The sequence below is a fragment of the Esox lucius genome, chromosome 2 (genome assembly GCF_011004845.1).
Source record: "Esox lucius isolate fEsoLuc1 chromosome 2, fEsoLuc1.pri, whole genome shotgun sequence".
Classification (NCBI taxonomy): Eukaryota; Metazoa; Chordata; class Actinopteri; order Esociformes; family Esocidae; genus Esox; species Esox lucius.
The window spans coordinates 28,864,400-29,008,578 of NC_047570.1; the positions used below are offsets into that span (position 1 = coordinate 28,864,400).

Here is a 144,179-nt window from a genome sequence, read left to right on the forward strand (position 1 = left end):
CATGACTGGATAAAATGTTCACTGATTTTCCACAAAAACATATTCAAAAGTATTAAATAATTAGTGTTTCAAAAACATTTGAAAGGATATTAAATACACACAAATGGTATTGAGTTACTGTTTACATCTGGGATTGTGTTTAATTATTTCAAATATGTATGTATATTTGTGAGGCCACGCAGAGGCCGAGAGATGAGTACCCATGAGAAGGGCTACTCGTTGCAATCAGATACATCTCATCCCTGTGCATGAGAAAAGCAAGGTCAGCTGCAGCACAGCTTCCCTAGAGATGCAATCGAGTTGAATTGTCTTGCTCAAGGGCAGAGTCTGAGACAAGCAGCACTTTGATTGCCAGGAAGTCTGACAATTGTCGCACAGAATCTTTTGAGCTATTAGTCCACCATGAGGTGGATTTTCAGAAGTGGCCTTTTGTGTTCCCCGTGCAGGAATTTCAACAGGTGTCACTTCCTTCTGAATTTGCTCCCTATAAAAGAGCTTAGTCTGTTGAGTGGGATTTGTTGCTCATCTCCCCTCACACTTCTGGTTTAGTTAATAGAATGCCCACAAGGGCCCTGTGTCCGTTCCATGGATCTCCCTGGATCTCCCTGGATCTCCCTGGATCTCCCTGGATCTCCGTACAATCACCATCTCTTCTTCAGGAGCATCGGAAGCTCCCTGCTTTCTTTAAGAAATCTCCAGTGATCTTCTTTTTAGTTGATTTACTTTACTTTTATAATATAGCCTGGTTTGAAACGTCTTTTCCAAATGTCCTCTTGAACGACCGCACTGCATTCCACTTCATTGTACACTTCCCCATACCAATCACAGGCAGATATGCACGGTAGCCTGGGACTGACACTTTGATACAATTATCCAAGCTTGTATATGCCGTTGAGGGCTACAGCAGACTGAAAAGACCACACCCACAGGCTGTTACTATGTCTGTGTTACCATGTCTCTGACATTCTGTACACACTCTGAAAAGGAGTGATGAAGTGTGTGAACTTACCGGCGTAACGTGGTGTCACAATACATTCAGTACACGTATTTTCCATTTCCCCATGAAGTACTCCCAGCCTCCCACCAAATTGGGCATTTCCTAAGGACACTTGAGATGAATCCATTAGGTTCCTTCCCTTTTAGGGATCCGTTGAGATGTTTTCCCACTGACATCCGAGGATGGTTCTGTGCTGGACACGTGGTAGGAATAACAGGTTAATGAGGCATATTTTGAAAACATACGGATGTGTTTTCCACTGAAGATAAAAGATGATAATGCAACGTAAGAAGAAACCCATTTTAAGCTCCCCATATCCAACATTGCTCTTTGAGGAACCGTTAAAAAGGAATTATTTGGAGATCCCTATTAAAGGGTTAATGGAAGAACTTCAGTGTGAAGAAACCCTAAAGAACCCTCCATTCCCTTTTTACTTTTAGAGTGTACATCCAAGATGAAGAGCACGTTGTAGGGATCATCTACAATGTCTGATACTAGGAGCCAGTTCTATATGAATTTGATATGTATGGTATTATCCATATCTAGTCAATAGGGGCCTAATTCCTTTTCTAAAGCATTAAAAGACAGGGAATGTTTTAAACACAGAGAACAAATAAAATATGATATTGACCTTGGTAGATTCAATGTGTACACAAGTGAACATTGGGGTTGTTTAATATTTAAACCATTCAATATGGTTTTACATTTCTCCCACCATTTATTGAGGAGGCAATAAGTAATTGACTAATTGTTCTTGGAAATACAGATGAAATGCCCCCTAGAGTCCCTTATAAAAATGATCTCTTCCTGCTTTCAGCTAACTGAAACATACCTGAAATTGCCCACCTTTGGTAGTAGGTAGTTGATTTTATTATGAAGGACATTTTGACAAGGTGAAGTTATTCTATTAACAGGATTCAGCTTCAGTCAAAGCCAGAACTCTTTGTGACAAATCAACATCTACATTCTGAAATAATTTACTTTAAAGTTCTGAACAATGTCAGGGTAGAGCACCATAGAGGCAGATAACATTAAAGCAAACAAGACTATTTGAATCACCACATTTTGTCAAAAATGCAGATAGAACCTTCAAGTCCAAAGCCTTGAAATGCTGTGACTCACTTAAGAAGTATGGAAACCAAATGTCAACATATTTCCTTAATGTACTACTTCGCGCTATGTAGAAAATAATGTGCATTTTGTAATGCATGTAAGAATCACGCTCAGAGGTGTGGGAATGAAATGTTCTGGGTCTTCAGTTTTAACGCCAGATAGTGAGAACAGATGGCCTTGCTATAGAACATTCCCATAATGACTATTCTCGCATCAGCGTTGTAAATATCCCCCCCAAAATCTGGCTGCAGTATTTTTAATGGGACATTTCTCGTTCAAAGTAAAATAAATAAAAAGAGAAACTGAGTCTACAGTAGACGCGTCCCCAAATTCCACCTTGTTCCGTACATAAGCAGGGTGTGCACGAGCATCAGTGCGGGTGCTTGTGTTCTCGTGCGTGTATCTGTGTGTATGTGTGTTCTCGTGTGGTAAATAGTGTGTTTGTCATGCAGTATACACACAATCAAAGTGAATGCATTGATTGATTGCAATTACTGCCTTATGTTTCCATTCTGTATGTCGATGTCAGAGCAGCAGCAGGCTTGACAAATAGACAGGATGTTGCATTATTCAACCGTTATTCATTATTCAATCTCCAATGTCATCCATCAACATAACTGTTTCCAAGAAGGCCTACACGAAGGAGAGATGACAATGATATATCAAGTGTATTGACTTCAATATTTTTTCCCCCACTCCAAAATCATTGGTTTTGGGTGTTGTCTTGAATAAGTCATTTTCATATTTTTGCAGAAGCCAAAGGCAGATGAATTATGTCTTCGTTCAGTAGCGCGCTGACGCTTCCGACCGACGTGCTCCTATCAGGTTGGAGAGGCGTGGGCTAGTATGATTCCCCCTTATCAGTAATGCTTTGATGTTTTTGAACAGACGGGTTCTTTACTGTTGCGTTCTGCTGCTATAGGCTGCGCATGAATGGCCCTCGCTATTGGCTGCTGTGCTGACATATAGGACTGCGCTGGCGCGGGATGAGGGTTGGCGGTTCAACTTTTTACGCAATGAAATATCAGTCTACCAGACTGTGAATTTCACTCGGACAGAAGCAGAATTATGGACCTATGACGAACATCATGCATTTTCCTATATATCTGGATTAACGATTGTCTACTTTGTGCGAACAGTTATTTTCTCCCTTAATCAAGAGTTCATGTCGTAGGACAAGTTTTGGCAAAATGTGTTTATTATTTATTTTCATATTATCAACTTTAGAAATATGTCAGTCGCTGGCCCCACGGAACGTTTATACAAATCACTGGGCAGTGCGTATTGCAGGGGGACAAGAAGAAGCGAATAAACTTGCTGCGAAATATGGATATGACAATTATGGACAGGTAAGAACATATCCTGTGTTTTTAAACCGTGTTTTAAAGTGCCCAGTGAACGGGTTAGCTGTGTTTATTTTGTGCATGCTGACCTGTAATCCCCCCCCCCCCCCTTTCAGCTTTGTGGGTCAATAGCCAATGTTTTGAGTTCAGCAGCAGAACTTCGATAAGCCTAACTGTAGCTATATTCGATCATAATGCAGATGAATACCTACAGGAATCAAAGAAAAGTGACGCGTGCCATGATCTGTGTCTGGCAAGGAACCGAACCAGTGCCAAATGTTGAGTTTGGGATGGATGTAACTTGCTCCGGGAGCACGGGACCGATTTTCAATTGGCAACACAAACGCATTAGCGCCACTGAACTCAATTATCTTCAGGCTGTTGAGTAGTGTTCAACGGTTATGTTGAAGCTTTTAATAAATTACCGTGTCCTGACATTTGAGTCAGTCTCCCATTGGGATTCACCTCTTATGGAACCTTCATTGATTGACAGGTGATATATAAGAATATAAGATAATGAATGTATTGTGAATATGACATGCGCGTGCGTGTGTGTGTGTGTGGGGCTGGCCTCCATGTAATAAAAGAAAGAGAGAAGTAGACATTCTATATATTTTTGACATTCATTTGTGGATAGCATGTAGTTTAGTGGTAAGGACTTATCCCACAAAGAACCACTGTTGTCTCACTGTATGGCCGTTTACAGTATTCAGTGCATGAGTCAGGGAAGTTTGATAAGCTATAAGGATTTGGCCTTTTATGTCTGCTTCGCAATCCTAAGAACTGACTGCCTTGGATGGAGATAAAGTGAGAAACAAAAAGGTAGAAGAAATGAACAAGAATAACACAGCGTGGGAGAAGGAGGGATGGAGATAAGTGGGTAAAAGTTTGAGAAGACAGAATAGAGATAGACAACAAGGGAAAGAGAGATTCTTGTGGCGTAGAGAAAGCGAGAGATGGAGAGAAAAGGAGGAAAAATGAGTGAGAACAAGATGAGAAAAAGAGCGATATAGGAAGAGTTAAACTAGTTCTGGTTCGGAGAATATTATGGCTCAGTGCCAGAAGAGGACATGTGCTCTGAGATTCCTGCCTGCATTTTTTGGTGCAAAGTCACAAGAGAAAAAAAATCATATTTACCACTTCACGTGCTTTGGATTGGAAAATTGTATTTTCCTCTGAGTAATGACTTTCTCCTCCTAGAGAACAAAGCAAGTAGTCGTCCTTCTGTATGTTTTTTTCAAACCTCACATTTCTGGACTCTGGTGGAGTCAATTACAACAATATTTTGAAAAACAGGTGTAGTTTGGAATCAGGTACCATAACTAATGTAGAGAAATGTATGTAAATATATTGATTTCTATTGATGTAACTGACTAATTATTCTTGTAAGTATCCTTCATCACTTTATTGCATATACTTGCAACTGTATATCTCACTTTATTGTTTTTGGCATGACCATATTGTTTGTTTTTCATTTTGTTGCGTTTCAGATCGGGAGTCTGGAGGACCATTACCATTTCCATCACAGCCGGGTTGTGCGCAGAGCAGCTTTCTCCACTAGAGGCGCCCACTCCTTTATCCACATGGATCCAAAGGTATTTGGTTGATTTTCACTTGCTTTTCCCAGTGACATCGACACATCACTAAGTGAAAATGTGAGTGAAGTAAAAGTTATGATTAACATCTAATGTGGCCTCGCTAAAACAGGAAAAAGTGGCTGTTTATTCACAACAGATTATTCACTTTTTCCACAGTAAATCAAGTTAAAATGGGTAGTCATTTATGATGTTATGTCCTGTTTTCACACCTGTTCCTAACTTAACTTGACTAATTAACTGCTGGTTGTTGGTACCCAAAGGCTGTTGTGCATCTCTCTGATGAAAGTATGACAGAAATTGATGAACGGCTGATCTGCCATTGTGCACGATACATAATGGCATTTTACTTAACTGAATGATAAGTAAGATGAAAAGGAACATTCTAGATGATACAACTGTATAATGAATGTCACCTTTTCCAGCATTGCACAAGTAAGGAGAGCAGTAACAAAATTAGGTGAAAATGCTTTTTAGTACATTTTTGTAATTTAACAGCAACTAGGATTCAACATACTCAAGGGCACAAAGACAGACTCTGTTTAATTTACTGTCAAGTAGATTTTAAATACATTTTCTCACTACTGTAGTGATTTTAAAAACCCATCATAACAAAGTTATGATATATATCTTTATGATGGACTTTTTTTGTGTTTTCAGTATACATTCTTTCCGGTTTCAGGTATGGCCTACAGGAACTGATTGAAAATAGTAAAAAAAAAAATATATATATAAGACTTCATCTCATGTTACCTAAGACTTATAAACACTACCAAATTCTTCTTCATCAGATAGCTTAGACAGGAAACGCTCACAATGTCTTGGAGATTCTGTTCCTATGGATTAACTCAACAACATCCTATCATGTGTATAGAATACTACTAAATAACAACATTAACACTGAATAGCAGTAGCAATGAGCTAGCTACGCCGTACCATATTCCCGCAGAAGGAAACAGAACCAAGCAGATTGAGGGAGGATGGTGTTTGTGTATAGCAACCTAATGCTACTGTAACACAACCTGCAGAGCAACAGGCAGAGTGACTACCCTGACTGACTTACATAGGCTGCCATTTTAGATTAGGAGACCTTGAGACTCTGGTAGGAGTGATCCCGCCGTCCGGTAATGTGTCGCTGAGCCAATGCCCATTCAGGTTCCCCGGCTGAACTAGCTGCGCTTATGATTCTACTAAATATAGAATACTGACAGGAAAGGGTTTCTGCGAGACCAAGCTAATGCCAATGAGAATATCTGACAACCCCCTATAGCCTAATGAGTACTTCCTGCCTTCTGGGTGCTGGAGGTTGTCTTAGGGTTAGGACTACTTCCAGCAGGAGTTCAGTGTGCAGCCAAAGGTTTGTGTAAAGAATTGTGTGGTCAAACCAAGTTTGACACGAGTGTGTGTGGGTCCAAACACACAAACAAAAGCACACATATACACATGTACACAAATGCTCCCCATCACCCAGTCGCACACCAGACACAATAACCACGACAATGCAGACAACAGTTCAATCCAAATCCAATGAGAACATCCGGACCAGTTCTCCAATGGACGGGTCACTTCAGGATCATCCAGTACTGCCGAGGTTTCTTCCATTCTCCTCCACCTTCTGCCTGTAGGCAGGTTTTAAACAAAAGTGCAGCTGTTTTATGAGCCTCTTCCCCGTGTCTTCTCTGTGAGATTATCTCTCTCAGACAGGCATGATCTCAGGGGCAATAAAAGCCAAAGCTCAAAGTCTGAAGCTCCTCAACAGAGCCCATCCTGATCATATCGCTGTGTGTTTAAATGAAAGGTTGGGCTGATGCCAAACCAATTTTACCTCTGTCAGACTACAGCTGATTTGCTTTTATTCCTCTCAGCCTGTATGATTTCACCACCAACTAACATCACAACATAACTTATCAAGATGAGAAATCTCAGCGCAGCATTTATTGGATTTCTGGGCATCCCACTGCAAACACTGATGCAATTAAAACACATAACATTTACATTTCACTTTCTAAAGAACTTGTCTGAAACTCTTTCAGAGTGATAGAGTTGATTACATTCAGTATCTTACAAAATTGAGTACACCCCTCACATTTTTGTAAATATTTGAGTATACCTTTTCATGTGACAACACTGAAGAAATGATACTTTGCTACAATGTAAAGTAGTGAGTGTACAGCTTGTATAACTGTGTAAATTTGCTGTCCCCTCAAAATAACTCAACACACAGCCATTAATGTCTAAAACCGCTGGCAACAAAAGTGATTACACCCCTAAGTGAAAATTTCCAAATTGGGTCCAATTAGCCATTTTCCCTCCCCTGTGTCATGTGACTCGTTAGTGTTACAAGGTCTCAGGTGTGAATGGGGAGCAGGTGTGTTAAATTTGGTGTCATCGCTCTCAAACTCCCTCATACTGGTCACTGGAAGTTCAACATGGCACCTCATAGCAAAGAACTCTCTGAGGATCTGAAAAAAAGAATTGTTGCTCTACATAAAGATGGCCTAGGCTATAAGAAGATTGCCAAGATCCTGAAACTGAGTTGCAGCACGGGGTGCGAAGACCATACAGCTGTTTAACAGGACAGGTTCCACTCAGAACAGGCCTCACCATGGTTGACCAAAGAAGTTGAGAGCACGTACTCAGCATCATATCCAGAGGTTGTCTTTGGGAAATAGACGTATGAGTGCTGACAGCATTACAGCAGAGGTTGAAGGGGTGGGGGGTCAGCCTGTCAGTGCACAGACCATACTCCGCACACTGCATCAAATTGGTCTGCATGGCTGTTGTCCCAGAAGGAAGACTCTTCTAAAGATGATGCACAAGAAAGCCCACAAACAGTTTGCTGAAGACAAACAGACTAAGGACATGGATTACTGGAACCATGTTCTGTGGTCTGATGAGACCAAGATAAACGTATTTGGTTCAGATGGTGTAAAGCGTGTGCGGCGACGGTGGGAGTGTCATGGTCTGGGGCTGCATGAGTGCTGCCAACACTGGGGAGCTACAGTTCATTGAGGGAACCATGAATGCCAACGTGTACTGTGACATACTGAAGCAGAGCATGATCCCCTCCCTTCGGAGACTGGGCCGCAGGGCAGTTTTCAAACATAATAATGAACCCAAACACACCTCCTAGACGACCACTGCCTTGCTAAAGAAACTGAGGGTAAAGGTGATATTGACACTTTGGACCCAATTTGGACATTTTCACTTAGGGGTGTACTCATGGGGAGGATGAGCCACTTGGTATCTGGATGCTTAGGGGCCATAATGATATTTAAAGGCCAAATTGGAAATATTTTAGCTAGGACACCAGGGTTGACACCCCTTACAGAACTCTTACAATAAGTGCCATGGGTACTGTAGTGACTACACAGAACCAGGAAACTTGTTTAACATCCCATCCAAAAGATGGCAGCTTATGCAGGGCAATGTTCCCTTTACTTCCCTGGGGCATTAATAATTAGACCAGGGGGAAGAGTGGTCCTACTGGAAACACCTGTACTGTGTTTTACTGAATCTGCAGTGAATGTAGACAGAGTTGGGTTTACTATGCATGCACACTTTTTTTAAAGGTGCTTTGTGTATTTGCATGTTAATGTGATCGGCAGGGGGATTAAGAAGAGGTATGTGCAGTCAAAATTGACAAGATATTCCCTATTCTATGTAATGCCCTGTAATATGTAGGGATTAGGGTGCCATTTGGAAGTCACAGTTTTTTAATCATAATGATTCGCACGCTGGATTTGTAGGGGATTTGATACAGTCACAACAGCAAATTGACAAACATGCATTTGTTTGTTAATGTGTGGTTGAAAACATTTTGCAGTAATTTCCATTTATGCTTCTGTCCCTGGGAGTGCCCTAAGCAAGCTACCATGTACCTATAGTATGTCCTCTACTCACACCTCAGAGCATATGATGGGCTACAGAAGGTATTTAAGATGATCTCCAATTACTTACTTGGCCTCCTCAGGGAAGGTTTAGTCTATACTTTGGTAATGTTTCTCGATTAGGGAAATGAACGTGATGATTTATTAACAGCCGCATGATGAATTCCTTTAATAGACCTCTTTGAAATATAGTTTTAATAGCTCTCCCAGGATTCCCCGACTTATTACTTAGGGCAGGCTATAGTTTTCAGTGTATCATAATGTTTATGGTATTAAGAGATGCATTTACTACTCATTGACTGGAAAAAAGCAGATGCAGTTTTTCAATATCCTCAGGGGTTTGCAGCAACTTTCCAAAATGTGTTTGCTAACTTGAAAAGTATGTTTTTGATGCCTTTCTAGGTTGACTGGGTCCAACAGCAGCTAGTGAAACCAAGAATAAAGAGGTACATCAAAAGTTACACCAGAAGCCCTGACTCCAACTTTGTCCACTTCAATGATCCCAAATGGTCCAACATGTGGTATATTGTGAGTACAGTGCATATCTCCAATTTACCTTTACTTTTGATCATCTAGTAGTTTTTATTTAATTTTTGTAAGTAATCCAGATCCTCCCCATATGACTGACCTGGGATTTTATCTCATGTTGTATAGTAATGAGAAATATGGCTGCCAACAAAATCTCATATACATGTGACATTCATGACGTTTGTGCCTGTAATTGTAATTAACATGTTTATGGTTATGTCATATAGTGTCTAAAACACTGCTGTCTTGATTTGAACAGGTATCTCTTGGAATATTAATGTTATCTCAATGAGACTCACTTGCATACATTTGCAGACAGAAATATTCACAATCTTGCCCTATTTGAAAAGATGTCCCCAGTTCATCAAAATTATGTAAAGAAAATACAGAATAAATGTCTTCCTGAACTTGCTGAAGTGATTTGTTATTTTATCAAAAGAGTCACCTCTTCATTGTTGACGTTAAGACTGGTGTCAGTTGAGGACATGTTTCTCAAACTAGACACTACTGCATTTGTCCTTTTGCTCTGTTGTGCACCAGTGCCTCACACTCTTCTTTCTATTCTGGTTTGAGCCAGTTTCCAATGTTCTGTGAGTAATACACAACATTGTACCAGATCTACAGTTTCTTGGCAAATTCTCGCATGAATTAACCTTAATTTCTCAGAACAAGAATAGACTGACGAGTTTCAGAAGAAAGTTCTGTCGGTCAGTTTTATTGCTTCTTTAATCAGCACAGCAGCTTTCAGCTGTGCTAATAATAGCAAAATCGTTTTTTTACTGATTAGTTGGAAAACAGGTGAGAAAAGGAGGTAATTCTCTTTTGCAGGTGAGTAAATGAGAATTACCTTCCTCTAACATCATTTTTGGGAATTTTGAAGGGTGGCAAATGTTTTTGTTTGTTTTGTTTTTATTGTAAACATGCTACATTTAACCTTTGAGATTTTATATGGTGCTTTATAACAGTGACACATTCAGAGCACCTGTGGACACTTTTTTTCATCACCTTTAACCTATTTTTGGATTAAATGGGGATAATTGACACCAAGAGCAAAGGTGTGAATGATTTTGCAGCTGTAAAGATTAAATTAAATCAAAAGTCGATCACAGAACACAACACCAGCACACAATGGGTTGGCCATTACACTTCCTGCATATCTACTTCATGTTTTGTCCTGGTAATGTGAAACATAATGTGAAAGACAAGGCAGTCATTATTTCCCTCCAACGACCATTTGAAGAACCTTGTAGGTATATTTGGTCATAATGAAAACGAAGGCACCTATGTATGAGTCAAAAGTAGAGAATATTGTTCCATTTGGGACAGACACTGACGTGTCCTCACTTCCTCTAAATGGCATCGATTCCTCTGTGCACAAGCTTGCTTTCTGTCACCCCATGAGTCAAATACAAATGGCCTGGAGCTAATGCATCTCTAAGGCTTCACTCTGGCTGGCTTTTAGTAATTAAGCTAGGTTGACGATAAGAGCTTTGGGTAGGAACTGAAGTGTGAAATTGTCCCGAGCCTGCAGTTCTGTTGTCTACTCAGGAGAAGTGTCCAGCTTCACCGGGCTCAAAGACATCTTGGGTTCAGATGGATTAGATGCTACAGAGGCAATAGATGGGGTAATAGAAAATTATTCCCCTACCTAAATGTGCAATACATGTCAGGAATGTATCTATGGGATAGGCTGGGGCTGTGGTAGTGCCTCCACTTAGGCATTCTGTGGGAAAATAGGTTTTTAAATCGACAGATGGCCTATTACTGTTACTCTCACACAGTGCTTACGGTTTTGTAACTCTTACGGTTTATCCTACAGCTCAAGACGGATGCTGTAAACTTGCAGTCAAGTGTTAAGTCTGCATGCTAAGCTAGTGGATGGGCAGAATCCTAATGGTCTTTAAAAGGGTCTGGGTATATGTGGAGTTATGCTGGGTTGTGTGATTCTCTGTTCACATAGTGACCTGGGTTCAAATAGTGGCAGATGGTTGGCGTCTGGCATTCTTCCCAGAGTGCCAGATGGGCATCGTTGACACTTTTGGGACTATTATGTTCCATTGTGCCAGGCAAGCAGAAGACAGCTCCATAAGCAATTAGGAGTATTTGAAATCAAGCACTCTGTTGAAGGGGACTGGGATTAGATTCAGGCAGGCGATAAGAGATGATCATTTAAATTCAGGGTTTTCACGTCGCCCTAATGCTGTGTGAGGTCACAACCGTAGCGAAAAGGTTTGCAGTGAAAATCTGTGTTCCTTTGGGACCATGTGTGTTTGTACATTGTTTTCAAAGCTTGTTTTCGAAGCTTTTTAAAAAAAGAATTCCCCTTTTTCTTTTTCTTTAATGTCCTCACATTCAAATTAAGAGGTGGGATGCAAAGCTGAATAATGATGAACTCAAGGAAATTTTTGTCATTGCTATTGAAAATAGATTACTTATTTTATTTTCAACTTTATCAGTGACACACATGCACACTGAATATATGGAAAATACATGGAAAAGACACAAGCACAATAAAGACTTGCTCAGTGACTGTAGCACATTACGAGTGGCAACTACAGACATTGGAAATCTCAATGCATAGAACACATAGAAGACACTAAGTCAATGATGTTAGTATATTTAAGAAATAAAGCATGGGTGTGGTGTATCGCCAGGTAAGAGCTGTTCTTAGGCATGACACGTTGCAGAGTGCCTTGATACAGCATTTGGCGATGGTATATTGACAATGTATGAAACCTTTGAGATGGCTTATTGCTAGCTAGTAAACAATCAGCAGTCAGGATTCAAACCTCATTTTGTCTATTTATATATATATATATATATATATATATATATATATATATATATATACATATATATATACACACACACACACACACACACATAAAGTTGTGCTCATCAGTTTGCATACCCTGGCAGCAATTGTGAATTTTTTAATTTTATTAAAGGATAGTGATCATATGAAGTCATTTATTATCACATTATTGTTTGGCTCCTTTTTAAATCATAATGATAACATCACCCAACATACCCTTGAATGTTTGGCCTTGTAACGGACACAGAAGGTAACATACACAGGTGAAAATGGTAATTAAAGGTGAATTTCCCACTCCTGTAGCTTTTTAAATTGTCTATGTATAAATAGTCAATGAGTTTGTTTGCTCTCACGTGGATGCACTGAGCTTGATACTGAGCCATGGGGAGCAGAAAATAAATGTCAAAAGACCTGCGTAATAAGGTAATGGAACTTTAAAAAGGATATAAAAAGATATCCAAAGCCTTGCAAATGCCAGTCAGTACTCTTCAATTACATATTGAGAAGTGGAAAATTCAAGGATCTCTTGATACCAAGCCAAGGTCAGGTAGACCAAGACCAAGATTTCAGCCAAAACTGCAAGAAGAATTGTTCGGGATACAAAGAAAAACCCACAGGTAGCCTCGGGAGAATGGGCAGCTATACCACCTGCAATAATTCAGGGCCTCATAAACTATTACAAAAGACTGCACACTGTCATTGATGCTAAAGGGGGCAATACACTGTATTAAGAATTAAGGGTATGCAGACTTTTGAACAAGGGTCAGTAAAACAAATTCTTTGTTGCCATGATTTGTTTAAGGATTGTGACCTTCCGTTATGACCTAGAGTTGAATGTGAATCCTATAAGATATAAAAGACGTGTTTTACCCACACACTCATGTTTTCTTCACAAATGGTACATATATTACCAATTCTACAAGGGGGTGCAAACTTTTGAGCACAACTGTATAGAATATGTTTACGTATATGTTTGTTTGTTTGGAATTTTAATTTTTTTTCTTCAGGGCAGTTAGAGAATACAACTTGGACCATGCTTGTAAAGAACCAACCTGTGTTATATGGCCTATTCAATGAAGACCAACTCTTCTGCCTTTTCTCTTCAACTCACTCAACCTTCTTGTTAACTTTCTACAGTATGGATCCTCTAAGCAGCCTACTGAGCCCAGTACAGTATGTCAGCTTAATATCCTTCCCCACTGACATCCCTGTATGGTCCCACAGCACTGCACGGACAAGAACAACCGCTGTCGGTCGGAGATGAACATTCTGGCTGCGTGGCAGAGAGGTTACACTGGCAAGAATGTTGTGGTCACCATCCTGGATGATGGCATCGAGAGGAACCACCCTGACCTGGCGCAGAACTATGTAAGGGTTCTTCCTCATCCTGTTCCTTGCGCCACATCGTGTTAGGAAACGGCTGACTGTCACATAGGCAGTTCAAACATTCTGCTATCATATAGCTGTCAGTGGGAGAAATGCTACTGATACCCAGAAGGACTTTACATGAGGATACCCATCGCTAATGGTTACGAATATAGAATCCCACAGAATAAAGCGCAGGTCATAAAATTTACATTTTGGTTATTTTGCAGACGGCTGTTATCCACAGGAGAAATAATACCTACCTCCACCACCTTAGTTACTGAAAGCATTCTGAAATTGGCAATGTCCTAGATGCTTTTGAGATGCATTCAGGCATTTAGAATTTCAATGAAAACATGTCACAGTGTTTGGAGTGTAACATAAGCTGTTCATTCATTGTAACACCTTTAAAACCCACGGACATGTTTATTTAGGTTCTAAACACTTTAAGAACCGCCTGGATGTATTGTTTTACATATGGTGCCAAGCTGAGTTTGCACATTGCATTCTTTTCGAGTGAATGTGGGAGATATTATTTATCATTGCGTAGTATCAATAAATCAGTCGATGTCCAGAAGGAAACATGGATTTTAAAACAAACTATTTTGAAAGATAAACCAGTAACAAAGTGTGCTGGGATAATGATGCAGCTCTCACATCTTTTTACTCAGAATCAATTGCACTGAAAACAGAACATCTGTGTACACTGACAGACAGGAAAACTGACTGGAAATGCATCCTGTCATGTTTAATCTACATGATAAATTCTTATGCTTTTAATTTGACAAAAGTATCTAAATACCTCATGTTCAGGTGGATCATGTCACATGTCTCCTGGTCTTGCAGTGTGTCTAAGCCAGTTCACTTTGGATCGGCTCTGCTTGATATTGAGAAAAGTGTATATCTACAAAAACAAGGCACCCACACCACCAGTGTTTTTTTCAAGTCATAACTGCCCGCCAATATTGTAGGACAAAGCCGTTGCCGTAAATAGATTTCATTTCTGTGCCTGACAACTTGGATTATGGCTCTAAGTTATGGCCGGTGTTGGTTTCAATTTATCACTTGTTCACTAATAGCACACAAGATGAGATATGACTGAAATGCGCAAAAACCAGTGCAATATATTTCCTGTTCTGTTTTATGTACTGCGCAAGCCCTGATTTGTTTTCTCCTTCTATTTCTCTGTCTGTTGCTCTGCACCTTCCATCTCTCCTGTTTCTCTCTTTTTCTCTCACTACTTTTCCTCTATGTCTTTTGCCTGTCTTCCCCCCTCTCTCTTTCTCTCTCTCTCTCTCTCTTTCTCTCTCTCTCTCCAGGACCAACTGGCGAGTTATGATGTCAATGGGAATGACCATGACCCAACTCCTCGCTATGACTCTAGCAACGAAAACAAGTAAGAACAAACATCCCGTCCTTTTACCCTTCATTTGTTATCTCCATCTTATTATATCTCTACCATTCTGCTTTATTTATCCATCTAACTATCCACTATTCCCATCCCTCTTTATACCCCTCACAACCCCAGTGTATTTCTTTCCCCTGCTCTCCACCTTCCCTCTATCCTGCCACCATCCACCCATTTCTATACCCATTCCTCAATTTCTATATTTACTTCCATTCCCCCATTTTTCTGTCCATCTATCCCTACATAATTGTTCCCCTATATTTCTGTCCATCTCTCCCTACATACAGTGGATATAAAGTCTACATACCCTGTTTAAAATGGCAGGTTTCTGTGATGTAAAAGAATGATATAAAGAAAAATCATGTCAGAACCTTTTCCACTTTTAATGTGACCTATAATGTGAACAATTCAATTGAAAAACAAACTGACATCTTTTGAGGGGGGAAAATTAAAAATAAAAACCTTACAATAACCTGGTTGCATAAGTGTGCATACCCCCTTTTAACTGGGGATGTGGCTGTGTTCAGAATTAACCACATTCAAACTCATTTTAATAGAAGTCATTAAACACCTGCCATCATTTAAAGGGACTCTGATTGATCACAAATAAAGTTCAGCTGTTCTAGTAGGATTTTCCTTAGTTGCATTTCAGAGCAAAAGCCATGGTCCGCAGAGAGCTTCGAAAGGGATCTCATTGTTGAAAGATATCAGTCAGGAGAAGGGTACAAAATAATTTCCAAAGAATTAGATATACCATGGAACACAGTGAAGACAGTCATCATCAAGTGGAGAAAATATGGAACAACAGAGTCATTACCAAGAACTAGACGTCCGTTGAAAATTGATGAAAAGACAAGAAAATAAATGGTCAGGGAGACTTCCAAGAGGCCTACAGCAACATTAAAGGAACTGCAGGAATTTCTGGCAAGTACTGGCTGTGTGCAACATGTGACAACAATCTCCTGTATTCTTCATATGAATGGGCTATGCGTTAGGGTGGCAAGACAGAAGCCTTTTCTTACAGAGAAAAACATCCATGCCCCGCAAAAGTTTGCAAAATCAAACATCAAGTACCTAAAAGCATTTGGGAAAATGTGTTATGGTCTGATGAAACTAAGGTAGAACTTTTTGGCCATAATTCCAAAAGGTATTTTTAGAGCAAAAATAACACTGCACATCACCCAAAGAACACTATACACACAGTGAAGCATGGTGGGGGCAGCATCATGCTTTGGGGCTGTTTTTATTTAGCTGGAACCGAGGCCTTAGTCAGGGTGGAGGGAAGAAAGCTGAAGATGAAGTGGAAGTTCACCTTTCAGCACGACAACGACCCAAAGCACACATCCAAATCCACCAAAGCATGGCTTCACCAGAAGAAGATTAACGTTTTGGAATAGCCCAGCCAGAGCTCAGACCTGAATCCCATTGAATATCTGTGGGGTGATCTGAAGAGGGCTGTGCACAGGAGATGTCCTCGCAATCTGACAGATTTGGAGTGCTTTTGCAAAGAAGAGTGGGCAAATATTGCCACGTCAAGATGTGCCATACTCCTACCCAAAAAGACTGAGTGCTGTAATAAAATCCAAAGGTGCTTCAACAAAGTATTAGTGTAAGGGTGTTCACACTTATGCAACCATAAGTGTGCACACATCTTTTCTCAAAGATTTCAGTTTGTTTTTCAATTGAATTGTTCACATTATTGAATTGTTCACATTATAGGTCACATTAAAGGTGGAAAAAGTTCTGACATGATTTATCTTTGTCTCATTATTTTACATCACAAGAACCTGGAATTTTAACAGGGGTGTGTAGAATTTTTATATCCACTGTAAATGTACCCCTATATTTACATCAATCTATCCCTACATAATTGTACACATATATTTACTTCCATCTATCCGTACATAATTGTACCCCAAAATATCCATCCATCTATCCCTGCATAATTGTACCCCTATATTGTACCCCTATACTGTTAATAGTTTTTTCCCCATACATTGCTTTATTTAACCGTTGAACAAAATCAAAAGATCAGAATCATTTACCAAATCTTAGCTTATTCTACAAAGAAATCCTAAAATTGCCTGGATAATATTATTAGCACCCCTGAAAAGTAGTTAAAAATAATTAGATGATTCTCCTTTAGTTTAGAATTGAACTCACATGTGGGGAGTTACAGATACTTACAATATGCCAGACACAAGCTGACCTTCAGACAGAAGGAATGGAAGATTCAACTTGCACGGACATCTCTGGGGTGAACTGGGGCTGTATGGTATAAGACCCGCTGAAGAGACATAAGAAAGACTGGCTCCAATGCCAGTACTCACCTTAACATGCCATCTCCTGTGGAGAGATTAGACCAAATAAGAGCTTTTTGATAAAGAACAACATCTCTATTTTTACAGACAACAAAATTAAGCTTCATAGAAAAGAACTGTCAAACATGGGATTGATTCTGTGGTGTTACAGTGTGGGTTTGCTTTGCTGCCTCTGACACTTGGTGCCTTGAATGTGTGCATGAATCATGAAATCAGGACAATAACAAAGCATTTTGCAGTATAATGTCAAACCCAATGTCAGAAAGCTGGGTCCTGTCAAAGCCATCCGGTCTTTTAGCGGGACAATGACCCCAAAAAGCATGTAGGAATGATTTAAGACAAAACGCGGACTGTTGAGAACCGGCCTGCAATGAGTACACATCTAAATGCTATTGAAAATCTGTGGAGGTCTGACAGCACATCTGGGAGAACTGGAGTGGTTTGCACAAGAATTTGGCTGGACTGCCAGTAGAGAGCTAGAGGAAGCTCATCCATGGCTATAGGAAGCGCTTGATTGAAGTATTTTGGCTGTGCAACCAAATGTTGAGTCATTTCCATTTCTTTTTCTTTTCTGATTTAAAAGAATATACTGTATTAGTTAAACAAGGTTTCTGGGATTAAAACAGTAAAATAAAGAAGTATGGACACCAAATACCAAATGGTCAATTTCAACTTATTTTTTAAGACAATGTAAGTTATTTGAAGAAAAGGCAAGGGTGCCCCAACTGTAACTGTAACGCTCTAAATGTAACCCCTTTGGCTCCATCACTCCAGGGTATTAACAGACAGGCACAGGCCACAGCCACTCTACTCTGTCTGTCTCTCTGTGTATCTCTCTCTCTCCCTCTCGGTCTCTCTGTGTATCTCTCTGTCTCTCTCGGTCTCTTTGTCTCTCTCGGTCTCTCTGTGTATCCCAGTGTCTCTCTCGGTCTCTCTGTGTATCCAAATGTCTCTCTCGGGTCTCTGTTTGTCTCTCTGTGTATCTCTCGGTCTCTCTTGGTCTCTCTCTGTATCTCACTGTCTCTTTCGATCCCTCTGTGTATCTCAATGTCTCTGTATATCTCACTGTCTTTGTGTCTTCCTCTGTCTCTCTGTGTATCTCACTATCTCTCCCTCTGTCTCTTTGTCCCTCTCTCTGTCTCTTTGTCTCTCTGTGTATCTCACTCTTTCTCTATCTCTCTCTCTTTGTCTCTCTGTGTATCTCACTGTCTCTCTCTGTCTCTCTGTCTCTGTGTATCTCATTCTTTCGCTCTCTCTTTTTCACAAATGGAAAACATTCAATAAAATAAACTGTATAGAAAACAAGGTAGATAATACTGTAGTAATTCAGGGAAATAAAATGAATTGTATGACATATTGCATTTACTATAGGCTTTCTGCTCCACGAGATTAACTTTTATTATGACAGCAGGTCTTGAATGTTGCTACCATGCAGACACACTGGGGTATTTCACCTGATAGAAATGGGATCTTGTCAATATTGGACTTTTAGTTCCTAGATCCTTTATTGGTCTGTCTCTCTCTGTCTCACTCTATATCACTCTCTTCTGTGGTCTCTCTTGCTTGTACTCTTTTTCACACACACTCTCTCTCTCTCTCTCTCTCACACACACACACACACACACACACACACATACACACGTACACGTGCATACACACTCCCTTATTCTGTTGTTCACTGTCTCTCCTGCACTCCTACTCTATTTCCGGTTTTCTTCCATTTGTTCTCTCCCTCTTTGTCTTTCACACACACACTCACACACACACACACACACATACACACTCTCTCTCTCTCTCTCTCTCTTTCTCTCCCTTGCGCTCTCTTTCAGTTTTTCATATCTCAATTTAAAGAGGCTTTATTGGCATGGGAATTCTTTTTTCATTTCCAACGCAAGTGAAAAATAAGAAAGATTACATTAAAATAATATCTAACCAAAAAACAGTTATCTCTCTCTCTCTCTCTCTCTCTCATGCTGAGGCTGGCTAATAAACATAAAGAAGACCAAGATGACCTTGAAATATGACAGGAAAAACTGGTGGCTTTGAAATGTCCCCCCACAGCTGAGTACGCCACTCTATTATTTTACATAGAATTTGGTGTAGCTGTTATTAAACTCTATGGTCCACTAATCTACGTTATGCTCGGTGAGAGATTCTATTGTCTCTATGTCTTTGGTCAGCAAGATGCTACATGACTGACTGTTAATTAACAGTACCAAGAAAACTTTTTTGAAAGATGTATCTGAAGATGTATGTATGAAGATGTGTGTGTGTGTGCACACAAGACTTCAATCTTGTGTGGAATGTATTCCACACAAGATTGAAGTTATTCACTCTTGCTCCTACATTGGTAAAGTGAATGTGTAAATACTTAGATGTCCCTGCAGTCAGTACTGTGAGGTAAAGGTAAAGTGTAAATGCCCAGAAGTCCTGGTGGTCAGCACTGTGAGGTGAATTGAATGGAGGTGGTCGGAGGATGCTGTCCCTGCTGGGGTCATACAGTGTTGACAGTGTTGACGGTGTTGACGGTGTTGACGGTGCTGACGGTGCTGACAGGGTTGACGGTGCTGACGGTGTTGACAGTGCTGACGGTGTTGATGGTGCTGACAGGGTTGACGGTGCTGATGGTGTTGACAGTGCTGATGTTGTTGACGGTGTTGACGGTGTTGACAGTGTTGATGGTGCTGACAGGGTTGACAGTGTTGATGGTGCTGACAGGGTTGACGGTGCTGACAGGGTTGACAGGGTTGACGGTGTTGACGGTGTTGACAGTGTTGATGTTGTTGACGGTGTTGACGGTGTTGACGGTGTTGACAGTGTTGACAGTGTTGACGGTGTTGATGGTGTTGACAGTGCTGACAGGGTTGACGGTGTTGACAGTGTTGACAGTGCTGACAGGGTTGACAGGGTTGACGGTGTTGACGGTGCTGACAGGGTTGACAGGGTTGACAGTGTTGACAGTATTGACAGTGCTCACGGTGTTGACGGTGCTGACAGGGTTGACGGTGTTGACGGTGTTTAAAGTGCTGACGGTGTTGACGGTGCTGACAGGGTTGACAGGGTTGACAGTGTTGACAGTATTGACAGTGCTCACGGTGTTGACGGTGCTGACAGGGTTGACGGTGTTGACGGTGTTTAAAGTGCTGACGGTGTTGACGGTGCTGACAGGGTTGACAGTAGCCTTGAGCTCCTGCGCTGGAGAAAGCGTCCTCGGGTCTGGAGTGGTGCACAGTCAGCACTGGGTCAACGCTGTAGATGGACACACTTCCACGACGAGCTGGAGAAGGTGTTCTGTGGGGCTGTGGATCAGGTCAATGAGGCTGTACCAGGTGTAGGGCTCCATTGGGTCTGGATTCCACAGTGGCGGCTCACCTCTGCTAGAGAATCAGACTGTACGGGAAGGCAGATCATTGTACAGCTGTCTGGCTTCCTGATGGGTTTGTTTGGTCAGCAGAGCTTGACTTGGGATAAAATAGGTGCAAGGAGCTGTTTTTCTCAAAGTCGGTGCATTAGACTGGAGCCACAGTTATTAGTTATTTGCTTGCATTTGATTCAGCCCTTAATCAAAACCTAATCTTTCCAAGATCTTGTCAACTGATGTTTTGGCTACAATTAGAGTGTGGCTCAGGTGGAGGCCTGCGCACTGTAGTTCTCCAGGTGGATGTTTTGCCATGCTTCACAGAAAGTATTGCAACATCACAATTGAACAGTTAAAATGATTCCCAAATTCCTTAAAAGAGCTCAGCATAGAATGTCCAACAACCACTGGTGACTTTGTTTAAAAAAAACGATTTGAGGAACAAAAATGTTATGAATAGTTCGACATACTTTTTCGGGCTTTCGACATAGTTATTCGGTTTGAAGACAAACGTCTCATCTCAGATGAGTAACAGAATTCAGTCTAAACAGACTATCACTCATTATATCCCATTGTGTATTCAGTTGCTATCATCTCATGTCTTATTGCTGCACTGAAAATATTTCTCTCACTTCACATACAGACTTCACAAAGCAATCCAATCCACTCACATGTAATCCCTCTCCTGGAATCTTGTCGACAAGCAGACAAACACAAAAGGTCTCAATTAATTTCCTCTTCATTTCTCTCTCTCCCACCTCCCTCCGACTTTATTATTCCTTTATTATTTTAATCTTCTCTTTTTCTCTCGGTCTCACTCTTTTTTTCTTTTCACTCTCTTTCGATTTGTCTCTCTTTCTCCCTCGCTTTTCCTCCCTCTCTTTTTCTGTCTCTACATTCTGCCTGTGTAATGTGTGTGTGTGCGCGTGGGTGTGCGTGTGTGCATAAGTGTGTGTTGGTATTCAGACTGCCCTCACACTGTTCATTACTGCATAATAGGAGACAATGCGATGCCACATTTTGTATTCCCCCGTGTTTGGTTACACATTAAAGGGAGGCAATAATGTACTTCCCCACGTAATCCCTTCAGCTGTCACCTGGGTAGAAGGACTGAAACGACGGTCTTTTGTAAATCTCATTTTGTCAGTTCTTCTACACCACTCTCCTTCTTTCAAATGTCAAAAGTATCTTGCTGGTGTCACAACCCCGCCAACAGGTGTCGTCCAGAAGACGTTCGACGATGCCCAGATCAGGTCTCTTAGAGCACGCCAGGTGATGGTCTTAAGAGAAGGTTCAAATGGACCTCAGAACATGTTCAGTAATTATTTTGATGTTAATTAATAAGCCTTTAAAATACTCAAGGTGTGACACCTACAGTGGATATAAAAAGTCCACACACCCCTGTTAAAATGCCAGGTTCCCCTCAAAGATTTCAGTTTGTTTTTCAATTGAATTGTTCACGTTATAGGTCACATTAAAGGTGGGAAAAGTTCTGACATGATTTATCTTTGTCTCATTCTTTTACATTACGAGCACCTGGCATTTTAACAGGGGTGTGTGGACTTTTTATATGCACTGTAAGTATGTTGAAAGCACTGTGTTAAAAGCCTTGGTGGGCTTGGTGTCTGTGGGGTGATAAGTTAGAAAACTACGATTTGCAAGCCCTGGGCATTTTTCATTTTTTAGAGGTAGAAACTTATTTGCATCTCGACGGAACCACCTGGATACTGGACAACAACATTCAGAGGACTCTGTAACGTCCCATGAACGTCCTACCAATGTCCTTGGCTATATCTCATAGACCAGCCTTAAATTATACAAATCTCCAGGGGACCAGTACACAGCATCCCCAAATCGTCCAAATTAGGGGGAATATATAGCCAGGAGCCAGAGGTACTCCAGGGGCTGTAGGCTCCTATCATGATGTTAGAAGCATGCTGTGATAAAGTGCAGAGGGAAGAAGAGAGCCAGCAAGTGAGTGAGGGGAGGAGGGACGAAAGGAGAGAGGTGTTGAATATTCACCCCTTCATCCCCCGCTGAGCCTGTGAAGAAAGAATAACCTTTACTTCTCCAAAGGTGGACGGATCTCTTTATTGTACCATTTGTATGAGATGTAAATTAAGAATTGGGGTTGTAGATGAAATGCTCATAGATCTTTAACTCTTTTGAGGATTAGGTTCTACCCAGTTCAACCTAAGAGAATGGACCCTTGGTTTCGGTTCTACCCAGTTTATCCTGAGAGGTTAGAGCATTGGGTTAGGTTCTGCCTAGTTTAACCTAAGAGAATAGACCCTTGGGTTAGGTTCTTCCCAGTTTAACCTGAGAGGGTAGACACTTTGAGTAAGTTCCACCCAGTTCAACCTACGATTGACCTGTGTTGGCCTGCTTCATTTCAAGTAGAGTTTCTTACTTAGAACAAGTTTTGCCACTATGTTTCCGCATTTTAATAAATGCTAAGTTGGGTTCCTTTGCTGCTTAGAAAAAGGTTTTCTAAATAAGATTGCTTTGATTGAACCCTTTTATGTTGAGGCACAGGTAAAAGTGGTACATTGAGATAACTGACCTGTGATCAAGAGAGGAATTCCTGGCCTCATGCAACATCCGTACTGACAAAACACAAGCAAAGCATAGATGGGATGTAGCCGACTATAACGATTTTCCTGTTCTTGCTCCATTTCTCCATTCCCTCCCTCTTCTCTGCCATCCCTCCACTCTACTTTATCTCTCCCAGTCACCCTGGTCTCCCCTCTCCTCTATCTCTCCCAGTCACCCTGGTCTCCCCTCTCCTCTATTTCTCCCAGTCACTCTGGTCTCCCCTCTCCTCTATCTCTCCCAGTCAACCTGGTCTCCCCTCTCCTCTATCTCTCCCAGTCACCCTGGTCTCCCCTCTCCTCTATCTCTCCCAGTCACCCTGTTCTCCCCTCTCCTCTGTCTCTCCCAGTCACCCTGTTCTCCCCTCTCCTCTGTCTCTCCCAGTCACCCTGGTCTCCCCTCTCCTCTATCTCTCCCAGTCACCCTGGTCTCCCCTCTCCTCTATCTCTCCCAGTCACCCTGTTCTCCCCTCTCCTCTATCTCTCCCAGTCACCCTGTTCTCCCCTCTCCTCTATCTCATCTCTCCCAGTCACCCTGGTCTCCCCTCTCTCACCTTCTTCTCTCTCCTCTTCCTTTCCTCTACATCTCCCTTTCTTCCCTCCTTCTTTCCAATCCCTCCTTTCATTCTCTCCCCTTCTCTCCCCTCCCTCTTCTCTTTCTCTCTTATTCTTCTTTTTTCTTCCTCCGGCCCCTTCTCTCTGTTCATCCCCCTTTGTTTTTGTCTTTCTCCAGACACGGGACACGGTGTGCCGGTGAAGTTGCAGCTGTGGCCAATAACTCCCACTGCATTGTGGGAATTGCATACAACGCACGCATTGGAGGTAGTCTCCTCTTCTGTCTGTTCCAGCCCCCTCCCTCCCCCTCCCCCTCCAGCCCCCTCCCTCCCCCTCCCCCTCCCTCTCCCTCCCCGTTAGACAGAATTATTCAGCATATGTGCACCAGATTAACCTTGACTTGTGTTTCATTGTGTGGCGAAAAGTGTGTGTGTGTTTTAAAAAGAGTGTTTCTCCCACTTACAACACTAAGCTGTGTAGCTACCGAGTGACTGTTTTGATTGGACATTCATGTGTTCACAAGGCATTCATTCCAGACTGGCTTGTGTCATGTCAAATGTCCAGGATTTTTAATCAGATGGCCGAATCTCCTGTCTCCTCCCTGTCTTCTCTGCAGCTGTGCTGAAAGCAGGCATTTACCATTCTCATTCACTCTTTGTCTTTCTCCCTTTCTCTTTTTCCATTCATCCATCACTCAATCTCCCGCTCACTTTCTGGCCTCACCCCCTTGATCTCTCCATTCTTCATCCCTCTTTCTCCCATTTTCTCTCTTTCATCTTGTTCTCTGCTCTGGTACAGGCAACCTCTACAGTACTGTAGTGAACAGTTTGCTTGGAGACAGTGAATAATATTAATAACACGATTCATAATAATACGTAGACATTATTTCTATACGGTAGGTTCTTCACATAGTTATTAATGCATTATTTTACCTGCCATCCTTTAGGTCTAATAAAAGTTTCCTGTTAGACATTCAAAACCTCTTAACACAAAAAGTACCTTTTATGCTTGCCGTTTTACACAGTTCATATCATAAAGCTGAACCAGGGAGCAGCAGTAACTAGTTGTGTCGTTTCTTTCAGTGAGCGTTGCAAGGTCCCTGAGAAGGATTTGAACTTGGCACCTTAGAGGCCAGATTGGAAAATGTTACAAAGCAAGCTCCCTTGGTTGAGCACGCTCGTATCATGCCAGGTTCATTGCACACTCAATAGAAGACAGACTTCAAACAGAATTTAGTGTGTGGTGTGTTCATTTTTTTGCCGGACCGCGTAAGTGGAGCCAGCCAACAAGAGTGAATGTCTCCTACTGAGTGAGTTAGTGACTGACTGACTGACTGCCCCTTGTTAAATAGTGTAGTGGTTGGAGATGCGGACTGCCAAACAAGACGACCTGTGTTTATGCCTTGTCATAGTCAAAACATGCATTAGAATTTGTTCAGGGTAGACAAAAACATTGCTGGATGCAACCTTCAGTACCTATGTTATAGTAAAACACTGTGGTGTGGTTATTTTCTGGTAATTTTTCAAACTACGCATCCCTGCAAGCTTTTTGAGGTAATAGACAGTACATCCCACCCCCTTGTGCAGTAAAAGAGTAGGGGTTCCCACGATTCTCTCATCTGTTCATTTGACGAAAAAGTCAGTTATTGTCACCTATACTGATAGTTATTGTTTCAATGTCATTCATGAAGGAAAGAAAAATGTAAGTTGTTGTGCCATGTAATAAAATAGCACAAAACAAACTATGCATTAGAGTTTGTTCTGGATAGATGAAATCCTTGCTGGATACAACCTTCAGCAGCTATGTTTTAGTAAGCCTAAAATAAAAATGTTTACGGTTATATACATTTTTACCCCTGCATGCTTTTTGGGGTAATACAAGCTAAATCACAACCCCTTGGGGAGTAAAAGAGGAGAGGTTTCCACAATTCTCTCGTCTGTTCATTTGACGAAGAAGTCAGTTATTGTCACCTATATTGATAGTTATAAAGAAAAACTAGCATTGTTGTGACATGGAATGAAATAGCTTTGGCAGAGTTCAATTCTTCTTCAGTCTCGTTTGCAATTGCTCAATTCTTATGACTGTTCCCATTAGTAAGTTAGTAGAAACTATTAAGCCTATTACTGGCTAATAAGCTGTTAAAATGGCCATAGAGTTCATAGATGCTATTTGTGGTGGAGGTAAACTTAATCAGAAATGTTAGTCAGTTTAACACAATAGTTAATGGTGTCTAGTGAAATACTGAAACTTTGCGTGAAGTTAATGCGTGACAAAATAATCTAATGCCTAGTTGCTAAACCGACATAGGTATAGCTTTGTGGCTAAAGTGGTTAAAGACACAGCCTCTCACTTGGGAGACCTATGTTCAAATCCAGTGAGGGCAACAACATTTATCTAATTGTGGGATGGCCAAACTAGGCTTGTTATTTCACCAACACCAGTCTATCCTCTGTGGACCATCCTTCATGGCATTAACCCTTATGTCAGTTATGCCTGATCTTAATGCACCACGGCTTGTGCGTTTGCCATAAAGGAAAAAGGGAAATTTCTCTTTCTCTGCTTATTTCTTTGTCTGCTCTTCTCGCTTCTATGAGTTGTTTTCCTGATAATGAAACAACACAATTTACAATTTATCTTGAGAACGTAGCTCACATCAGGTCTGTCACTCACTGTTCCCCTCTTTGTTCTCTTTTCACAACCAGCCTTCCCCAAGACACAACTTCAATTATGTTTCCGTCTATTGCTCGGAAATAAAAAGTGACTTCTACAAGAGGCCATAATTGATCACTCACAGTGACTGTGAGCACCAGGCTATTGCTAAGTGTGTACATTCCCCTAAACAGAAAATAGTTCTGTGTCTGTATTGGCTTGTAGATGCAGATGTAAACATGCAGGGTAACTTTTCCACACTTTTGTAGCACCCTTGCTATCAACTTTTTCACTTGGTGGCACCTGCATATGATTTGGTCAACATACGATTTGGTCATTTGGGGCAGCATATGATTTTGTCAGCATATAATTTGTCAGTTGGGATAGCATGTGATTCGGTCAGCGTAAGATTTTGTCAGTTGGGACAGCATGCAATTGAGTCAGTGTATGGTTTGATTAGTTGGGACAGCATGCAATTGAATCAGCATATGGTTTGATTAGTTGGGACAGCATGCAATTCAGTCAGTGTATGGTTTTATTAGTTGGGACAGCATGCAATTGAATCAGCATATGGTTTGATTAGTTGGGACAGCATGCAATTCAGTCAGTGTATGGTTTTATTAGTTGGGACAGCATGCAATTGAGTCAGCGTATTGTTTGATTGGTTGGGACAGCATGCAATTCAGTCAGTGTATGATTTGATCAGTTGGGACAACATATGATTTGGTCAGCATATGATTCGGTCAGTTAGGACAGCAAATGATTTGGACACCAGATGATTCTGTCAGTTGAGAGCATATGTTTTGGTCAGCATATGATTCGGTCAGTTGGGACAGCATATGATTTGGTAATTTGGAACAGCATGTGGTTCAGTCAGTCAGGACAGCATATGATTTAGACAGAATGATTCATTTAGTTTGGACAGCGTATGATTCGGTTAAATAGGACAGCATGTGACTTAATCAGTTTTACTCAGGGTTTTACTCAGGGTTTAACTTCCTTGATCTTGATGTGGCAATATTTGCCCCCTCTACTTTGCAAAAACGCTCCAGATCCGTCAGATTGCGAGGACACCTCTTCAGATCACACCACAGATGCTCAATTGGATTCAGGTCTGGGCTCTGGCTGGGCCATTCCAAAACGTTAATCTTCTTCTGGTGAAGCCATGTTTTTGTGGATTTGGATGTGTGCTTTGGGTCATTGTTGTGCTGAAAGGTGAACTTCCTCTTCATCTTCATCTTTCTAATGGACACCTGAAGGGCGTTTTTTGTGCCATAATTTTGTGCCAAAAATGCCTGGTATTTGGAACTGTTCATAATTCCCTCCACCCTGACTAAGGCCCCGGTTCCAGCAGAATAAAAACAACCCCAAAGCATGATGCTGCCATAACACAATCAACCTTTAATTGCCGTTTTCACCTGTGTGTGTCACCTTGAGTGTCTATACTAAGGCCATTCAGGGTATGTAAACTTTTGATCAGGGCCATTTGGGTGATTTCTGTTATCATTATGATTTAAAAAGGAGCCAAACAACTATGTGATAATAAATGGCCTCATTTGATCACTATCCTTCAATATAAGACCGTTTTTTGCATGATCAGTAATATTTTTAAAAACAGCCTCAAAGCATGATGCTGCCACCACCATGCTTCACTGTGGGTATGGTGTTCTTTGGGTGATGTGCAGTGTTGTTTTTGCGCCAAACATACCTTTCGGAAGTATGGCCAAAAAGTTTATCCTTGGTTTCATCAGACCATAACACATTTTCCCACATGCTTTTGGGAGACTTGATGTTTGTTTTTGCAAACTTCAGCCAGGCATGGATGTTTTTCTTTGTAAGAAAAGGCTTGCCACCCTGGCCCATAGCCCATTCATGTGAAGAATACGGGAGATGGTTGTCACATGTAGCACACAGCCAGTACTTGCCAGAAATTCCTGCAGTTTCTTTAATGTTGCTGTAGGCCTCTTGGAAGCCTCCCTGACCAGTTTTTTTCTCGTCTTTTCAAACATTTTGGAGGGATGTCCAGTTCTTGGTAATGTCTCTTGTGCCATATTTTCTCCACTTGATGATGACTTTCTTCACTGTGTTCCATGGTGTATCTGATGGAAATCCCCATTTCTAAGACGGTGTGCACACGTATGCAACCAGTTAATTGTAACGTTTAGATTTTTCCGCCTCAAAGATTTCAGTTTGTTTTTCAATTGAATTGTTCATGGGAGAAAAATCAGTTTGAGAATCTTTCCGGGCAAGAAAATGTTTGGTAGATTTCTTTCTCGAATTACCATTGTTTGACATATACAGTCGATATATAAATTCTACACACCACTGTTAAAATGCCAGGTTCTTATGATGTATAAGAATGAGACAAAGATAAATCATGTCAGAACTTTTTCCACCTTTAATGTGACCTATAACGTCATCTCTGTTTAGTTTTTTTATATTATCAGAAAAGAATGCAAAGAACATATTCTTTTTTACCTAAAATCTTGGTAGCAGTTAGGATAAACTGTCCTGCCATGGACAGAATCTCATCAATATAGGGATTTGAACCAGTGACCTTCACCTTGCCGCCCTAACACTCCTGACCACTAGGCTCCTCTGCTGCCTCATCTGTGTTTTCTTCTCAATGCCCACTGGAAGAGAAGGGGATGGACCTATTGCCTTCTCTTTCAGTGGGTTTGGAGAAAGAAACACCAAGTGAATAAGTAGTGCTTTCTGAGCGGCAGAAAAGTTCAAACAGTTTCACTACTGCCATCTACCGCTCAGGTACTGATGCTGTAAAACGGTTCCGTGAGGTAAATATAGTCAGGTAGGAAATGAATGATATACTAAAATAAATCTGTGACCCTCCTTTCTGTGAGCGTGTTTTTCCTACAATTGCATTCTGACTGACCTCCATATGCTTGTGATCAGAATGTATCTCCCCTCCCTTCTGAGTTACAGTAGAAAGAGGCAGTTGCCCGATCATGCAGCAGCTGACAGCGAAACAGGGGAACACTTGTATTTACATATGGCTAATTGTTTTTGCACATTACTGTGGAATAAATCATGCTAATATAGAAGAAAAACTAATTGGATGCCAAAATGAATGTGTCCAGCTAGGCTACATTTATTTCACTGGCCACCCTAGTGACTAATTAATACTTGGTGTTTCACCTTTTGTTCAGGCCGCAGTCTGTAACCCTGGTTGTCGGTGTCGTCTCCTGCCCAGCCAACATTAAAATGTTCTGTAATGGCAAAGGGGTGTGTGTACAATGGCTTATGAAGATATGAGAGACTAGAGCAAATTCCAAACTGGGTATGGTTGTTGAAACTGTTTTTACTTCCACAAGCATATTGAAATATGTTCTTGGAATGCTCAAATCATTTCAAGTTCCAGCACACATTTTCCCTTCTTCCTCTGCCACATACAGAACTATAACTCATGCATTGCAACCATTGTCAGAGGAATGTACAGTAGTCCATTCTGGTGGCTTATGAGTCTGAAGCGAAAGGATATCTCAGATTAAATAAGAATAATTCAAGTAATTACACATGCATGAATTCACACACTAACACACACACACACACACACACTCCTTGATGGAGGTCTGTGTATAACAACAGAGTAATAAATGAATTATGGTAATTCACTATTTACCACAGTCCCAATGTGTGTTTTAGTGTGTTACCGGGGGCTGTGTTGGGAAAGGGCCAGAGTCAATGTTGCCAAGGTGGATTTACCCTAGTGACCTCATTGCTTTTTTACTATTGCTTTTTACCCTCCCAACTGTATCTGAAAAGGCTGTACGTTTCAGTTTACCACACACACAGGGGCAAACATACAAATCAACAAACACACACACACTCGCACAGAGTGCTGCATCATTCCCTGACATAATTAGCAGTTTATATACATGACTCAATCACCTTGCCTGGCACTGCGATGTGAAATCTGTTTGCTTTGCTCTATTTTGGAAGTCCAGAAATCAATATTGCGATGAAATGGGTCCTGTTAGGTTAGTAGAGCCCTGATAGAGGCCCACTGATCCCTGCTATTTCCAGTAAGGTGTTTGAAACATCAAATAGAAGGAAAAACACCTAATATTCTGTACAGAGACTGAAGTCAGGGGCTAAGACACAGTATAATGCTGTTACTCACAGCCATGGTCATGAATGGGTTTGTATACAGCTACTCTCACTCTTCTGTGTGTACACAGCACATATATGTATGCAGTCCTGTTTTCACAAACAAACATACGTACACACTGTCTCTGTCTCTCTCTCTCTTTAACTCTCTGTAACTCAAGACAGTACGGTTAGTTTAATACAGACGGATGTCTTTACAGGCTAGTCGATGGTATATCACATGCATTTATGTTACTGTTACACATCTCCAGTCTAATTGCTCGTTATCACATTGGTGTTCCCTCTTTAGACAACAGAAAAAGTCTTAAGATCTGCCAAGAATGGAAGAGAAATACATAAACACCTGCAGGTCTCTAAGTAACTGTATTCAAATAAATTGAAAGAGATTTTTTTAGCTTGTAATGGATGGAAATAGTTTTTGCTAAATCCCAAAAGCAGTCTTTGTGAGTGAGCTCCAGCTTTATAAGCGGTTTGATGCTCAGAACTTCCTTCAGTACTTTTCTCGCCCCTTTCGGAGCGTTCTTGTTAATTTGGAAAGGAGGAGAGGGGTGGATTGAACAGATGAATGCAACAGAGGCGTGAAGTAGGGATGAAGGGAGTGATAGAGGCGGGGGCGATAGAGGGATGAATGGAAGGAGAGAGAGAGAGAGAGAAGGATGAAGAGAGAGAAAGATAGATGGAGAGAGGGATGGAGGGAGAGAGAGAGAGGAAGGGTTGGAGTGATGGAGAGAAAGAGAGAGGGGGGGGGGTGGCAGGAGGGAGGGAGCAGTGGAGGATGAGAAAGAGGGATTACAGAGAGAGAGAGGGATTGGAAAGGCTGGAGCGATGGAAGGATAGAGGAAGAAGTAGACGAATGTCTAGCAGGTAGACTGGTTCTGTAACCCAAACAGACACACACACACAGCCTTTCACCCACCCTCTTGTGTGCTCCGTTGCTTGACAACAAATACCGAGTGTGTGAAGTGTTTGAAGGTAAAGTTTGGTGCCTCATTAAAGGGAATAAATATGTGGGCATAGTTTCACTTCGCTCTGGGTTCTCGTCGGTCGCCTGGCAACAAAGACCTGATTGTAATGACCCCATGATTTCCAGGATGGGAGTGATCCAACTCTGCCGCACCAAGCCTCTGGTCTATTTCAAGTCTACAAAGTGTCAAATGTTCTTTGGTTTCATTCTGTTAGGTTCTAGCTTTTTTGGGTTTGTTGGCTCCCTCCTTACCTTTCTGTCTCCCTGCCTCCCTCGCGTCCATCTATTCTTTGTCTAAACACCTTTCATAAAAACCAAAAAAAAACAACGCACCGAATATATCTGTCCACTGCAAAAAGCTTGTCACTTTGGGACCCAGGCGTCCGTTGATGAAACGCCTACGTGTTGTTGTGAAACGCCCTGTGTTGTTGTGAAACGCCCTGTGTTGTTGTGAAACGCCCTGTGTTGTTGTGAAACGCCCTGTGTTGTTGTGAAACGCCCTGTGTTGTTGTGAAACGCCCTGTGTTGTTGTGAAACGCCCTGTGTTGTTGTGAAACGCCCTGTGTTGTTGTGAAACGCCCTGTGTTGGAGGTATTCTAATGTGCATTATGAACAGATGGGATGGATTGGTGTTGGTTCTGTGTGGGCGGACAGGTATCCGCATGCTGGACGGTGATGTGACGGACGTTGTGGAGGCTAAGTCCCTTGGCATCAGACCCGACTACATAGACATCTACAGCGCCAGCTGGGGACCCGATGATGACGGGAAGACCGTGGATGGACCAGGCCCTCTGGCCAAACAAGCCTTCGAGATGGGGATCAAAAAGGTGAATTACGGTCATGGACAGTGTTGGGGAATTTTTAAAGTTATTAATTATGCAGTTGGTAGTTACAGTGCCCTTAATGTGACTAGGTACGTTGCTTAGTTTCTTGCTGTAAGAAAAGCGAGGTGTGAAAAATGCTTTAAGAAAATAACTTTGATTCTATATTCATGTGTTGGTCACTCATGCCCAGAAGGCAGACGTTTAATGGGTTCATATAACTGCATAGTCAGGTATTGTATAGTCAGTGTCAGTCACCAGCATATAACATTATCAATCATTATCATTATACAGCATCATTATACATCATTATACAGAGTGTCCAATCCTATTATCTCAAGTAATCATATACCATATGTTTAGTTCTTTAATCAAGAATCTCTTGTCATGAAAGCTATCTTATCTTAAATCAATCAATTATTTTGTACTGCAAGTACCTCCACATTTTCAGGTCTAGCTTATTCAACCCCTTAGATGTACATACTTAAATACTAAAATAAAAAAAACTGCTGTAGCCATGTTCACTGATAAACATATCTTCTCAAAAGAGAAAACGTTAAGTACATTGCAATTTGAAATCTCTTTGCAATAATATGCATAATCCATTAATGTTTCATGACTTTATTCTGAGGTGAATCATTACTCAATCTGATTTGAAATGATTCAGAATAATCAGTCTATAAACAGAACATTTATTCAGATGTTCATTTGCGATCAACTTTAGTTGTCCGACAGAGAATGATTTGGGATCGAACTTCGGTTGTCCAACAGGCAAGAGAGTCCAGCAAAACATAACAGCATCCCCGGAGATTGGTTACACGCAGAAATTGGAGTAATAATGTCGGAGTAGTAAACTGCTTCCCAAATCGTTTGTCGATGCTACATATCGATTTGAAATGAATAAGAGCTGGGCGCATGGCTTTGGTAAATGTATCACTGAAGATACGTTGGTTGCTAGTAAGGGATTACTTAAGTTATTAAATAAGAAAATGCGTTACGTTTCTCATTGCCGTAAAAAAAGTATTTTGACGTTATTCATGTATCACAGTCCTTTTGACTGTCCTGTTTGAAGAATACTCCATTGAGCCAACGGTGTAGGTTTGTATTGTATATTGGTGGGGTCAGGGTCAATGGATCCCAGGATTTTCACTATTTTCCAGGGGGTCACATTGACCTGTCTGTAATATTATAAAGGGGGGGTCATGACCACTCCCCCCCCCCCCCCCTTTTTCTACACCCCTGCGTTGAGTTCTTTCCTGCGTATTTCACTGTCCCCGATGTATGGTGTGGCCAGGAAAACAAATGTCTTTAACCGGTGTGTAACTGCATCACTCAGATTAGATCAGACATTAACCGGATCTCAATATAAGAAGCACTTAATTTCAAACGGCCTTTCAGAGACTAAATCTGCTTAACCGAGTCACTCAAATGAAACTCATTGTTTAGTGCGGCAGAAGTAAAGTAGTCCATATTTCTGTGTGGTATTAAACTGTGCCTCAAGCCAGTTGAATAATGGATTGGATTGATTTAGTGGAGCCTTATAGCACATTACATTGGAAAGAGAACTTGTTACTTGGATATATGATGCCTGTCTATCCATAAAATGAAGGAGTTAGTGTTAAACAGAAAACTGATTATGTCCAATCAACATTTGTTGTCTTCCGATTTCTTTTTCACGCTATTGTGCGACCCTGAATCAAATAATTCAGGCTTTGATATTTTCTGTTCTCATTGGGGTTTTCAGCATGCTTGATGCATAACCAGGTGAAGCCTGCCCAGTTTGATTTTGCTATGATTGGTTTGTCTGGTTGTGTGAACAGCTCATAAAAATGGCGTCCTTCATTTACTCCCTAACAGGGCCGTAAGGGACTGGGCTCCATCTTTGTTTGGGCGTCTGGAAACGGCGGTCGCCAGGGTGACCACTGTTCATGTGACGGCTACACCAACAGCATCTACACCATCTCCATCTCCAGCACCACGGAGAACGGCAACAAACCCTGGTACCTGGAGGTCTGCTCCTCCACCCTGGCCACCACCTATAGCAGCGGGGAGTTTTATGACAGGAAGATAGTAAGTGTGTGTGTGTGTGTGTGGATGTATAGGATGTGTAGGTCTGTTATAAATGGAGAGTTCTACAACAGGAAAATGTTTGAGTTCTCCTGTTGTGTGGTGATGTTGGTAGGAAAGGTTTCAAACCATAAAAGCCAAACACAATGCTAGCACACTTTATTGAACTGTTATATCCACCCTCTTTCAGTAAAATGTTCATTCAAATCCGACCCGGATAAACATTCCCACTGCTATGATGCAGTTTACAGTCTCGCTTTCTCACACACGCCAACACATACACGCACAAACACACACACATACAGTACATAAAGTCACTCACTTACACACACCAACTCTCCTTCAGAAACATCTGTCATTCTGACATTCATTCTGGGAAGTGTTTACAATCCTATTACAGAGGTGTACCACGCTGACCTCTATGCTTCCCTGGGGAGCTCAGACTGTGATTCTCCACCTCATCCCTGCGTACAGACAGAAACCAATAAAAGCTAAGCCTTTCAAACGTTCTGTGTAGGAATGGACTGATGAGCCCGTTGGGGAGCTGAAGGACTGCCTTGACACCACAGATCAGGACATGGTCAAAGACGACAATGGAGATATACACGATAGACACCACTACACTGACATCCTACATCAAGCCATGTGAGGAGTGTGCATCATTAAAAGCCTTTCTGTCACCTGGGAACAGCATGTCATGACGAGGTTAAGGGCCTCGGCTGTGCCAAAGAGGAAGGCGTCCAGGCTCTGCACTCTGCACAAAAGGAGGGTCTCGAGACCAGGTACAGAAAAAATATCATATCACTGCCAAATACCGGTACAAAGCCTGGCTAGAGCAGCAGTTCTTCAGGAAACTTATCTGCTTATCGATCTGGAAAGGAATAAAACAAAATTCCCCTCAGTAGCTGACATCCTCTCGCAGGAGAACAAGCTACACGAGTGCTACTGCAGATTTGCCTCACAAAGACCTTTCAGTTACACACCTCTCTGCCAGCTGAGTGTGTCCTGCTCCATCTCTTTATCCCTTAACACTGGAGCATCGCAGAGCGCGCTGCCTTTTTCTACTCACTCTACACAAGCAACTATATCTCCGGCAACACTTCTGTCAAACAACTCAAGGTCACAGCCGACACTTCTCTGGTCCTCAAACTGACAGAGACGGAAGTCCATGCACCGTGGAGACGTTGAGTGGCGTGTGGACTGGTGCCGTCAAAACAACCTGGAATTGAACTCAAAACCATGGCAGACTTCAGGAAATGGCTCTCAACTCTCTCCCTCCAGATTGAGGACTCATATGTAAGTTTGGGGAAATCTCCAAATCTCCATCATCTTCCGAACCTCAGCTGGGAGGGCAACACCACAGCAACCACCAAGACAAAGGCAGACGTGCCTCTTGTGGCAGCTGATACAAATTCCTTGACCTGGTTTCACACATTTAAATGTAAATTCCATCCTGACGTCCCCCATCACGTCTTCTGCCGACTGCAAGGAAAAAACTGCACCGCATTGTACAATCATCAGAATGGTTCAAATCCGTTGCCCTACAACGGATTTGGGAACTGTTGCTTGACATGACTTCTGGGCAAGGAAGCGTGCAGGCAAAATACTTGCCAACCCGTCACACAACAGTTCCCCAACTTCTCCTCATGGCAGGCAGAGGGCAGCCAGGGCGTATACGTCAGCCGTAACCAAAACCTTCCTTTCACCATGCTCCTCCTCAGTATTCGACTCTCTGTTCCTTGAAGACCAATAAGACAACGCTCACTTCATCAAGCGACCGCTACACTACTTAATAGCTGCACAATACTGCTGTCAAACTCTCTCCACCCCCCTGTGTCTAGATATATCAACTGTAAACCCGTGTACAAGATATTTGTATAGTAAATTGATGGCATGGCTCAATATCGTATGACTCTCTGCTAACCACCAGTCTGTGTGTTCTGTCCCCAAATGTCGTCTAAATGTTGTAACCACCCAACTGAACATGCACGCAGGCACGCACACACCCACACACACACATCCAACGCACCGCCACATCACATCTTTGTTCACTAGGAGAACGGTATGTTGTTCCATTGCCAAAGCAGAGATATGCCACATCGATCAACTACAATCAGGTTTTTCCCCCGACTGCACAGAGATGACCTGCCCTTTCTGGAATGTTGACAGTACCAACAGCTGGGACACGCAGCTCAAATGTGCTGTTTCATATGTTCTTTTGATCAAATAGGGAGGACATGCATTTTTCACCAGATAAGTAGTTATTCAATCTTCATGAAATGTAAATGTTTTGCTGGCTCAATGGTATAGGTAAAAACTGATTGGGAGTATTTTTCTGAGTGGAAAAGAGGCTTGGCCTGTGTCCAGATGCCATTTCCACTGCCATTTCCCTTTTGATTTTCCCTTCTATAAATGTATAACCCCCTAGAAACATGTTTAATAAATAATCATCTACATCCTGTTTCTACAGGTTTCAATTTAGGATACTACATCTGTATAAAGATGCTTTGAAGCAGGACAAACAAAACTGTTAGTTCAAACAATGAACACTTTTTGCTTCTGACATTGGGTGACTGCACATCAGTGCACGTATGATGAAACAGTACTGTCAAAGAGTGTGTGGGAAAAGACGTTCTGTCTGTATTGCCATTGTTTATGTTGGGTTTGATGGACTTTTGGGATCTAAAAACAATGAAGTTATCTTTGACCCTTTTTTTAACAACAACATGCTTAATTTTTAAACCCTACATCCATGATATGATAATCACTGGCTAAAGTTTGGTACATAAATCTGGAATTAGAAGTTAAAAAACTTTTTCTAATCATACCATTCAAATCATACACTTTGTACAGATGTTAAAAGTTATCTAAAAGTACATCATGAGTGAGCAATAGGATAAAGTTGTTGAACAAACCTATTTAACCCTATATATAACTTTTGAGCACAGCTGTATATATATATATATATATATATATATATATATATATATATATATATATATATATATACAGCTGTGCTCAAAAGTTTGCATACCCTTGGAGAATTGGTAATATATGTACCATTTGTAAAGAGAAAATGAGTGTGCGGGTAAAACATGTCTTTTATTTCTTATGGGATTCACATTCTTACTGTAGGTTATAACAGAATGGTACAATCATAAAACCAAACATGTAACCGACCCCTGTTCAAAAGTCTGCATACCTTTAATTCTTAATAAATTTGTGTTGCCCCATTTAGGATCAATGACAGCATGCAGTCTTTTGTAATAGTTGTCTATGAGGCCCCAAATTCTTGGTATAGCTGCCCATTCAAATTGACAAAATGCCTCCAGGTCATGCAAAGTCTTTGGTCGTCTTGCATAAACCGCACGTTTGAGATCTCCCCAGAGTGTCTCGATGATCAGGAGACTGTGATGGCCACTCCAGAACCTTCACCTTTTTCTGCTGTAACCACTGGAGGGTCAACTTGGCCTTGTGCTCAGGGTCATTATCGTGCTGGAAAGTCCAAGGGCTTCCCATTCGCAGCTTTTGTGAAGAAGAATGTTAATTGTCTGCCAGTATTTTCTGATAATATGCTGCATTCATCTTGCCATCAATTTTACAAGATTCCTGTGACTTTAGAGCTCACACACCCCCAAAACATCAGTGAGCCACCACCATGCTTCACCGTGGATATGATATAGCTTTGTTGACCCCTCTCCAAATATAGCACTTATGGTTGTGACCATAAAGCTCTATTTTGGTCTCGTCACTCCAAATTACAGTGTGCCAGAAGCTGTGAGGCGTGCCAAGGTGTTGTCGGGCATATTGTAACCAGGCTTTTTTGTGGCATTGGCGCAGTAAAGGCTTCTCTCTGGCAACTCAACCATGCAGCTAATTTTTGTATCGTCGTATTGTGCTCCCTTGAAACAACCACACTGTCTTTTTCCAGAGCAGCCTGTATTTCTCCTGATGTTGTATCCCGAACAAATCTTCTGGCAGTTTTGGCTGAAATCGTTGTTGGTCTACCTGACCTTGTCTTGGTATCAAGAGATCCCTGAATTTTCCACTTCTCAATATGTAATTGAACAGTACTGACTGGCATTTGCAAGGCTTTGGATATCTTTTTATATCCTTCTCCATCTTTATAAAGTTATATTATTGTTATGCAGGTCTTTTGACAGTTCTTTTCTGCTCTGCATGGCTCAGTATCTAGCCGGCTCAGTGCATCCACATGAGAGCTAACAAACTCATTGACTATTTATACACAGACACTAATTGCAATTTAAAAAGCCACAGGTGTGGGAAATTCACCTTTAATTGCCGTTTTCACCTGTGTGTGTCACCTTGAGTGTCTATACTAAGGCCATTCAGGGTATGTAAACTTTTGATCAGGCCATTTGGGTGATTTCTGTTATCATTATGATTTAAAAAGGAGCCAAACAACTATGTGATAATAAATGGCCTCATTTGATCACTATCCTTCAATATAAGACAGTTTTTTGCATGATCAGTAATATTTTTTAAATCAATGCCGGAATTTCACAATTATTGCAAGGGTATGCAAACTTATGCGCACAACTGTACATGTTGTGTGTGTGTGTGAGCAAGGTCTGAGACTATGTTTGCTAATGGACCATGGTGTGTTTCTTACATCAGACACATCATCTCTATCCCGGTCCGCCTGCCTTAAGTCTGGGCCTCTGGCTTCTTGGTTCCATCAGGTCCCCTGTCCATGTTATCTCATTCATAGTGACCTAAGAGGTAAAACAGATCCAAGATGAACACACTGAGGAGCTTGACACTGAAGGTGTGGGTCCATTACCTCTCCCCTGCTAGTGGCCTGGGCCAACACTGCGTGTGTCCTGCTTGGTTTTACAGGGACCAAACCAAGGATAATATTTACCGAGTGCTGCAGGGGCTGAATGGACATGGTAGGGTGGTGGTGGTGGTGGTTGGGGTTACCACAAGCAGACCTGCTCTTTCCCCTCCTTCCCTCTCCCATCTGTCATGTACCTTAACAAGCCTTGGCAGTGTGCTCCCCGTTCCTCTGTCCAGTTCACAGTCAAGTGCTCTGTCCTCACCAGGAGCCCGAAATAGACATTCACCACCGCTGATGATAAAAAGTATAGGGGCACAGGGAAGATGTAAGAGTATCAGCATGTAGCCCAAGATTCCACACAAACCCGGTGCTGTATTGTGCCATTTCTTTGTGCACTTCTGTAAATGTTAATAAACGACTATAAACATGATCTATGTGTTTAGTTCTGTGTGTCTGGAGATGGTTGCGCCCTGTATGGCTTAGTAAATCAATTTTGGAATGTCTGTGTGTGTGTGTCTGTGTGTGTGTGTGTCTGTGTGTGTGTCTATGTCTGTGTGTGTGTCTGTGTCTGTCTGTGTGTGTGTGTGTGTGTGTGCGTGCGTAACCCAAGAAAAAAGGGATTCTTCTAAAAGAGGTTCAGTGAATGAGATGTGACCTCTTTGCGTCCTAGGTGACCACGGATTTGCGGCAGCGCTGCACAGACGGCCACACTGGTACCTCTGTTTCTGCTCCCATGGTGGCCGGGGTCATTGCCCTCGCCCTGGAGGCCAAGTCAGTACCCCCCTATTTCTCTACAAACTAGCTCTGGTTTCTTGTTATCTGTTTGTATATGTACTTTCTGTATGTATAGGTGTCTTATGCATGTATGTGCTGTATCTATATGTCTGTAAGTTGGTTTGATAAGACACTTCACGGTCATCTGTCAACTGCCTGCCCATTTGAGAAGGTCTTGTCTGGACGTTGCACAAAATCAATATTCTGAACATTGTAGCATTTTCCACAGAAATTGTTCATTTCTATGGAAGAATATTGTACTGAGGGGGCACATTCTTTTTGATGTGAAACCTCCTCCTGGGAGAATTCGGAATGTTTTGGCCTCTTCCTTTGCGTGGAAGTTGCTATGCCAACCGGCCATTAGAGAACGATGTTCTTGATGTTGTGTAAAGTGAAGCTGATCTGCGGTCAGTATAGCATTTTTCTCACCAAAGGTTAAGGTTAGGACTGAGGGAGAGTATTCTGGTCCTTGATCGGTGCCTATGGGAAAATGTACTTTGGGGCAAAGTTCTTCATGTGGGAGGTTTGCTTTATGGGGGCGTTCTCCTTCCAGGAAAAGTCTGTAATTGAAAGTTCATGTGATGTTTTGAATTTATAATTAAGTAGTCAACATCAGATTGTCCAATTGTTCTGGCAAATCTCACATAGAACGTTTGTTGGAAGGAAGGATTGTTTTGACATTTTAGAGTTGATTGTTCTTTGAAAAGCATTATGAAAGTTTTAGGCATATAAATGTCTCCTGTAATAACATGAGATGTAAATCAGACATGATCTTTATCTATATCTATCTATCTATATATATATATATATATAAATATATATATAGTACAGGCCAAAAGTTTGGACACACCTTCTCATTCAATGCGTTTCCTTTATTTTCATGACTATTTACATTGTAGATTCTCACTGAAGGCATTAAAACTATGAATGAACACATGTGGAATTATGTACTTAACAAAAAAGTGTGAAATAACTGAAAACATGTCTTATATTCTAGTTTCTTCAAAGTAGCCATCCTTTGCTCTGATTACTGCTTTGCACACTCTTGGCATTCTCTTGATGAGCTTCAAGAGGTAGTCACCTGAAATGGTTTTCCAACAGTCTTGAAGGACTTCCCAGAGATGGGAATCCATCCTTTCACCTTTTCTGCGTCGCACAAAGACACAGCGGTTGGAACCAAAGATCTCAAATTTGGACTCATCAGACCAAAGCACAGATTTCCACTGGTCTAATGTCCATTCCTTGTGTTTCTTGACCCAAACAAATCTCTTCTGCTTGTTGCCTCTCCTTAGCAGTGGGTTCCTAGCAGCTACTTGACCATGAAGGCCTGATTCGCGCAGTCTCCTCTTAACAGTTGTTCTAGAGATGTGTCTGCTGCTAGAACTCTGTGTGGCATTCAGCTGGTCTCTAACCTGAGCTGCTGTTAACCTGCGATTTCTGAGGCTGGTGACTCGGATTAAATTATCCTCAGCAGCAGAGGTGACTCTTGGTCTTCCTTTCCTGGTCGTCCTCATGTGAGCCAGTTTCGTTGTAGCGCTTGATGGTTTTTGCGACTGAACATGGGGACACATTCAAAGTTTTTTCAATTTTCCGGACTGACTGACCTTCATTTGTTAAAGTAATGATGGCCACTCGTTTCTCTTTACTTAGCTGATTGGTTCTTGCCATAATATGAATTCTAACAGTTGTCCAAAGGGCTGTCGGCTGTGTATCAACCAGACTTCTGCACAACACAACTGATGGTCCCAACCCTGATGGTCCCAAAATTCCACTAATTAACCCTGACAAGGCACACCTGTGAAGTGAAAACCATTTCAGGTGACTATCTCATGAAGCTCATTGAGAGAACACCAAGGGTTTGCAACGCTATCAAAAAAGCAAAGGGTGGCTACTTTGAGGAATCTACCGGGGCTGTATAACATGTTTTCAGTTATTTCACACTTTTTTGTTAAGTACATAATTCCACATGTGTTCATTCATAGTTTTGATGCCTTCAGTGAGAATCTACAATGTAAATAGTCATGAAAATAAAGACAACTCTTTGAATGAGAAGGTGTGCCCAAACTTTTGGCCTGTACTGTATATATATATATATATATATATATATATATATATATATATATATATATATATATATATATATATATATATATATGGTATATTTCTATATGCATTTTAATTGCAGAATATCTCATATATATATATATATGAGAGATTCTGCAATTAAAATGTTGAGTTTCATGTATTCAAGATAAAATATATCATTATTAACATATACACTGGACCGTTTCTGATTAAACTTACTTATAGCAACAAACCAAACCAATGAGCTTTAATGTCAGTTTTATATGTGAAATGAGAGCCCATTATTCCCACTTTCCCTTCTGACACTCCCTTTGAATAGCCTGATCAATTAATGAAGCATTGTCTTATTACTGTTATTACTTGGTCATGTAGCTTGCAGCGCTCCCTCAGACAGCCAGACTGGCCATGACTACACAGTAGAAGTTAGAGAGTGTTATGTTTACAGAATGGGTTACTTTGCCTTTGAAAACTTTTGGAAACTTTGGAAATAGGTGTGACTGTTTTCTAGCCTATACTTACTATATAAAGAAATACTTGGGGACAGGGCTTGACATTGGCACCCGCCCACCCGCCAAATGCGGGTAGAATGGCGTTCTATATATCTATACACAGGGTATTTCCAGATTTCAAAACTTTAACCAAAATCTCACACCGCCTTTGTGTGTTGGTATGGTAAAGCATGATTTTGCGCGGGAGAAAAGCCGTACTGTCAATGAAATCTGGCAACCTTGCATCCAGGACCACACAGGTCCAGACTTCGCGGAGATGAGTAACGTCAGAAATACAAGTGGATCTTAGTTTTTTTTACACCCAAGCATGTCAAAATATTTAAATAAAACATAATAACCTCAAACTACATCCAGATTTATTTAAAGAGACAAGTGAAGATGACTGGTGAAAAGATAATCAGATTAAAGTGTGTAGTGTCACCCAAATCATTGGGCTATATATGCAATATACAGTGAAATAAATATACAATTAACATATTTAAGTCACTAAGAATATAAATATATGAACGTGAAGAAGACTTTGGATGAGCCAGGAAAACCCCTGTGTGTTTATATATATATAAAAAATAAAAAAATGACTGTAGTCTTATTGCAATGAGAGTGACATTATGACCTACGTCCCTACAACTCCCATGAGCACTACCTACATACAGTGTTTGATTCTGGTCCATTTGTGTTAGGCCTATTGCCTTGCACGCCAGTGACCAACAGTGTGAACCAGACAGGCTACGACAAATAAAACAAATAAAATAAATTCCCAACAACAAAATGGTGGCTAGTGAAAATGCTGAGTGGCTAGTAACTTTGGAAAACCATTAGCCACAATGGCTGGTGAGCAAAAAAGTAAATGTCAAGCGCTGCTTGGGGAAATGGGTGTAATTAAGAAAACCTGCAGTATTTATTCGTATGGAAAATATTGGATGTGTGGTGCTCATTTTCATAATTTCTTTGACGGAACTTCACGACAAAGAAACACTGAATGGGAAAGTGAAAATGTCCTGGTAGGCCCTGCTTGTTTTATTCTGTACCTTCTTGTGTCGAGCCTGATGAACACAGCACCTATGTGTTTTTCTGTTCCAGCCCGTTGATAGGCTGGAGAGATGTCCAGCACCTGTTAGTCAAGACGTCTAGGCCTGTCCACCTGAAGGCCAATGACTGGAAGACCAATGCAGCCGGGCACAGAGGTGTGTGGTGGTGGGGGGCGGTGTTATTTTTCTCCTTTAGCAAACTGAGTCTGATTACGTTCCTATACCTGTAGAACATATTATACAGCCCCGGTAAAGAAGTAAGAAACCACTGCACCTTTTTCTTTCCTTTCCAAAAAGGTTGATAAGGAACGTTCTGAGTAGGGAAGTTCTGAGTGAGGAACAGAAGCCTTCAATTTGCAGTGGTCTCTTAATTTTAACCCTTCAAAGCCGCTTAATTACTATAAGCCACTTAATTACTATAAGCCACTTAATTACTATAAGCAATTTCATTTAATGTTGGCAAACCGCTTGCACATTTTTCATTCAGTGTCCTCCAGTGATGTCTAAACTATATATGCATAGTCACATCATAGGCGGCAGCTGACTGAGCTCAAATTCTTATGTTGCCTTCCTCTGGGATCCCGTTTCTACATTAAAATGTGTGTAGGTTTATGATTTCCAAGTAATTCTTCCTTCGACTCACAAGGCACCCTGTGGGGCTTTGTGTGTGTGTATGTGTGTATGTATGTGTGTTTGCGTGTGTATGTGTGTACGTGTGTATGTGTGTATGTGTGTGTGTGTGTGTGCGCACGCAGGGGCCTCACCCGGAGCGCCGGGGGGGATCATTATGTGGAAAAATAATTAGTGTTTGGATTCTTTAAAAAAATGGATTTAATAATTTTTCCTTTTTTCATAATAATGAAATAAATCCCACAGACCCCCTGCAATTATGCCAACTGACAAGTCATTCAACACAATGCTGCTCACCTCCTTCAGTTTGGAGTGGGGCTGGTTCAGGGGTATGGGCAGACAGGGAGGAGGGGTGGTTCAGGGGTATGGGGAAGGACAGACAGGGAGGAGGGCTGGTTCAGGGGTACAGGGATGGACAGACAGGGAGTAGGGCTGGTTCAAGGGTATGGGAATGGACAGACAGGGAGTAGGGCTGGTTCAGGGGTACAGGGATGGGCAGACAGGGAGGAGGGCTGGTTCAGGGGTATGGGGATGGACAGACAGGGCTGCTGAGCCTTTAGCTTCATCTGTTGGGCCTGGCACCAGGCAGGGACAGGCAGGGACAACTGCTTTCGTATCAATAGCTTGCTAAAGGTTTGCCTGCATTGATTAAATGTGGACTAAAAGAGGAACGAAATGTCAATGCGCAGAATTTTCAGTTCAGATTTTAAGTAACTAATGTTAGCCGAACAAAAGTAGCCTATTTCACTATGGACTAAGCTCACCAGCTCATTTCCACCACTCACGGACTACACCCACGTTCCTTATTGAAAGACTGGGTAACATACTGTCACCTTTTTCTCTCTCCAGTCTTTCTTTTCATTTTAGGAAACCAGATTTTTCTTTAGTAAGCTGAGACATCATTGATCATCCACACAAACTCCTCACGCGCAATTCAGCGCTAGCAAGTACCGTTCACGCCTGGTTTGGGGACAGGACTGAACCATTTCATGTGTTTGGGGGGGGGGGGGGGGTGCACAATGTGCAATGCAGTGGCTCTCTGGATGTTTACTTTTTGCCAAAAACAAGAAAAAGAAAATAGGATAGGCAGATAGGTTAAATAATTGAATGTTGACTTTTTTTACCAAATTTTTTTGGGCCATTGTCAGTCACAGGCCCAATAGATAGAATCATCCTAACTTCTCCCCACATACAGTGCCTCCGCGTGCGTGCGTGCGTGCGTGCGTGTGTGCGCGCGCGCACAGAAGCTTAGTGTATGGAAACCCCTCATCACTTCACCTGGAGAGCTGTGTGTGAAGTGTTTTCTGTTCTCATAAATCCATAATCAGCTATTATGAAATTATTCCAATCCATCCCTCTTTTTCCCTCCCTCGTAGTGAGCCACCTGTATGGGTTTGGGCTGGTGGATGCTGACGGTATGGTGGTGGAGGCTAAGAAGTGGAGGAATGTCCCTGCACAACACACGTGTTCTAGGATGTCAGAGCGACGCACCAGGTCAGCTGGCTCTACTTGATGTGGGTTTCACTTTGTCCCTCCATGGGTTTCCCGCTACACAGTACAACTCTGAGCATGTACAGTGACCCGGCGATTAAAGGGGTTTCTGAAACATTGGGAGAACGCTAATTCAGTTGTGCAGTCAATGTATAAATTCAGGAGAATGTGGGGTATATTTGTTTAGGTGAAAACTCTAATCAAATTGAAAATGTTGAGCTCATGCGATTCGACATCGACAGACAAACAAAAACACAGACCCACACACAAGTAGATGTGGTTGTAATAAATGCTCATTCTGATAGCAGAAAATTAGGATCTGAGGATAACGGTTTGTAGAGACATTTATTTTCATCAAGAGGCTATTGTCAGTAATTGGAGCTTGGCTAATCATGATGTGCTTATAACTTTTTAAGACAAGCCTGTCGGATTTTTCAAAGAGGTTGAAGGAGCATAACATCTCTGCGTTTAAAGAGATTTCCTAAGCTTTTTTCTTTGAGATCATAACCGTTTAGATGGGAACCATCCGTTAACCAGACAGGATTCAGGTTCTAGTGTTGCAAAAATGCATCAAAGAGTTTTCAGAAAGTGTTCATCTCCTGTTTTCTCTCTTGTTGACTTGTTTGTCCTGGAATGTGTCCGGTGTCTTCCTATTGCCTGCGTAGTACACTGCTCATAAGCCCTATTCCCAAAGATTTGGTGATGTACATTACAATCACTTCACGTTGGTGTGAGTAAAGGGGCCTGTCCTGTGACGTTTCTCGTTTCTGGCTTTCTGTTTCCGAGAAAACTTCTCTGACAGGAGATAACTGCATCCGTTGTGGGTCAGTGACTGTGTGGTCACCATTGCACTTGACTTGAGAGAAACAAAATGGCGTCTGTTTGTTTATGTAACGCTATAAAGATGTAACTCCATTCCAAACCACACAGAGAACTGAAAACTGGCACCCCACCCAGCCAAAAACCCACTCAGACGTTAGTCATGCACAGAAAGGGTGCCACTTTGCATTTAATGTTTCAGTTTATTTGTTATTTCAAAGACCATTGGTTTTTACGTTGCCAGAAATGCTGAATAAGGGGGGGAGATGTCAAACATTGTGTTTCTTTCCATCCCCTTATCATAGGAATTGCTCAGTCTCTGCCAAGGTTTACAATGGACCAAGCTGAGTTGTGTTAGCTAGACACATTTTCCGGGTGACAGGGGAGTTGTTGGGTTGTGTGTGACAGCCTGGTTGCTGGGTTGTGTGTGACAGGGTGGTTGCTGGGTTGTGTGTGAAAGGCTGGTTGCTGGGTTGTGTGTGACAGGCTGGTTGCTGGGTTGTGTGTGAAAGGCTGGTTGCTGGGTTATGTGTGACAGGGTGGTTGCTGGGTTATGTGTGACAGGGTGGTTGCTGGGTTGTGTGTGACAGGCTGGTTGCTGGGTTGTGTGTGACAAGGTGGTTGTTGGGTTGTGTGTGACAGGGTGGTTGCTGGGTTGTGTGTGAAAGGCTGGTTGCTGGGTTGTGTGTGACAGGCTGGTTGCTGGGTTGTGTGTGACAGGCTGGTTGCTGGGTTGTGTGTGACAGGCTGGTTGCTGGGTTATGTGTGACAGGCTGGTTGCTGGGTTGTGTGTGACAGGGTGGTTGCTGGGTTGTGTGTGACAGGGTGGTTGCTGGGTTGTGTGTGACAGGCTGGTTGCTGGGTTATGTGTGACAGGCTGGTTGCTGGGTTGTGTGTGACAGGGTGGTTGCTGGGTTGTGTGTGACAGGGTGGTTGCTGGGTTGTGTGTGACAGGGTGGTTGCTGGGTTGTGTGTGACAGGGTGGTTGCTGGGTTGTGTGTGACAGGGTGGTTGCTGGGTTGTGTGTGACAGGCTGGTTGCTGGGTTATGTGTGACAGGCTGGTTGCTGGGTTGTGTGTGACAGGGTGGTTGCTGGGTTGTGTGTGACAGGGTGGTTGCTGGGTTGTGTGTGACAGGGTGGTTGCTGGGTTGTGTGTGACAGGGTGATTGCTGGGTTGTGTGTGACAGGGTGATTGCTGGGTTGTGTGTGACAGGGTGCTTGATGGGTTGTGTGTGGCAGGGTGGTTTGGCTCTCACAACCCTTTCAGCCGTGGAGCTGCTGTTCCGTTTGAACAGACAATGGTTTCTCATCATTCCTACAGATGTGGAGATGCACAAGGATCAGACAGAAGGATGGCTTATGTGTGAGTGAGTCTGTGTTTTCATGCATTTATGCCTGTGACATTCTTCCAGATATACTTGTGCTTATAGGCTCTGGAGCTGGGCTGTCTTTCCATGTTCCTGGAGAGCTACCTACCGAGATTTCATTCATTTAGCAGATTCTCTTATCCAAAGCGACCTACATTAGTGATTGGATACATTTTATTACCTATATACTGTATGTGAGAGGGAATGAAATAATCCAGTTGGAAGCTTAGGTGGGCCTGTTTCTAGAAAGCTAACTTCCCGTAGTTTTTACTTAAACTCAAGTCATAACTAACCAAATTCAGCTCATCAACTACCAGATGATTAGAATCAGATTTGGACAGACTAGGGTTGGGCTGCAAACATTCAGAACAGTAACTCTCGAGGGGTAGGACAGTGGTGTACTGAAATTATAGGCTTGAGGGCCATGTCAGACATAAAAATTCAGTGGTGGGCCAAACAGATTTGACAGCATATCATTACACCTAGTGCCTAACATTGTCTTCTGCCCGCCCCCCAGGACTCCTCTTACCATTTCTTATTTCCCATTTATGTTCTCTGCATGTGTTACACAAACACCTGTCCCTGATACTCCTCTACTCATTAAAACACACAGAATTTAACTGTTCTGTAGAAATTAATAGCCTACTGCCCTATCTTTTTATTTGTTTATTTCCAAAGGCCTACTGTTGATTTTTCAGGGAAATATTAATCAAATGTTATACTCTCTATCCAAAAACATGCTTCCTATCAATCACACATTCTTTCTGTCACACACAGCACTTAATCAAAGTCCAGGTTGACTCACTAATTCTCATTTTCTCTCTCATACACACTGCTCTCAACTAGCAGCCAAGGGCACCAAATAGAATTTTGAAAACACCAGAAAGAAATATGTTTTATTAAAATATAGCTGATAAGTCCTAGCTGTTTTGCAAATCCTTTCACATCTGCTGGGAGTTAAGTAGCCTATCAATTCCTTGTCTGTTCTTCCTATATCATACAAATATGGGCAAAGCCTACTGAACTACAGTATATTTGACTGAATAATATTGTTAACTAGCTTGGTAGCTTCGTCAGTCCATGAGGAGGCCTAAACAAGTGGAGACAGAACCCTGTACAATCAGGCCAGAAACACACTGACAAGGGAAGTCAAAGCAGCAAAGAAGAGCTCTGCTGAAAAACTGGAAAACAACTTCACAGCCAATGACCCCTCATCAGTGTGGAAAGGCCTGCAGATACTCACCAACTACAGGAGACCATGCCGCCACACTGCTGGATCTCAATGCCTGGCTGACGAGCTGAATGTTTTTTTATTGTAGGTTTGAGCGGCCCCCAGCCACACCTCTCCCCCACTCCAGCACCATCTTCAAACAGCCACCTTCCCCCACTGTTACCCTGTCACCTCCACTCACCGACCCCCCACCTGCACTAACGATCTGTGAAGAGGGTGTACGGCAGCTCTTTCAGGGGCAGAAGACAGAGGCCCTGGCCCAGACAGTGTGTCACCATCCTGCCTGAAAGTTTGTGCCGAACAACTGGCCCCCATCTTTACACAGATATTTAACAGATCTCTGGAGCCATGTGAAGTTCTCTCCTGCTTCAAACGCTCCCCAATTATCCCAGGCCCCTAAAAACCCTCCATCCCTGGATTGAATGACTACAGACCTATCGCCTTCACATCTGTGGTCATGAAATGCTTTGAAACATTCAGTACCGGCGCCCCCCAGGGGTGTGTGCTCTCCCCACTGCTCTTCTCCCTCCACACCAACAACTGCACCTCAAGAGACCCGTCTGTCAAACTACTGAAGATAGCAGATGACACTACGGTGGCGAGTCTGCCTACAGACAGGAGGTTGAACAGCTAGTCCTCTGGTGTGTTCAGAACAACCTGGAACTTAACTCAAAACTGTGGAGATTACTTTGGACTTCAGGAGGAGCCCCCCGACTCTGACCCCCCATCACCATTCTCAACAGCCCGGTGTCTTTAGTGGAATCCTTCAGGTTTCTGGGATCCACTATCTCCCAGGATCTAAAGTGGGAGCCCAACACAGACGCCATCGTTAAAAAGGCCCAGCAGATGATGTACTTCCAGGTTAAGCTTAAGAAGCTTAACCTGTCCATGAAGCTATTGATCCACTTTTACACAGCCATCATCCAGTCTGTTCTCTGCACATCCATCACGGTTTGGTTTGGATCTGCCACAAAACTGGAAAGGAACAGACTACAATGGACAGTCAGAACTGCAGAAAGGATCATTGGTGTCAACCTGCCCTCCATCCAGGACTTATACAAAACCAGTCAGTAAAAGGGTAGGAAACATCACTGCAGATCCATCAAAACCTGGATACAACCTGTTCCAGACCCTAACTTTTTTCCAGACCCTAACATCCACCTGTCTACTACTTATTTTTTTGTCACCCTGTAGTTCAGTGCTGTTCATACTATATATATATATATACTGTATTTATCATATCCACCTACCTCATGTACATTACACCTGTACAAAAAGTACTTATTTATTCATTCCAGCATCATTTTCACTCTGCTCCATTACACTATATAAAATCACCTAGGATTTTATAAGGATTATTAGGAACACCTGTTCAATTTCTCATTAATGCAATTATCTATTCAACCAATCACATGGCAGCTGCTTCAATGCATTTAGGGGTGTGGTTCTGGTCAAGACAATCTCCTGAACTCTAAACTGAATGTCAGAATGGGAAAGAAAGGTGATTTAAGCAATTTTGAGCGTGGCATAGTTGTTGGTGCCAGACGGGCCGGTCTGAGTAATTCACAATCTGCTCAGTTACTGGGATTTTCACGCACAACCATTTCTAGGGTTTACAAAGAATGGTGTGAAAAGGGAAAAACATCCAGTATGCGGCAGTCCTGTGGGCGAAAATGCCTTGTTGATGCTAGAGGTCAGAGGAGAATGGGCCGACTGATTCAAGCCTATAGAAGAGCAACTTTGACTGAAATAACCACTCGTTACAACCGAGGTATGCAGCAAAGCATTTGTGAAGCCACAACACACACAACCTTGAGGCGGATGGGCTACAACAGCTGAAGACCCCACCAGGTACCACTCATCTCCACTACAAATAGGAAAAAGAGGCTACAATTTGCATGAGGTCACCAAAATTGGACAGTTGAAGACTGGAAGAATGTTGCCTGGTCTGATGAGTCTCAATTTCTGTTGAGACATTCAGATGGTAGAGTCAGAATTTGGCGTAAACAGAATGAGAACATGGATCCATCATGCCTTGTTACCACTGTGCAGGCTGGTGGTGGTGGTGTAATGGTGTGGGGGATGTTTCCTTGGCACACTTTAGGCCCCTTAGTGCCAACTGGGCATTGTTTAAATGCCACGGCCTACCTGAGCATTGTTTCTGACCATGCCCATCCCTTTATGACCACCATGTACCCATCCTCTGATGGCTACTTCCAGCAGGATAATGCACCATGTCACAAAGCTCGAATCATTTCAAATTGGTTTCTTGAACATGACAATGAGTTCACTGTACTGAAATGGCCCCCACAGTCACCAGATCTCAACCCAATAGAGCATCTTTGGGATGTGGTGGAACGGGAGCTTCGTGCCCTGGATGTGCATCCCACAAATCTCCATCAACTGCAAGATGCTATCCTATCAATATGGGCCAACATTTCTAAAGAATGCTTTCAGCACCTTGTTGAATCAATGCCACATAGAATTAAGGCAGTTCTGAAGGTGAAAGGGGGTCAAACACAGTATTAGTATGGTGTTCCTAATAATCCTTTAGGTGAGTGTATATAGATTACATCAACCGTCATTATGTAAATAATAATACCTGTAGAAAAATATTTTTTTCCCGCACACTTTATTCCCTGCTCATTGCACTATTGTATCATCAGTCTTACTATGTTATTGTTTTGGTTTATTATGTGTATTTATGTGTACTGTATATTGCAGTCGGTGACTCTTGTTGAGTGTCCTTTGTTAAGTTTTTTTATGAGTAAGCACATCATGAGCCTGTGCAATCCAGAGTCTAATTCCTCATATGTGTACACATACCTGGCGAATAAAGCTGATTCTGATTCTGGTAGTGCTACCAGAAAATCTATTTTTCAGTCAAACCACAAAAATATATCTCAGGAAACTGTTTCTCCAGTTAGCCTACTTAAAATCTTTGCAAATCCATGGCAGAAAGTAGCTCTGCTTTAGAGGATATTGCTTGACATTTGGACAGAGTCACTGTTTTCAGTGACACATTTCTTCTGCTGTGGCACTTAGGTGATAGTAGAACCTTTGGCTCTGGCCTTTTGCTGGTTCTATCAGGTGAACTGAAAATGTGAACCTGCTTTTCCTTCAAATCTTAGGCAAGTAAATCAAGCCCGGTCTGGGGAATAAATGATGGATGTGCGCCTGGTTGGCTGATCCTACGTTATACACGCCAAGTAGATAACGCGCTCTGATTTTAATCTGACATCCCAATCTGAACTCATGTTTTTTTTTACCGGGGGCCGAAGGGCAAAAGTAGTGCACTGTATGGGTCAAGGTGTCATTAAGGACACAGTGCATTTTATTTTGCAACATGACTCTGTCCGGGGATCATCGATCGTGACCATCTGTCCTTCAGTATGACACGTCACACAAAGTTACAGACGTGCAAACACACTCTCCCACTCAATTTCAGCTTACTGTCAAATACTCCTCTTATTCAAACACACACACACACACACACACACACACACAGACAGACTATAATCAAGTGAATTGATTAGCTATGCTGAGTGATGAAAATATCCAGTCAGAGTGTGCATGAGAGAGAGAACTCAGATGAGCCAGTCTGGTGTGTGTATGAGGGGACTACACATGTTTTGGACTGGGACGTAGTTCTGTCGTCCAAATGTGATTCAAATGACTTTCCATCTGTGGGTCATAAACCATCAACTGTGATTTAATGGCTTTAAATTTTACATTACACATTTAGTTATTTAGCAGACACTCTTATCCGGAGCAAATTACAGTTAGTTTGTTCATCTTAAGACAGCCAGATGAGATAACCACGTAACCACAGTCATAATACGAGTTGAGTTCATTTTTTCCTGTGCAAAGATATGTTATCAGCAAAGTTGGCGATAGTAGGATAATATCAGTAAGAAGTGTGGACAATGACTCTGTTTCTCTCTGTGGCTACACTTACATTTCAGTCACGCTTAGCTAATGCTCTTATCCCGAGAGGCTTACTGTACATTATTACGAACAGAGATTGCAATGGGTTTGTGTAACGGGACGTCCCATCTGACAAACAGGAATCCACGCATCGCCCCCTTTATGGCCTTGGGGCACTGGATTTGGTATTCAGACCAATGGGACGATTGCCCCACACTGGCCCTCTGACACCATGTGTTGTCCCACTGAGAGACTGACCAGCTCAGACCCTGGTCAGCTTCAGAGGCAGCTGGGGGTTTCAGGGTGCTGGGTAACACTGCACATGTCAGAATTATAACCCAACGTTTCCACTGCTCACATATCACACCTTGCCTGGTGAGTTCAGTGAGTTTGTGTGACTACAAGTCTGAAATGATTGAGACCTGAGCTACAGTTGTATAGTTATTTAACTGAATCGTGTTGTTGTTAGAATAATGTGTTGTGGATAATCCTACACTATTGACCAGCATTTCATCTACTAGCAGCTTGAAATGTCAACAAATATGTGATCCTACTAGAACTGTTCCTTATGTAATACATACCCATGTGAATATATAACAAAGCGGAATGTTCACTGTTCTCTTAGTAATTACATCGGGTCACAATACTTTTCTGGTTCAAATTCCACCTTTTGTGGTTGACACGTATAACAACGTAAAACAGCTTGGTTAGTTGTACATTAGAGGATACTTGGCTTGGTTAGTTGTACATTTGAGGAAACTTGGCTTGGTTAGTTGTACATTAGAGGAAACTTGGCTTGGTTAGTTGTACATTAGAGGATACTTGGCTTGGTTAGTTGTACATTAGAGGAAACTTGGCTTGGTTAGTTGTACATTAGAGGATACTTGGCTTGGTTAGTTGTACATTAGAGGAAACTTGGCTTGGTTAGTTGTACATTAGAGGAAACTTGGCTTGGTTAGTTGTACATTAGAGGAAACTTGGCTTGGTTAGTTGTACATTAGAGGATACTTGGCTTGGTTAGTTGTACATTAGAGGAAACTTGGCTTGGTTAGTTGTACATTAGAGGAAACTTGGCTTGGTTAGTTGTACATTAGAGGAAACTTGGCTTGGTTAGTTATGCGTAAGAGGAAACTTGGCTTGGTTAGTTATGCGTAAGAGGAAACTTGGCTTGGTTAGTTATGCGTAAGAGGAAACTTGGCTTGGTTAGTTATGCGTAAGAGGAGTTGTTACGATGAAACAATGCCACATTATGACATGAAGAGATTGGATAGCAAGATAAGTATATATTGTGCAGTGTATGCTATCTATTTCAAATAAATATGTCCCACCAATTGCCCATAACGCATACCACCCAAACGGAGTCACAGGTGCTTAGTTTCACAGAACAAGATGAAAGAGTGGATAAATTCCTGCACACTGTCCAAAACCTGGAGAAAAACAACAGATGCGCAGATGTTAAAGCATTTTCTAACACATGATAGAAGTAATACAAAAAATTGTTCTGATTCAACCATTATCAGTGTACACACCTGGCATATACCTTTATTCATCTATGCATATTTTAGGGCATTGTGTCCTTTATCTGGACATTTGTTTTACAGGTTCTTTTTTTATCAATACATTTGGCTGCGACTGGAAATTTCACAGTATCAAAGATCTGCCAATAAACCTCTGTAACTCTCAGGGGGAGGGTTTAATGTTCTTAACGGATTCCACAGGTACAGTTGAGGCTTGGAGTCGGTTTAATCCAAATTCTATTGAGCACTGACTATTGTACATATTCTTAGCTTTATAGTTCATGTTTGTCCTACATGACTGGGGAACCTAGAACCTAGTAAGACAGGATTGGAAGGATTTTATTATGGAACTGCCTTATCGTTTTGACAAAAAGGTTTTCAACTGGGTCACATGATCAAGTTACTCCTGAACTACAAAGAAAATGGTTAACTGGAATATGTCTCAAAGTGAAAAAACTGTTATGATCCAGATCTGTATGTCACCTTTAAAAATACATCCAAAATCCTTGTGTGCACAGCTGAAAACAGGGATTGACGTCAGCAGGTTTAACTGGGTAGATAAGGTAGAGCAAGTTCTTTCAGTAAGCAATTTGGTGGAGGTCCAAAACCAACTGCATTTCTTTATTGTAATTACATTTGCCACTTTATGTATGTTTCTTTGCTTGATCATATACAACAGCTGAATCCAAAACTATTCTGAAAGAGATACAGAGAAATGGCTTTTAAAAAAAAGAATTGCTTTTCAGATAATATGCATTCCATTGCAAGGGAAAGTGCTATACCTAGCACAGAGGAAGGCAACAAGATTAAAAATGTATCCGTTTATTTAAATAATTAATTTCCAATTTAAAATATATCTAACCAAAGTGCTAGTGATAAAAAAAACATATTTATAACCTAAGTGAATTCAATTACATTGGAACAAGTCCTAACCAATGCTGTGGGTTTGCACCCAACAGGGGTTGTTAAGATCTTGTTTCTTAATTAAATTATACATCGGAAAGGCAAAGACAAGAAATGATGCGGCTGTATGCCTTTCAGTGCCACATTCTTTTGAGAAATATTCAGAGCATAAATTAATTCAAGCTCAAATTGAAAAATGTTATTCATGCAATTTGGCATTCAAGCAAGTTGATAAATAAAAACACATTTTTAAAATTGTTCCTTTTGGAACGTTTTATGACATAACCAAAGGGGCAAGACAAATGTCATTTGGCTGGATTGTAGAGCCAGAGTTTCACTCATCAGTGGCAAGGTTTATTATCATCAGCAACCCTGGCAACTTAAATGGTCATTTATCTTACTTCTAGTCAAACCTCCCACAGATCTCCTGCATGACCTCCTAAATATCATCAGCCATGTCATCTATTCTTTTAATTATTTGAGACAAGGATATGGGCGACATGATTCACCTAATCCTCTCCAAAAGTCATACAAACGATTTGCTTACAAGTAGGAATGATTAGGGAGTCAGGATTCCACATTATAGTGAGGTACCATCTGTAAAGGCTTTATAAAAGCTTTATAATTATGCTATTAATGGTTATTTAAGCATTTGTTAATTAATTATACACCATTTATAAACCATTATAGCAAATTGCTCAAAATAGTGTGATAGCTGGTCAATTCCGGCCAAATAGTGAGCCAATATTTTCTTTCAGTTATTAAGTGTTTACAATTGCTTCTCTGATGAACCCTTATGTACCTGATTGTGAATATTTGTTGGACAATGCTGTTATTTTTCCACTTTTGCATAGGATGTTTTGGTGTAATCGCATTAATGGTGGTTGGTTCTTCAACTAATGGTCAGGTCTAATGATGTGTCTTTGCCCAAATGTATACAACAAAGCCAGTGCTTTAATGTATAAATCAAACGTCTAGGTTACTGCAGACATTCCTGTGACTTTTGTCTTTTTCGGTACCTATTACTCTGATCAAACACAGATTTCCACACCTATGCAATATAATACATAAATATTCCACAAGAGGCAGTAAAAATCTCAAGCTCAAACCCATGGGTATATCAGATCTGATGATGTCGTGCTGTCCCTGGGGTAAAACATTTGACTCCTGGGCGTTCAAACAGACAGCGAAATACTGACAAAAAGAAAACAAATGTCAAGGAAAGAGGGAAAGACAACACATCACAGAGCAGTTGGTCGGACTTGAAAAAATGCCACACCTCCATTTGTGTGTAATGGACTGCAGCAGTAAATGCCCAACAGACCGGACCAGACAGCTAGTTAACGATCGTTCTCTTCTGGCCAGGTACATCCGTCCGGACCAGACCCTGAACAGCACCATCAGTAGCACAGGCTGTGCTGAGCGGACCGACCAGCATGTGGGCTACCTGGAACATGTGGTGGTGCGGGTATTGATTGCCCACCCACGGCGGGGAGACCTGGAGGTCAACCTCATATCCCCCTCAGGGACCCGTTCTCAGCTACTGGCCAAGAGGTGAGCCGTGCGTCCAGCCACACCTACACAGACATGGAACGAGTGATACAAAACTTCAACATTTAAAGGGAACTGCATCCTGGTTGAGATTGACACAGTCTAAGGTGGGGCTAAACCCCTCATGACAGAGTGATTCTGAATTACACCCGTCACAGACACACACACACATACACGTACACACACACACACACACCCTGGGGCCAGAATTGCAGTCTGAAGGACGCACTGATCTCTCCACTCAAATCCTAGTCAGAGTCAAGCAGTTTTCCCATCACTCACTAAGTTTGATGGGTTTGTTCTCCCATCTCTGCTCCATTGTCTCTCATTCTTTCTCTCTGTCTCTTTCTCCCTTGCATTCTTTTTCTTCGTTCTCTCTCAGGCCTCTGATCCTTTTTGTTTGGTATTCTCTCAGTGCTGTTTATAGATGTCTCACACACACAAACACACACACACACACACCACCCACCCACCCACACACACACACACACACACACACACACACACACACACACACACACACAGGGGACAGGGGGATTGTTATTCTCATATCCTCATGAATAAAAACAACTAGATGAACAGAGTATCTTTCTGAGTGTGGAATAGATGGATCTTTTGGTGTATTTTATGTCTGGGGAAATCACAGTCTGACATCACATGTGGTAGTAAGGGAGAGACTAAGCGGGCAGTCTCCTTTTATTTCATTGGCCGTGTGCACCAACACACACACACAGACACCCTCCCCATAGCTCTATGCTGTTATAGTCCGTTTGTTTAGTTCCTTGTGGTTCCCGACATAGTCTCACATCATTTGGATAATTATTTTCTGTTTTGGTTTTTACTTTTTTAGTAAATTCTTCCATCCTAAAATATTGCTCAGCCTCTAATGGTCAAACAGTCATGGGACTGTGTTCAGTAAATGCATGTTTGCATTGTGGAGGTATGTAAACCTTAAAACGCTTTGTTTCATATTAGATACAGTGCTTTCGGAAAGTATTCAGACCCCAACTTTTTCCACATTTACAGCTTCAAAATCAATCAAAATGGATTATATTGACTTTTCTTCAACCAACACACCATACCCCATAATGATCAAGCAAAAACAGGTTTCTAGGTTTTTGGGCAAAGTTATAAACAGAAATATCATATTTACATAAGTGTTTAGACCCTTTGCTATGACTTCAAGCTGAGGTGCATCCTGTTTCCATTGGTCAATAGGGGGAGAAGAGTGTTGGTCAGGGAGGTGACCGAGAACCCAATGGTCACTCAGATAGGGCTCTGATATCTCAGTTGGGCCGGGTAACCAGCTCTTGGAAGGAAATGAGTGGTTCAAACTGCTTCCATTTAAGAATGATGGAACCCCGCTATGTTCTTTTGGATCTTTGAAGCTGCAGATTTTTTTGGTACTCCTCCCCAGATTTGTGCCTTGATACAATTCTTTTCAGAGCTCTACGGACAATCCCTTCAATCTCATGGCTTGGTTTTTACTCTGACATGCACTGTCAACTGTGAGATCTTCTACAAACAGGTGTGTGCTTTCCGAAAGAATTTCCAATTAAGCTGTGGAGAAACAGCTTAATTTGAACTTTATTTTGAGTGTCTTTTAGCAAAGGGTCTGAATACTTGATACATGAGATCAGTTCTCTATTTTCAGTAAACTGGACACATGTTTTTACTTGAGATTATGGGATATTATATGTATGGTAGATGGGAAATAATAAATGTAATACATTTTTGAATGAGGTTGTAACATAACAAAATGTGTAAAAAGTGAAAGGGTCTGAATCATTTACGAATGCACTGTATATTCAAATAAGTGCTGTGGGGTTTTTTTGGGCTTATTTGCATTACATATGACCTCAAATTTAATCCTTTTGCAGGAAACATTATATATATTTTTTAGATGTAACTGATTAATTACCAGTGCTAGTCAGAATATAACAAATATCACCAATAATCTATAAATAATTCAGTTCACAAGGATTTAAAACATTAGTATGCATTTACAATAGGAGGGATACAATATTGCTGCATCTGTGTTACAACAGGACATTATGATATCCTATTTGATTTTAGTGTCTCTTCTAACTCAGTAATCTATGCTGTAGATAAACAGTACATATGAACAACGGTTTGACTTTTTCATTGAATCTGTGGGCAAATTTCCTTCCAAACTGTTCATATTGACTGTCGGTCTTAGAGACAGTGCAGCCAGTGTTTGGCACTAGTAATATGGACGCTTAATTTGAAAAGTCACAGCAAAAGATTAAAACAGTCCACCCACACCACCACAAAAATGATATACAATTTGCCATGCTCTGTCTTTTACAAATAGGACAGGACCAAGTTCCAACATCTAAGTCATACAGAAAAGTAGGATATGTGTGTCACCATGATTGTTGAAGGGAGGTTTGTAAGGCTCGTGCAGTGGAGTGTGGCACTAATTCATTAATGGCAACGTGTTAATATGTTGCATGTGACAATTTGATAAATCCAAATAATTTGGTGCCCAAACAAATCCTCAGATCTCCAAGTGTGTCAGAGTGAAGTGAGAAATGTGAACACAAGGCCCCTGGTATGCAGAGTAGTAACAGATATTATATACATGTCATATTGAACTTCAACATTCATCATTTCTATCCCAAAGCCCAAATTGGTTATACTCTCCCTGAAAAGGCTTAACTGACTCGGGTAGATCTTAACTAGCTTATTGCAGATTTCTTTTTACAACATGAATAGTTTTGTGTAAATCTGGACACATCCAGATGTTTGTGATGAAATCATTTCTCCCCAATCTAAATGGTACTATATAAAGTTTCTTTATCTACTTTTAGATTTAACCACCCACCCACCAATCCACCAGCCCACCCACACACCAATCCACCAGCCCACCCACCCACCTACCAATCCACCAGCCCACCCACCCACACACCAATCCACCAGCCCACCCACCCACCTACCAATCCACCAGTCCACCCACCCACCAATCCACCAGCCCACCCACCAATCCACCAGCCCACCCACCCACCTACCAATCCACCAGTCCACCCACCCACCAATCCACCAGCCCACCCACCAATCCACCAGCCCACCCACCCACCAATCCACCAGCCCACCCACCAATCCACCAGTCCACCCACCCACCAATCCACCAGCCCACCCACCAATCCACCAGTCCACCCACCCACCAATCCACCAGCCCACCCACCAATCCACCAGTCCACCCACCCACCAATCCACCAGCCCACCCACCAATCCACCAGCCCACCCACCCACCAATCCACCAGCCCACCCACCAATCCACCAGCCCACCCACCAATCCACTGGCCCACCCACCTAAAACCTCCCACCGGTCCACCCACCAATCCACTGGCCCACTCACCAATCCACCCAGTCACCGACCAACCCACCCAGCCAGCCACCCATGGCCCACCCACCGGCCCATCCATCAATCCACACACGACCCACCAGCCCATCCACCAATGCACCCACCCACCCTCCCACCAACCCACCAACCAATCCACCCACCTACCTGTCCACCCACCCAGCCATGCCTCTGTATTTAAAAACATTAGCTGATCTTTTCTATCGCTCAGTCTCCTCCTTTCCATTAAGGAGACCATGATAAAGTGTCTCCTCGGTGATGACAATCTCCAAGGTTGCCAGATTGCCAGCAAAAACATTTGGCTTGAATCAGAGTGTGAAGGAGTGTTAAAGCGGTGGTCCAGAGGACCTCACAGAACCTGGACCTCACAGAACCCATCTAGTAAAACTGTTTACCACAGACGGGACCCCACAGCTAGATTTACATTTTCATTTTCTCCCAATGGCCCGAAATGGGAATGGTTCAATCCTGTTCTCTCAACTCATCTCATAAAGTCAAAAGCATGCATATAGCCTGCTGTGCTGTAATATATTGTGATATATTATAATATACATAGCTATCTAGGGCTCTCACAGCGAGGAGTCGTTCTGGAACCAGAGTGAACAGAGTTAATTTGCAGCTTGGGCGGGTTGCCAGATTGGGAGATGCACTGTGTGTCGCCAGATTGGTGCACTGTGTTAAGGGAGGCATTGCTGTTGCTGATTATCCCCCCTGAGAGAGAGGGAGAGCAAAGAGAGAGAGAGAGCTTTAATCAAACTGCAAGCTATTTCAAAGAGAACACATGCATACACACACAGACACACAAACACCACAGAAAAGACAGATATCCCCTTGAAGTCCATTCTAGTACATCTGTTCAGCAGGTAGTAACGCACTCTAACAGCTCTGGTGCCGATGTGAGGATTCTTTCTTATATAAAGACGGAGAAATCGTCCGCTTGGCTGCTGTTCAGATTTTAAAAAATTGTTTCAATGTAATTAAACATGCTTGTTATTCAAAATGTTGATGTCCTTTGTTTTGAAAGTTAATTTAATTTATACGTTTCAATTGTATTTGTGTGTTATTTTTTTCATTACATGCAAAACAAAGGGCATTCCGTTCTAATCAAACTAGCCACTAGGTCAACTGTCAACCCAGAGTTTGTGGTAATAGTTTAGGTCTACATTTCGTCTTAAACATTTTGTTTAGTCACTAATGGCTCTTTTGGTATGCAAATATTCTAATGTCAGTCATTCTAATGTCAGTCATTCTAATGTTAGTCATTCTAATAAAGTTTTTCAGATAAAATACAATAAAACACAGCTCTTTAAAACGCAATGCATCTTATAGCTGCTGGCAAATGCTTTCCTTAGGATACATGTTTTCAATCTTAATGAAACATTAAAAGAGATTTTCATGTTGCATCGTTGAGATTTTCTTTCAAAACATTTTCTGTAGTTCATTTTCATAATTTATTTACATAATTAAAACTGAATTGACACCATATTTCGCCAGGAGTTGTGCTCCTTCCTTTGAGATAAGACTCAATTTTAGATTGACAAACTGCTCAGGGGAATATGTAACATATCATACATGAATCTGTGACAGCTGTGTTCGTATTATATGTTTCAATACATTATCAACAATGTATCACATTTTACAAATACTACTAAAACATATATTATCAAATTCACAGGTCTACGAAAGTGGGTCCACCAGCCTGTTGTAGGCCGACCAATTTCAGCACACTGTTTTTTTTTATTTTCCAATTTTCCTCTTGTGTTTAAAAGGGCAACCTAAACATCTAACATCAACACAAAGGGCTGTGTATCCCTGCCAGAAAGGAACCACAAAAAGGGATGTTTTTCAGGAAACAGAATGGTTCCTGTGTCATTAATTGACAGACAAAATTAAATAAATCAATATCAGATTTTCCCCTATAAAACTGTTTCACCACCACTGTTATTAGGAATTAGACAAATTCAATCTCTATGTTAAAATAATAATACCTCTATGCTAACCATCCCATGGAGTAGTCATAACAGCGTCATAACATGGCCTGATAACATGCGGACAGAATAATCCCAATCACACTAACACAGAAGCAGCCACCCCAGACTTCACCACATGCTACAGAGAGCTGAAACCACTGTGATGTTCCTTGAGCCCATTGATGTCAGTTTATTTGCTGACGTGGCTAGCTTTAAAAAACGGGATGCTTTTATTCCTTTTTTTAACCACTCTCTTTGAATAATGAAAGAAGTTACACTTTTTAGATTTTTCTTCACTGGTACAAAGGCATTGGATTTGTCTGTTTGCACTGTGGAACGTGGTTTAATAGCCTTAGAAGTTGAAAAGTTAATTACTCTCACTCTCTCTCTCTCTCGCTCTCTCCCTGTCTTCCTTTCTGTTCTCCTTTCCCTGTACCCTACTCTATCATTCTATGCCTCTCCCACCATCTCCCTCAGAGGTCTTTAAACTAGTAATATTGTACAATGAAATACTTTCTTACAGTCTCAGTCAGAGGTCTTTAAACAGTACCATAATGTACTCTCTCTCACTGTTTCTGTCAAAGGTCTTTAAACTTTATGTAATAGTGTACGAAAAAGTACCCTCTCACAATCTCTCTCAGGGATTCTTCACACTTCGTCTCTCTCCCCAATATTTCTCCAGGTTGTTAGACAACTCTAATGAAGGTTTCAGGAACTGGGAGTTCATGTCGGTTCACTGCTGGGGTGAGAAGGCAGTGGGCCAGTGGACCCTGGAGCTCATAGACTCTCCCTCTTCGCTACGCAACCCAGAGGTGCTGGGTAAGTGTGAACACTGTCAGTCAGAGAGACACGGTGGTACATGCGCGCCCACCCATGTACAGATCTCACTTCCCGTGCTTGTTTTAGGTAAACTGAAGGAATGGACGCTGGTGCTTTATGGCACCTCTGAGCACCCATACCAGACTCAGGGGACCCAGCACTCTCGTTCCAGGATGCTGGAGATCCCCAGCCCCAGTCTGGAGGCGCCCAGACCGTCTCCGGATGCCCTCGAACACCAGGAAGAAGAAGAGGAGTATAACGGTAGGGAGGAATCTGCCCTGAACCGTTACCACACCGTACTCCCACAATGCACCTCAAAGCCTAGGCCTAATGCAACTTATTCTGGTGATGATTCTAGTATGGGTGAAATTATTTTAGGTTTGCATTTAAATGGTACTGGATTTATTACCATAGTCGCTTATGGGGCTATTCCATTGGTTCCTCTGTGCCAGACAATTTCCATGAAATGTTTCAAGTATGCTATGTATTGTATTTTAATTGTTTTTAAAGAAACCTTTCAGACCATTGCCAGGTCTCGGTCTGCAGGTTTTGTTTGGAGCGTTACGTTTGTCTCTCCTTCCTGTGCCGCCAGAAAACCCAACAGCCGTACATGGCTACAATACAGTAGAAGGTCTGTGATGACTGTACAAGGTGATGACCCTTGCATTTGTGTGCGTGTAACCCCATGTCAGGGCCGTGCCACAGTGAGTGCGGGGACCAGGGCTGTGACGGGCCTGACGCCGACCACTGTCTCAACTGTATCCACTACAGCCTGGGCAACCTCAAGACGGGCAGGTGAAACACACTGTCAATCCGCATTGCTGTCCCACTGGTCGGCGTTTCTGCAGCGTTGTTTTGGCCAGGGGTTCAAATCCCCGTCGCGGCACAGACAGTGCACTGGGATCCAGCAGATGGTGCCGGTTATCTGAGCACCATCCGTGGTGGTGCGGGTGCGGGTGGGGGTGGTGGGTGGTGGGTGGAAATGGATGTTTGACAGGGCTGCATTGTTGTTGATCAGTTTGATCTCATACTCAAAATAAAAAAATAAAAAATGTAACCTTTAACCGGGGTAAAACATTTTAAAGTAAAAAACGAATTTGTTACCAAGCAATACCTGTTTTCCTGAAAATCATGTTACAATGATTGTTTTTGATGTCATTGTAAAGATACATTTTCCGGCATTTATGCTTTTATTGGTAGAGGCACTGGAGGAAAATGGAGGACTTTTTTTGTCCAGAGGATTGGCCTGCTTTGAATCAATGCTGCAACAGTACATATGAACTAGGCCTCTGAAACACCCCAGGCCTCTCCGCCATAATCGGAAAATCAATCATATCTTCAAGCCCTTTCGTAGCTCATTCCAGGTAGAAGGGCCGTATCAGTGGACTGCTCAGCCAGGCCTCAAAGAAATGCAGGCCATATACAGTATATCGTTAGTCAGCTGGGCAGCATTTGAACACAGGCAAAATGGGAGCTAAATGAAAACATATAAATGTCTTAATCTCTGAAGTGGTTGGGAAGGCTGGCCTACTCCAATATAGGGGGTACAGTGATGGGTGAGAGCTTTGGAGTTCGTTCTAAACCTCAGTGCCGTTGGTACAAAATGTCCAGGACACATGCTGATATGTGCACTAAAAAGTATCGCCATAATCAATTACAAGCAAGAATGTAGAGAACAAACAAGAATCTTTCTTGCTTCAAAATAAAACAAGGCTTGCTTTGAAGAAGAAAAAAATACACAAACCTAAGCTTTTTCTTTAGACCCTCAGGGGGTTTGAAAGTAAGTCATACATCCATCAAGAAACCAACCAAGTGGACCCCCTCTGTTTGTCTTGTCCGTCATAGTTTCTATACATGGAGTGTGTGGTTACATTTTAGATTTGATTGATGATGTTTTATTAATGTCTTTCTGACTAATTAATTCATAGGGAATGCTTTGGACCTTTTCTGTGAAAGGTCATCTCTCTTCAAGTTGGCTAATATGCATACTACCTTATTTAATAAATGTAAATAGGTAAATCATTATTCACATTTATTTTGTTGTTTTTTTCATATGCAATTCATTAATTCATTAATCAAAAATAATATATTTTAGAAAGTTTACATTTCATATAAAGAACAGAGGAAGTACATGGGGAAAAGGTAAATATGCATGAATAAGTAGTTAAATAATGAATTCAGAAACAGCATTTCCAAAAAAGTGGGGATGCAGCGAAAATAGAATGCAATGTTGTGTAAATTATGTATCTCTATATTTAATTGAAAATAGTAAAAAGACAACATATCAAATGTTGAAGCTGAGAAATGAGATTGTTTTTGGAAAAATACATACAATTTGATGCCAGCAAAACATTTCAAAAAGGTTGGGACAGGGGCATGTTTACCACTGTAGTGCATCACCTCTACTTAAAACAATATTCTGTAAGCATTTTGGAACTGAGGATACCAATTGCTGTAGTTCTGAAAATGAAATGTATTCCCCTTCTTGCTTGATATAGGATTTCAACTGCTCAACAGTTCAGGGTCTCCTTTGTCATATTTTTTATATCATAGTGCGTCAAATGTTTCCAATAAATGCCAGGTCTGGACTACAGGCAGGCCAGTTTAGCACCCGGACCCTTTTACTATGGAGCCTTGCTGTTATAATACGTACAGAATGTGGTTTGGCATGGTCTTCCTGAAATAAGTAAGGCCTTCCCTGAAAAATACATTGTCTGAATGGCAGCATATGCTGCTCCAAAACCTATATATCTTGTTCAGCATTAATGGTACTTTCACAGATGTGCAAGTCACCCATGCCATGTGCACTAATGCACCCCCATACCATCACGGATGCTGGCTTTTGAACAAGCCGGATGGTCCCTCTCCTCTTTGGTCCAGAGGACGCAGCGTCCATGATTCCCAAAAAGATTAGAAAATGTTGATTCGTCAGACCACAGGATAGTTTTCCATTTCGCTTCAGTCCATCTTAAATGCGCTCGGACCCAAAGGAGGTGGTGGCGGTTCTGGATATTATTTGTAACTGGTTTCTTCTTTGCGTGTACAGTTTTAACTTGCATTTGCGGATGCAATGGTTTTCAGAAGTGATCCTCAACCCATGCAGTGATTTCCACTACAGAATCGTGTCTGTTTTTAATGCGGCGCTGCCTGAGGGCCCGAAAATCATGGCCATCCAATATTGGTTTTCAGCCTTGTCCCTTGCCTACAGAGATTACTCCAGATTCTCCTAATCTTTTAATGATATTGTATACTGTAGATGATGAGATCCCCAAACTCTTTGCGACTTAAAACTGAGAAACGTTATTCTTAAATTGTTGCGCAAATGCCTGCACAGTCTTTCACAGAGTAGTGAAACCCTCTCTGGGATGTTAATTTTATACCCAATCATGTTACTGACCTGTTACCAATTAATCTAATTAGATGGGAGATGTCCCACCAGTTTTTTTGGCATAACAGTCTTTTGTTGCCCCTGTCCCAGCTTTTATTTGATGGCATCACATTCAAAGTGGGCATATATTTATCATTTGATATGTTGTCTTTGTACTAGGTTCTATTGAATATAAGGTTAAAATGATTAGCAGAACATTCCATTCTCTTTTCTTTTACATGGCATCCCAACTTTCTTGGAAACAGGGTAGTGTTGAAAATATATGAGCCTTTCCAGCTCAGTTATTGTGTATTTTGGTGTATTATTGTACTGTATGGTTATGGCCTGTCTTAGATACATCTAAAAACAACAGCTACTCGTCCCGGGTCCAAAACACTCTCTAATCAATCCATTCCAGAACATGTGTGAGCCACTGCCCGCTAGGGTTCTATGATGACACCGGGGCCCGAAGGTGTCGGCGCTGTCACAAGGGCTGTGAGAAGTGTGTGGGACGCACCCCCACCCAGTGTCGCTCCTGTCGCAGGGGCCTCTACTTCAACCCCCTCAATGCCACCTGTTCCGAGACCTGCCCAGCCGGGTACTTCACTGATGACAGTAAGTTAGGTGGACTGGAATTTGTGCAGATATACATCTCCGGTTTTATTCCTTTCCAAAAAAAGTCGAAAAAGGAAGGTTTTGAGAAAGGAACAGAAGGGTTAAATTTAAGAGACCCCTGCAAATTGAACGCTTCTGTTCTTTACTCAAATCTTTCCTTTCCTTTTGTGGTCTCTTAATTTCTTCCGGAGCTGTTTATACAGTTGTGCTCAAAAGTTTGCGTACCCTTGGAGAATTGGTAATATATGGACCATTTGTAAAGAAAGCATGGCAAAACACATCTTTTATTTCTTATAGGATTCACATTCAACTGTAGGTCATAACAGAACGGCACAATCATAAAACAAAACATGGCAACAAAGAAAAAGATTATCAATCGATCAAAAGTCTGCATGCCCTTACTTCTTAATACTGTGTATTGTCCCCTTTAGCATTAATGACAGCGTGCAGTCTTTTGTAATAGTTGTCTATGAGGCCCCGAATTCTGGCAGGTGGTATAGCTGCCCACTCGTCTTGGCAAAATGCCTCCGGATCAAGTCTTTGTTCGTCTTGCATGAACCGCACATTTGAGATCTCTCCAGAGTGGCTTGATGATATTGTGGTCTGGAGAATGTGATGGCCCCTCCAGAACCTTCCCCTTTTTCTACTGGAAAAATTGGAACGTCAACTTGGCCTTGTACTTTGGGTCATTGTCGTGCAGGAAAGTCCAAGAGGTTCCCATGCGCAGCTTTCTGAAGAAGAATGTTAATTGCCTACCAGTATTTTCTGATAACATGCTGCATTCAACTTGCCATCAATTTTCACAAGATTGCCCGTGCCTTTAGAGCTCACACAACCCCAAAACATCAGTGAGCCACCACCATGCTTCACAGATGGGATGGTATACTGTTCACTACAGGCCTTGTTCACCCCACTCCAAACATAGCTCTTATGGTTATGACCATAAAGCTCTATTTTGGTCCCGTCACTCCAAATTACAGTGTGCCAGAATCTGTGAGTCGTGTCAAGAGGTTGTTGGGCATATTGTAAACAGGCTTTTTTGTGTCATTGGCGCAGTAAAGGCTTCTTTCTGGCAACTCAACCATGCAGCTAAGTTTTGTTCATGTATCGTCGTATTGTGCTCCTTTGAACAACCACACCATATTTTTCCAGACCAGCATGTATTTCTCCTGAGGTTACCTGTGGGTTTTTCTTTGTATCCTGAACAATTCTTCTTGCTGTTCTTGGTCTACCTGACCTTGGCTTGGTTTCAAGAGATCCCCAAATGTTCCACTTCTTAATAAGTGATTGAACAATACAGGGCTTTGTATATATTTTTATATCCTTCTCCATCTTTATAAAGTTCTATTATTGTTATGCAGATCTTTTGACAGTTCTTTTCTGCTCCGCATAGCTCAGTATCTAGCCTGTTCAGTGCATCCACGTGAGAGCTAACAAACTCATTGACTATTTATACACAGACACTAATTGCAATTTAAAAAGCCACAGGTGTGGGAAATTCACCTTTAATTGCCATCTTCACCTGTGTGTGTCACCTTGTGTATTCTGTAACAAGGCCAAACATTCAAGGGTATGTCAACATTTGATCAGGCCATTTGGGGATTTCTGTTATCATTATGATTTAAAAAGGTGCCAAACAACTATGTATATACATTTATATATATTTAGAAGGGAATAAGGGAGTAATGTGTGGTTCATGTGATGGTGTGTTTGTGACTTCACTGGGAACTGGTCAATGTTGACTATTGTTTTTCTTCATCTTCTTGTATTGTATGAACACTCTGACTATAACTACTTCCCGCTGATGCTCTTGCAAGGTCCCCGTCAGAAAATAGTTTTTTACCTTCAAGGGTTTTTTCCTGGTTGGGTAAAGGTTAAGAAAGAATATAAGGTCAGAGTTGTCTCCCATGACTTCTCTGACCATGGAAGACATTTACAGAGTGTGACGGCATTTTTACATGTGTTGTCTGGGAATTACCATACTAACATACACAATGTAGACTCTTAACCACATACTGTAGCCACTTGTTGAAGTAATCTGTAATGACCTCACATACCTTTTGTTGTATCATTCACACAATTGGCCTTTGTCGTACAGAACACTCACACATCTGGCCACTGTCATTAAGGGCACTCACACATCTGGCCATCCTGTGTACATAATTACATAGTTACACCTGAAAAATCGGCTTTGGGATTAGGTTTAGGGAAAACCTAGAATTGGGCATAGTGTTGGGATCACTCTTAGGTGAGGGAAAAAAAGATTTGATCCCTTGCTGATTTTGTACGTTTGCACACTGACAAAGAAATGATACGTCTATAATTTTATGGTAGGTTTATTTGAACAGTGAGAGACAGAATAACAACAAAAGAAATCCAGAAAAACACATGTCACAAATGTTATTAATTGATTTGCATTTTAATGAGTGAAATAAGTATTCAACCCCTCTGCAAAACATGACTTAGTACTTGATGGAAAAACCCTTGTTGGCAATCACAGAGGCCACAACAACTGGAACACAGGCCTGATTGATGCTGTTTTTGGGCCTCCGTACACCAATGTAGATATTACGTAAAAAATCTGACGTTTCGAGTTACAATAGTCATTTACAAAGTTAACAATGTCTACACTGTATTTCTCATCAATTGGATGTTATTTTAATGGACAAAAGTGTGCTTTTCATTTGAAAACAAGGACATTTCTAAGTGACCCTTAACTTTTGAATGGTAGTGTATATTTATTTATCTGTATTACATTCAGTCTCTTTGTCTTTCCATCTTTCCTTCCCTCCCTCCATCCTCTCTTCTCTGTCTATCTCTCTCCCCAGTTCAGAGGCAGTGTTTTAGGTGCCATGAAAGCTGTATGAAATGCCTGCGGGATGCAGACAGGTGCACTGCCTGCAACAATGGCTACAGGTAAAATATATATGTGATCAGGTAGAACAGGTCAACTACATGGGATCAGGTAGAACAGGTCAACTACATGTGATCAGGTAGAACAGGTCAACTACATGGGATCAGGTAGAAGGGGTCAACTACATGTGATCAGGTAGAACAGGTCAACTAAATGTGATCAAGTAGAACAGGTCAACTACATGTGATCAGGTAGAACAGGTCAACTACATTATGATCATGTAGAACAGGTCAACTACATGTGATCAGGTAGAACAGGTCAACTACATTATGATCAGGTAGAACAAGTAAACTACATGTGATCAGGTAGAACAGGTCAACTACATGGGATCAGGTAGAACAGGTCAACTACATGTGATCAAGTAGAACAGGTCAACTACATGTGATCAGGTAGAACAGGTCAACTACATTATGATCAGGTAGAACAGGTCAACTACATGGGATTAGGTAGAACAGGTCAACTACATGTGATCAGGTAGAAGGGGTCAACTACATGGGATCAGGTAGAACAGGTCAACTACATGTGATCAGGTAGAACAGGTCAACTACATGTGATCAGGTAGAACAGGTCAACTACATGGGATCAGGTAGAAGGGGTCAACTACATGTGATCAGGTAGAACAGGTCAACTAAATGTGATCAAGTAGAACAGGTCAACTACATGTGATCAGGTAGAACAGGTCAACTACATTATGATCATGTAGAACAGGTCAACTACATGTGATCAGGTAGAACAGGTCAACTACATTATGATCAGGAAGAACAAGTAAACTACATGTGATCAGGTAGAACAGGTCAACTACATGTGATCAGGTAGAACAGGTCAACTACATGTGATCAAGTAGAACAGGTCAACTACATGTGATCAGGTAGAACAGGTCAACTACATTATGATCAGGTAGAACAGGTCAACTACATGGGATTAGGTAGAACAGGTCAACTACATGTGATCAGGTAGAAGGGGTCAACTACATGGGATCAGGTAGAACAGGTCAACTACATGGGATCAGGTAGAACAGGTCAACTACATGTGATCAAGTAGAACAGGTAAACTACATGTGATCAAGTAGAACAGGTCAACTACATTATGATGAGGTAGAACAGGTCAACTACATTATTATGAGGTAGAACAGGTCAACTACATTATGATCAGGTAGAACAGGTCAACTACATGGGATCAGGTAGAACAGGTCAACTAAATGTGATCAGGTAGAAGGGGTCAACTACATGTGATCAGGTAGAACAGGTAAACTACATGGGATCAGGTAGAACAGGTCAACTACATGTGATCAAGTAGAACAGGTCAACTACATGTGATCAAGTAGAACAGGTCAACTACATTATGATCAGGTAGAACAGGTCAACTACATGGGATCAGGTAGAACAGGTCAACTGCATGTGATCAGGTAGAAGGGGTCAACTACATGTGATCAGGTAGAACAGGTAAACTACATGGGATCAGGTAGAACAGGTAAACTACATGTGATCAATTAGAACAGGTCAACTACATGTGATCAAGTAGAACAGGTCAAATAAATGTGATCAGGTAGAACAGGTCAACTATATGTGATCAGATAGAACAGGTAAATTACATGTGATCAAGTAGAACAGGTCAACTACATGTGATCAGGTAGTACAGGTCAACTACATTATGATCAGGTAGAACAGGTCAACTACATGGGATCAGGTAGAACAGGTCAACTACATGGGATCAGGTAGAACAGGTCAACTACATGTGATCAAGTAGAACAGGTCAACTACATTATGATCAAGTAGAACAGGTCAACTACATGGGATCAGGTAGAACAGGTCAACTTCATGGGATCAGGTAGAACAAGTCAACTACATGTGATCTGGTAGAACAGGTCAACTACATGGGATCAGGTAGAACAGGTCAACTACATGGGATCAGGTAGAACAGGTCAACTACATGTGATCAAGTAGAACAGGTCAACTACATTATGATCAAGTAGAACAGGTCAACTACATGGGATCAGGTAGAACAGGTCAACTTCATGGGATCAGGTAGAACAAGTCAACTACATGTGATCTGGTAGAACAGGTCAACTACATGGGATCAGGTAGAACAGGTCAACTACATGGGATCAGGTAGAACAGGTCAACTACATTATGATGAGGTAGAACTGGTCAACTACATGGGATCAGGTAGAACAGGTCAACTTTATGTGATCAGGTAGAACAGGTCAACTACATGGGATCAGGTAGAACAGGTCAACTACATGTGATCAGGTAGAACAGGTCAACTACATGGGATCAGGTAAAACAGGTCAACTACATGGGATCAGGTAGAACAGGTCAACTACATGTGATCTGGTAGAACAGGTCTATTACATGTGATTAGGTAGAAAAGGTCAACATTTTAAGTAATGTCACTGAAGACAAATGTAACATAGGTAACTTGTGTGTGTGTGTTTGTGTGGGTGTAGTCTGGCAGGGATGACCTGTGTTCCGGAGTGTGCCAATGGAACCTTCTTTCATTTGGAGGAGATGAAGTGTAGTTCCTGTCACACCTCCTGCTCTACATGTACAGGTCGGTCTCCCTGTCAATGATGTTCTCGTATTCCCTTCCCCCAAGAGAACGAGGGGAAGGGAAATTACACCCCCTGTTTCCAGGATCAAAATAAATGCTGTAGTGTGGGAGATGTTCATGGGTCAACATGTCTTTGTCTCAGTGACACAGAGCAATGTAACCTTTATGGGTCATACTGACATTTGCCATTGATTCTGCCAATCATCAAGAGTTCATTGGTGGGAGGACCATTGACTGAAAACATTGTTATATTCAAGTGTTTTATTGGCTTTTAGTGTAATACTCAAAATTGCACTCCAAAAACCTGGCACTGAAAACAGAAAAGTTGGACTGACACACACGCCCACACAAACACACGTTGATTTGTCTATTGTTGTGTGGAACAAAAAGCCAGAAATCTATTTTCCCTATTCCCTAAACCTAACCTTAGCCTTACTCTAACCCTAAGCTCAAAAACCTAACTTTTATGCCTAAATCTAACCTTGCCCACCACCTACCAGTAACCCTGACCCATAATGCCTAAATTTAAATTTATTTCAAATTCTAACACCACAATTCTAAGATTTACCCTAAATCTAACCACTCAGACAGAAATAGCCTTTTTCTTTGTAGGGCCTGGCTGAAAGAACCTTGTGGGTTTTAAGTAATGTGTTTTTATATATTTTTTAATTATTGTTTTAATGTATTTTTATTGTGTCTAAAGAACTTTATAAAAGCGCTATACAAATAAAGTTATTATTATTAATTTCCTATCTTTGTGGGGACCCCATGATTCACATACAAAATACTGTATTCCCTAACCTTTTACAGTTCTGTCACTTATTAGATGCTCTTTTCCAGAGTGATTTACTGTAGAGAGTTTGTATTGTACTGGCCCCACCGAAGGAAATCAACACCAGAAACCCAGGCATTGTAAGCACCATGCTCTATCAACCAAGCTACACAGGAAAACTGAATTGCAACCATTAACCTAAGCTTAACCCTAAAAACCTAACACTAACCACAAACATAATCCCAACACTTACGGTAACTTTTGTCCTTAAATAAGCCAAAATAAAGGCTTTTACATCATGGAGACTGGAGCAATGTATTTTTTGGTCCCAGAATGTGTGTATACAGTATATATTTATTGTAACGGGGAGAGACAATAAGAACAGACACTGGACAAGTGTTAAGGACCCTGCTGGGCGGTTTATTAATGTAAATAGAAGAGTGAGGGGAGGATGTATGGGAGAAATCATCAACAGAAAACAAACCACTGTGACAGGGTGGCATTGTTGCCTTGGTGGCTGCCTCCCGTTGGAGGTTTGGGAGGTATGGGCTCTCCGCCCTTCTTCTCCCTTCTGCCTTTCTCCCTCCTTAGCTCCTGTGTTGCTGGGGTTGAGTTGAGCCACGGTAAGGGCGCCAGGGCTTTGAGCAAACCTCCTTCGGCCTTCTGCTGCCTGCTGTTCTTCCACTCCGACTCCTTTATCTTCTTTCAGCGCATGGCCTTCTTCAGACGCTTCGGCTGCGGCTATTCCTCCAGCCTGCTCTCTGGGAGCCTCTTTATGCATCCCTTGAAAATGTCCCAATGATTTACAGCTGGGCAGGGGCAGGGCTGGCCCCTGGAAGGTTCTAGAACAGACAAGGCATGCTCCTCTTCTGGCATAATAGCCACACAACTCGGGTGACTTTGGACAGGGACTGCGATGAGACAGGAAGTCCTGAGGCGTGGTCCACGGGCTGAGAAAGTCAGCGGCTGAGAAAATGATTGAAGGAATTACAGGGATTATACCTAAGGAGGATACTGTATGAGGGAGCATTGACAAACCCACTTTGCCAAGCATTCCCGCAGACTAACCAAAGTCCGAAGAGAATGAACTAACTTCCCCAATAAAAGGAGTATATCCCACAGAGTTCTTAGAAGAAGCAAAACTGGACAAAAAGATCTTGTCAATGACTCAAACCTCTCATCCACTCATTTCAAGTATCGCGACAAGCCCTGAATGACGTGATGTATCCTTTTAGGAAGTGCATGGAGAGCATACATCTGTGACTCTGCACCCAAAACTGTGAATGACGTGGAAGTATGGGATCACATTATTTTCTGCCACATTTCTTTATAAAGACATGAATGGGGGGTTGTTCTAGAAGGATTGCTATGGTGAACACCACCATGTTTAGCTTTGCTCAAGCTTAATCAAAGCACTCAGTGGGTAAAACTGAGACTAATGACTACTGACTGACTGCTCCAAAAAGCCGGCAGGCTGACTTACAGCCTGCTGCCTGAACCATAGCTCATTGCTGAAACTAGAGTTTGACTTCTTTCTACATTGCTGGATAAAAGGAGAGCGCCTCCTCCGGTTTGGATGGAGCCTGTCACTTTTCTGAAGGTCACACTTGACCATTTTTGTGAGTCCCAGAGAGACAGCCTGCTATCTACTAGTGATCGCCTCGAAGGGAGCATAAATACATTGTCAGCCAGCGATTATGTTGCGTGAGTCCGTGGTAGATCCCTGACTGGGAGGGCACCAGAGACAACTTCCTGACACGGGCACATCTTCTTAGATAGTTTACACACTGGCGCTGTGTGACCACTGACTGGCTCATCCCATTGGTGCCAACGTGGAAAATTGGGATGATCTCTACACCCCACACTTGCTAGTTGTTTCTGTGGAGAACTGAAATGAAAATGAAATTCACCAGTATAGAGATTGCTCTCCCGTCCTTGTAATCTGTCCTCACGATCTTGATAATTCCTTTGGCACCGTCTGACATTGGTCATCTCTGATGTCGGACTTACGTAGATTAACTCACTGCTTCGTTACATCGGCCCCTAATTATAGGCACTGTGTTCAGACGATGGACAAGGTTGACATTTAGCTGGCGAGGTGCTGTGTTGCACTAAACCAATAGTATTGACAGACAGAGCCAGACGAGCAGTGGGAGAGAAGGCTGAGATATTAAATTGGATGTGTGTATGTTTATGTGTGTTTGTGTGTGTGTGTGTGTGTGTGTGTGCATACATGCATGTATGTTTGTGTGACAAGTGAACTCTGTGTCACGTCCCTAGAGAGACACTTATTACCTGTAATAGTGGAGCTGAATGCTAGACCAAGGCTCTGAGACTGATTGTAATGAGAGAGGGTGGAGGGCAGGGAGATGTTGATGAGGCGATGGAGAAATAAAGTGTTTGCCAGTTCTTAACTCACACTCCAGTCCTCAGAGGAGTATTTATTCAAGGAGGGGAGATGATGTGGCCAACATGTAGCATCACTATTTGGTTCTAAATAACAAATGTGTTATGTTTTATGAGTAGTGCAACAGGGGAATTTAATTTGCTTTAATGGGCTTTCTCACTTTTTATTGTTTTCACACTCCAACAATATAAGTAGTCCAATTGTTTTAACTGTACTGTGGTGTTAGAATTTACTTTTATAGATGTGTAACCAAGCCCTTACCTAGCCTAGGGATTTTGCTGCACTTGTTTTGTCTAGTTTTCTTAGGCCGGCTGAACTAGGCTTGCCTGGTTTCTTGTTTGTAACAAAATTGTGTGTTCCTCAATAAAAATGTATAAGATATTTCCCTGTTCTGTTCTTCCCTCACAATCCAGTTACAAAAGCTCAGTTGCCAGTTCAAAACACATGTAAAAGTACACCAGGCCCGGTTCCACAAGTGGGCAAAAGGGGGCATTGCCCCCTCAGGTAGAAAGTCATTCCACCTGTGTGTGCAGTGATTAGACACGCCCCCTAATTTATACAAAATGCACCCCTCGTCATGTCATCCTGGCGCCGGCCCTGAAGCACACACAAATATCGTCTCTCTTTATTTCTTTACTCACTGATTAAACGTGCACTTTTGCATTCAGTATTTACCTATTTTTATGCAAATAAAAACTAACGTTTAGGAATAACTAAGAATACACAAATTAAGTCTGAACAGGGTTTTGTAAAAAAAAAAAAATATATAGGCTATAGTGATAACTATATAGATTTTTGCTTTGTGAGTAATGCGACTGACATGAGTCCTTGAAGAGCATCCTGGATATGGTGTTTTCTGACCATTTGCTAACACTAGTCTGCCCCCTACAGGCCCGGCTCCATGGTGGGGAAAAAGCTGGGCATTGCCCATTCAGATAGAATCTGGGCCCCCCTCAGTTTGTTTTCCCATAAACACTGCAAATGGTATAGGAATTAGATATGTCCCCTCATTTATAAAAAAAATAAAAGCCCCCTCAGTTGTTTTGAAACTCATCTCTGGATCTCAAGGCACCATTCTTTTCATTGCAATCCTATGATAAGAGACTGATTTAGGGTTGGGGGAACAGGTGTGTACAATTACTGATGAGAGAGAACAGAAAACCAGCAGGCACCAGACTTCGTAGGTTATGAGTTGAACACCACTGCCCTATATCATAACTAACGGTACACAAAAACATTTAGACAGATTACTGGTCGTTATTTGGAAGATGTCTTCAAGTAAAATAAATATTAGAATTTATTCAGCGTTGTGTTTGACGTTTGGGATAGGGATAGGCGTCCATTGCTGTGTTTGATGATGCTCTAACTGCTGCAGTGATTGCACACGTTTCCTCAAACATAAGATGAGCTCTGTGGGCTCATTGGTCAGAACCAGCCCATACTCAAGAATGTGTGTGTTTGTTGTTGCAGGTCCGGGTAAAGAGGAGTGTATCCGGTGTGCCAGAGGATATCTGCAGCAGGAGTGGAGGTGTGTTCAGACCTGTGCACCTGGATACTACTCAGCAGAGACCACTGGCTACCTTCAAGGGGCGTGTCGCAAGTGAGTGACCCGCAACTTCCACTGCCGACCAATCAATCAAATGTATTTATAAAGCCCTTTTTGCATCAGCAGTTGTCACAAAGTGCTTTGACAAAATGTGCATAGAGCCCGTAAACAGGTTGCTCCTTAAAATCCACACTGTAGGGTGGTCAGTCTAAACGGATTGCTAGATCATGATAGGTTGAGAGGTCAGCCAGTGAATATTAGGTGCACACTCCTTCAGGGGCACCTGCTATTGGCTCCTGAAGTTCTGTTAAGGGCCTTGAAACCAGACAGTTCCAGAGAGAGTAAGAGAGAGAGCAGACAGAGAGGGCTGAGATAAAATCACCCCCAGCTTTTATTTATTATGAAAAGAAATCTACTTTAAAGCAATTTTCACATGGTCGTGCCAACTCAAACTCTACTGCTCTGTACTTGCTTGGATATTGTTTCTTTACCTTTTCCAGTCCAGTGCTGTTCCAGTGGATCTAACAATCGAGGATGTAGAACCAGGCTTCAGTAAAGCATGGCTCAGTTGTGTAGTGTGAAAAGGTCCAATCGTCAAAATAGGCATTCAGGGCCAGATGAACTCTTAATGTCCATAAAGTATATGGTTCTATTCCAAGTCTAGTTGATATTCTAAACCAATTTTAGCATGGTTCCCAATTTACATAATCCCAGAAGAATGGCGAGGATTAGCAGCATGAAATTAGGTGGGATGTTGTAAATTGAAAAAATAAGAAAACACGTTCACCATGGCAAATTGCATGTCTGTTTTGTTTCGTCACTTTTTTGACCAGGTAGGAGAATCTTGTCTTCCCTTAGTCTTTTTTGTTGCTTTGTTTGTGAGCAAGACAGTTATCCATTATTTCTCCCAGGTCATTGCTGTTCATGAAATAGATTTCTAAGTCAGTGTACCTAGTAAAATGCAGGTACAGGTTTTTAAAAGACGCACAGACTGTTGCTGTTTTCTTTATGTTCATTTGTTTTGCTCTCACTTCTCATTCACCTCTATCACTTTCCCTCCCATTTCCCTTTCTCTAACTGTCACTTTCCCTCCCATTTCCCTTTCTCTAACTGTCACTTTCCCTCCCATTTCCCTCTCTCTAACTGTCACTTTCCCTCCCATTTCCCTCTCTCCAACTGTCACTTTCCCTTCCATTTCCCTCTCGAACTGTCACTTTCCCTCCCATTTCCCTCTCTCTAACTGTCACTTTCCCTCCCATTTCCCTCTCTCCAACTGTCACTTTCCTTCCCATTTCCCTCTCGAACTGTCACTTTCCCTCCCATTTCCCTCTCTCTAACTGTCACTTTCCCTCCCATTTCCCTCTCTCTAACTGTCACATTCCCCCCATTTCCCTCTCGAACTGTCACTTTCCCACCCATTTCCTTCTCGAACTGTCACTTTCCCTCACATTTCCCTCTCTCCAACTGTCACTTTCCCTCCCATTTCCCTCTTGAACTGTCACTTTCCCTCCCATTTCCCTCTCTCTAACTGTCACTTTCCCTCCCATTTCCCTCTCTCTAACTGCCACTTTCCCTCCTTTTTCCTCCGTTAAAGACCCTCTTTACCATCAGCCATCTGGGTCTCATTAATTGGTATGTTCCTCCCTCCCTCTCCCTCTGTCTGTCTCTACCAAATAATTTCTTCCAACTGCTTAGCCCTAGACAACAAACTCAGGCCCTAAATCCCAAGAGCCAGAGGAACCCTCTGGCCGATCCACCCCTGCCCTTAAAGAGCCAATCTGCTGCTCCACAACTTCTCTATCTAACACGGGACCACTGCCTGGGGTGATTGCCACTAGTGCTCCGAACGCAGGCATTCTCTCCCTCTTACTCTCTCTTTCTGTTTCTTTCTCTATCTCCTGGCCTTAACATCTCCCTCCAATACACAAGACACACATACCCACTAAACCACTATCAAAGCAGTACAAACCTACTCAGACACTATCACAGCGGACCACACCCACTCAGACACTATCACAGCGGACCACACCCACTCAGACACTGTAACAGGAGACCACACCCACTCAGACACTGCCACAGCGGACCACACCCACTCAGACACTGCCACAGCGGACCACACACCCACCCAAGTCCACATTCACATGCTGTCTCAGCCATTTCCCGCTTTCTCTTATTTGGTGGTGTCTCCCTCGCTGTCCCTCCTCTATTCAGTCTCTGACCTCTCCTCTTTCTCTCCCTCTTTCCTTCTCCCTCCACTGTACCATTATGACTTACGAAGGCAGTAAATCCAGGTGGCCCTTTAAACACCTGCACCTTCTACACCTCCCTTCACTCCACTATATCCTTCAGTTTGTTCTCACTATTACACTTGTTCTTTTTCCATCTCCATAATTGCCTATAAATCAGGTGCCTTAGTGCCATCGAACAGGACCAACATGACCGCCTGAGGGAGTAAATGTCAAACCTGTGCCGATGGCAATAATGTATGACAGCATCAGCAACCCTTTAGCTCACCGTAATGGCTATACGTAGAATGGTATAGGGTGGTGAGGGGCGCTCGCTCAGGCGCTCTCTCACTGGTTTTTTCTGATATTCTCTCTTTCGCTTAGTCTTTCTCTCTCATCTCTCTTTGTGGTGGGGAGGGAGACGCGTTTTTAGAATCAGCCCAGTGGTTTATGGACGATGACAGGAGCAGAAACAGGCTCGTAAAGGTCATGGTTCTGCAATGGCAATCGGGATTGAATTCTCCCCTTGTTTTCTCTGTGTTGCTCTCTCACCCTAATTTTCTCTGTAGCTCATCCCTTTTTACTTTTGTCTTACTCCATCTGATTCTGTGCCATGGTTTACAATACCACCTAGAATACCTGCCTAAGACAACAACGATAATCATGATAATAATAAAATGTTTAGGACTTATAGTAGTAATAGTAGTGTTAATAGTACAGTAGTACAAGTAGTAGTAGCAATTACAGTAGTGGTTGTAGTAATAGTAGGGTTATCAGTAGTACAGTTAGTACTAGTAGTAATAACAGTAGTAGTTGTAGTAATGGTAGAAATAGTACTACAACAACAATTGAGAATAATAATAAATGAAATCAATGGAAGTACAGTTGGCCAGTTAGGATTTCAATGATGATGCAATACCTGACCTGCACCAATAAAACAGTATCGTAACATGAAAAAGATCAATGGAAGGTCATAACATACCGTATGACAACTAAAATAGAGTGATTTCACCGGTAATGTCGCGTGTCAATTGTGATTATTTAGTAAACATTGGATTGCAGACAATTACTGAGTGAAATGCTTTTGTGGAGGGAAGGAGAGGAAGGCTCCATACAAGTCTCACCAGAGGATCTTATCTAGTTATTTTCAGATGTGTGTGGGACGTGGGTTTTCTATCTGTGTTAGCACCTGTAGGTTTAACAGATGCTCTGCACCTGATGGATTCAACCCTTCTAATCTGCTGAACCCAGCCTGCCAAACCTATGTGGAATTCCTGCGCTTGGAACTGCCAACCTGCTGTAAAAAAAGATGCGTTTATCTCAGTCCCTCTACTTTTTGGCCGAGACTGAGACATCTCCATAGACTGCTGTTACCTCAGCTGCTCTATCTTCATCTGACTAAGTGTTCTCACATAGTCAGAGACCATCTGATTGTCACAGGCGTGACACAGGGCCATGGATTTCGTCAAAAATAGAGATTTTCTTTGTTCACACTCACTCACCTATGTCCTCTTTTTTAATTCCATGCTGTCACTGACACTTGTCCACTCATGCTTAACTGTTATCTATTGCCCACCAGATGCCCTTGGCGAGTTCTTCAGCGTGCTTGACACTTTGACAAGCTAATTTCCTGATGGTTGCTCACCTTTCTTATTACTGTGCGACTTCCACCTCCTGACGCACGCTTCTAATTCATTTCTTTTCACTTTTCTTTCACCTCTTTTTTACACTCTCACCCGTTCTCATCACAGGCAATGCGCTTTCGTCTTTACTAGATGCTGTTTTTTCAGCTAATCTCAATGTAGTAATCAACCTCCCCAGGGCTCTGATTACTACTTCGACTTCCTTTTCACTCACTCTCAATCTGTCCCGCCCAATTAGATCTCACCTGTCTGATCAACCCCTGTATATTCACACCGTGCGACTCTCTCCTCATCTACTCTGTCATCTCTCTGATGTTTCCTCCTTTTGTCTCCTAATTCTGCCCCTTTGACACTACTCCCTCTCTGCATCCTGTGGCTCCCTGCACTCTCAGTCGGACCCTCACCATAATGGTAACTTAGATCAGAACAGGGATGCAGGCAGCCGAACAAAATGCAGGAAAACAGAACGTCCAGATGACCTATCGTCCTGTCACTCTTAGAGTAACCGCTGCCAGTCACAATTCACGTTTATGCCTCTGATCCCAGGAAACCGTTTTCTCTCCTTAATCCTCCTCTACATCCTCCCTCTCTGCAAAGGACTTCGTCATGCAGTGAACTGAAGGTTGACGACATCAGCACCTTTTTCATTCAGCCTACTTAGTCTGCTGCTGTTACACTCCAACCAACCAACACACATCAAAAGTGTGACTCACAACATTTGTAAATGTCAAGCTTACTTCAGATAAAAAGCAACGCTGGGCCCGAATACAGGAACTTTGCCAAGTTCTCCAATCACACCCGTCTCCTTTGCACCATTCACTGGCTTCCAGATGAAGCGTGCATCCACTGCAAAACCATGGTGCTTACCTGCAGAGCAGCGAGGGGAACTGACCCGCCCTACCATCGGGTTATTCTCACATCCTAAAGCCCTACCAGAGCACTATATTCTTCCACCCCGCTAAATCTATTAAATAATAAAAAGGTTAATTTTCATATTACGCTCCCCCATTACATTTCTTCAATACAGCACAATATGCCACAGTAAGCCTACAGGCTCAATTACTTTATGACTTTTGTTGAAACTTTCAATAACTCAGAATTGTAGTTGTCGTTATTATTACATTTTCCCATTCAATCTATTCAAAATAATGTACATTCAAATAATTTAGCAGACGCTCTTATACAAAGTGACCGACCCTAGTCAGTGCATGCATTTTTCATACTTTTTTGTACTGGCACTCTGTGACAATCCAACTCACTGGACTAGTGTTGAAATGCTCTACCCCTGAGCCACACTGGACCAAGACAAGGGTAGAAGGACCAGTCTCTTGCCAGGCTGTGCTCTCAGTTTTCCTCAGTCACAGTGGCCAGACAGTGTGCCATCGTGTACTGTCTGTTTAGATCCAAATAATAGCAGTTGAAGTTGACTGTTATGGATTTTTATGGTTTTATTTAAAAGGAGATTTCTTTTCTACTTTTGCTTTGGATTTTCTTTCGGTCCAAATGAGTCACCACAGTATGTACATTGTGCGGTTGTGTGATGTTTAGGGGTTACTTGTTTATAGATGGAAGCAAAAAAAATTGTTGCTTTATAAAATGTGAGTAAAGAGGAGGTTTTGGCCCATTTATTATTATTTCAATACGTCTTTGTAATTGCTAAACTCTGGATGCAGTATTTAAATTGCTTGTCAGCCCCATCTTGTCCTTTCTCTGGTTTGGGGCAGGAGCAGAACATGTGTATGCATTTGTTTGTGTGGGAATTGGGATGTTAAAACCTCTTATGGGATTCTATTTCAATTTAGTATTGAAAGCCACCAGTTTATAAAATAACAGAATTACAGTAAAATCAATATCACATTGCAAAGAACTAGTCTTAATCTGCAATGCCAAGTTTCCATCCATCTTAAGCTCCATCTTGCGCCTCCCTCATACTCTCTCTCACGCTCTCTCTCCATCACCCCCTCTCTATATTCTCTTACATTCTTGTGTTTGTTGTTCTCTGGAGGCTCTTTCAGTAGCCCTGCTCCCGTCCCATCACACACTAGGTCAGCCCCTTCCATAAATATTTATACCACCATGCCCATGACATTGTCATGGTGTCACTATTCATTAACCCAGACAATCAATGAACTGTTTACCCGTTTTCATCCCCCTCTTCTCTCTCAACCCTATCTCCTCTTCTGTCTCCCCCCCGTCCCTCTCCCCCGTCCCCCGTCCCCCCATTGGGAAAAGAAGAAAAAGGATCACCATGTTTACTGGCTGTGTTCCGTACCCTCTTTCTTTTCATTCTCTCTCTCTTGTTCTCTTTTTGTCCCTCCGTCTTGTGCTGTGTGCGCGGTGTCCAGGTGTGAGGAGAATTGCCTGAGCTGTGGCGGCCCCGGGACAACCTGTGCCAAGTGTAAAGATGGCTACAACCTTGTCAGCAGGACGTGCGTTGCAAACGCCTGTAACAATGGTCAGTACGCACGCGCACACGCGACAGGGACGATTTTGACCTAACCGAAGCACTTTTCAGTCGCTGGTGTAAGGGCTGTGGCAGTCGATTGTCGATTACTACGTGAATGAATGAGATTTAAAAAATAGACATACATTCCAACTTTAATTGCAGGGGTTTTACTTTTTTAACGTCTTACTGTTTTTCCTCATTTAGCACCAACGCTCTATTCAAAACTACTTGAAATAGCAGTTATTTTTCATGTTTTAGAATTCATCCATAATTTCACCATGTGCCTAATGAATCTTTAAAATATAGAGACTAACAGGCAGATATGGAAAAAGAAAAAGGATCACTGAAAATCGTACAGCAGTCAGCTTTAACTGATTAAGTACACAGAAAACATGCCTTTTAAAGTAAATGGACTGACTGAGGATGTATTTGATTGAGGTTTTTATTGCAGAGAAATACAGAATTTGCAAACCCTGACACTCATTGCATGATCCATCATTCAGATTAATGATTTTATGTGTAATGCACTGCTTGACATAAACATATTCCGCGTGCAGAAGGTAGATGGTATGTCGTGCTCCTGTGTCACAGTGAATTAGACTAGAGTCGTACCTGTCTTTCCACATTGTCACCACAGCTTCTGCCATATTTTCAATCTGTTCTTTTTTACATTTTTCTGCATCCCCAATTTCAATAAAGAGTTTTTGATCATTTCATTTTCTGTTCATTTATCTAATCCCTTTAAATTATGACTACCTTTCATTTTTATTTCAAATGCGCACCTTTAGAAGTTAGCCTATGGAGAATGCCTCCAGAATGGATATCAATGAATGTAATCAAAACATATGCTATATTTATCTGGATTTCAGAAGAACCCTTTTAAAAACACTGAAAACTTCATAATATTATGTATGATATGTGATGTCTTTGTAAATCCTAGGCATGCGTTTGACAACAATTGGTTGATTAAATACCAATTGCCATATAGCAATGTTGGAAGATGAGTGAACATAGAAGATTAGACTTAAAAGGTCTCATTATTTTAGGGAGAACAGTGTACAGTTAGTATGTCCCACTCTATTCCTGCATGGACAATGGAACTCTGTAACTACCGTGCAGGTATTTTATCGGTATTGGTGATTTCAATCCAATCCAATTCTATCCAGAAAATGACCAAACGTTTCCAAGGAAACAGAAAAGGTTGTAGTTCATATGATGTGACTCTCAAGTTGTTTAAAGTTGAACTCATTTTACATTTTCTGGCTGCGGCTTTAGGTCGTCAGAATACTCACCTCAGCCAAACCTTAATTTCTGCAGAACGAATAGCTGGCTTAAACATGCATTACCTCAAGCCTACAGTGAGTTTACAGTCACAATAAACGTATAGGCAAAAGTGCATAGAAAGGGAATAAAAATTCCATATATTCTCTCTTCTCTGAATTGGCCCCAATAAGTAGTGGCAATGCATGGTCCAAAAATACCACTCAGGTGGAATGACAATACCAGAGCCTGTGTGAATGCTGAACAGTTTGGCGCCGTGTGCTAACTTATGCATGTCATAGTTGTGACCCCTGTGTCACACTTTATCTCTCTCACCCTGGGTGAAGTAGGTGGCAGCTCTGAAAGGCCACTAATTGCCATTAACAAATGTTTTGAATTATTGACCCATGTCCCAAATGGCACCATGTTTCCTACAGTAGAGGCCCGGTCTATTGAGGCACACTTTTACAATGGAGGTCAGTGGAGCAGAATGTTCTGTTGACTCTTTGCAGAAGTTGTTGAATGGCAAGTTGCGCCTGCAACATACAATACTGTATCCTTGGTCAAAAGTAATGTACTATAAATGGTAAATGTGCCCACAGTGTCAGGGTATAACCACATTTACACTGTAGTAATTTAACCAACACTCTTATCCAGTGACTAAAGTTTAGTGCATTCATCAAGTAAAGCACACAACATAGTAAGTACATATTTTTCAACTAAGAATCTGTCAACAAACATTGTAGATTTGTATAATCAGTGAGGTATTGTTTTAATTGAATAACCCTTCATAGCGGGTTCTAGTTAGAACCATATCAATGGGCCAAACCAATGATTTCTATATGGTTCTTCTGTTTATTCATTCTGTTAGGGGCCAATTTCTTCCAAATGGGCAAGTTAGACACAATAGGTAACGCTATGCCTTCCAGACCAGGGTTTGAATGCAAGACAGGAAATACTTTCATTTAGTTCATTAATCTGCTCCAAGCCTACTCGGAATACCCAGTGATCAGGTTTTGGCATTTTTGTGGCTACTCTAATAGTTGATAATGCCAAGCAGACTCATCAAGCAGCAGATCAAGCAAAATATTTGAAATTATTTTTAACAGTATTTTAAACCAGGTGTTCTTCTACAACATATTGTAGCATTCCCCCCATTGTTCTATTGAAAGAAATTCCCCTACTTTGGCGCTTTTAGGAAAAGTCTCACGTTCAAATGCTCTCACAGTGAGTATGAGTTACTTTTAGTTGCTAGGCCCTGCAGGGTTCTCGCTTCCTTGGGTCTCCAGTGGTGCTTCTCTATCGCCTGCCGCAGGATGTGACAGGAAGGGATGTGATTTGGGTTTGAAAGAGCAGCTTGGGAGCGCGGCTGCAGCAGGAGCACTGAGCTATAGGGAGCAGGGAGGGAGCGGGGAAACAAAAGCTATGCTTTGCAATGCAATGTAATGCGCTACTTATGCTAAAGGGTTATGTGCTAATGCAGGGCCCAAGCTATAGCAATTCTAAAAACCCTGACTTGGCTAACTGAGCCTCTCACATTAAACCACTGTCTTTCCCTGTAGATTTTGTGTGACTAACTTGGTGGTGTGCACACGAAGTAATGTGGCACGGACGGTTGGCGGGGGGGTGGGGGGGGGGTCACGGGGGGGGTCACACCCCAAGATTCTTCACCTGTCTTGAGGTCTCTGGACAGTATGCTTTCTGGCGAAAAACAGTTATGTGATGATGTGATTAGATTGTTAACAGCCCAAAAAAAAGGCTGTGCACCCAAGCATCCTCAGAAACATTTTCATTCAGACATTCACGTTTGCCATACAAAGCCGAAGTACGTAGCGAATACATTTTGATTTGGGTAACGTTGCTTGCGAGCATCAGAGCGGTTGCAATTTGACAAGTACAAACTAGCATATTATTTGTCCCTCTCCGCTTGAGTGATCAGATACAACATCTTCTCATTGGCTCTCATTGTCAGGTCTCTTGTCATAGCTCACCTCATACTACATTCACAATTCAGTTTTTGTGTTGATAAAATCAAATGTGTTTGAAAGCATTGGGACACCTGGGATGGCTCAAAGGAGGGATTGGTGGCCCTCAGATGACGGCCACGCATCTAGAGTAGACAACAACATGAGGCTTTTGTCTCCTATTTCAAAAACTGCTCTATAGCAGCTAAATGGGGGCCAGAATCTTGTAGTGTAACCCTGGCTTAGGGAAATAGACTTATATTGGTGTTCAGCTGAATTAATTGGCATAGCTGGTTAGTGGTTATTTCATTTTCTTAATTATTGTTGTTCGGGGGGCTAACATTGGTTACTTCAATGTTGAGGGTGGAGCTTTTAGACTTTTGTGTATACTCTGTGAGGACACATGACCAGGGGTAGAGTACGCTAATGTTAATAGCTGCATTGCAAGCAGAGACATCCTTGAAAACACTTGAGTAGAGTTGAATTTAGGGTCGGGGGTGAGGAGAGAGGACATAACAAGAAAGAGACTGGAGTAGAGAGACATGGAGAGGAGACAAGGGCACGGTAGTGGGAGAACAAATGGATAGGGAGAAATGGTGTAGTAAAAAAGGAAGAGCAGAGGGCATGATGAGGGCATGATGAGGCCAGGAGGAAGGTGGCTGAGGGGGCAGAAATGGGTGAGCATAACAGCGGCGAAAGAATGGGCATTTTTAGAGGATGACTCTCTTTCTCTTTCAGCCGACGAGGTGTTCTGTGAGATGGTGAAGTCCAACCGCCTGTGTGAGAAGAAGCTGTTCCGCCAGTTCTGCTGCAGAACCTGCCTGATGGCCGGATGAGAACCACAGAGAACCTGGAGAAGAACCCTAATGAACTAGAGTGGAACCTAGAATGGAACCCACTATTCGTCATACGTTGTACATTTATAAACTAGATAATGTATGTTACTGAATGGGAAAATATGACCTTCACCAGGGTGGGGTCAATTCTTTTTTCATCAGTGCATTCCATCTTGATTTTGAACTTTTAATTCCTGAATTGAATTCCTGAACATGGAATGGACCTCAAACCTAAAACACACAGTATTGCTCTGCTCAGTTTTACCCTACATTGGGTAGAATTGATTTTCAAAAGATATATTTTTTATGTTGTTGTTTTATAAAAAAAAATTATAATACATACAGTATAGTATGTAATATGTACAAATGTTAATTTTTTATTCCAAGGCTGCATCATTGCTCGTTGTAAAGTGCAGTACATTTTATGACTCAAAACCTTTCTGAATGAACCACTGTTTTTTTGGGGGGAGTGATTTGGTCACCTGAATAATATGATATGGTAAATTAAGTGACAGAATCATTTAGTATTGGGGACGTAGATTTTAGTAAAACAAGAAGACAATAACTAAACTTTTATAAGTAATGCTTGTTTTCCTTTGTGTGCCCTACCAAATACGATCAGGATCAACCTTTTCATACTTAACATAAAAAAATAATTTAAAAAAGTCTTTACTGTTTTTATAAAGAAATGTGTAAAACAATGAAATGCTGTATACTGTACTATTTCAAATTCTGTTGTACATTTCAAAATGTGTATTACCTGTTTTAACATTTGTTTTGTGTAAGAGAGAAATAAAACACATACATTGTGTATGATATCATGCCTGTTGCAAAGAATTGTTTAACAACATGCTTTCAAACTTTTGTCAGAGCTTACAAAATGATGAAGTTTGGCACATCACAATGAATTGAAAGTACCTTGCAGTGATTTCACCACATCTGACCATGACATTTGCATCTACCTTCTCGGTAACACATCGGTTTGCGTATGCTTAAAAGCCATGTCTAAATTTCTATCACTCCTGAGAGTCTGATTGCACCTTGCTTTATGAAACCTTGCAGTTTGTTTCAGCCCCAGTCTAACTTCTCTGCTAAAACACAACCACTGAACAATGTTGTCTAACCTAATCTATGTTGTAGTCCTAGACGTGCCAATGCAATATAAACAGTTGGTAGTTAGCTAAGGCCCTATATTATCTCCCTACGTAATATGGAATAGCCACCATGAGTGAAGGCCGTTAATCAACCACAGCTCAGCGCTCTGTTGTATTGGGACCCTCTACTCTGACACATTCAACCGAGCCCATCCAGTGGTCCTTCATGTTGCTGCAGGCCGAGGCAGGATGGGAGCTCGGCCATCTTAAATACCTGCCATAGTACCTTGTCAGAATGGCTCTTGATTGTGTTGAACAGGATTGAATGATCCTTTTGGTCACCATCACGATGGATCACTGACCGTCACCAAGTGTTTGGAGAGAACCCAGGATGGTGCGCCAAACTCCTACAGTCACCTTTGGGAATACACACGCTATGGCAACCTTTTTACAACATCGGTGGTGCTGAGAGTTGATGCGGATCGATGCTTTCCCCTGTATACCTGTAGGCATTCTTGTCAAGTGCCAATATAGTTCCTGTTAGGCTCAACTGCTTTATGATCGTAGTGGTCACCATCATGATGGGGCACCAAACTCCACCTAGTGCACACTATTTATAACATATGTTACGTCACCCATACGTTAATACAATCCTATCTAATACAACCAGGTCCACAGGTGCCCTCCTTATGTTCCTAAAGGTCACTAAGATTGCAGCTCTTTCCCTTCCCTTTCCTAGTACATGCTCGTTGACTGTTCATAGATCGTATATGACAAGGATAGCCTTCGATATACTATGTATACATTGGTCTGATTTTGAGCTATTGTCAGCTAAGCGTCAATCTTCTATCCCTTTGCTCATCATCTTGTACTTTTTGTAGACTGTTCCTATTCCCCAGCAGTAACCCTACTTCAACCCAATCATGTGTTCACTGCTGCCCAACCCATGTAGAATATCTGGTCTCTGGCACTTGGAACTGTCCCCTTGACCCTTGACTAGTTGGACCTAACAGAGACATTGATTACCCAAGAAAATATTGCTGCTCCAGCTGATGTTAATAGCTGCCCCCCCCCCCCCACCACACCCTCTTTGTCTTGGTACTGTAATGAATTCCAGGATGTCAACATAACCCATCTGTTTAAACTTAACATTGTTGTCATTTATCATCCAGCAGGTGCCATTGGTGAACTTCTCAATGAGCTTTACACCTTGATAACAGAGCAGGACATGTATGTGGGCCTTGGCAACTGTGCAAAGATTGTGGCAAATGAAACATTAGAATAACACAATCCTTTCACTCTCTCCTCACTACCTTCTTTTCCTCTCTATTCACTGCTAAATCTACTTTCTATCACTCAGAATTTCAAGCTAACTCTAGGAAAGTCTTTGCCACCTCATTCCTCAAACTCTATCTTTACATTCTGCAGATTCACCTGTCAATTCATTTGAAAAGGGGGTTGAAGATATTCGCACCTAATTCACTCAGTCTATTGGGTCCACAGGTCAGTTACATGTCAAATTTGTCTATGCATTAGCAGTGTTTTCACCAGCTCTATCTAGAAGAAATCTTGCATCTATGTCTGGTTTTCCAACCCTAGATACCATCTGTTCCTCTCTTCATCAGATTTAAGCTGTGTTTGCTTCATGGTTGTTTACATTCACCCACAAGCTTATATCAAGATGGAACTCAACAAAAACTAAGAATATAAACCAGCACGAATCCTTTCACCCAGAGATTTTAATCATCCAAATTCAAAACAGACTCCGACTAAAGATCACCAATAGGTATGCCTCACTAGAGGCAAAAAAAAGTAGTCAAAGTAGACACATATACCTCTGACACATACACCCCAACCCCCTTTTCGGCCAATAGGATCATGGTGGACAGAAGAGGCTGACTCTACGTTTGCTTCTAGATTGCTTTAAAGATGCACAAGGTTGTTTTTTTTATGCACTAGGTTTTGTCCCTTATAAACATGTTGTGTAAGCTAATGAGGCCCTCTTACAGATATTTAGCAACAAAGACAGTTCTGTGCCAGTGGAATATCAATTTATAATTTTTGGAGCACGTTGCTACTTTTCAGACAATCGTCTTCGGCGTGGCGAGCCTTCCTCCTTGGTTTACTTTGTGAAAGTGCCTTTTACCCACTTTTACCTGGATGATATATATAGCATAGTACGCCATAGGGAGCAAAGTACTCTTACTGTAAAAAACAATAATGGCATCAAGAGACTAGGACGACAAACTGTCAATCCCTCCCCTACTACAGCATACACTACGAAGACTGCAAAGAAGCAAACAAAGACTTAGACTAGCTCTCCACAGGTAGCAACCAGGAACCCTAAGCTAATGTTAGCAAGGCTAAGAATAATGTCAAACTCTGAGTTAGCACTTTTTTTTTAAACAGGTAATTCTATTCAAAGGTTAATTCTCTATCGGGCAACTGGTGCGGGAACCGCTTTCTGACTGGTGAGTAATTGCAAAATGCTGTAATTGGTTTTTTACTGAAAAGATCCTACCTAGTGCAGCTTTAAGAAAACAGACTACAACATGTGCAATGTTGTAGTCATGTGCCTCCAGCCAGGACACCACCATGACTGAGAAAAATAACATCACCAGACATAGACTTCACTAGGAAATGTGTGGGTGATGTTTTCGTCCACAAAATCAATTAGAATATAATTCCTAACCAAAGACCTTGGATGAACATGGGGAGACATGAATCCTGCTGAAAGCCTGTACTGCTGCATCCAATGTCCACAAAAAGTGGACATAGGATAGAAAACAACTGCTGGTGCCACACAACACATACAAGAGAAGTAACACAAAATCCTCAAATCCAGCAAGGATGCAAAAGGGAAATATACACTGAAGCTTGAATCTATGTTAAACAACTCAGACTCCTAAAGCATGTGGCAAGGTCTACACATAATCACTAATTACAAAGGTGCATCCATCTGCATAATGACAACTGATGTCTCTCTGCTAGACCAGCTCAACACATCGGTTTGCTTCGAAACAGACATCACAAAAGAATATCTTGTTGCTGCAGGCGACCAGGTGCTCTTGCTTTCTGAGGCTTATGTGAGGGATACTCAACAGAGTAAACACTCACAGAGCCCTGGCCCAGATGGCATCCCCGGTTGTGTTTTCTGAGGGTGTGCCAACAAGCTGGTAGGTGTCTTTGCAGACATCCCTTCCAAGGCAGTAGTTTCCAAATGCCACCGTCTTCCCTTATGGTTGTGAAGATTGGGAACAACATCCTCCTCACTGACTCTTAACACTGGGGCACATCAACTTTATCGTCAAATTTGCAGACAACTCTGTGGTTGAGCGTTAGATCTCAACAGTGAAGTAAGCAGACTGCTATCATGGTTGCCAGGACAAACAGCTCTCCCTCAACATCAGCCAAATAAAAATCGGCATCAGCACGACTGCACTAAAGAGAATTAGCAGTTTGAAGTTCCTTGGTGATCGTATAGCTGAAGACATCTCACGGACCAATCAATGCCACCAATATTTCCAAGAGGGCACATGAGTGACTCTCCAGCAGTGACTAAGGTTTCAAGTTTCATTATGTTATTGGGTCACATCCAAGATATCTGAAGCAATGTCTGGCAAAAGCCTGTAGCATTATCAAGGATCCTTCACAGAATAGCTTTGTTGAACAGTTAATTTGACAATCATCAGTCAGATGGGAACAGTATAATGGCCTTCTGTACTGTACCAAGAGGCCCATAGGCAATTTCTATTTGCCAGCTGTCAGACATTAGACCTGTCTGACCAACCTACATTTGCTACTGTTCACATGGCACCCCAGCGATTGTGGCTTTTGTTAGCTGGCTAACATTTGTTGGCTGTAATTTAACTATTCATTTATCTAGCTAGCCAGGTATGCAAGAATGAGCAACAATAATCGGCTTTCACCAGGGCATAAACTGTTAACATCATGTTTAGAGTCTTGTTGCTTTGGTGACCATGGTTTGATCACTTGCATGGTTTGATCAGTTATGGCTACCATAGCAGTGGCTAAGTAACAAGTACATATTCTAGTAGGGCTAACGAAGCAATGGGTTAGTAACAATAATGTATACTGAATGGATGCTTGCTTGAGTGCTTTAAGTAGTCTTTTTGGAATAGGGAACTGTATTGTCGTTGTCCCATACACGTATCTATTGAGACTGTCCTGGACATCATCGGTTTCATCTGCGTGACTCGCACGGTAATCAATTGAGTGCGCTAGTAGCAGACAATTGCATAAGCAAAATTATTTCAGTGGAGCCAAATAACAGCAGAAAAATAGATTTATTTTGAACACAATATCATATATTTCTATTTCCTCCAAAACATCTGCCTATCCCGACCGCATGTAAGTGCTGCCTGTAAACAGACTGTTAATATAGATAATGATGTTACGTTTTTCGACTTTCCCTGTCCGTTAAGCTAAGCTTTGGAACTGTGATTGGTTGACCCCGGTTAGCGTGCCACACCAGGACCTCGATTGACCAGGTCCTTTGCCGAAAAAATATGTTTCAGTTTGGTTGCTTCCATGCTTTTCAGGTTAGAAAAGTAATATAATTTACAGTGAGGCCACAGTGGCGGTGTTCAGGTTCAGGGTGAAGGGTGTATTAGTGTTGTTTTACAATGTTATGCCTTTGGCCAGGTTGTCATTGCAAATGAGGATTGGTTCTCCATCAGCTCACCTGGCGAAATAAAGGTGAAAAATAAAAATGTGTGTGGACATAAGAGTTTGCAAATTGCTTATTCATGTTCAGCCTGTGCATAGCAGATATAGGTCAACATTGCTCCACAGCTGTCTGCTTATATGACTTAGCAGCTTCCTATACTTGAAAGACTATGACGGCTTAACACATTTCACAACACCACTCAAAATACTCTATAATGTTTATGGAATTTTGTTTGTTGCCTTGGTTTATTTGCAGTTATGACATCTATACACTTTCCCCCCAGGGTATTGGATATAGCACTTAGTTTGATGATTGCCCCTTCTAGATTGTGTGATCCACTCTTCTGATTCTGTAGTATAAGTGTCCTTTCGTGACTAGCTGAGAGAGATGGGTGTCAGAGTTGGTTTTCAATGTGGAATCAATTTGAAGGTATTACTGAAGTAATAAACCACAGGGTCAAAAATTTGCCAGCTGTCCTGTTTTCAAATCACTGATTACTGCAGTTCTGAGTCATGTCTCAAGTCCCTGTTGTTTGAAATCCTTTATAATTAAGTGCTTGAAAATCTGGGGTTTGACAATTTCTATCTACATAATAATGTTGAAAGCAAGGTAACTTTCGATGTTGCACAGTTGTAAGACAATAAAATGTTAAATTGTGCAAGGAAAACCGACTTTCTAACAACAAAGTCACTACTGAAGAGTCAAGTCTGACTCCTGGGGAATCATTTGTCAGTGTTGCATAAAAACTATCCTAAATTCCTACTTGCAAATGTTCGTATACACAGAAAACATTATAATTCATCAACCAATCCCTCGAGCATGTTATGCACACCAGCAGTAGATGACAGTTGATAAATACCAATTGTTTATAGCCTCAGTGCTCATACACAAACTTGGCTATTTGCATTTCAAAATGCCCCTAATTTACTATGGTCAAAATAATCCCTTTAAAGCCATTCGGGAATAAAGCCTTTGCACAGCAACTCCGCTAACAAATACCCAGAAATTATTCTTTAGAGTTTGGACTCCGCTAACAAATACACAGAAATTATTCTTTAGAGATTGAAATAAAGTTGTTGGTGCAGTGGCATAGCATGGTGAAGCCAGGCCCGGGTGCAAGATGTCCATTCCACCTGCCACCACACACATGAGTCTTATATGCCTCAGATATCACCTGTAAATTAAATGAGTAGAAGGCTGCTCTGTTCACATTGCCTTGGGACGGTGGTTGCATGGCGGCTTTACCTTTGACGAGTAGTTCCCTTATTCCACCACATGGCACTGTGCGTTAGTGAAGGCATGGTTGTGAGTCCATTTCCGAACATTCTCAAAACAGTGTCCATATTGATAATTCTCACTAGAAATGGTTTAATCACATACTTTCCTAGTGTTAAGACACGTGAGACTTAAGATTAGGAAACTATGTAAGATACCAGGTGAATATGACACACAAAGATATTTAGAAAAGTTGGTTTCGTACATCAGCTCTGGGTGTGTCCAAAATGGCACTATATTACCATATGGTTCTGGTCTGATTAGTGCACTATATAGGGAATAATGTGCCATTTCTGAGGGAGCAATTTCAGACAGAGATTTTCCAATGGGAAGAAAGGCCATGGGTTAAGCTCTGTTGGGAAAACCCTCAGCCCTCTTCCCCTCTGGAGCTCCAAACATGAAAGAATCCTTTCATCTTTCAGAGCACCAGTTCAATTTCTGACCCCATTCGGCTCCTCTCACTCTATCCTTTGTCATCCTCCTTCTAAGCTCATTAGCCGGTGCTAACATCCAAGCATAGCATACTGTATGAATCACCAGTCAGTGAGACTTCTACACCTATCTGAAGCTACCCATGCTCTTCAGTGTGTGGATTTCTCTGCACAAGAGCCAGGTTAGTCATGACTTGCGATTGCCAAGACCCCATTTCTTCATGTGGCTGTGTGAAGGTGATTACTGGGCTACAGCGACGGCCATGTGACTCTGCTCTAACCCATTCCGATTAGTGTGTATGATTAGGATTGGGACGGGATGAAGTGTGCATGGCAGCCTTGTGCATTGTACACCATGCAGGTCAATCATTCAAGTCCCCCCACAGACACAAAGTAAGTAGCTTTGTAAGTTATGAGACCGCCATCACTCCTCTCCGTAGTTTGAGTCACCATTACAGCCTCCTCCTCCCTAACTCATGTATGGATGAAATGTAGCTTCTAAATCCCTTCAGTAAACCCTGAAAGGCAGATAAGCGTTTGAAGGGACAGAGAGAGAAAGGGACCGATGTGGGCAGCTGTCCTGAATGCCAGAGCGCTATATGCTGGACACACAAAACTCATTGGATCAGCCCCAGCCCGTCTGCGTAGCTGGTTGCCACCCAACAGCCCTTCAGGGGGGAGTCGGGGCTAGCATTCCACGCTAGCATTCCAGACAGGGGAATAATTTAAGTCGAAAAAATACAAAACACGGGTTAGAATGCTACAAATAACTAAGGCACTTAGGTCCGATTCTGTTATACAAAACGACCTGAGTCATTGAGTTTTAAGTTTTAAGTTGAGTTTTCTTTTTTGGAGGAGCAGGGAATATGTGCCAAATAAATTTATTATGCATGCCTCGACCGACTTTTGACAGTTCTGTAGCCTCTGCTGATCTTTCGGCATGGTTCGTGTTAAGTGTGCTCCTGTTTCATGCAGCTCAACAGAACACTTCTGCTATTGTCAGTATTCATATTAAAATATGTTAACTGTATGCAAATACAGCTTACATCGCTACCACACATTTACATTTTAGTTGGTTAGCTGACACCCTTAACCATAGCAACTTACAGTTAATGCATAGATTTTAGGATGGCTAGGTTGACCACATAACTCCGTAGTACAAAGTACATCCTACCCAATGAAGTAGCTGACTCAGCTTTAGAGGAAAGACAAAATAAAAATACAAAATTGCAAGGAGGCAATCACAAAGGCAACATTCACACATTGAACCTGTCAAAAAAAATCAGGTTGAATAGGTTTTCTGATAGTGGGCATGGAAGCTGTCCTAGTTTCAAGGGGAGGCTGGTTCCTCCATTGTGGTGCAAGGAAAGAGGAGATTTTTGGCTGGGTTAATCAGCTGCAATTGGAGTGAGCAGAGAAGCAGGGTGACATGGGAGAAGTTGGAAAGGTTGCTGTGTTCTGCAAGCAGGTAGCCCTCCCAACAGTGAGTAGATGACAAGTTCTTAGATTACAATTTCTGTTGCTTCCTGTGTGATGTGAGGTTGTAGAGAATGGACCTGCAGGAGCGGGTTACCGCCTCGATGTTTGAACAACAGTGTGTAGTTTCGATTCATGCCGAGGTTCTTTGCACTCCACAAAAGGTGACACCATGGACTTTAAAACCATGATGGACAGGTCCCCCAGAGGAAGAGCAGTTCTGTCTTGTCAACGTTGAACTTGAGGTTGTGGTCCGACATCCAAAAGAAAATGAAGGAGCTAGAGAGGCAGATGAGTCAGCCAGGGCAGAGCGAGGCCATCTCCAAGCGCTGCTGCCCTCACAGGGACACCTGGAAGGGTGGAGCAGCCGTCAAAGATACATACACCCAACCCTGTTACCCCCAAAACCACCACCAAGGCGACGCTGCCACCCGGTCACAGCGATTGGGTTTCAGCCCTTACCACCTCAGCCTCTGACGTCTGTTAATAAAACACCAACCAGGTCCCTGAACACATCCTCTGTGTCTGTTCCCTGAATCTCTCCCGGTAACAACATCCAAGATGCACTGCTTCTCAATTACAAAAAATGTTAACTTATATTTAGTCTGCACATTCTCTGTAGCCTTTTGTACACTTACACAATCCTGGACATGTTGAGAAATAAACAAAGACGCGACGTTTGTCAGGGGAGGAAGTTGCCGTAGACCAAAGTAGGCAAAAACAAGACTGCTCATTTTTCCCAGCGTACCTGTTGCCATGAAGTCTGCAGTCAGAATATATATGGATAGTTTAGGCCTACTTTGTGTCATAGCTATTTGATTAATCACACCATATCCTAACTAATTAGTTCAGATATTAAAGAAAGGCTAATTACCAAGACTCATCCTGATTCCCTAGTAAAGGGGATTTATGAACTCTGAAGATACTCCAGGCTCTATTTTAACCGAGACATGCTAAACCAATTATATTCCCGGTTTCAATTTCAAATAACATTAGCTTTACTTCCAAGTGGCCCCAGATATTGAATTTACTTTTAATTAATTTTGTGGTGTGAACTTAAAAGACGTGACAACTGGATATTTACTGTTAATATTACAACAAGAGGACAGCATTGCCTTAATACCACCAAAACCAGTAAGGCTGTCTGAAGTGACCAGACTGGAGAACTGGTGGGTGAGTGGTTGTATAATGTATAAAACCAACAGGCACGTCAAGCAAAGCACGTCCCTGTGCCAGCCTTCTCATAATTTGTATTCAGTTCACCTTGCCATAAACTGAACTGTGTATTACAGTTAACACTGCATTTAGTGCAGGTGGCACATATTTGCATTGTAGCTGTGGGGCATTAAAATGAGATAGAGATAGGAGATTAGCAGGGTGATAGGGTTGTTTCAGTCCCCAGGGTTCCAACTGCAGTTTCTGCATGGATATTTGTTTTATTTTTCAAACACCTGAAATAGCTTTATAATCATTGTGATGAATTCTACGCCCCAAAAAATCTATTATCTCTGCCTAGGTTATTTTAGAATACCTCTTTCACTGTTAATGTTGTTTTAAATAATTTATACATTCTGGGAGTCATCTGTCTTTTTCTCCGAGAGTAATACAAAATCTAATTTAGTCTACTTATCACAAACTATAGAAGTGGGGAATTCATTCAAAAGAATGATAACCATTATGTGCCAATCCTTTAAAGAAAATATTCCCAGCATATCTAATAGTTCTTGAGTTGAATTGCCTATTTTTAAGAAACAGTGTAAGCTTCTTTGCATCTTTGTAAAAAATCTGGCTAAAACATTAAGAAGATTTTGAGTCTTTTTTTTTTGTAATTGCTTGCTATTATAAAATTGTATCAACCTGGCAGACATGCAGTAACACAGGCTAGCTAGAAAAGCTGGCTCAAACGTGACTAATTTAACTGAAATTACTTCTTGGTAGCTTATGAGTATGTAAGATTAATAGCACTACAGAGAAACATGACATTTTTATTTAATTCATTCTTCCAATACGCGCATTTGTTTTATTCATTTACTTATGAAAGTATATGTATATTAATTTTTTACTTTCATCTGAAACCTAACTCATCAATGAATCACATGAGCTGCCTGTGTTACTCTGCACCAAAGATAGTGGTCACTTCAGAAAGTAGACTAAAAGCGTTCTCGTCAACTTAAGGCTATCTTGACTATTTAGCTCAATGACATTTAATAAAACAGAACAAATGAAGGAGATCTCCCTTGTTCTTTCATCTCTGCTCTACATCATTCTCTGCCAATGACATGCATACATCTTGGAAGGTGCATCTTCCCATCAGTATGTCCCCCTCAAAACACAACAGATGTCATAAATCACGAAGTTTAGCGATGACTAACATCAAATTATATATATTTTTTACTTAACTATTCTGAGGCGGCATGTGCCACTGTGCCAGCTATGGGCAGGACGCCTCTTGCCTTTGTGGGAGCCAACCAAACTTTCAGGGCTCAGCTCAATTCCCAAGGCCTCCTATCATCAGACAGCTGTAAGGATCCCACTGTCTTTTGTTCTGTCCAATCCCACAGTCTCAAAGGAGGCACAAAGACACTGTGCCTTCTGAAGCAATTCACAGAACAACTGCCATGCAGAAAAACCCATTACTTCAGGAAAATAAGACCTGCTGCTGGTCGACAAATCCCCCCAGACTCTGAACCCCCGGAAAAGAGCGAGAGGCGATTCTGAAAGTAATGAAGAGCTGTGCCAGGTAAATAACAATGTGAGAACAGGGTGAGAGAATGCCAGTCAAGACGGTCGCTATGTGTCCTTGCACTGAGGGGCTTTAAGCCTTACACACTCCAACAGGTCTGTAAGTGACTGTATCACAGGTTTGTTGGCCGGAAAAAACACCCATGTGCATTACTTGCAGCAAAAGTATTTGAATATTCCCTTTTTAGAAACAAGTCTGGTCTCTCGCTAAGTAGCAGAAAGGTGTTACTCTGTTAACAGTCGTGTGGGTATTACTTCAGACAAGTGATACTGACTTCACAACTATGAAGGTCCCCATGTAGTCTTTTATGGTGCCTTTCCTTGTTTTCATATCTCTATAAATTCTCACAAGCATGGTGCTAGGATAACATTTCTCTAGAGATTTTTGCATGCTGGAATGGGAACATTTCTTTACCAGCTCAGGTAGAACCTCTCAAACTGAACACGGCAGGTAGGATTCTGGAAAATACCACCCATTTATACACCTGTTGTTCACACAATAATAAAGACAGACAAACCGTTATTCTGTTCCAGTTTGTGTTTGCATTCTTTAAGTAAACATGTTTGTTTTGTTACCCACTCAGACTAAATTGTTAAAAGCAGTCCTTGTATTAATAGTTGTATGTTGAACTTCTGTTCCATCATACTGTATCATTAGTGATGGAATTGCCCATTTGACTTGACTTAGAGCATCACCTACAGGTGAACATCTCATATTACAATTATTTGTGCTGTTGCTGAGTAGGGCAAATTACTTTCCCATCCCCTAGCTCCCACATCATCCAGTGAAGGCCTGTATTATGAGAGCACCTTATCTGTGATTGGGTGGCAGATGGCCTATAGGCCAGATCATCTCACCATTAACAAAAAAAAATGCATCTCCTGAGCTGATAAGGTGAAAAAGGTAATGGGGAACCTGAGCAAAGCAGCTAAATCTCTCCAGTTATGAGGTGGGTCAAATCTGGAATCCCATTCAGTCCATGTGTAAATGGAACAAATATCGTTTCTGCATTGTTGAACAGCTTCCCAAATCCTTGACTGTAACTTTAATGGCAAACCAATTAATATCAGCTGACATTAAACAAATCAATAATTTTATTGCAAAAGCTAAAAATATACATTTCTGCTCAGTTAAGCAAATAACAGTCACTACATTGTCCTGTTTTACTCATAGATGACATGCTGAGCAAACAAAGTAACACTTTAAAGCATGTCACATACATTGGCAAACTTTCTGATGTAGAAATTCTCATCATGGTCACCATGTAAGATTCGCGTGAAATTTCCAACACAGGTAGTGCACGATAACGCCGGAACTCTTTCCATGTCAGCATTCCAATTATGAAGTCGACGTTGATCGAACAGTGAAGGGAACTTTGTTATTGGAAAATTCAGGAAGCCCCTTCCCGCATTAACACGGTCTTATCTGTTTGGTGAATGTGATTCCCTGACAAAGACAGTTCAGACCACAGATTAGCCAGTAGAATACACAACATGTACAACTGATGTGTCACTGACCTCCATCACCGGATACTAGCCAATCCAGTCAAATAAATATGTGGATTTTATATACAGATCTACATTTCCCCACATTATGTTCCAATGGCAGTCTGTTTTGGGTTCCAGTTTTATTACATCAAATGTCCAGCACACGCACACCTGAGGTCCTAAAACAGCAGATCCCAAAACGCTTCAACTACTCCTGGTTTCCAAATGGTTTTGTGTCCACCATTTGAGGCCCGACCCTTCTAGCATGGACATTGTTTCCATGTGTCTTGCCAACTGCTTATGGAATTGTCTTTGGCAACAACAGCAATGGAGTTGAATAGAGTACAAACAGATCTACAACCAGGCTACAACACCTAACACTCCACTCTGAGGCCCAAATGACTGTCTGGGTTGTGTTCATTAGGGCACACCATTGCAAAACATTTTGATTCAGAAAACTTAAGCATTTACTAACACCTCCGTTACAGTGAGTTTTCCTCACATTTATACCTTCGTCCCCCTGCCCTAGTTGAAGTGTAGATGTGGTGTACCTGACCCAGGGAATTCAGATTGAAATACAAAAATGTAGCTATTACAAAACCAAGAATCACAATACCTTCTCATGACATCCCTATCTGCAACATTCTGAGCATGCCTACTGACAAACCAGTTGTGTTTATATGGGTGTCGTGTTCAACAGATGGTGCTAAAGAAAACATGAGAAAATGACAAAACACAAAATCAAAAGCTTTTTCTTATCGGACAAGTGTGCGTAGGACCAAGTCAGAGTATGGTTTAACCCAACTGACCACAACCCAGGGGAGATGAGACGTTTTAGGTGTAGTAGATGAGAACATGGTTTAACCCAACTGAACACAACCCAGGGGAGATGAGACATTTTAGGTGTAGTAGATGAGAACACGGTTTAACCCAACTGAACAAAACCCAGGGGTGATGAGACGTTTTAGGTGTAGTAGATTATCTCTGGGATCTGACCATCCTCTACGGACGTTCCATTATTGTTCCCGGGCGAACTGAAAAAGAAAAAGGTCGTCTTGGTTCCGGTGGCCGACTCCTGGCTCACTTTCTTTAACCCTTTAGTTCCATAGTGAGAATCCGGGCCCTATAGGGGACAAGCATATTGTTATGAAAGAAATGTTGCCAAACAACCCATTTACTGTTTGTTCTCTGTTCGCAAAGCACTCAGTCTTGAAAACATAACTGCCAACAAATGTTGGTGTTGTCATAACAGTAGTTTTTTCTATTAGAAATCCTCAACCTGGTCACGTTGGCAATATAGTAGAGTTAAAGTGAAAAACCACGGTCAGCTTTCGTCATAACAGAATGACAGTACCTTTAAGGTTGCACAGGCAGTGTAGCTAACATTGGGTAAAATCTCCACAGGCTCCTTGAACATGACTCGGAAAGTGTTGGCTGTTCCATCACAGCTAAAGCCTGTGTCATTTGTGGCAAGTGTTAGGCTTTTATCACTCTCAATAATCTGCAGAAACAGAAGACCGAAGCTGACATTAATTCTCTTTGTCCCATAACTTGTTTATATTGTTTCTAAACAAATACACTATAATGGCCATGGTTGTGTATGTGCAAAACAGGGGGAAAAAAGATCCAGCAGTTTGATACAATTTGCCCAACCCAACTATGCTCATAACATCTCTCAGTGCTTCATACACAGTTAAGAATATTGGCTAAATTGTTCTGTACCTAAACAAACACATATGTATCAGTAAAACAGGACATCATTATGAAATAATTACCCAAGCCAATATAACACTTACCTGTATATTAACTTGATAGTCAGTAGGTCCGTGAATCGATCCATACAGTCCAAACCCCACTACTGATATTCTTCTATTTACATTAAATCTACAGAGATGGAAATTACAAATCACTTTAGAAAAACACCAAACCAAACAAAGGAATCAGCAACTGTCTTACATTACTCTTCAAAGGGGACCCTAAAATCCCAAATGCATGTAATGAAGTCTCCCCCAATAAGGGTACGCCTGGGTTTTAAATGGTTCCAAGTGAATAATATGGGGGCCCGCTGGACACGGCACAATGCAGAGAACCAGGTACACAGTCTCACCTGATCCTGTCACTGGTACCACTGTATCCCCAGCGACTTTCAACCTGCTGGAACCTATTAATGCTGCCCTCCTTTCCCCTGAGACAGCAGCGTGGTCTGTCAATGTAGTCTACCCGCGGTTTGGGGTTTACTGTAAAGTGTAAAAACAGATTTACCACCTCCCGATCGAACAATATCCCAGACTGGGCAGGCCCTGTTGCACAAGAAAGAATATCAAACTGGTTTCTGGAGTTGGGCAACACACATCAACACATTTATACAGTGATTATACACTTTTCTATGTCTTATATTATTTCATTGTAGACTACAGGCATGTTCAAGTATTTACATTTTATGAGAATTAGCATAATAAAATGCAATAGCATTTAGGCTACATGAAATCTCACAAACTTAAAACGTTTCATTTAACATTAGGATTTGTTTTAACATGTATTTTCTATTTAAACTACACATGTAGATGCTGTGCGCGTGTGCGTCCCAGACAGAGATGCCCACCTGCAGCAAACTCCTCCACGGTCATGAGGGGGAAGCGGATGAGGGTCAGGGCCTTGCCCAGAACCCTCTGTTTGTTCTCTGAGGTGAGGGGAAGCTGTTGCCTGTAACACTCAGCGTCTGCCCAGCGCACCACTGCCCCGAACAGACGGTTCTCCCGGATCCCCAGGGTGTCTCTCTCCAGCACAGCACACAGTGTATCTAAACATGAGTCCAGTATTATGCCTGGGCCACAACAGCGGGTTTCACAGCAGACACTACTACCAACAACCCATTAAAGGTTTCGAAAAGGGATCCTTGCAATAAAATGTATGTTAGTATCCGTAGCACTCCATTGAATTATTATTCCATTTATGTAACTGCAGTATTTTCCCCTCCAATGCTATGAGGTCGGCATTTAGAAAAACTTCTCAGTGCCCAGGATGTATCCTTCAGCTATGGCAAATACACAGTTTATAGTAAAACTCCTAAAACGCACGCCATGTTCACCTCACACTTGGCTATCAAAAATGCTTGAGAACCTCTGGCCTTCATGGTGAGACCAAAAACCGTTGGGTTAGGGTCATAGGTTAAACTCAAGTGTCCCCCGAATGCCTACAGACAACCACATACTAGTCACTTTCTTCAATGGGTGCATGTGCAAAAAGGCCATACCATTAAATATTAGGATAAAGGGGCACCATGTAGAATCCTGCCGTGAACATTCACAGGACAGAACTTCTAACAATGACAACACGTGTCTACTCCTCCCCTTCCCTTAACATACAAGACCGGAATTAGCCAGTCCACATGGAAAATGAGTAGGTTTAGGGAGAGGCACACTGAACTGCTTGTGTCTAAAGCAAGTATGAGGAGACTACAATTCAATGCTAAATGATAGATGGACTAGCAAGAAGGTTTACATATCATATTCGCTGAAAACATTGACTGCAGATGTCTTCTGGTCATTTATTCTTGAATTTATACTAGCAGCACAGTACAAATCCCACGTATGGCCCCTTTAATTGTATAGCGTGATGTCTTAACAAGTATAAAGCTGGTGACGTTGGTGATGATGTAGGCATGGAATATGGAATGCTTGCACAGGACTATAATTCATCGGCCGAACCCTCCTGCTGACCTGGACTGATTCGGGTGTGATTCTTTCGCATCCAGGGGATTACTTAGAAACGGTGAAAGCCATCAATGGCACTACATATTCTAGAACAGAGGTCCTTTATTAACCTCTCTGACACCGGGGCCAGTTTGTGGTTTGCAGGATTACACATTCATTAACATGTCATTTCTGAAGCGTACACATCGGCAAACCCTCACCTTTTGCACTTCCACGATTAGGATTTGCTCTCACGTTAATAACGGCCTATACTCCATGCCTACCTAGGTCAATGTCAGTGAATCCTTCTGCGTTTATAGCATCTGCTGTGCTTTTATCTATAGTTTCCAAGCAGAGGCTGGCAAGTTGTGGCTCATCAAATAGCCTGGCCTGCAGAAAGAAAGAGCCCAAAATAAGAAACATCACCAGGACACAGAGGCAGTCTGTTCAAGTACCAGCCAAGGGAACTTACACTTGGTTTAAAGAAATGCATTTCAAACATCACAGGATCAAAACGGTTTGCTCAACTGGACAACAAATAGGAGCAGACATATCTCGAACATACATAGAGTATACAAATTTAGTGATCGGTTTATTAGGTACACCCATCAAGTACTGGGTCAGACCTCAGAACAGCTTCAGAGCATGAATTTCACCAGGTGATGGAAGAGTTCTACGGGGATACCTGTCCATTCAGTGGGGAGTGGCAGTGCCAGCAGTATCCTGCCGAAGTGAGGAACTACTACAACAGAATTGATTCTATTCAGTGAAGAGCTGGTGTATAATCTACTACCCGCAGAGATGCTCTGACCAGGTCGTCATGATTTCAACAATTTCCCTGTTGTTTTATTAAATTCCTATTTGGATATTTCCACTACATTTCTCCTTTTCAGGTTTGGGAGTGAATGCTAAATGCTGACTTCTATTCATATAAGCCAGTAGCATACAGAAATCAGTGGAAGTGAAAACTGTCTTTAGCTGTAATGCAGTTGATTGGTGATGCCATTAAGATGTATTGGGGTGGACATTCACACAAGCTTACACTGTTTTTTACCGGAGCAGAGTAATATACACACAGAATGAGTAGCCTAAATGTAGCCTACTTTTGCTAGCATGCTAACAGGAGACTTAGGAACCTTCCCCAAAAACATTTCCATGGTTGTGATTGATCTATTGACCTCTTCACCACATCTAAAAGGGTTCTATTTCGACTGACCACTGTATCTTGCAAATCCTGATAGCAGATATGTTTATTTTGCATCAACCTTTATAAATCAGAGGTGTAGCTGAGGTTAATTTCTGAGCAAAATAATGTGTGGTTCTTTCCCTTAGCAAGGCAGTTAATCGTAAATGCTCCCAGCTCATTCCTGTAAATGGTAATGTATTCTCAGCCAACATACCTGGCAAAATAAGGCTAAGCAAAGTATTTCAGTGAGAAACATAAAATATTTTCAGTGAGAAACATAGCCCGTTTGTTAAGTGTCCTTTGTTATATTAACAGAATGAATAGTATTATATACGTAACATTTTATGCAATAGGACTTCCTTTAATTACCTGAGTTAGTAACATGAATGCATTGTCTGCTCTGAGGTGTTTGGTGAGGAAGTCCACACACTGGGTCTCTAGAGCAGGGACAGCATATTTCTTTGCTGTGTACAAAGTGGTCATCACAGTCTCTGGCCCTATGTGGACCTCGTCAGAGTACAGGAACCTGCAATGACCCACACACAACATTTTTGGAGAGTAAAAACAGATTCCCATTCAAAATAAAATTGTCCGAAACCCAGAACAACACCCTAACAATAAACCTAACCCCTAATCCTGAACATAACGCCTAACTCTAAACCTAACCTAGATGTTGACCCCTGAGAACATGCAAAATGTCCCTGTCTTGTTTTCCTGTCTTGTCATACATTTCTGGTCCTGATAAGATAGGAAAACAAGTCCACACACACACACACACACACACACAAATCAACCGATCAAATGTATTTTATGAAGCCAGTTCTACATCAGCAAATGTTGCAAAGTGCTCATCCTCAGCTTTAACCCTAAAGAGCAAGAAGTAAGATGTTGAAGCACAGTAGCTAGGAATGTGGCCGAAGAGGTATGGTGGGAGGGACTGGACAGTGGCAATGGCTTGTCCAGAACACAAATGTACTATCACACAAAAGCTTTATTACATTTTGTAGCGCTAAAAACATTACGTATTAGATCAATACATTGCTGGTTATTATAATGTTGCCTTCCCTGTTTTGTGACAGAAAACACATTAGACATTTAAAAAGAGGAAGTTCGGGGAATCAACAGTTTCATTCAATCAAAGAAAATGTTACCATTATGTCACATTCAGAAAAATGCAAACTACAAATAGCAACAAAGGCAAATATATAATTAGGCAAAAACAACATTAACTGTCTATGGATGTCAGATTGTACTGCATGACGGTCGATTAGACAATACCTTAACAAGGCTAGGAAGGCTGCAGGTTCCACATCAGGTAGCTCTATCTCAGTCGAGGTGGTGGCCATTCCTCCGTTGAACATGGCGTCAAATACTGCACTACCAGCAGCTAGGACAAATTTATGAGCTGGTATCCTCTGTGCTAGTCTACCTTTGCCGACAATAAACCTAACATCGCTGAGCAGTTCATTATTGAAGAGAAAAGCGAAGCGCTCTTTCACCGAGCTCTTCGTGGCCTGCCAGTTATACACGGGCTCTCGGTAAAGGCCTCCCGAAGGAGGGGGAATTGGTGCTGCGACAACAGGGACGGGCATATTCGAGGCCGCTCCGGCATTCCTTCCCGCTCCAGAATGCGCGAAATTGGATGCCTGTCCTTCAAGATTTGACGGTGGGCCGCCGCCACCTCCAGTCGCCATTTCGTAACCAACTGCGGTGTATTTAGTCCTTACTGGCTTTTACGATTGATAATGGTGGGAAATATCAATTCCACATAATTGCGGTTAATTGCATTGTTTTCAAAGCAGAATAGGCCATCGTTTGTTGATATTTACTTGCCTTACTGCTGATGCCTCGGTGTTTCTTCCCAAAAATGACGGACAGTCGCACACTTCCGCGATGTACGTCTCATCCTGTGAAACCTACTAGTTGTTCTCCCTTTACCCACTAGACGGTGCTGTTTTGCGGAAGAAAAAAAAGCGGACGTTATCGCTAATATCGAGACAGTTTTTATTATGGTTTGCCAGATTAATTTATGTACCAAGAAATACAGTTACTGTGCTTGTACAATCCAGCTATTGTATTGGGTAGACTATAAACTCCCCTGCGCGGTCGATTTAAGACGAAAAAACATCGATATGAACCAAAACGTATTACATTTTTAAACTGTACAGTGTGATTGCTTGTCATTCAGGTCTATTAACATGTAAGGCGTCTTGTAATATTCTATACACTCAGGTCATTCCTACTAAAATAGTACATTTAAACTGGACACCAATAAATGTTATTATTTAACTTTTTTTTTTATTACATTCATGTTCATTATTTCATATGAGCTCCATTGCAAATATGTATTGTAAACTACTAATTGCACCAATATGGATATACAGTATGATAAAACAATTAATAAATATATATATTTTGACACATGAAACCAGTAACAACTAATATTCAATCAATATCACTCTCTGTAAATGTTTGAAAATAAAAGTATATGACTACTCTTTATTTACCCACTTCCATGGATTAACCAAACATATACTTCTATTTTTTAATTTCACTACCAAAGCACTAACTTCACCCCCTCTTTCTTATACCTTATTAATGCACTGCAGCCAGCCTCGGCACCACTGGCTCTCATCCCTGTCTGTCTCACAAGTCTCTGTTAAAGCCACGTTTGAAATCATAGTTTTATTGGCATTATCATTATTATTTTTCACAGCACTTACTTAATTTACCAGTTAAATAAAGTGTATTAGCTACTGGGGATTACCCTAACCCTACATTACGTAGTCTGGGCTAAAGTTACGATAATTTATAGTGGCTTGGCTTTATTTATTTAGGATTAACTAGCCAGTTTACTTGTTATACAGTTAAGTACTGGCATCAGCTATATCCGGCTACGTAACCGGTATTGCATTGGGCTGATTGTCTGGTTAGCTATGGCAGCTACCTAGCCACCTGACTGAAATATCAGCAGTATTTCATTGGAGCTAATGGACGTTAAAAAATTCCTTATCTGGCATCTCTGTCTGCGGCATCTTGAATTAGTTAGCTACCTTGCCTGGTCTGGTCTAATTAACAACTAGTTTTGGGCTGAGGCAATTTGATTAACGTCAGTCTGGGGAGTGCACGCCGGTGGGTGGATTTTGCAGAGTTGAGTAATAAATCCATGCACCGCTTGCAAGGCGAAGCCAGCGTGCGCTGGTATTGGAAACGATCAGTCCGAAAGTCCCTCTGCTATAGCGTAATATGGTGTTACATAAGCACCACTTGCTCTGAGATATTTTATGTTCCACAGATACATTTTCAATTGGCCTTCTTATTCGATGGTAATTCTATGATTCGGTTAACCCTCTGCACTCACTTCTAACGTACAGCTCCTCTGTGTTGATCACAATCGCATTCTAATCAGCTGGCATATGTGCAATGCGTTGAACCGGGCTGCGAATTGCAGTCATTTAAGATCGAGAAGTTAGACGGTCCACTTAAATCGTTTGTAACACTCCAACTGTGTAAACTAGAAAACAAGTGTTACACAGCATATGAAATCAGGGAGTGTGTGCTACAATTGGTGTTGTAGACACCTGTGACATTCAGATCCTCAGATCAGATTTGATTGATGTAATGTCCGTCCAAAGCTGTCTGGTTGTGCTTATTCATATGATCAAGTGTCGAAAAACATTTATAAACCGGGTGATTTAAGCCTTAATGCTGATTCTGGCTCTGGTGTGTAAGATCACGAATCACGGGTTTAACAAATTCGCTTTTTACTGATTCCATCACATAACTTGTTTTTGTAAACAATACATAATTGTAATATGGCATCTGTACTGTTTATGGTACATAGCCAAAAAATACCATGTTTAAGGGCTGATTTCAGGCACTTTGTGTTGTATCATATGGAATCATATGTATCATATCGAATGCATAAGAACAACACTTAAACTGTGGTATATTTACCATATATTAAATGCATTCACTGACTATTCCATACTCGTGAATTGTGATTTCTGCTTTCTGTGATATGTTCGTGTTATTGATATAATCCAGGCTTGCACACATTTAGAGTGCATTCCAATAAGTTTATTCTGTAAAAGTATTGTCAGTAAACAGCAAAAAACAGTTAACATTGAACTACAAACCTTTAAAATGTAAAACCTGTTCTAATTATGAGCATGAACAAAGATTGAAATGTATAAACAGAAATCGCACAGTGTTATAATCAGATATCATCAAAAAATAAATAGAATATATTTTTCATAAAGACAGTAATAGGAAATAAAAAAGGCAGCTGGGCAGAAAACACTATTTTCTAGCATGCCCGATGCTAAACTTACACCAAAGACTAAAGCTGCATTCCTGACAACTGGAAACTCTGAAAATACGACCTGTTGTGAGCACATTCATGTGCTCTGAACTCATAGAGAACACTTATTGGCAACAGACAAACAATCACATTCAATTAACAGTCAGTCATAAGCTTAAGTACAGCTGTCTTGCTTGTAAACAATTATGCATTGGTTTTAATAAAGAGAGGTGAAAATTCTGTTATCAAGACAATTTCCTTAATAGGTAATGTCACAGTACAATGTCAGTGGTCAGAGCAAAAGGATGATACTCAATTTTTACTTTTGTAATTAAGTTGGAGGGCAGTTAAAAAATTTTTTTTCAGAGTTCCCAACATCCCATAAATGCAGCATAACCTAAGGATAACCCATACATAAGGTCTGAGAAGGTGTTTCACAAACATGATTGTGTTGTGTTTTTGTCTCAGATTTGCTGTACAAGTGGAAGAAGTGTGAATGGAAAAACAGCAGGTAGTAGGAAACCTTGAAAAAAGAACTAGGTAGCTGTGTACAACAGTTAAGCATGCAACTATAAAAAGCTTTTAAAATATAACCATTGACACACGTTAAAACAGATTCCGCTTCCCACAGAAAGATGAGGGTAGTGTCCCAAATGGAACCCTATTACCTATATAGTGCACTACTTTTGAGGAAAAAATATTTCACTACGTTGTAAATACAGTAGGGTGCCATTTATGCCGCAGATTAGTTGTTACCTAGATCAGTCAGGTAGAATACTGGCCCTATACTCTATAGCGCAAAGTGCAGTTTAAAGAGTTACAATATGTAACTCAGCTTGTGCACAACACTTGTTACATTTATCAACCTTTTTGTCCCATTCATCATTTGCAGGTTACATTTAGTTGTGATTGATATGGATTGTCTTATACCAACCAAACTGCACTGGTAACCTTCCCAAAATTCACAGGTTTTCCAAGAAAATCCTGTTTTCAGATCCCTAGATTTTGTGTTTACTCCTTCCTGATTTCATTATTTCTTTTGAACCAGAGGAAACCCTATGAATTTTGGAGAATACCCCCAATCCAGAATTAGCTAGCCCATTTCCTAAACCATTATTTTAGAAAAGCAAATTCCAAAATACAATTAATTTCATTACAACACTGCAATACCCAACATGTATCAATCATCATAGACTTTTGGAGAGTATATTATTTTTACAATGTTGTATATGTTTAGCTGAATGATATCATTAATGGATTTATCAGATAGTGGCAGCTATGTCAATATAAATATCCATTTATGGCTATATTACAAACATCTCATTTTGATTTAGAACAGACTTGAACTTACATAGAGATGACCAGCTAGCTCAGTGTTGACCTTTACAATGTCCACAATGAGTTAATTAGTTAAAGAGTTGTTAATAAAATTGCTTTATTTATATTTAAAGCACTATGTGGTTTGGCACCCAAATATTTGTCAATTATGCTTTCATGGGTATGCCCAGTCAGTCCCTAAGATCTTAAACTGGCCTTTCAGTTCCAAAAGACAGAAACAAAATAGTTGAGGTTACTTCATTCACAGTGGTTCTGGCCTTTGGAACAGCCTGCCAGGTAATCTAGGGTGTCAGAAACTAACACTTTTAAGAAACACTAGTAATATATATTTGATTTATTCTAGTCTTGGCTGCATTGGTCTTTCATCCACTGTTATTTTACTGTTGTTTTACTATTTTAATGCATTTCAAGTCTTTTTTTATACATTTCTCTTGACTCTTTATATTTCTATTGAAATATTTCAGAGTAAGCTCCTCACTTTTTAGAATCGAATTCAATAAGCTCTGTGAAATGCATTCGTTGTAAGAAATATGCTATATAAATACATGTTGTTTTTATTGAATTATTTCCTGTAGTTGTCCACAGGACCCTGTCTCATCAACTGGTTCTGGACGAAAAGGGTCAACAGTCTTTAAGTGAAAAATATACTATAAAATAATGAAAATACATATACATAAGCTTTATCTAACGTAACACAGGAAGTGCTTTACCGTAATAGTGCTGTCTGAATGATAAGAGATACAAGATATACAAGATGTCAAACGTTTTTTTACCCTGCCCCCTAGTATGTGTGTATTGACTATTAATGTCTGCACTATTTTCACCGAAATGCAACATAGTAGATCTGTTTATGAGATTTGTGTGGCAAGCCCAATACAGGTAATGATAGAAATGTCCCTTGGTGATAATAGGCCTAACCCTAACCCATTTCCATATCAGATGAAAGACAGAATCAGTTGAACAGTTTTAGAGGTATTAAACTTGCTTTATTGATTATTAAAGCACTGCATGATCTGGCACCCAAATATGTGTTGAATATGCTTCTTTGTGTATTTGCCCAGTCGCTCCCTCAGATCTTCTGGTACTTGCCTTTTAGTTGTTCTAGAGGTTAAACCAAAACCTTTGTTGAGTCTGCTTCAGTCACTATGGTCAGGGCCTTTGGAAGAGCCAGGAAAGTGATCTGAGGTGTCAGATGCTTTTAACACTTTTAAGAAAGACCTACCTTTTTAGACCTGCTTTTTGACAAGGGTACCTTTTAGTTGTCTTACTTATATTTAACAATTTTATTGATTTTATATTATATTGTATTTATTCTATGGTCTGCTCTGTTAAGTCTTTCATTCACTGTTAAATGTTGTTTTGTCTTGTCTTAATACATGTTGTATGTATGTCTCACTTCTTAATTTCATATATTTATTATATTATTTTATATTTCCATTTAAATAGTTTTACCCTTTTCACCTTTTATAATTTTAGAAATATGCTATATAAATACATTTTCTTTTGATTCAATTATTTCCTTTCATCTGCAGTCGTCCACAGTACCTAATGTTCTTCTCTCATCAACTGGTTCTGGAAAAGAAGGGAAAATACTTTTTAAGTGAAAAATATACTATAAAAGTATTACATAACATACACAAATGCTTCATCTAATGTGTCACAGAAGGTTTTATAACAGACTTGTTTGAATGATAAGACATGTCCAAGATGTCGAACAGAATTAAACAAATATTTGTCCACCATATTCCATACTCACTGGATATACAATATATGCAACATTTTCAAAACAAATAAAACATAAAACATTTCGTAATCAAGTCTATTATTGTACCCCATCCTTTTTAAGAAAGGGGTACATTTTTAAATCTGCTCTTACCGAACAGCAACTAGGGTAAAATGTGTTACAACAACATATTGTTTGAATCTCTCACCTGGCTGAGAGATTAAAAACCTTTTAGTTATGACCAGATGCAAGCTATCTGCCACTCAGTAAGGATTCAGGGGCATCCAGATTTCTATACATTCACCATCAGTATTTTAATGCCGTATATTCTGCCTAAGTCTACATTGGAGTTAACCTATCTCTAATTGAAATGTAAATAAACTATGATTAGGGATGGTGCTTATATCTGTACTATTAATACATCATTCATTTCTTGTTTGTGTCAGTGTCACCAACGCAAACATATCTGGGACCATCTACCAGGGTTTGGGTCCATTCAAGCAGTAAACTTTAATTCAGACTCCATTTTTTAACATCTTCTGAATAAAACGAAGTTAAAATCTATTTAGAAGAGTTTTGACTGTGACTGACATCCATTTGATTTGTCCCCAACCCTGACTTCCTCCGGGGGCACACCTTGCTGTCGGAGAGGTTCTGGATAATGTCGTTATTTGGGTCTCCCCCCTCTGATCCACTCTTCCGATCCTCCTCTTTCCCATCCTTCTCCAGATCATCGTCTCCAGATGAGATCCTTGACAGCTTAGAAGACTTCTGGCACAAACACACAGACAGATCAACACTCACCAACTAGACTTGATCAGGTACTCTACAGCTATGTCAACTATTATTTGAATAAATCTCACAGATTTTAGTGAGTCAACATCTGAACCCTGATCAGGTACCAGTGTAGGGTCTCTGACTCAATTACTTAAATGTACAGTAATGACTACATTGTACTTTATTTTACCAGGCTGGTCAATTAAGAACAAATTCCTATTTCTGAAATGTTAGTGGTTAATGGTGTTTCTATCATTTCATCAGCATTCCATCTGATATCTGCTCCATCTGTTAGAGTAACATAATGCGATAACATCTGCTCCATTTGTTAGAGTAACATAAGGTGATAACATCTGCTTCATCTGTTAGAGTAACATAATGCGATAACATCTGCTTCATCTGTTAGGGTAACATAATGTGATAACATCTGCTTCATCTGTTAGAGTAACATAATGCGATAACATCCGCTCCATCTGTTAGAGTAACATAATGCGATAACATCTGCTCCATCTGTTAGAGTAACATAATGTGATAACGTCTGCTTCATCTGTTAGAGTAACATAATGTGATAACATCTGCTCCAACTGTTAGAGTAACATAAGGCGATAACATCTGCTTCATCTGTTAGAGTAACATAAGGTGATAACATCTGCTCCATTTGTTAGAGTAACATAATGTGATAACATCTGCTTCATCTGTTAGAGTAACATAATGCGATAACATCTGCTCCATGTGTTAGAGTAACATAATGCGATAACATCTGCTCCATGTGTTAGAGTAACATAATGTGATAACATCTGCTCCATCTGTTAGAGTAACATAAGGTGATAACATCTGCTTCATCTGTTAGAGTAACATAATGTGATAACATCTGCTCCAACTGTTAGAGTAACATAAGGCGATAACATCTGCTTCATCTGTTAGAGTAACATAATGTGATAACATCTGCTCCATCTGTTAGAGTAACATAAGGTGATAACATCTGCTTCATCTGTTAGAGTAACATAATGTGATAACATCTGCTCCATCTGTTAGAGTAACATAACGCAATAACAACTGCTCCATCTGTTAGAATAACATAATGTGATAACATCGGCTTCATCTGTAAGAGTAACATAATGTGATAACATCAGCTTCATCTGTTAGAGTAACATAATGTGATAATATTTGCTATTCATGACCTTGTAAGCCTTTGGTCACTACAGTAACTCATTTAAACTGTTTCTGTTTAACAACCTTCCTAACTGCAGTGCACATATAGCCAATAAGGAACAGCTCAAAAGTTATATCTGCTTAAACAAAACAGCTGCATTTCCACTGAGAAAAATAAATTAAATAAAAGCATATCCAGTGCCTGGAAGGACTAATGCAATGAAATGGGATTTTCTGTAATGTAAGCATGAGTTAACCTATTACAGTTTGAAAGACTGAGGTTGGTCTTCTGGAATTCTACAAATGCATTGTCTAATGTGCGTAATAGAGCACAGTTGCTAGGCAACACTGGTTGCTAAGTGAGGGCAGGGTGGAGGGGGCAGTGGCTGACTTTTTTCAACCTAATACTAAATCTACACTCCAGTAGCTTGCATAACTACAATAACCTTGCCTCTATATCAGCTTAGAGGCCTAATGTTATTCTTATGCATAAAAAACCATTAAAATAAACAATTAGAATTGCATCCCTTCCAGATGACTCCGTAATCCGTCTTCTTAAAGATATACTGGCGACTTGGAATAGAATATAACTGTAGGCTATAACATGGGTAGTGATGTGATTTTGTAAGCATCTGTAACTTTTCTCCCCACTGCTAGTCTGTACATACACATCTGCACTCTGACCTTTAACTTCTAATCAGCACAAGAGACAGATCTACACAGTGTAACGTGGCCTCTTCTTAACTTGTCATATGCTTAATTTAGCTGACACAACCAAACAGGTGGAAACAGACTCCGGGTTGAAAGGCATCCATCATATTACTTTGACCTTGTCCGTGTTTTCAGGTCAGTGCAGATGAAAGGGAGATAGCAAGTAGTGGAAGCCTCTTTAGAGTTATTACATGCATCCACAAGTAAGATACACAGAGGCACAATATCTGCACAGTGTCTGTTTTTGTAGTGCTATATAGGGTACAGGTTAACAGCGCACAATCCTGTTAATGAAAAGCACTACACCTGGATACCAAACAGATTTATAGTTCTACTGAAGGAAATCTGAAAGTACTGATCAAGTGTACGTAAATACAAGCGCTGATAGTCTAGACAAAAATAACAATCTGCCGAAATTAAAAGGAACAATTTCATCTAAACTCATATATGGCTGAAATTCCCCTTACCTTGGGTTGTGTTTCAAGGCCCATGGTGTCATATTTTACAAGCTTTTCTCATGGTGAAGTAAGTAGAATTTACCCAAATATGATTTTATGTCAAACTATCCCTTTAACAATAGATAAATAAAGAAACAACCCTAAGACCCATTGTAACTCCGGGGGTGCAGGCTTGTTCTTGGCCCAACAAAAACCATTAAAACAATTCCCCGTCTTGCCAGTGAATTGGGTGTTTCAGAGCAAGGCCAATTTTCTCTCAAACCCAAGTTTCCTTATTACTACAGGTTAACAAGTCACTAACACAATAAAAGCATGAAAAGCTATCAGCCTTTTAGACAATCAGCATTCACAGTTTGAACCACCCTGTTCATAATGCATCTTAAGAGACAGTATATTCTGATAGCTACATTGAGATAACGCGCACCTTAAAGGAGGCAGTCTTTTTCCGTTTCGACCCCGGTTTTTCATCCTTCCGTTTGCCTTTGTCATCTTCGACTTCCTCTATGAAATCTCCCTCCTCTCCTTCACTGCTTCCATCGGCCACATTTCCACCTTGTCCCTCCGTCTCGGACAAACTCTGCTGCTGGATGGCCTGGAGATAGAACAGAGTAAAGTACAGTAAGCCATAATACCAACGGAATAGTTTACAGAACAACAGATGTACCTTGGCTTCATAATCACATGAGAATACATGTTTATATCTGAGTGTATTGTTGATGGCTTTTTAAATGATGAGCATCCTAGTCAAACTGCATTACTTGCGTTATTACCGGCCAATCGATAAAATGGACTGAGTGCGACCGACCTGATAGCCAGTGAATTTGACTCCTGCGTTGTTCTCAATCTCCCACAGACCCTCGTTAAACCCTTTTCTCTTGTTGGACTTGCCAAACTTGTCCTTGTACTCATTGTATGGCAGGAGATCCTTGGGGCCCAGGAATGCACTGTGGCAGGATGAAGACGGTGAGAGGTAAGGCCAAAATGCTGCAACCACTAACAACTGTTCCTTGTTACAAAGCAAATGTCATGCACACTTACACAGTCCACTTACTACTGTCTTGCGATGTCACAGTTAGAATGACTATCACTACGGTGTGTGTACGAACAGTACTATATACATAAATAGTTTTCTATTTACACCTGTATTGGGAACGTTGCTCCTGAAAGCAGGCAAATGGGAATTCAATTATTTAGGGGACACTGACTTCAAACGATACAAATCAGTTTGTCTGTGTTCTAGATTGTTAGACAGCTAGCCGCTTGTCAACGGTGGTAAGAGTCCTTTGATTTCCCTATGTGACTGCTCACGTGACATTCATTCACATCCAGTGATCCCGTCTATCAAAATGAAGAGAACCTAAGGGAGTATCTGTAGCGTTAGTGTTCCATGTTACCTCGCAAAAGTTAAGGCTTGAAGGTAGACAATGTTAATGCTTACCTGCTTAGGCTGTCACAAAATGTATAGCATGTATGAACAAAACTTTCACAGTGTAAATAGGCCCTAAGACAGTGTTAAATTATTTAAAGTAAACATTCATTTGCTGATAATAACAGTATAATGTTATTATTGTTTAATCACACTACATAGGCCCTCAGAATGATTTTGGTGATCTGCCAATAAATAAAATAAGATGGTGATACAAAATTGAAAAGAAAGATCAACCCCTACGACACATACAGTTGAGGCTATACAATCCAAGTAGTGCTACTACCCCCTAAGGGGCTCTGGTCAGTGGGAGTGCAAAACAGAGAATACTTGATTCTTTTTGACAGCATCGTTGGAAGCATATGATAGTGTATTGACATACGTTTCATGCGTGCCGAAGAAAAAGATGGGATATTTATTAGCCGGGGGCTTGACGGCTCCCTCTGGAAGTTCATCAATCTAATTGAGAGAGGGAGAGAGGAACACACATGCATCGGTTCAGTAAATTAACTTAATCTAAAAATGAACATGTGGGTACGTCTGAACTGCACCGCTGATAGCCAAACTTTGTTGTCACCATACTCTCAGTAAACACGAATATCTCGAATGCTACATTACTTTAACACATTCATTTAATATGGCATTCCAAACAGAAACCGAAGTGTAAAATATATCTGTATTTGGAAAAAAAATGTGTAACTGTGTAATAGCAAAGCTTATAATTAAATGTGAAAGGCCTTGCCCTTGTCTTTTATTCACCTTAGTTCTTACTGAAAAGGGCTCATCCGCTTTCCTCAGGTCTAGTCCATGCGCAGTTTGATATCAAGGTAGCTCGACTGGTGTATACAGCATATTATTAATCTTTACGCCTACGAAACCACATTACATTTATGGGATTTTGTGGAATGGGTTAGATTAAAAAAACGCAAAAAGAAGAAACGGATTAAAAAATAGAAGTGATCCATAATGCCTTCATTTCCTGAACACATGGTAAATAACGATATGTCGACGTGAGAATTACGCTTTTTGCCAGCAGTGTATTAACATAGTAAGTTACAAAATGTAAATGTGAAGGTAGGAGCACTGTAAATTAACCACTTTGCTGCAAAAGACAAACACGCATTGTAAAGGTGGCAAGAGCACTATCGCATCTATACCAAAGCATCGGCTGTATTGTCTCAGGCAACCCCGCCTCCCTTCTTTTCAGCTCGGCTGCATCACCTACTCACCCTCGCCGGCCAGTGTGGGTATCCCTTCATCTTCGCAAAAACCAAATCTCCTGCCTTGTACTCCCGCGGCCGTGGACGAGCCATAATGACCGTGTAGTTTTAGTATACTCCAATTTGAGATTATATCGGTATTTTAGTTCCCTTCGGCCCTCAACAGAGAGGGAAATTATCGGCCATCAATGTTTTGATAGCAAGACTGCAGTTTACACGGAAATAAATAATTAAAGCAAAGGATAAGGCCTGGAAACGGTGCCTCACGCACAAAAATGTGTGTAGATCAGAGCAAGAATACGGTTGCAAACCTAAATCCCAACGTCGAGAAGCTGTCACTGTTATCCAAAGTATATGGTAATAAATTAAAAAAATATCGTAATCGTGAATATGATCATTTGATAAGTACAATAGTAACAATATGCACTATAGTCCAAATTACTCCTGAAATTGACACCCAATTTGGGTAATTCGAAACATGACAAATAACCCAACACTGATCTGGTAGACCACACAGGCGACATTTTTTTAAATTTAAAACTAAAAACTATGGGGCCATATTGCAAACAATAGAAGACGTTTAATATTCAATCATTAGCCTATTACATTTGTTGATGTACTGTACTTATGTTTAGCAAGACCCTGTGCCCTTACCTGGACCTTCCATATTACCCTATGTTAACATCAATAGGCCTTAGCTATTTCTTTGTCCGGCAACACATCTCTATTGGCCTGTCAAAATACAGTAGACCTACTCTGCAAAAGTCTTATGAATCTGAGAAACTTGCTTAAAGCATTTTATCTGGGCAGTAAGTGTTAATTTGCTCGTTACAATAATATTGCAATCAAGAAGCAGAGGCGTCGCCTGCAGTCCAGACCTATCACCCATTGAAAACATTTGGCGTATAAAAATATGACAAAGGAGACCCTGAACTGTTGAGCAACTGAAATCCTATTTCAAGCAAGAATGAGAATACATTTCACTTTCAAAACTACAGCAATTGGTCTCTTGTTAAAAGAAGAGGTGATGCAACATAGTGGTAAACATGCCCCTGTCCCAAATGTTTTGAAACGTGTTGCTGGCATCAAATTCAAAATGGGCATGTACCCCCCCCCCTCCAAAAAAAAAATGACATGTTGTCTTTGTGCAATTTTCTGTTAAATATAGGGATAAATGATTTGTACATCATTGCATTCTGTTTTTATTTGCATTCTATTCAGCATCCCTACGAGTTCTGTAGATATTCAGAACAAAATATTATTTCCACATATTTAGCAGCCTACATTTAAAATAATATGTAAACAATATTCAAGACCTAAGAAGAAAATCAGAATAATTCCATGTGTTGATATGTTTCAACCAGAAGATGGTAGTAAAACCCAAGCAATGCCAAAGGACCAAGCCCTCATCCACATCAAGGGGGCGTCCCAAATGATGTAGGGTCAATTTCCTGGACTGAGAAAAGGCTTAGTCCAGGACTAGCCCTAACATGTTTCTCCATGTCTAATGCCACATTTCTGGAAAATCATTTTGGCCTGATCTTCGTTTGGAAAGTAAGCAGTAGAAAACAGCAGGTGCAGTAATACATTTTGCGATGTGCATCAGTAGATTTCCTCATAAGTCAGTCATTCACAATCACACGTTTAGCCATATCAGCTATCACTTTCTATATCTGTAGTTTGACTAGTCCAACAATTCACAACCATTTATTTCCGGGGATCACGAAATCACAGGCAAAAGCTCTGGAAGACCGCTATTTGCAGAGTCACATCTTTTTTTTTAAACATAGAATATATAGCAGCAATTTAGCATCTGTTCATCAGGGAAAACCATATTGTATTAATGTAATCAATGTGCATTGCCAAATGTATGTAAAAAAAATTCTCAACCCCATGGCAAAATAGGTTGAATTGTAGTAAATCTGTTCCAACATTTAACAAAGATATGTATCCATGCCCCATAGCTAAACTAGTCTTATAAATTATGTAGTATCTTTACCCTATAATGTAGCTAAGCTATTTTTTATAAAATTGTGCAAGATTGATCTCTGCTGGGTGGGATTTCTTTTTATATTTCAGGAATGTTGCAGTCAAGTTTCCTATGTTTTGGATTTTAATTTCATGCTAAATGTTCTCTTTTTTAATAGAAATATGTTCTCATTATATACATTTTTTTGTAAAATTATAGATAACTTTTTTTAAAATAGCAACAGTTTCTGTACATCCCTTGGCAAAACCTGTAGAACGGTAGGAAACATAAAAAAAAAAATGACACTGCACCATCACACGGAGCATTAATAGATTGATAGAGGCTTTGAAAATATAAGTTGTAGGCCTATTGCAAAAAACAAAGACCAACTGAAAATCCAATTAAAATTACACAGAAATGCTTCCTGACCTCAAAAAGAATGTGATTAAAGCATTGTTAGTTCTTTCATTATATGGCTCTTTGAAACAAGTTAAAAATAAGAAATAAAATAAAAAATTTTTTTAGATTGTTTCCTTACTCGAACACCACCTAACTAAGTAACTGAAGAAACAAAATCATTCAAGGAAATCAAATGTCCATGTTTCTCTTTCCCACTGTCTCCTTGGCAAAACACAGTTTTAACATGTTAAAATGAAAGGCATTTTGAATCTGTCAATTCTATCAGGTGACAAACTATTATATTTCTAAATGATTTTAACCTTTCAAGTCAAAGTCTTTTATTTGTCAAGTGTACCGAATAGCATGTGTTTTTCTGAACAATGAAACTCTTGTGACATGGCATGCGACATCAACATAGTAATTAAGAAATATATAAAGCAAACATCAAAATCTTTGGGTAAACATTTGAATGAAAATGCCTTTGACAGCTTAATGTCATCTCCTGCTGGCCCACTAAGTCTGGTTGTTTTAAATATAAGAGATAACTATGTTTTATGTGCAGAAGAAGAATCCTGCCATCTATTTGGTTTTATCACAATCACACACAGTCCTCATACCCTCATACCCATGTACAGTGCAGTCCATAAGTATTTGTACAGTGACACAAGTTTGGTTTTGTACTCAAGCACTTTGGATTTGAAATTATACAATGACGATGGTGTTAAAGTATCAACTGTCAGCTTTATTTGAGTTTTGTACATAGTCCCCCAACTGTCTCGCTGTGATAATAATTATGGACTTCACTGTAGCTTACCTGCTAGTAGCCAGTGATTTTGGTGTTGTGTTCTAGTCACAATGGCACATATGAAACTAAGTTCAATTGTGGTGTCAAAAATCTATAGATTGAGGATGAAGAAAAAACCCAGTCTAGCGCCATCAGTCGAGCCCACTTGAACTCTAGAAGCTATCATACCAGTCAATAAGAAAGTAGGCATGGATGATGCTTCGACATCCACAGCAGCATAGATATCTTACTATTGCCCTGACCCACCTCATTTGTTAGGGACAGATGTAACGATTGGAAGCACCTTTGTAAAGCATTCTTCAACCATCAGCCCAGCAAATCCAATTTTTTTTGCACGGGACAGATTTGAGGGCTAAAGTGTAAGCATTCATCATCAAAGCTGGGGAAATGTTTTAAATCAAATTAACAGTTAGTCCTGTTCATTCGTAAAGAGGAGTTGCGCTCACTTCAAAGAGTTTCAGAAAATTGTTATGCTGGGTGTTAAACAAGACATACATGGTAAGAGGAAAAAGGCCCTTAATAAAATCAAATGAATATTCAAGAAAAATTTCAGACTTGAAGCCAGCTGCTTGAGTCAGCAGTTTCCCTAATACTGTACGGTATATGAATAATGAAAGCATCATCGGCCTGTCTACCAGAGTCTAGGACTTTATCACTGAAAGTATCACTGTATATCACATTTGAACATGCAGACTGTTATATCACAGTTGAACATGCAGAATTAACAGTGTTGATTCAGCAACTGTGCCAGAAAGTTGTTTAGGTCATGAATTTTCATCCCTTATAGAAAACCACTCACAGTCATCATCACCCTTCCTATGAATGCATGTAATCTAGTGTTGAGAGGCTGTTCTCTACTGTAGCCTGGATTAAAACATCCATCAGATCTTGCATGCTAACTCTTAACAATCTAGCCTTCTTGTACGCAGAATGGGAATTTGGGTTGGACTATGATCATAATAATCTGCATGTTCTACACATGGTGTTGAGGGGAAAGGCAGTTGGGTGACCGGAAATCACTAGTTGGAGGGTGCTCAAGAGAGTGAAAAAAAGCTGTTAATGCATAGACAAGTTCTGTTAGTGAGGGACCAGTGGACCCAATAGGCTAGGTGAATAAGCTGTCATCAACCTTCTGTTCAAAAATGTTGACAAAGTAATCTGCAGAGAGGGAAGATGCAGTTGATGGGGGCGGATTGAGGACCGTGTGACAAAGCATATTCTGGTTTTCAGGAAGAAGCTTGAAATATTGTACAATTGAAAATGGCTTTAGCAGTGGATAGATCTGAAAAGAAGTTAGCTACAGTAGGAGAAACTTTAATGGATAATAGGTCATTCAGAAGTTTAGTTTTGCAAATTTTAACTCGGCAGCTTATAACATTGTTCTGTGAGGTCACAGTGAGTCACTGAGCAATTGGGGTGGGCAAGGGGACAGCGAGAGTCGTAGGATGTAAAAATGGAAGAGTGATCAGAGACCTGGAGGGAGGTTTCAGTGATGTTAGTTGACAGACAACATTTAGATGAGGTCAAGTGGATTGCCTACCTTGTGTGTGTGTGGTCTCCAACATTTCCAAACACTGCTGGAGACCAGGTACACCACATGTGTTTTATGGGCACCGAAGGAGCTGGGAAGGACTTTAGTACTCACAGTAATTGACGACAGCCTAACAGAGGTGAAACCACTACCATTCAAACCTTGCACTGATTACATAGACAATTACAAATTGCCCTGGCTCTAAAAGACAGTTGATCTTTTAACAGTCATCAAGTCAGCAACTCAAAACTGAACTAGGATATTGGGAAGACAGAGTGACACAATTATTTTAAAGAATTCAAACAGAAAGAGAACACTTGAAGAAGATTTGACTAAAAAGTCAAATGTCATGCTTTCTGTTACCATTTACTTTCCATCTGATGATTTCCCCATTTCTTAGTTTTGATCCGGTTTGGGGGAATGCCACTGTAGACATATCATTCTAGAGCTAGTAACTACAATTAACCAGCTACTGTAGCTAACATTTTTAGTAAGCTAATGATCATGTAGCTAGCTAAAATGTACTCCATAGGTGAATGAGGTGTAGGTTATCACATCCCGGTAACACTTTATTTAAAGGGGTGTGCATAAGAGTGACATGACACTGTCATGATACTGTCATAACCATGACATGACACATGAAAGAATTATTTTGAACCTTTATGAATGTTGTCATTAGGTGTCATTCGGTTGATTATGTCATTTCTTATGCAAGGTTGACATTGTTTGGGATGTCTTTGTTATGACAACTTGACATTAACTGAGACAACATAACCTGTCAATGTTTTTGTTATGACAACTTGACATTAACTGAGACAGCATAACCTGTCAGTGTCTTTTTTTATGACAACATGACAGTAACCAAGATAACATAACCTGTCATAAACATGGGCCTAATTATCAAACTTGAAGAAACTATTTAGCCAGTATTTGGTCTGCCATAAAATGAACATTGCTAATCCTGAGACTGGTGCTCATACTCAGCATATTGAGCATGCATTTCAGAAATACAAATTGGAAATATGGAGTCATAAAGGTAATCACACTCCTGAGTCACTGAAGATTCACTTCAAAATGATAGTGGCGCCACTGGTTAGCCATACGCCATTATAATGGTCTCTTGGGCAGACCTTTCCATGAAGTGAAAAAACGTCAAGTTAATATCAAAGTTTTTTTGCAGGAACATAGTTTATACTGTAATTTTCTTAATGTTGATGCAGGACATTCATTCATGTTAGCTAGTTGGGACTGTTAACAATCAGTGTTCTTGTAACTCTTCAAGGAAAAGCCATGTCTTTCTCATCATTTATCCTGTTTTCCTGGTCGGTAAAGTACAAAAGTACACTGGACCTAACGATACAGTTTGATAACTTGCCTGTTAAAGTGTTTACAGAGGGTTGGAAAAGCATGGTAATTGTATAACTATGACAGAGACCCAAGTCTATGTAAAATGCTGTGACGGTGGTGCATTCCTTTTTCTCCCAAAACAACACTCCTGACAATATCCCTAGGATTAAGGGATACACTACCCTAAGGGTTAGCGAGTAGCTAGTTCCTTGTTCCTTGTTGTTAGCTGGCTTCGGTTGGTTATTAGCTGGCTTCGGTTGGTTATTAGCTGGCTCCAGTTAGCTGTATGCTAGCTCCAGTCAAGTGTTTGTCAGTTCTGGGTAGCACTTAGCTAACTTGTTCAGCCATGTTCTATTTGTGAAGGTAATTTGTTAAACTATCACTATCTAGCCTACATTATTAACAATTTTCAATGTGATTATATTATGAATAATTTATATTATTTAGGCTATTATTCATGCAAAGAACTAGGTACTGTACATTAATTGATGTCCTGTATCAAACTTAACAAATGACAGTACTGACTGTGTTCTTGCAAAAGACGACATGAGTTTATGTCCTGTGTCAACATGAACAAATGACACTACACCCTGTTTGTTAATGCATTTGTAAACCATTAATACAATAAGGATTATCACTGTTAACCGTTTGTTAATTTCTTGTTCATCATTATTCATCAATGTTTGTTCAAGGTAACTACTGCATTTGTTAACGGTTGTTCATGTACCCTTATCGGAAAGTGTTACCAAAGTAGGATTGTTTAAAGTATATATTTTTTTTAGGGAACCTTTGTTGTGCAAAAACAATAAAAGAAATGTATTGCTTTTGTTAAGGTATTTGAAAGCATTTGACAGACTCAATTACATCTTTTTGAGAGTATTTGACAAACTTAATGACTTCTTTAAGTCTAAATTGAACCACTGTACTTGAGGTCAAGAAAAATATTCATGACACTGTTATGAATGCATTTGACAGTGTTATAACATATCATGACATCTTTATGACAAGTCCCAATTGTGCCACTTGAGGTCAAGAAAAATATTCATGACACAATTATAATGGTCTCATGAAAACCAATGTCAAAACCAACCACATATGACCGTTGTAATGCTAACACATAAAGCTAAATAGTTTCTTCAAGTTTGATAATCAGGCCTGCAATGACACGTTTCTGACTAACTGCGCCACAGCATGGTTGGGTGTTTGCTCCGTAGTCGACTGGTAGGGCCTGCAACGGGTAGTGGAAACCGCCCAGCACATCACTGGTACCCAGCTCCCGGCCATCATAGACTTCCAGCACAAGCGGTGTCTGAACAGGGTGTGTGGCATCATCAGGGACCATTCACATCCATGCCACAAACTTCCCTCCTTCCATCGGGCAGGTGGTACAGGTCTCTTTGTTCCCACACCAGCAGGCTCAGGAACACTTTCTTTCCATTTGCTGTAACCCAGCTGTATTCCATGACCTATCACCAACCATATCCACCCTTTGTACTACTGGACTCTGACACTGCCTTACCAAGTCTGAAGTTTTCAGTTTTTACAGGTACATGTCTACCATCAAGTTGTTATAACAAAGACATCCCAAACAATGTCAACCTTGCATAAAAAATGGCATAATCAACCGAATGACAACATTCATAAACGTTCATAACGATGTGTAATGTCATGGCTATGACAGTATCATGACAATGTCATATCACTCGTATGCACACCCCTTCAAATAAAGTGTTACCACATCCCTATCTGCCCCTATCATGCCCTATCACCCCTTCCCTCTCTTTAGAACTCTTCAGAGTATAAATGGAAAATTACAAAGGATGGGATAGGGTGTTGTTGCTAATACATATATACTATATATATATATATACAGTATATATACTATATATATGCATATAGTATACTATACTATTATATACTATATAACAATAGATATTTGGGACCATATATTCTACATATATACTGAGTATACAAACAACCATCAACTATCAATCCAATATTTGAAAACACTTGGATCTCCATTTGTTCAATCTGCACTGCAAGAATGTGCGACCACTATAAAGTTGACCCGTCACACAGATGTGCTTACACATTTAATTTACCTGAATTAGAAGTGTGAGCGCCGGATGAGCGTTGTGAATACATACAGTACAGACATACAGTAGTTCGATGCCTGACATTGAATCTAAACTATATTTTAGAATTTGCCTCTCACTGTTGTGCTGTAGACTTGGACTAGATGACAGAGAATATGATGCTATCCCTGAGAGACGACGGGTGATGTAACTTGTCTAGAACTCCTAAACTTTCCCTCTCCCTCTCTTGTTCCCTGGCTCCATGCTACTCCTCACCAGGATGTAGACCAGATTATTAGTAGGAACAACTCTCATCTGCTGTCCATCTGGCTGCAGTGCCAGGGCGGTAATACCCCCACCCCCCCGGTATTCATCAGCGTCCTAAGCCCCCATGGACAATCCATTCTCCCCCCTTGTCTGCCCTCCTTCCCCTTCTGTCTCCCCCTCTCCCTGCCCTCTTCCGCAGCCCAAGACAGTGGTGGGATCCAGTGTCAGTGCCCCAGAAAGACCTCTCTCGGTCTCTTCCTCTCTGGAACATGTGGGGCTTAAGCAGCAGAAATGATGATGATAAAGGCCTGTGGTTACAATGGTTGGACTCTTAGTGGTGTTGTAGGCCTTCCACATTCATTATTTATCAGGTGCTGAAGGGAACAGAAAATAAAGTTTGGATGCATACCTGCACACTGATGTATCCTCCCAAAGGAAACACAAGACTGTGTGTGAATATTCTTCTTGCTGCATTGGTTCCTAAACTTCATTTTTTTTGCCATGATTCACTTAAGATGAATCATTTTTATTCCAACCTCAAGATAAACATAAAAATGTTTCTTGCTATACAGCCTAACCTTTGGTCGCAACTCAGGAATTGGCTGCCATCCACCACTGGGTCACCTCCCACCAGTTGGGAAACACAGGATACCAGAAACAAATAATCTTCTCTCGGCTGTGTGGCCAACATATGTAGCTCCCTCGCCACTTGCAGTAAAAAGTCAGATTCTCTTCTTCAGATTCTGCTGTGAAACCTGTGCAGAGGGAAATTAACAAGTGATCCGCCTCCTACAAGCTTTGTGTACGGATACTGTCGCCTACATACAGTGCACCGAGGCGACGGAAATAACCGTGGCATCCTGTTCGAGTGGTACTACATTCCCACACCAGCAGTAAAGGATGGAGGCACTTGTCAGAACTAGGCTTTTTAGCATCAAGCTAAGTGGTAACGGACAGCTCTGTGTAAAAAATGCAAATGCAGTATGAACTGTGGGTTGGCTGAAAAATGGGATGTTACACAACGCTTTGTTTTTGGTACATTAGTTGTAGCGTGCGCTTGGGCTTGTTGTGTAACGGGTTCACCCTCCTCACACGGTGAGGGTGTGCCTGCTGGAGCCACTCGTGCCATTTGCCGGTGCGTTTCCGTTCCATGCCCTCCGACAGCCACATTGCACTATGCCCAGCTCAACATATCCACACTGAATAGCCTCCAGGGATGCTTGCCTAGCGCAGGCCCTGTGACGTGAGGGATTGATTCATGGGAAGGATTTGGCTTCGATATGCTGCGTACGTATTGTTTCAACAGTATCTGCATGCAGGTGTACTGTATGAGCGTGTCTGTCCCTATGGCTGTTTGGGGTGGTTTTTCTCCTCTGGGTAGTGAGAACAGATGACCGTTAGATCAGAGTGGATTTGACCCGGCCTCCTGTACTGTCCTGTTCATGCAACATGGTTTGTTTCAGAGCAGATATGAAATGAGACCAGAGCAAAAGCGTGCAAACAGATATGGCTTTTTATTAAGTAGGAATGAATATTGTAACATTAAATGAAAAACATTAACATGTTGGTTTCCTTTTACGAATCCATACAACTTCACAAATAAATCGATCATTTATCTAGCTCAATGTAGTTAAATACATAAGGTAAAATATATATACCTAGGCCAAAACAACGTTTGTGAAGTAATCCAAGGACTGTACTCTTCCCTCACCTAAATCATATATTAGGATACAGGACGTGTCCAGTAAAATTAGCATATTTTATACAGTATACGTTTTGGGTTTTTTATTAGATTACAAATGGTTATTCACAAAATATACAATTCAATAATTATTTAGGTACCATATGTTTGAAGGGTGTGCATGGACATTGGGCCCTGGATACTTACTGTACCTCTCTGTTTTACATTTTCTCAGTGTTTGACTCAGTTCACAGTACAATATAATTTGATCCAACACTTGGAGACGATGAATGCCTGTCTGCTTGTAGAATGATACCCTCAACCACTCTAGTGCACAAGTCCTCAAATTTGAGCAGATTTGCTTAGAAAAAAGACCATGAAAATAGTATATAAAAGTTATTCCGGTAATCTTTTTCCTTCCAAGAGTTATTATAGCTTTTTAGCAGAGCCCAAGTCTGAATACTGTTTATTTCTGTGGTGTGTTTTCTGATACGAGAGTCAAGAGAAGGTGGTTTTAATACTGCAAACCTCATGTACAGTGTACGTATTAGGACACCCTCAATCTCGGCACAAGATTGAAGCTGTCCCAGTTAGGATAACTATCTGTATGAGGGATCAATTCGTGCACACCTTGGGACTGAGAAATCTTTGGTCAACGTTAGCATGTTAGCATAATGCAACATCTAAAAACAGCAACAATAGAAGTGGAACAGAATCACACATACAACATCAAACAATAACTTATATTGATCAAGTTCACAGCACTTAAAACGTTTCTCTTAAAGATCTTTACAGACCACAATCAAAAAACACATACGCCACACATCTGGAATGTCACCAACGCTTTTGATTGAAACAATGTGTTAACTCACAGGGAAAAATGGACATCAAGTCGACAATAATTAACAAGAATCACACCAAAAATATTTCACTTGTTACAGTTTAGGACTGGAGAGAAGTGATACTTGAACAGTATGTGATTTAGAAATTTGCCGATGATTCAGAACTGGACTTGAGTGAATTATACTAGAATGTATGGCAAAGCAACAATAATTAGTACATTGAAATAAGTTAGAGGGTGAGATGCACAACGTTTTGAGGATGATACATGATTTTTTAAATTCAAATCAAGACAAAAAATAGGCAAGATAGGCAATTTAAATGCATTCATTTTGTGTCCAGTTTTTTCATGTACCATCAATAGATATTGTGTAAAAAGAATACAGAATATGCCAGTTTTTAGCCTGGGGAATGGAATCCAAATGAGCCTAAAATTACTGCAGTGTAAGTATTAAATAAAAATGGGAATGGGATCAGGAAGTCTTCTTGTGAATAAGAGAACAAATGTAAGTCGCCTGACTTGACATATTTGTAGAAATCTACTTGACATACAGGGAGATAAACTGTCCGGTACCATTTGCCTAACAAACAAATCTGATCCCCCATAACAGAGATGTATCTGGAATTCACAATCCCTAGCTTACGACATCCCATAAATTCCCATTTCCCCCAAAACAAGACAACATCAAACATATTGTACCCCACAAATGATCTCTCATTCTTGGGCCAATCAAATACATTTTGTAAATGCTGGATCTCAATGACAAGACGCATCACCCACCCAAGTTGATTGAAAATTGTGCCAGTGGTCATAGATATCGCCTGTGTTTTTTTTTGTTTTTTTTATATCCCTGAGCATGTCCAAACAGGTCAAGAGATATAAACCTGCGGCGATTATAGCGCAGCGATTTGATGAATACTCTCACATGTTAAGAATGTCTGCGAAGTGTATACCAAATTTTGTTACAATACGAATATCCTTGACTGATTGATATGGCAGCCCAAGCCATCGTGAAGGCTTTATTGGTCATTTTAAGGTACTAATTTCAAAAAAGATTGCGTTGCTAGACCTTAGTCTATAGATGTGACGTTTCAAGCTTGTACGTACAGACAGAGACCGATACATAGTCCCCTCCTCGATTTCATCAGGGTTGGGAACAACAACGGTATGGATTTATTCAAAAAGTGCTAGCTAGCAAGCCTGTTTTCATGTCAAATGAACAAAGACAAAAGAATACAGTAAGAATGATTCAGGGTCTGTGTGACCTGAAGCTCAGTGTTCCTACTCCTGGTCGTGAGCGGTGCTGCCGCTGACAGTCAGGTTGCGGTGCAGGTTTGGGTTCTGGCTGTGCCTGTTGCGGCTCCGCACAGACGAAAATGTAGTGTCACATCCTGGGACTTTGCACTTGTGAAGCAGGCGCAGGTGGACAGTCTTGTAGTGGGCCCTGAATGTCCCCTTGTTGCTATAGACCTTCTGGCACACATGGCACGTGATGGGTGAGCCACCTCCACCCCCCTGTGGCCCCCCCTGTCCTCCCACACAGCCCAGGGTCCTTTCCCCACCCAAACCTAACCCATCCCAACTTGGGCCTCTTAGACCAATCCCGTCGCAGCTCTCCCCATCACTGTCCTCCTCCATTGGCAGAGACCCCTCCTCTAGGCCCTCCCCTTCCTCACTGACTGCCCCATCTGAATCCCAGGAGGAGCGGGCGCTGCCACCCCCACGAGGAAGTGCGGACGATGACGTACTTAGGTCCAGAACAGCCCCCTCCTCAACCTCTCTTCCTCCTTCCAGCTCCTCATTCTCCCCTGTTCCCTCATCAGACATCTTGCTCATGGGGAACACCAGGCCCATCCGGTTGTGTCCTCGGAAGATGACAGAGGTCTGGCTGCCTGGGTCCCTCTGGAGGTCCCTGAGGTCCTGGCGGTAGTCCAGGGTTCCTGGGTCCTTGTCTCTGCAGAGGGAGCTGGGTGATGGACCATACGGGTCTTTGGTTAACAGCTTGTGGTGAAGGTTGTGGTTAGAGCTGTGCCTGGAAGACACAAAATGTAGGAAAGTTTGCTTCTCAGTAGTTTTTTCCAAGACACCTTCAGCAATCGTTCAATCTTTTATTTACCAGTTGATCTCTGTTAAATAAGTCTGAAACGTATTCTTGACTGCCAGGGTCGGTATATCGCTTCGACCAAAACATCTGACAGGCGCATAGGTTAAAATATTGTACAGTTTACGGTGCTGGAGTCCCTTTCACTGACAGACTAAACATAACTGACAGAATATAAAACCTGATGAATAACCGACAGGTGAACGTTCTCTCACCTATCTCTGCTCCTGCGGGAGGGGAAGGCGGCGTTGCAGCCGGCCACTGTGCACATGTGCATCTCCTTCAGGTGCACGTTGCGGTAATGCATCTTCACGCTGAACGGGTTTTTGAACGTTTTGCCGCAGATCTCGCAGTGGTGCGGAACCTCGCTCCTGTCCAGTGGCCCCTCCTCGGGTTCCTTACGAGACTGCAGAAAGCTGGAGTCGGTGTAGTCTTCAGTACAGCCCTCCGGTCTGTCCTCTCTGTCGGAGAGTCTGAAGAAAGCGCCGTTGGTCAGTCGGTGATTGGTGTCGTCACACTCAGAGTCGCACGGCTTGTCCGGGTGCTGAGAGTTGAGTTGGTCGACCTCTTCTCCGTCTGTCTCTGAATGCTCCCGGCTCAGAGGGAGGGTCTGGTTCTCTCGGTGGTGAAGTTTGCCATCACAGGGCGATGAGGCACAGGTGATCACACCCATCTCCGCCTGCCGGGACCTCTCTTTTTCATCTTTGTCCTTTTCTCGTTCCCTGGCTGCACACATCTCTCTCTCTGTGCTACGGGACCTTGGACGCTTCACCCCTTCCCTCTCTTCTCGGTCCCTGGCTAGAAAGATTCCTCTCTCCCTCTCTCCCCCAGCCTGTCTCACGCACACATAACTACCTCCTCCTTCCCCTCTCTCACAGTCCTCCCTTTCCCTTCCCTGTAAAGGGCTTTCATCCTCTGAGCCACTCTCCTGCCCCATTCTTCCCTCCCTTTCTACTGCCTCTTTCTCAATCTTGATGGGCATACTCGACTTCCGCGACTTTTTCTTGGGTACGGGGTCGACAGTGGCGCTGCAGGGGTCTTGGGCAGTGGTGGAGGTGGGTTTGAGGGGCACTGAGGATGAAAGCAGGGGAAGTGAGGGGAGGTGTTGGCCAGGTGTGTTGGCAAGCTCGGCAGGAGTCACCAGGCTCCGGTAAAACGGCAAAACAGGCTGTACCGTCTTGAGATTGGGGAAGAGGATGCCGTGGCCCTGGTGTCCCATGCTGGGAAAGGAGTTGCTGTGGTGGAGCTTTGTGCTGCTGGTAGTGGAGTCCACATGGCTCACCATATAGCTGGTGATCGACTTGTGGCTGTCGGGGGACGAGGCCAGAGACACCGGGATGGACGAGTGGGGGTACTCAGACCGCGGTCTGTCACCCGCTTCAGAGCCCTCATCGGCCGAAAGGCTTCCGCCGCCACGCAGGTCCTTGTCACGATTGTTGCGGTTCATGGGCATGTGCAGGCGCGGGTTTGGGTTGGCGCTGTGCCGATTACGGCTGCGCAGAGAGCTGAACACCATGTTGCAGCCGTCAATGGTGCACTTGTGCTTTATCTTCAGGTGCACGGCGTTGTAGTGGATCTTCAGAGTGCCCTTGTCGTAGAAGGTCTTGTCACACGCGCTGCAGTACACACGCCCCTTCTTGAGGCTCCCTCCCCCTACCCCGCCTACCCCATTCCGGTCCATGGAACGTTGGAGCTTGCTATCAGGAGACATTTGGGAAAGGTCAGAGTTCATCATGGAGGGGGTGCAAGGTGTGGAGGGACCGTCAGAGTAGTTGTCACTGGTGGGGAAGTCTTCAGCCTCCATCTTGGGCGTGGCCGACAGACCGTCCACGGGGTTTTCTCCACCCCTATCCAGGTCAGAGGTGAAGGATGCAGAGCTAGAGCCCACCAGACTGCTCTCAGTAGGCGGCGGCCCAGGAAGGGGGTTGGGGTTCTCATCCCCGTGTCTTTGTCCCTGGCCCTGTTCCATCTGCCCCCCCGGCTGCTGCTGTGTCCCCAATGGCAGCCCGAGGAGTGGCGCTGGAACAGAGCCCAGCAACTGAAATGGCAGCATGAATGCCATGCTATTAATGAAGTTCTCAAAGTGATGCACGTTAGACGAGCTCAACTTCTCCACTTTGGGGGTCAGGGCGCTGTTGGCCGTGGTGGTGCGGGGGGTGCTGCGCTCAATGAATGTGCGTATGTCTGAGTTAGTGCGGGTACTGGGCACCAGCACGGCCTGGCCCTCCTTGTCCTGCAGGGCCATCAGCTCAACTATCGACTTGGTCTCGCCGAAGCGGAGGAACTGCTGTAGTGTGGCAATCTCCTCCTCGAATGTCATGATGGCCCAGCGGTCCAACACCTTCCCCGCAATGTCCTGGAGAGGGTGCGAGGAGGAGGAGGGAAAGAGAATTTCATAGTTATAGTTCTGTACTTGGCACTCCTATTGTAATTTCAGTATCACATCTTCTACAACCCAGAACGACTGTTTAAATAGGTGTCAGGTTGCCATTAGATACTTTTCTTGGGACAAATTCACATTTTCCAGAGAAACGGTTAAGGTTAGGATTGTGGTTAGGATTGTGTGAGGAAAGAAAGCGAAACGGCACATCAGAGTGTCCAAAAAAGGTTTCAGATGACCACTTCATGCAGAGATGCTCTACAGAGGGGTACTCTTCATTACAGCTACACCTTTCATCTTGCCTGTAAATTCTCTTCATTTGTGGATTTTCTCGCTCTCCGTCAGTGTCAGAGGACATGCGCACACACACACACACACACACACACACAGGAACGAAAAAATGAACATACAGACGCATGCACATGCGTGCGCCACACACACACACACACGCATCCACACACACAAGCAAGGGTGGGGTGAGATCAGAGAGGAGGACGAGGCCCTGCCTTCACATTGATCAAGTGGCTGCCCCGGCCCTGTAGTAATCACATATGAGTTGAGGCATCTTTTGAAAGTCAGACTGCAGCCTCTCCGTGCCGTAACCATGATTAATATTTCATCACAGAGCATTCGTTTGGCTCTGCCTGTCGAGGATTCTGACTCTGTGTTCGCCATTAGAGGAGCTAACATGATTTAAATGCAGAGAGAAAGCTGAATAGTTGATTATGGACTAATCGAACTGAGCCGTAGCAGGCTCGCTGACACTGTGTCGGGTGGTTCTGCCTGGCTCCAGGTGGAGAGCCAAGATCTGGAACTAAGTAATATTTACAAATCCCTCCCCCATCAGGATGGAGACCTCCCAGAGCAGAGAGGAGGAAGAGGAGAAATTGGGAGTTTCTGACGAGAAGCAGGCATTCACATCTCACCCTTTCCCCTGACCTCCTCCTGTCCTCCTCACTGTCTCCTATAAAGTACGACCCCCCCCCCCCACGCATGCTCACTTTCCCCTTTCCTCCGCTTCCAAATACAATAGCTCCCCCCGCCTACCTGTAGAACGTATCCTCTGATGTAGTCCTGCAGGGTCCAGTCAAGTGCGTTGAGGATCTGGATGACCTCCTCTTGTTTCAGAACACTGAACAGCCGGTCCAGTAGTATCTTTAGCCTGACCGGGATGGCCTGTGTTCCGTAGAGCATCAGGCTGCAGATGTCGAAGACCACGTTGGAGTGGACGATCTCCACCTGGCTGCTCTGGTACATGTGGTGCACCTTTAGCTTGCTCAGGGCTGCAGGAGGATGGAGAGGGGGACGATTCGCACCAGTGAGGTGAGAAAACGTGCACAGGCCAATACGAACACACAAATGCAAAATAAGAAGGCACACGTGCAGGCTTGCAAGGCAACCACGCACTCCCACAAAAATGAATGAAGAAAACACACAGACACACACACACACACACACACACACACACACACACACAAACATACACACAGACACGCACCCACATTCTCACACCCAAATGCACACTCAATCAACATGCCAATAACTGAAAGTCGCTGGACTAAATCCCAGTGCCAACAAGGTGAAAAATCTGTTATTGTTCCCTGCGCAAGAACATCACTCTGGATAAGAGTGGCTGCTAAATGACTCATGTTGAGTAACAGTTAATTCTGTGCTTACCATGCGCCACCCATCCATGTTTGCAGTGCTCACACAGTCTCCTCTTCAGCTTCCCAGGTTTGAAACTATCACAGGTACAGTTCACCAAGGTGCAGCAGATCGCCTGGCAGGCAGACACAGAAGATCCATAAATATTCAGAAGCTGGTGTATATGCAGCCTTTACCAAATCGAGTGCTGGGAATGATTGGGTTCAGCGGTAGAGATGGTACTAAATAAAAAGTGAAGCCTAGTTACGCCATGTCGTTTGTATTCAAGTCCCGGCAGCGCTACACATTTCTGTTTAAGCCAGTTACTAACATGACTGATTCACCAATTCAACATCAAATCCCCCTGGTTAGTTGACTCAATGGTGATGGACCAGAACTGTTGGGGTTTCAGTCAGAAGTTGAGTTGCGGTGAGAAACGCAGACATAAAATAAAGCTGAAAACAGGAAAAAGGGGAAGCCCAAACAGAGATGAATCTAATTCTACAGCGGAATGCATCCATCCCACTACAACCAACAGAGCTGAGGAAGACAGATCCACTACGTTCCATAGGGGGGAAGGTCATCTGTTGTCCATGAATAAATGCACAGCCTTACACCTCTCTCAGCTGGATGGACAGCAGCAGAAAGAAAAAGAGAGACGGTTGCCTGCAGTCATCTGCTCGCCCATTATGAATAACTCATCCCTGCCCAGGGATGAGCAGTGTTTGTGTGTTTGTGTATGTACGTGTGTCTGTGGTTTGTGGTGTGTATGACACACGCGGTCACACACTCAGCAGTGCTGCGGGCCTGTTCTTCCCATGCTAGGCTCATCGACTGTATCAAAGAGGTGTCCTCCACACCTGGCCTACCAACTCCATGTCAGCCAATCATGTCCGGAGGCTCTACTGGCCATAACACTCTTTACACAACACAGAGATGATGCCTCCGTCTGTGTCCTAAATAGCAGCCTGTTCCCTTCATGGTGCACTACAGCAGGGTCACACATAGGGGTCAAATGTAGTGCAGTTTGTAGGGAATATTGTGTCATTTGGGACACGCAATTGTCTCTTTGTCTCTAGCCACTAATGGTCCTTATCTCTCAGTACAAGCACTCAGCAGAGACAGAGGGTTTGTGTGTGAGAGTGTGTGACAGTGTGGTGTGAACGTGTGTGTGTGTGTGTGTGTATCCACACGCTTGCACATCCGTGCATATGGGCGATGTTAGTCCCTAATGCTGATCTGGCTGTGTGTTCAGGGTGTTCATTGTGTAACGTTAGATCCTGCTTCCGGTCCAGGGCTGTGTTAAGTGGCTGGGATGAGGGGGCAGTGGAGTGACTGGCTGAAACAGTCCTCCGCCCCACACAATGCAGCAGGGAGACGTTCCCTGGGTCACAACCACACGTCACACTTCCCTTCTCTGGAAGGAAGTGGGAACTAGACTTTTCAAATTAACCGTTGACTGAGTTCAATTGTATCAGATTGTATTCAGGTGTGTGTGTTTTCTAGAGTGTGAACCTACAACTGTGTGTGTGGGTGCTAATTGGATTGAGTTGACAAGTCAGGGTAAATGGGATTGAGGAGGATTTTTTGACTGACAAAATATTAAACATTTTGTTGCAGAATCTAGGGACTCTGTATAACTGCATCTGCTAAATGACCGAAATGTACACATCAATAAATTGCATGCATGCCATTTAACACTAGCCAGCAACATTATGTCTGCGTGATGAGCTAACTATCAGCCCATGAGAAGAGTCATCAGTTTGTGATCAAAGTGACCTGTGTTAGTGCTACATGTTACCCCACTGCTCTGCGCTAGCGCCTCTCTCCCTTACCATCTATAATGGATGAACAGCATGTCTTAGCATACATGAGCAGCATGCTGAGTGGGGAGCGATTAGCGATGCCGTAGCGCTAAAACCCTTGAACATGGGGAGGAGGGGACAGCCCCTCTCTCTTAATGAATCGCACGGTGAACTCCTCCCACTGGTTCGTTAGCAAGGGTGCGTCCCGTCACAAAAAGACGCCCCTCTTTGTGTTCTGTCCTTGTCGTCTTCCCTTCATTCTGTCAGGACTGAATGTGAGGGTGGTCAGGGCGTCTGAGTGAACTACGGGGGAAATGAGATGAAGACATTGGTCGAGCTGTAACAACCAAGTGATTTCCCATGTAAAATGGGAAAACCAGAACTTTCTGGAGTGAAATGCACCCGAGGAACGCTATTGTGCTTCTCTCTCTGTCCTCCTTCTCCTTCTATGTCACTCCTCCTCCTCGTCCTCATCTTCATCTCCTTCACTGACCAGGCACATGATCGGTGCTGAAGTGAGGTGGAAGAACCTCTCGGTCGCCTCGGACCATCATAATCCCTTCGTTACAGGGCACAGAACCAACACGGCCCAATTACACTAATCCCATCACACGGACACGCAGGTCCGCCCTCCTGTGCCTGCACACCCTCCGAGACCCAGGGCCCACCAGGCCTCTCCCCTACCAGCGCCGCCGTCACCCCGTTTGGCTAAATTAGCCATTTATTTCTATTAGCGTGAGTTTCTGAGTTAAATCATCAGTTCTCAGGTCAAGGCAGGTCCAGGGCGTTACAGTCAGAGTTCAGTTGGATTTGGAGAGACCTGGTGAATGTTGTGATCACAGAGACATTTGGGATACCAGGATGTAGATGGAAATATGCTGTTTTGGAGAGTTTTGATTCAAGATCTTTACTATGTACATTTTTGTGAACAGTAGGCATGCTCCGCACTGGATACTACCAGGGTTCGAATTATGGGGGAGATTGGAGGGTTTGACCCCCCCAAAACAGGTCAAAACATGCCCGGAGTAAATGTTGACCCCCCCCCCCCCCCCCCCCCCCCCCCCCTCCGGTGGTCATTGTATAATTCCCACTATGGATACTACCTAAGACTATCTGAGTGTGTCAGTGATGCTGTCTTCTGTGTTCATGTCGTCAGTTTGTCTCCTACCAAAGTTAATAGAACTTCCTCTTTTTCAACTATCTGTCCAGCACATCACGTACAATTTTAAATGTCAGTACATCATAAGATGAGCAATCTTCATTAACTACCACTAAGATCCATCTTAACTGCAAACTTTTTTAATGGTATTTCTGACAATCAATTTAGCTCAAAAATTATCCAGAATGCAAGGGGGGGAAGACCCTTAAAAAACCGGCGTGGAAACTGACGTCATCTCTTTCGGTCTTAAGGCTGGTGTTAATTCTGTCACTCAGCTCCTGGATCTACTGTTCCACAGGGCTGGGAAATGGAAAGCAGATGTCTGAGAAGTGCTCTCTCGCTTCATTCTCTCACTTTCATCTCTCTCTCTCTTTCTTGTTCTCTTCGGATGGCTACCACTTTTCTCTCCCCGTTTCTATCTTTCTTTCTCTCCACTTCTCGGTTGGTCCACACTACATACCTTTTCTCTCTGCTCATCTTAATCTCCTTTTTTTCTAAATATATTTTCTCTGTCTCTCTTCCTAAGTGGTCATGTCTGCTTTTTCCTATGTTTTCTGTTTCTCCCTAAGGTGGAGATCTGCTCTTCTTTCCACATTCTTAAATAAAAACAAACATTGTTCTTTTGGCTTTTTTATTGGCCAAACTAACAACTACGCATGTGCGAGAGAAAACTTTTGATCAAAGACACCCAGAGATCCTAATCGCTTTTAATTGTTTTTTTTGCCAACATTTATTATATTACACCGCAAAAACAAATCACTGCGCAATCGGGAGAGCCTTGTAACCTCCCAGTACCCCTGAGACTGCTGTAAAAAAGCTCTCCGTCTCTCCTCCTCTCCTACAACCATTTGTCCCAATTAAACGCTAGTTATAAGAGTCAGACCAAGTCCCGGTTCCGTGGGAGGGCCTGAGTAGCAACAGCAGGCTGGGGGAGAAAGGGGAGAATGTGGGAGGGCAGGGTGAGGTTGAGGTAGGGGCAGGGTGAAAGGCAGAGAAAGCAGCAACGTACCATGACGCCCCAAACCTAAGTGATAACGTGAGTGTGTGTGTGTGTGTATTTGTGTGTGTGTGTGTGTGTGTGTATTTGTGTGTGTGTGTGTGTGTGTGTGTGTATTTGTGTGTGTATGTGTGTGTGTGTGTTTGTGAAATACCTATTCACACAGACTCCCACCCTCAGAAGGGAGGATATGGTTGAGCAGAAACACAGGCCACATATCATAAAGGTCAGCTCACTATTCACTTTCACGCCCTCTCTGTATGGTGCTTCAAAGCATTACAAGCAACCCGTTGTTGTTACACTTGAGTACCAATTTGTTAGTGCTAGTGTCAAATGAGAAAAAATTTACTCCAGTAAAGAAAATAATTTTCAGTGATTGAGTAGTACAAAACCATAGCAACTTAAAACAACTCGCTCAAAATACAGGTAAAGAGGTTAGCACATGATTGGAATTGCTGTTCTACATAAAATACAACTTAGTGTGTTCTGGGGAATGTGTTTAATAGTAGTGACCTTTCAACAAGTTGCATTGATCCAAAATGATCCCAGAATCAACTTTCTTTCCTAATTATGTAAATTCTGTCACTGAATAATACATTTTGGGGATTCATGCTGTCATTAAGACAACACAAGGCAGATTAGCAGCATGAAGTGACCATAAGGACACGTTCCTTCAATGGGAATGTGTTCCAGTGTGTCTGTGTTTGAGCACTTTGGCATTTCAGTATGACAGTGTTTCAGTTTGTCAGTGCTTCAGTGTTTCTGTGTGCAAGCATTTCAGTGTTTCATTTCATCAGTATTTCAATATGTCAGTGTTCCAGTTTCTGGGAGTTCCGGGACAAGTGTCCCAAATGACCTCGGCACCATGGTCTACAATACTCCACTGACTAGGCGATAAGGTGCCAGTTGGCGTGGTCAGTGACTTTTTCGCCAGCCATAAAATCCTTCACAATAAATATGAAGTAATTCCTCTTCGGCTCCTAAAATAAATCTTGCAGTAAGTCCATACTGGTCTGGTTCATAGACTCAACAGCAACCAGTGGCCAGGGGCTGGATGGAAGTGAGCAGCTGTATTGACTGAACATCATTTAGTGGAGAGCAAATCCATTAGGAGAGGATTGATGCAGATTGTCAAACAATGTAAAACTAGCTGTGCCTGGGCCAAGACGATAAACATGGGAATGGAATAAGACATTCCTATGATCCGCTAGTATGAATGACCAGTCCAAGAAGATGAAAATGTAGAATGATTAATTAATCAATTAATACAGTAATTAATTAGTGCACCAGGAAAAGAGGAACAGTTCCTAGTCCTTCTTTCTCTGGCTGTGTTCATAATCTTGTTCATAGTCTTGCCTAATACAAATTACTACCTAAAAATGTGTACTAATCATACTACTGTTATAAACATGGTGTAAACATTCCCCTGCTACATTGACCCAAACAGAGAACGTGTAAACAAATGCGCTATTGAATTGTCTCATCCTCTAATCCTCTATGACCATCAACTGTTGTCAAACTCACGTTCATACGTTTTTTTATTCATCATCATAAATTATAATACATTACTGTGATTTGTTATCTAATGTCCATATGTGAATAAGATGTGTTTCTGAAATGAATACAGGTGTGCTAGAAAAATTGGAAGAATTAATAGAAGAATTATATAAAATAAATAAAACCCTTCCATTTAGTTTTCAAAGACATAAAGCAAGATATGAAATCCATAACAGTCAATTAAATACTTTTTAAACACATCTTCCCTACTAAAGTCATAATGAGGATTACCAGCCAAAAACGAAGACAAAATAAAGACCAAGCTGGTGGTACCAGGAACTAAAGAACTCAGAATTCCTATAATTAAAGCACCCAGTCACACTGAGCAACTACAGGAAATAAGCTTTAGGAGTACACCAGGAGGTCTCTGTGTAAAAACAACTAACCAACAGACTTAAAACAAGTGGTCAGTAACCAGTAGCTAATGGATTACATACAGAAAACTTCCTGTGGGTTATATAAATCATATGCCACTAAAACACATGGATGGTATAAGGTTGCCTGGCAGTTAGACCACTAGGCTAATTGATGACAAGTGTGACTTGAGCTACTTAAAACAGAATGATTCAAAGCTGTGTGTAACATGACCCTCTGTGAACTTGAACACTTGTATATCCCCTCTGCAAAATAAAAAGAGAAATTGTTTTTCCGTCTTTTCAACGGAATGACCATAAATCCCAAACTGATAGGGAAAAATATGAATGTTACACGGCTATGCGACACTTTTGACATGTTAACAAGCAAACCCCATTCTATCGGATACACCTCGCTTCAAATCCAGTAGAAAGTTTTGCACACCAAAACAAAGTCTTGTCTCAATATAGTTTGACTAAAGGCCAAATGGGAGTTTTAACTCCTTGACAGTGAAATGCAAAAGCAAACCAAGAGCAGTATGCACTCTGCTTCTGCATGTAGTGACAGGCTCAGCTTCAGCCTATTAGAAGTCAAAGTAGACCAAAGACAGCGTGAAAAACTCATTATTCCTCCCAATTCAGCAGTCAGTCACAGAAAACACATGCACTTGCAGAGATAGGTAGCATTTTTTGCAAGGCGTATGCATTTGAAATACGTATTTCAGTTAACTGAATATTATATCATTTGTATTTTATTTACCTGTACTACAATACAATGTATTTTGTAAATATACCCTTTCCAGAGCTGTAATATTTATTTTCAAAAATAAAAACTTTTTTTTTTAAGTTAATAGTGGTTGACTGTTGTGTGGCCTCCTTTCAGTTTGCGTTGGTACTAGGAGAACAAATATGGTATGATAAGAAGCTCAGTGAAATGTACAATTTAAAGTGGAAATTAAATCTTTCAAAGAATAGAGTATTTTTTAAATAAGCTCTGCATTCGAAACAAGGCCAGCTGTGAATATTTGCATTTCTTTGCATTTACATTTAGGTTATTTAGAAGTAGATCTCAAGCGAAGTGACTGCCAGGCAGGGCATTCAATGAAGGTACTTTAAAAAAACAAACACATATCATAGTCATATCATAGTAAAAAAATATGTTTTACTATTACTGATGTTGTTGTTAAGGGGGCTAATAGAAAAACTACAAAATATGCTTTTTTTTATTATCTACCTTACTTGCCAAATTGATGTCATAATTTATTTTATTACATTGGTATGTAGATATTTTGTAATTGTATTTAGGTATTTTTGCTTAGCCCTGTGTGCGCACACATACACACGCAGACACACGCAGACACGAAAACAAACACGGACACAAATAAATGAAAAGAAATACACCACCTACTTCCACACAACACAACATGGGAAAAGAAAAAGTTGCAGATTTTTACCTGAATCTCCATTAGAAGTGGGTTAGTCTTGTTTATGTTAAAACAGAAATCGCAGCAGATTGAAGAAAAAGGAATTAAAAAAAAGACAAGAAAAAGAAAAGCCCCCAACTTTTATTGGCTCCCCGGTTGCTGTAGCCACCCGTTAGAGGATACAAGGGAGGGAGAGACACAGAGAGAGAGGTTGATTTGTGGGGGAGCAGGGGACAGTATAGTAAATGAGAGGAACATGTTAGTACTGCGTCTGAGAGAGTTTGGCTTCCAGCTACGCTCTGATTAATATCAGATCTCCCTCTCTCTCTCTTCTCTCTCTCTCTCTCTCTCTCTCCCCTTCTCTCTCTCTCCCCCTCTCTCTCTGTCTCTCTCTCTCTCTTGCCTGCCTCTTGACAATCCTGTCACATCTGGCTGACAAATCCTCACAAGCCTCTCAGTGGCAGCGCAGGGCAGGGCTGGGGAGGGGTGGAGAGGGGGGGTCTGGGGAGGGCTGGAGAGGAGGTGGGGGGGGGGGGTCTGGGGCGGGCTGGAGAGGAGGTGAGGGGGCTGGGGAGGCTGTGAGGGGCGGACTGCGCCCTGGGACCTGCTAGAGGGGGTACGGGCTGCAGCAGAAGCCCCTCGCTGACGGGCCATCATGAAGCTAATGAAGCTGACTGGGCTGGCACACACACACGCGCACGCACACACACACACACACACACACCACTGAAAGGAGCCAAGCCCTGCTCTTTTCTGCCCCAGGGCCCTGCAACACTGAGACACACACTCACACCCAGAGAG

The 144,179-nt window shown here is 41.7% G+C and overlaps 4 protein-coding genes across 12 annotated transcripts in view; 1 reads left to right on the forward strand and 3 right to left on the reverse strand.

Annotated features, from left to right (window-relative positions):
* Positions 1-3,012: 3,012 nt before the first annotated feature.
* On the forward strand, positions 3,013-88,675 carry pcsk6 (proprotein convertase subtilisin/kexin type 6). 2 transcript variants are annotated; one of them, XM_029123507.2, is made up of 21 exons: positions 3,014-3,459; positions 4,944-5,048; positions 9,341-9,466; positions 13,506-13,649; positions 14,966-15,042; positions 24,058-24,146; positions 32,275-32,447; positions 34,299-34,511; positions 39,980-40,080; positions 43,758-43,861; positions 45,712-45,829; positions 56,957-57,145; positions 63,180-63,316; positions 63,404-63,577; positions 64,009-64,111; positions 67,102-67,298; positions 70,127-70,214; positions 72,659-72,762; positions 77,412-77,541; positions 83,701-83,810; positions 87,764-88,675. In XM_029123507.2, the coding sequence occupies exons 1-21, from the start codon at positions 3,301-3,303 to the stop codon at positions 87,859-87,861; spliced, it is 2,739 nt and encodes a 912-aa protein (XP_028979340.1). In that variant the 5' UTR covers positions 3,014-3,300; the 3' UTR covers positions 87,862-88,675. The 2 variants fall into 2 exon arrangements, with proteins under 2 accessions (XP_028979348.1, XP_028979340.1); XM_029123515.2 differs by lacking the exon at positions 83,701-83,810 and having other exon boundaries at positions 3,013-3,459; positions 87,764-87,892.
* A 12,507-nt stretch (positions 88,676-101,182) lies between these two features.
* On the reverse strand, positions 101,183-107,865 carry LOC105014699 (BTB/POZ domain-containing protein 1). Of its 4 annotated transcripts, none has more exons than XM_034287780.1 (9): positions 107,214-107,865; positions 106,305-106,461; positions 105,034-105,139; positions 103,660-103,857; positions 103,165-103,357; positions 102,854-102,941; positions 102,412-102,558; positions 102,007-102,180; positions 101,183-101,941 (listed from the first exon to the last, which is right to left on the reverse strand). In XM_034287780.1, the coding sequence occupies exons 1-8, from the start codon at positions 107,627-107,629 to the stop codon at positions 102,022-102,024; spliced, it is 1,464 nt and encodes a 487-aa protein (XP_034143671.1). In that variant the 5' UTR covers positions 107,630-107,865; the 3' UTR covers positions 101,183-101,941; positions 102,007-102,021. The 4 variants fall into 4 exon arrangements, with proteins under 4 accessions (XP_034143671.1, XP_034143672.1, XP_012993249.1 ...); XM_034287781.1 differs by having other exon boundaries at positions 101,183-101,937; positions 102,003-102,180; XM_013137795.4 differs by having other exon boundaries at positions 101,183-102,180; positions 103,165-103,294.
* Positions 107,866-110,002: 2,137 nt separating this feature from the next.
* hdgfl3 (HDGF like 3) lies at positions 110,003-119,340 on the reverse strand. Of its 4 annotated transcripts, none has more exons than XM_034295136.1 (6): positions 119,053-119,336; positions 118,206-118,282; positions 117,203-117,341; positions 116,822-116,989; positions 113,891-114,067; positions 110,003-113,148 (listed from the first exon to the last, which is right to left on the reverse strand). In XM_034295136.1, exons 1-6 carry the CDS (start codon positions 119,134-119,136, stop codon positions 113,122-113,124), a joined length of 672 nt encoding a protein of 223 aa, XP_034151027.1. In that variant the 5' UTR covers positions 119,137-119,336; the 3' UTR covers positions 110,003-113,121.
* A 9,609-nt stretch (positions 119,341-128,949) lies between these two features.
* Positions 128,950-144,179, reverse strand: part of bnc1 (basonuclin 1) — a 17,616-nt gene continuing 2,386 nt past the window's right edge. The window contains exons 1-5 of one of the 2 annotated variants that reach the window (XM_034287578.1): positions 143,409-143,749; positions 136,117-136,219; positions 135,487-135,722; positions 132,275-134,415; positions 128,950-131,990 (exon numbers count right to left, since the gene is read on the reverse strand). In XM_034287578.1, coding sequence (XP_034143469.1) covers positions 131,240-131,990; positions 132,275-134,415; positions 135,487-135,722; positions 136,117-136,219; positions 143,409-143,420 — 3,243 coding nt within the window. In that variant the 5' untranslated portion in view covers positions 143,421-143,749 and the 3' untranslated portion in view covers positions 128,950-131,239. Of the gene's footprint in view, positions 131,991-132,274; positions 134,416-135,486; positions 135,723-136,116; positions 136,220-143,408; positions 143,750-144,179 lie in introns of those variants that run through there. The other variant, XM_010877180.3, reaches the window with a different exon arrangement.

Excerpts from the sequence above, each read along its gene's own strand:
- pcsk6 (XM_029123507.2), top strand. The coding sequence starts at position 3,301 with ATGTGTTTATTATTTATTTTCATATTATCAACTTTAGAAATATGTCAG. Across the intron at positions 32,448-34,298 it reads TCGAGATGGGGATCAAAAAG|GGCCGTAAGGGACTGGGCTC; the intron begins GTGAATTACGGT and ends ACTCCCTAACAG. Across the intron at positions 57,146-63,179 it reads TCTCAGCTACTGGCCAAGAG|GTTGTTAGACAACTCTAATG; the intron begins GTGAGCCGTGCG and ends ATATTTCTCCAG.
- LOC105014699 (XM_034287780.1), bottom strand. The coding sequence starts at position 107,629 with ATGGCGACTGGAGGTGGCGGCGGCCCACCGTCAAATCTTGAAGGACAG. Across the intron at positions 102,942-103,164 it reads GGTACCAGTGACAGGATCAG|ATTTAATGTAAATAGAAGAA; the intron begins GTGAGACTGTGT and ends CCATCTCTGTAG. Across the intron at positions 102,181-102,411 it reads CTGCCTGTGCAACCTTAAAG|GGCCCGGATTCTCACTATGG; the intron begins GTACTGTCATTC and ends TGTCCCCTATAG.
- hdgfl3 (XM_029123247.2), bottom strand. The coding sequence starts at position 119,136 with ATGGCTCGTCCACGGCCGCGGGAGTACAAGGCAGGAGATTTGGTTTTT. Across the intron at positions 117,342-118,205 it reads TTCTTCGGCACGCATGAAAC|TGCATTCCTGGGCCCCAAGG; the intron begins GTATGTCAATAC and ends ATCCTGCCACAG. Across the intron at positions 116,990-117,202 it reads TCAAATTCACTGGCTATCAG|GCCATCCAGCAGCAGAGTTT; the intron begins GTCGGTCGCACT and ends TTCTATCTCCAG.